We start from the raw sequence: 144,179 nt of genomic DNA on the forward strand, positions 1-144,179 counted from the left end.
CTGGTGGTTTCAGGTCGTCACTTTGATGGAGTGCTAGTTTATCCAAGAGGGGAGGAACTGAAAACGTCTAGGATGAGAAGGATCAGCTGCTGTCCTGGCTGCACGTCTGCAGGTCCTGGAGATGTATATAGAAAGATGGGAGGATGCAGCTGATTACCTTCTCCGTAGAGTGGAGGCACGCTGTAGCTTGGCCTTGTCCCTGGCAATGGCTGCAGCAAACCAGACTGTGATTCAGCTTTTCAGTGGTCGAAAAAAGTACAGCCTCTGTTGAGTCTCCTTGGCGAGGGAGCTGATGTTCTGCTCCTGTTTAAACTCCTGGGTGGTGGTGGTTCTCAGGAAGTGGAAGGACTCAGCAGAGGTCACTGTAGTGTTGCTCCTGAAGTTCCTGAAGTCGCCACCGTCCTAAGAGCACTATCATCCAAGTTGTTCATCCTGGACACCAGATGGTTCTTTTTCATTTCTGTAGGCTGACTGGTCCCAGTGAAAGGCGAAAGGGTGGTGTCATCAGCAAACTGGTGTCCAGATGTGCCGCTGAGAATAACAAAGGAGAAAGGACATGGGGGATTTGGTACTGATTCACCATGAGTCAGAGAAATGCTGACCCAGCCTCACAAACTCTGTCTATCAGAAAGTCTGTGATCCACCTACACATGAAGTCCGGCACATTCTGCTGAGAGAGCCGAGAGAGAGCCATTGTACTGGATGCAGACTGAAGTCCACAAACAGGATACTGACAGGAAGCCAGATCTCTTAACTCTGTAGGTGAAGGGGGATCCAGGCCATCACAGACCCTCTGTCTGTGATGGCTTTGAGGTATGTGAAGACATCCTGACCACAAAAATCAGGGCGACTGGTCTGGAGTCAATAATCCCTCAACAAAGTGACGTTATTTCTGCTTGTGGGAATTAAAAGCAATAGCAGCTTTCTAAGAAAGTTTTTTTTTTTTATTATTGAGCTAACATTGACGATTTGATCTCACAAGTGGCACAGGGATACTGCAGCCCCGAGGGGGATGCAGTTGTTCTCTGAGGGCCGGTCCCAAGCCTGGATTAATCCAGAGGGTTGAGTCAGGAAGGGCTTCTAACATAAAAGCTTAACTGTGTGATAATTTGCTGTGGTGGGACAAGCGGAAAGGGAAACAACAACTGTATTTTCCTATAAGAGGGAAGTAAAACTCTTTTTTTTAGTACTGTCAGTTAATACTGATGTGCTTTGATGAACCAGTCCATGCACGAACCCCAAGAGTCAAACTTTTTGCATTGAAAGTAGATTAAATATAACCCCAATTTAACTCAAAATAAAAAGAGAATACAATGATTTGCAAATCCATTTTTACCTATATTCTATTAAATCCACTACAAAGACTGGATATTTAATGTTCAAACGGATAAACTTGATTTTTTTTCGTCAAATTTGATGCAACATTATTTCACAAAACAGGGACAGGGGCCACAAAGGACAGGGAAATAGGAGGAATGCTCAAAAATCTGCTGTTTGGAGCAAGTCACAGGTTAACTGGAAACAGCTGAGTGTCATGGCTCAGTTGTTCACAAGCAAGAAACAACTGCATGAGCAAATAGTCCTACAATAAAAAACCAAAAAAAACCAAAACATTTTTGACATACAATTGGAAAGAATTTTGTTCTGTAGTGTCTTTAATGTAGACATGAAGAGGCTCAGTTTGTTTTACTGTTTTCATACATGTTTACATGCAACATTAAACACTTCATGCTGTTTCACGTCACATCTTTAAATGACAATATGAAGTTCAAACTATTGTGCGTTTGCATATTTGCCAGAACCGACTTCCCCACAAAACATGCAAGTCAGAGAGAGAGAGGAACATTGATGGAGTAGCTTCTTGAAAGTCAGCAATTTACTGAACAGCTAATCGTTTGAAATCAGTGGTTTTACTGGGAACTGAACACCTTTTTGACCCTATGTAAAACAGATACAAGCTGCGTTTCCGTTACATTTGTTCGCATAATAAAAGCGATATTTGTGGGTTTCTACCATGGTTTCGACAAATAACAATTGCAATTTGCGGGTTTCCGTTGAACAGTGTTTAGCGCATTACACATTTGTTTTTGACTGCATCTTCATCAATGTATTTTGGGATGATTTATACCATTGGCGATCTAAATTTCTGCCTGTTCCTGATCTTCTGAAAAAAGAATGTTTTATATGGTTTTACTAGAAACAATGCTCACAATATAGTGGTCAACTCCATTCTAATACTTGAAAGGTTTTTCATACAGAAAAACAGATTTATGAAGTCCATTCCTATCATTTTTGCTTTTCACAAAGAATTGTACCAACATTTTTCTTCTCTAAGTTAAGTGAAACGGAAAAATGCTGTGAAAATCTATACAGATAGAAGACTTGCATATGAATAAAAACCCCTAGCCTTTATTTATTTATTTATTTATTTATTATTATCTTATGTATATAGGTAGTTATTTGTTATCTGCTATTACTTATTCTTTATTCTTTGTTTGTTCTTATTTTCTTTACTATCCTTTGTACATCTCTCGCATCCCTTATGCATCTGTTGTATTTTAATTTATATGTATGATATTTGAAACTGAAATTTAAAAAAAAAAAAAAAAAGTTTAGCGTATTAGCCTCAAGTCTCATAAGATCTCGGTCCTCTCATGAGATTTCATGAAAACTGCAGCTTATGCAAATTAGGCACGTAGTATTATTTGGGGTGTTTTGTACTTGCAGAGAATTTGCTACTGATTTTTTAAGCTTTTCTCCTACATTTTCTTTTTTAAAATGCTGAAATTCACCTCCGGGGACACCGTAAATGCAAAACAAGTGTTTCCATTACACTTCTGCGATCTGTTTCTACATTGAAGCGTCCAAAAAAACCACCTCATGAGAGCATAAAAACCTTTTAGCGATATCCGAGACCTTTTTCAAAATGTAGGTGTTTCCATTAGCATTTTTTTTTTTTTTTGCAGTATTTAGTTTTTCCGCAAAAATAGGTGTAATTCTATTATATTGTATTTATCCAAAGCGACTTACATATTATAATGGAAATGCACTGAACGATGCAACAATTCCTACAGAAACTGCAGGACGAATCTGTCACTCATCGGCAGTAAAAAGCAGGAAGGTAACAACTGTCAGTCCCCTAATATTCATATGTGGGATGACATTCATTTGTGTTTATTCTTACTACAGTTACAGTAAGCTGTTTAGAGCCCTATACTCAAAAACCAGCAGACATAGGAACAGTTTCTTCCCCCAAGCCATCACACAAAATGTACACTGATGCACATTTGCACACATCCATGTGAATGCTGTGTAGATACCATGTACACAGTTAGAGAAAAACCAATAACCAATGTTCATTGGTGCTTGTACTGAAGTGGCTGCTTTCCTTTATCTCCACTGTGTATTAATGTTTATTTTCTAAATCATTCTTTTGTTTTTATTTAATGTAAGTAAAACTGAGAGCAACTTGCCACCGGAGTCAAATTCCTTGCTTGTTTGCACAAATGTGGGAAAATAAAGTGATTCTGATCCTGATCAGAACTGTTAGCAGAAGACTAAGCTGGACTTTTCCAATGCAACAACGATTCTGCTTTTGCTTATCAAAATGAATATAACAATGTTAACACAAAAATGCAGTGAAGTCAATGTCATATTTGTGTTTGTGTGTATTTGTACTTATGCTCTTTGAACAAATACATGCAGGAGGAAAATATCACAAGTTATGCCTCTGAAATATCCGTCATAAAACACTGCTGTCAGTATTTTTCAGCTACTGCTTGAAAAAAAGCTTATCAGGTCAGGTCAAATGAGACTGAAAGGGTTGAAGTAGTATTTTATGACATGCTCAAAATTTAACACATACAAAATAACAATAATACATTTTTGTTCACTGACAAGACAAGTTGCACAGTATACTCTTCACATACACCAGGAAATACACAGATTAAACGGCTGCATAAAAACAAAGTCTAGGTTTTAAAAGTTATACCTCATGCACAACCCCTTTCAACTTCTATACGTGAGTATATATTGCACAATACTAAGTAACAGTTACTATGGTGACATGATTAGTGCATCATCAAATCTTTAAAAAAAAAAAACAACAACGCTGTAATTGTGTGTTTCTTCAAGAGACACAATGATTTCTTATGAATTTGGATAAAATCAGAAAATTTGCTGTCTTATCTCAGGTTGTTAACATTTCACAGCCTTTGTTCCCTCTCTTATCTGTAAGCCTGATTCACTTGCTGTCTATGCCACTCTTACTTCCTCTCAGCCAGACATCAGATACTCATGCAAGATTCTTATTTAGTCTATAATGCAGCTTCTCATGAGGACTACACTAACAAACACAAGTCATGCTTTGGTTCTACTCTAATTGTGATGGCAGGCTGAGTAATGTGCAGAATCTTACAGTACATGTGACCATCCCAGGATATTTTTCACAGAAAACACCCACTCGAATTAGCCGATTTCACATTGTTGCTGTCAGTAAGATGTAAAACTCCAACTTCATTTTTTCTCCTGGACCAACAAAAGTCCATTTCTATAGCATTTTGAGTGTGGCACCTTTCCATCTTTGGGAATTCCATGACTTTTCCCGGCTTATGGGACGGAGCTGCTACTCACAGGCTCATGGCTGGAAGGTCTGAAGTCCTGACATATAACAACCAACCTGTACAAATTCAGTATGACCACTAAGAAGTTCTTGAAAGCAAAGAAAGCAAGCATCTGGTGGAAGACATTGAAGTGGATCATGACAGTGAGTCTGACCACAAGAAATGGGCCGTCCTGGATAAACAGGGCCTCCACGACGTTCCATATGTCCGTGCTGTGTCTCGCCAATAGTGTGTCCTCCCGGGAGCTCACATCACCCTCACTGTCTGAAGCAGAATTCACCACTATTAAAAGGAAAAAGACAAAGAAACACTGGTCATTTGTGTCAGCAAGGACAGAAAACATTATATTTGTGAAACTACTCAGGAGAATATTTCAGAAAATGTGTTGTTGACATTTAGCTTGAAAGACAGACAAACATTTTTCCCTTTATAGAAAAAAGACTTTTACTTTTTCAAGAGGGCGGTGGTGTGTGTAAGCAGAGATTTGTAACGTACTGTAGCCACTCGTGCCAAACTCTGTTTTCAGAAAGTGGAAGACAGCCTGCAGCCACACAGTGTCAGAAAGTGTCTGGTGGTACTGTGATGGCCTGTCATCTATGTTTTGTTTTTGTGTTTGTTAGTGATCTGTGGAAAATGTGGTGCACCTGCAAACTTTGGCCAGACATACTTTCTCATGCTGGACAGCCATTTTCTCCAATCTTGGTAACTATGATTCCTTAAGATTTTAGTTTCAATCCTTTTACGACATCATACACAATGTCACTCAACCATTCATGGCATTTCACTGCTGATATTTAATATGTCCATACCCTACTTGTTGTTTGTTTTGGGTTAATTTCTTTAAAGTACATTGTTTATAAAATTTTTTCAATGTGTGAACTCCTCTCCTGTTTCTTACTCTGTGTGCCAAGTTGGTAACAGTGCAAAGTAAAGGTTTAGAACAGCTGCGTTTAGAGAAAACAGAGGATTTTATTGTTTTAGGTGGTCCTGTGAGAAGTCCGTTTGAAGTGATTGCTGCCTCTTATGGGGTCAATGGATGAACTGCAACATTTAATGCACTTCAGAAATGTAAAGTCATGTCTTAGTATGACGTTTGATGCTTCTCAAGATCTTGTTCAACTTCAAATGACATCAAGAAAGTTACCATGTAATATGACATTAATAAACTGTAAAGAGCTCAACACACGGGGGCCAACGTCCTCTCTTCATTTATTTGCTTTGGAACTTCCTATGGAAATCGCTGCTCCCCTTCAGCCAAGCGACAAGCGACATTTGTACACGCAAAATTTCACCCTTACTCATGTAGACGTGCACACAGGGGCTTGTGACACAACACAAAGTTAAAAAGTGTTCATCTTTTGTTGACAACCAGTGAGGGTTTTAGTGACCAAGTAGAACATGATTTTTTCTGGATCAGGCTTAAGATCTGATAATAAATGATATTCAAAAGGTTGTTTCCTTCATAACACATCCTAGCTTTCATCTTTTCGACCTGCTGCCCTCAGGCAGGCGCTACCGGTCAATACGCACCAAAACTAATAGACTTAGAGACAGCTTTTTTACCCAAAGCTGTTGCTATTCTGAACTCAAGTTCTTGCTAATACACCACATTGACAGCAGAGTGCAATGTCTTCTGTTAGAATGTTAGTTATTTATTTTCATGTGTGTTTTTTCTCATGTTTTTAACTGTATTTGAACTGACATATAAAGACAATAAATGCTTTCTTATCTTATATTATCTCATCTCATCTCATCTTATTTCATCTCATCTCATCTCGTCTCGTCTCGTCTCGTCTTCTTGTTTTTAAAACAGGATGAACGCAGGATTGTCTTTTTCTCAGAGTTAACAGCAGAATTTCAAGCAAAATTTTCAGACTTTTCCTCCTTGATGATTTATCTGCCACATACTGCTTCAAAAATACCAAAATACCCTCCAATAGCCAATCATAAACATTAAGATTTCTTGCAGACAAGCGATCTGAGAGCTGTCGCTGTCATTTGTCACCCTCCAGTGTGTTGAGCCCATAAGCGTGAGGCCGCTATAGTCTGGACAAGCTTGATACCATAGCAGCTCTTCTCTGATTGGCCAAAAACTTTACGGACACTTAAAATCTGATTTCAACTTCAGATCTGGTTTTTCGTCTAACCATTATTAGCTTCATTGACTAAATGCAGTACAACTTGATATCAAATGAAAGTTATGTTATTGCTACTAAAAAGGGGTGTCCAAAGTCCGTCCTTGAGCGCCGCGTTCCTGCAGGTTTTTCATATATCATATCCTACAAGAGTTTTGATTCCAATATGAAAGCTGCAAGACTTGTCAGTGAAAGAAAAAAATGCTTTTAAGGTCAGGACAATATTATTTGATAGTATTCTGAAGAGAGAAATCATTTGTTGTTTTAACCGAGGAGTATCCAAAGTCGGTCCTCAAGGGCCGCTGTCCTGCAGGTTTTCCATGTATTCCTATTCCAACACACATGGCTTCCATTAAATGGATCCAACAGCCAATGACGTTCTGCATAGTGACCGATTAATTTGACAAAGGTGTGTTAGAGCAAGGATACATGGAAAACCTGCAGGATTGTAGCCCTTGAGGACCGGAACTGGACACCTCTGCTCTAACTGCCTTTCCCGTGGGATCAGCCACAGTTCTGAGCTCACTTATGAGTCAACTTTTGCACACTTGATTGCAGTCCTTTCGAACTCCACGGTAGCTTTTGTCCACCTTAAAGTCACTTATTATCTCTGACATGCCATCTTCCTCTCTTCCTGTTTATCTCATCTGAACTTCCTCTTAATCAGAGGCATATAGAAATCCATAAGATTCCTATCAGTAAATGTCCCACTTTGGCATCCGTCCACGTGGCATCAGAAAAAGGATGTTTAAATGCTGGACAAGACAAAAAAAAAAAAAAAAAAAAAAAAGGATGTTTTTTTGTTTTTTTATCCCTGATCATATTTGTCTTAATCCTAAATAAGTAGTTTGGATTCGATTGTTAAAGAAACATGAGACATGAGAGAATTATGTTTCTCCTTTGTTAAAACGCTTATATGAGTAACGTTAGATGCAAAAACAAACAGACACACGAGGTGGTCTGAGTTTCTACGTCACGTTATGGTTTGTATTCTGGTTAAATTTCTCACAGTAACTGTTTTTTTGTTTCCTTGCTTCGTGTTTCATGTTATCAAGCCCTCACCCTTACAGTGTTGAGTTTATTTCCGCTCTTGTTTCACACCAGGTCTTAATACCCACATTGCAACAGCTGATCTATTCAGCTTCCCTCTCTACATCCCTCTGGCATTCATTTTCTCCTTGCTCGATTATTTCATGTTGTTTCTGTACACGTTCCTGGGTTTACCCCACTGATTCCTAGTGTGTTTCCATGCAGAATTAACTAATAAATCCTTGACAACAATCTGCTGGCTACGCCTCGCCTCTTCTCCGTTCCACATTTGGTTCACCTTTCTCCAGAAACTATGGGAAGTCACCTCAACCTGATCTTTGCCAGATTAAAGTTAGTTCATAATCTGTATTATCTAACAATTAAAACCACTACAAAACAAGACTATACTGTTAATCCATTTGAGCATCAAGACCTTTATTTCAATTTCCGTCCACTTTTTTTCTTTTCACATGTAAAATCCTATTTAGAGCTGTGAACATCCAGCTCAGCTGTGTCGGCACGACAAATGATAAAAGCATCAAATAATTTGCCATAAGCATTTTTATGTTTCTATGCTAAATTTTTTAAAAATACTTTATGATATATATTGGGGCATATATATACATTTACATATACATATATATATATATATATATATATATATATATATATATATATATATATATATATATATATATATATATATATATATATACATATATATATATATGTATATATATATACATATACCACAAATAGCAACTTTTTTTTCAGTTAAATGGATTTTAAGGGATCATTAAATCAAATAATAGAAAAAGATATTAATATTATAAACTCAAACTATATTAATGTCTAAAAAAAATATATACTTCACTTTTAAAACAGTAAAAAAGAAAAAGAAAACATCCCTGGCCAAAATTAAACAGACAGTTAAAGTGTCATTTTAAATATTTTAACTAAAAGCTGCAGCTCCAGTTATTCATTAATCTACAGTATGTTTCAGTTGTTTTAACTTTTTTAAATGTTTTCATTTATTAACAGACATTAATAGCTGACAGTAAACCAGGACAAGATCATTTAGTGGCAACCAGTCTGATCATACAGCAGAGGTGATCATCTCCTTCTCTGACAGCAGTGTGGAGACAACATCATGTTTTTACACTTTATCACCTCATATAGTGATAAGGTCACATTTTTACTTTAATTTAGGTGACAGCTCTATGCTTTCGTACATTTTTTTTTTCATTTTTATTAGTTCCTTTTCTTAATATTGTTTGAATCATACAACTGTTTTCACACTTCCTGGTCATTTCTCTCAGTAATCTTCTTTTGTCAGAAGAAACCTAAATGATGAGACTGAAGTCCAGCTAACATCAAATAAATTCTGCTTTAGATCATTGCCAAACTTTATAAAAATTCACATCTATGAAACATTGTAAGTAAGAATAATTGCAAGCAGAAACTTTTGACCTTGAATCTGAGTGCCACTAAAATATTTATTAAAGTTCTGTTAGGTTCTATTTTATTATTTGTGAATAATACACATATAGGTAGTAATCACAGACAACTGTTTGTATTGTTTATCTGAAGCACTGAAAGTTTTCAGATATTGCTACTGTGATTTACTCAGAACAGCTGGACCTTAACATGACGAGTCACACATATTCTGATGTCTAAGCTTCCTCAAGACTGCAACATACTGTAAGTGCATGAGTTATTTATTGCTTTCTGCTGATATATTGTTTCACTGTTTGTCTGATACAAAGGTTAATTTTTTAATCATTTTGTAACTTTCACATCATATAATCCTCATTGTCAAGATCAAGCATCAACCTCAGCTTCCTAGAAAATGTGGGGAATTCTTATAATGTTGAAAACAGTTTGAGCGCTATCAGCTCCAGAACTAATGGACAACATGAGCCAGCGGATGATCATAAAGTAGCATCACAATGTCAGACACCGCTCCTAAATGGATCTTACCTTCATAAAAAGATGCACTTGTGAACAGATACAAACAAATGTTCACGCTAAGTGCCCTAAATGCATCATGACTGTAAGGATACTCATCACACTTATCAGGAACCATTAACAAACTATAAGGTTGTGCAATAAATAATTCAGAGCATTTGTGGGAGGTTTTTGTTCCTACAACATTTCTAAAAATATATTTTTTCTAAAATTTCATTCCTTTCTTTCTCAAACTTAAGAAAGTGGGTTTACCTTCATTTCTGAGTGCAGTGTAGATTCAGATAATTAAAGCAAACAAATAAAAGCCCAATCTGATAGTCTAGCTCTGACTAATAATGGTTTACACTAATTAGTATGGATTAAAAAACAAGGAGGTGTACATAAGACAATTTTAATGCATAACGGGGAGTCTACAACACCATGACGTGTAGTGGAGAGCATTGAAACTGTGTAATCCAAAGTTTTTACCATGACTCCACACAGTAAACATTTTATAACAAATGTTTATTTCTTTTTAACAGAACTTTTTAAATATGCTAAAATATTTCATCTTCAATATAGTTTTTATGCTAAACAACTGTTGTAAAGTCATACTGCATTTCTCTCATTTGCTCATCAAAAGCGGCTGATCGGAACCAGATTTACGTGTTGCCATGGTGACACCGTCACTGAGTGATATAGCAGTGATTTAACTTGCCAACTACATGTGCGTATATATGAAAGTAATGCTGCCATTTGGAATAAAGTTAAAAGTTAGATATACTTTTTATTAGTTTAACCAATATTGCTGATACAAACGCCACTCCTGAAGTATACTAAGGATTTCTAATCTGATTAGGAACTAAAAGTCTAGAGGTTTCTGCATGATAAAGTAGTTATGGCCTATTTGGAGCTCATAAAGTTAAAGCACATTTTAAGTTAATAATTTGACAACTCTGTAGAAAAAAAAAAAAAAAAAAGCAACAGATCTACTTTTCAGTGTTTACTTTAAGTCTCAAATGAGACATCCAGACTATACTGGGGTTTTTTTCTCCTCTAATCACATTGTTTACATAGTCCATTTCTGTTATAACTTCTTCCTAAGCACGGAAATTTAAGTAACATAAAAACAGACACTGACCGGCCAGATGGAGGGGAAACTGCAACATGCTCCATGTCCACACAGCTAAGATGATGTAGACCAACAGGAAACTTTCTTCTCTGCAAAATACAAACAGGCAAAGAAATAATCAGTGCAGTGATGCAACATGAAGCCTTTTAGGAATATTGAATAGACATATTGTCACCTAATTAAAATAATGGCGCAATTAACTTATTTCAAGTTGTTCTTATTTCTTTTGTTTTTAGAAAAAAAATAAAATAAAAATGATTTAGGGTATTATTTACACAGGATAACGATCAGCATTTAGTCGAGACATGTTATATGTGGCAGTGGGCCACTGGGATCCTGCAGAAGCTGCAGACCAATAAGGGAGTAACTGGAGGAAGGACAAATTGGCAGCAGGTGCGACTGCAGGACTCCAGTCTTTAAAAACCCTGTGTGCTCTCTCCTGACTTTTTGATCCTCTGTACCTCTGGTAAGAGACTTTGGGAGTTTGATTGTTTTGTAAGTTTTAGTATTTTAATTGTTAGGGTACTGTAGGGGTGTAAGACCCTGAGGTATTTGTATTTTATTGTAATTTTGGGTCTGCCACATTTGTTTAATCATGTTTTATGTGTTTGGGTTTTTAGGCACAACACTGGCCGCCGTTTTGTTTTAGTTAGTTGTGATATATTTTTAGGTTATTGATCTTATTTCATTTGAGAGTTTTAACATCTTTCCTTCTTGTTTCTAGTGCTGAGGCTGGTGTGGTCCGCCATCCACCGGCCTGGTTTGGACGCTGGGAGTTCACTTTTGAGGGTGATGTGTTGTATATAGTTATTGGTGTGGTGGTTTTCATTTGAGTTGTGTTTATGTAGACCCCTTTGTTTGAGTTAGTATACTCCCAGCTCCCCTCATGGTGAGTGGTTGGCCTCCCAGTCTCAGCATGACATTCTGTCATCTTGTTGCTTCTTATCTGCTTTTATCTGAGTTTTAGTTATAAAATAAAACAGACGTGGTACGACCCAAGTTGACTGTTGTGGCCTCTTTATTGAAGCCCCTGCTTATTAGCCTCTCCGGCTACATATAGAAAGCCGAAAAACATATTTGCAACCAAGTGAGAATAGAACTGGCACCCACGTCACATCCCGCAGGGTTTCACTGGTGAATTCCAGGATGTCTGCCGCTGTACCAACAAAAATTAGGAGGAGCTGAGACAGCTCGTCTCGTGTGACTCCGCCTCCCAAGGGGAGGAGCCACTTCCCCATGATGAGGAGGATGAGCACTATCTGATGAAGAGCGAGGATCCAGTCATTGGAACAGACAGCTGACAAAACTTCGTTAAATTTCTGGAGAAAAGAAAAAAATAAAAATTAATAGTTAACAATCTGAAAAGATGTGTGTGAATGCATGTGTGCAGGGATCTGGATTACTTCAATTTATTCTACTAATTCTATTAATTCCATTAGTCTCTAAAAAAAAAAGATCTGTAAGAGTTTAACAGCTACCTCTTTCACACTTTTCATCATGATAAAGTTGTTTCACTACAAGTGATAAATGTGTGAGTAATAGCACTGTTTTCCCATATCGACTCGACTCAAGTAAAATCATATTTGAGGATATTTGAGGTTTTTCTGAGACTAACTTCAAGAAGAACAGAAAGCAGCCAGACACAATAGCAAGCGGTGAGACCAACTACATTGGAAAAGTATGTGACTCATCCAGTGGCATCACTTCCTGGCCAATGAGACCTATAGTCTGTGGATATCTTATCTTGTATCTTGTCTCAGCCCTCTATGAACCCTGGCTAAGTAGGTGCTGAAAAAAAAAACCCGATAACAGGCGCTACAACGTAATAAAACCCTTAAAGCCAAATCAAACCACATAGAGCTGAGGGCTTGTCCACATGTAGCAGGAATCTCATAAAACAAAAATATTTTTCCTATGATTTGACCTTTTTAATTCACTGTAAAACTCTGTATTTTGGTGTTGTTTCGTGCTTACTACACCATCTTTACCAAAAATGAACTGGTCACATGACCCCTAATAGCATGCCCGGGGATGCTTAAATACAGAAAAAAATGTTTTGTTTACACTTTTTTGATATATTTCTATATTAAAACTTCTGAAAACCCCCCTCAAGAGTGTAAAAAGTTTTTTAGCAATATTTGAGTTTTTTGTTTTGTTTTTTTTTTAAAAATAAATTTAGTTATTTCCAACTGGTTTTTTATCGCAATATTTTGGTTTTGAGCAATTCTAGTTGAATGGAAAAAAAATCAGTTTTACTATTGAATTTTGTAGTCAATGACTTCAAAATTAATTAAAAAACAGAAAAATATCCCCAACGGATACACTAGATCAGGGATCCCCAATCCTGGTCCTCAAGGACCGGTGTCCTGCAGGTTTTCCAGGTGTCCCCACTGCAACACACCTGATTCAAATCAATGTTGACAAGTGCAGAGCTTGTCTGAGTCTGAATCAGGTGTGTTTCATCAGGAAAACTTGGAAATCCTGCAGGACACCGGTCCTTGAGGAGCATGGTTGGGGATCCCTGCACTAGATTGCAGAACAAGAGCTCTTGATAAAGTTCTTGGTTACTTTTCATCTGTATGTCAATGAAATACATTTGTGGTTTCTGGCAAAATACCCCAAACAGAAAGGAAAAACTATGGTGTGTGACTGTTTCAGGACCTCTTTTTTAGTTTGAGACAACAATGGGTGTCTGTAACTAAGATGAATTTGCCAAAATAAACTCTGTAACATATGAGTTCATTGTTAAGAATGATCTTTAAATAGGATTCATTCACTTTTTTTTAAATGTAGAAAACTGTAAGTCTTACAAATTCAGTAACTTGTTTATGTGACACAACATAAACAGTAGTTTTAGTGGCACGCGTTATAGTGGTGCAGCATGAAGGAACTGTGTCCTGCAGCTCTTATATGTTTAATTTGCCTGGGTTAAATGGGTGTGGTGGTCGCCAAGCTGTTAATCTGTAAGAACCAATCCAGTCTCAGGCCACTGCATTTGTATACTCCTGTGTGCTGTACTGAACCTCTGTATCCCATACCTTTATGCTGACTGGCTAAGCTTTGTCTAACTTCGAACAGCAACTTCCTTCCCTCTTTTTCCCTTTTCATAGATCAAGTTTTTAATATTGCTGGTACATATGTCTATTTTCAGGTCTGTTTCAAGCACACAAAGCAAAACAGAAAGGCAACTTCTTATAATTCAAATGCTGCTGAAAGAGTCATTTTTTATCTAACTAGTGAAAATCCAAGCTTTTTGTTTATAATACTTAAACAATATTAAAATACAACAAATGTAAAATCTTTGCCATTGATCTGAAGTATTCAGGAACTTCAGCAATTTTCTGTAATGCACTATTTATAACATTCAGCAGAGCCACTTAAGCATCCAAACATGTTTCCGGTAATGGAAAATGTGTTCTTAAACAGCTAAGCAAACCATCTTTTTCTTACAAATTATATCCTTTGCTTTTCTCGTGCCTGTGTAAACTCCATATTAATCCTGTCGTAGCACAATTTACCACTTTAATCCTCCAGATTTATAGATATGACAACAGGAGGATGGTTTTTCCTAAGCAAGAGCTGTCTTTGTTTGTGTCTCCCACCGGTTGGTTATTTCCTGATTATTCAAGTACTACATCTGGATTCCCCAGATGTAGGTGGTTGTATGGAGTACAGTCACATAGTCTGTAATTTACTCCTCCCATCAACGTCCAAGTATGTCTCCTTTAAGATCTCAAATATCTGTTCTCATAGTTCACATCTAGGAATATAATAGCTGCTTTGTGCAGACCTAAGATTTGCTCTCTTTGCTTAATAGGATTTAAAGTCTTATAATAATAAAAAAAAACAGATAAATATGGATGCAGCTTTTTTCAATGATTGTTGGAATTAATTGTTGCCTAGTTGAGTGCAATATTCAGCTGTTTCTTTCTGATTGTGTGTGTTTAAATTTAAACAAGATAAAATAAATAAAATAACTCGACCTCAGATGGATTAATACGTTTTCATTTTTCCTCCGAATTACATGATTTGGCTGAAACAAAAGCCCACAAACTCAAAGCTGACATTTGTCCAGTTAATTTGTTGTGTTACATGGACAAGATCATGTAAAGGCCACATTTCTTCATATGCTCCTTTGAATACATTCTGCACTATCAGGAAATTTTTCTTAAAATACTAAGTAAAACTTCTAAATCATTTTGCTCACACTTTAGCATTTCTGTTTAGTCAGGCATATCAACAGCGTTTTCAGTTTCCTACCTTAATATAATCGCTGTCCGTCTGGTTTTCTCCAAATCTGCTCTGATTAACAAGCCCACGCAAACTATCCCAAGAGTCAAGCTTTTTGCACTGAAAACAGATAAAAGAAGCCTCACATTTAAACTCCTTTCATTAGAGAGCATATGAAATATTTAAAGGAACAGCAGCTGTAATTGCAATGAATTCTGCTGCTTTCCCAAGCACAGATATTATTAGGTCACATCTGGAAACAGAAGGAGTATTATTTCAAGCATTCATATGGTTCTGGCACAAAATACCTCAGGTTCATTGGCCGTGTTCAGCTGATGATCTAGTTCCAGGATCCAGATGGAGGGAATGATGCTGATCAGAAATGTTAAGATGGGAGGAGAAAACCTATAATGGGACCAAAAGCATGCCATAAGCACTGAAGACAGTATGAACTTTAAGCATATTTCTTGGGGTTAACCCAAGATTAAATAATTTGGAAAGTAGTACCTTCTAACACATCACACAATGTTTAACCCTTTAAGACCTGATCCATGAAAAAAAGTCTGTTTTTTTTTTTAAACATAAAGACTTTATTTGTTCCTTCAACTAAATGAAAAAAACAGTTTTAGGGATATTACCATTTACTAGCATGTAATATGGCAAAATTATTATGGCGTAATCTTCAGATTTCTGGTGTCCATTGAGGGGCAAAAGACAATGATCAGACTGAGTTCAATAGGATTTTCACCTTTTTTTTTTTTTTTTTTTACCAGTTTTTATTGGGCTTTTACGGGTTAAACTCTTCACACTGGCTTCAGGTTAGTCACAGGATAGAATTTAAAATCCCTATTTACAAACCCCAAGAACGGTTCAGGCGCAGAATTAATCTGATATGTTCAGAGAATATAAACCAACCAAAGCTCTTAGATCCAAAGACTCAGCTCATTTAGTCCAGACCAAAGTCCAGACTAAACGTGGAGAAGTAGCATTTTACTTTTATGCTGTCAACAAGTGGAACAAACTTCCAGTGGTGAATAAACTTTTACCAGATGTAGACACTTTTATATACGGGCTAAAAATGTTTCTTTTCTTATTCACCTATGTACAAAATCTGCACACTAACTTTCATTTATTTCGTTTTTAATTATTTTCATTTAATTAATTATTTTATTGTGATTTTTGCCATTTGTTGCTGCATTTTATGACTTTTTTTTTAAAATGATTTCTTTGAACCATATATAATGTTTTTAAAGTTTAATGTAAAGCACTTTTAAGGCTAGATTATCCAATGGGAATTGTGAGCACCAGCCCAGGGGCCCACTTGGGGCTCATGTAGGGCCAGCAGTTTAAGAAAACCAATATATATTTCAAACTTCAGATATGGGAGCCGAGAACCAATTTAGAAAAACCACACTAATACAATTTCAACCTTAACAGGGTTATTTGATTGGTCAGGTCTGATTGTGGAAACCATGGTAACTTGCCCAAGGTAACTTGCCCCTCGGCCCCGCCCGCTACCCATCATTTTTAAATGAACAACAGAGAGACAAGCACCAAAAGACATAGAAAGGTGAGGAGGACAGACACATGAATAAAACAATAATGGGTGTGAGAGTGTGTTTGTGATTGAGTAATGGAAAGTGTGAAACTTACCCTGCCTGATGGAAATAAAACAAAATGTACATACAGTAAAAGCCAGATAGTTACAGCACAGTGTCTAGTGTATTTCTATTTGTACCACTGGCTGAGAGATGTTAGAAATGTCATTTAACAGAGTATCATTCACAATTTTCACAATGTTGCAGTGCAAGGGGGCCTATGAGACACTCAGGGCCCAGGGGCATCTTCACTTTTAGTCCGCCCCTGCTAATTGTCTTGTACATTAACTGTGCTGTACAAATCAGTTTGCCTTGCCTTTTAGTACATATAAATAAAAGTCTAATAATCATTTTAGCAGTACATAGGTTATATAATCACTTTGCCAGCCCCTTTGATATACCGCAAAAACCAATGTTTCTGTGCTTTATATGTACCTCAATTAAATAGGACAACAAAATAAATTAAGTCCACATTGCTTTTTGCACTGTGATGGACATAAACTTTTGTTTTGTTGCATGCACAACTGTGTTAAGATGGATGTATTGTTAGATAAAATGGAAACTCATCAATGCATGAAGGAAAACTCTAGAGAGATTAGTTTCCTGCAGTGAGAGTTTAGGGGTACCGGACCATCCTTGCTGTCCCAGGACAATGTCTGCAGAGGGACAAGCAGGATGCAGGCTGCACAGGGAAGTGGGGGGAAGGGATACAGTTTGGGGAGGAGGGCGACAGTAATCATTTTTATGTTGTAAATCTGTCAGACGATTAAATGAGCTAACAAGACAGTTGATATTAGTTTTAGGAGACGTGATCATCCTCAGGTATGATTCCAGTGTTAGAAGACTTTTAAAAAGAAGCGTGCCCAGGTTCTTACCATTTGTAATCCTGTCCCTGCCGCCGCTTCAGAGTTATTATCATTTCAATAATGAGAGGCAAAAGGAGGAGAGTCAGCAACCAGTAATTGCGATCTTGCTTCACCCATGTTACTCTTAAGAGTCCGATCAAAGAGACCAGGATAAATAAAACTCTAGTTACGATCGCGCTGATAAACTTAAAGAGATTCATCACGCCGGCGCAGCTGCAGTTTATCCGGGAGGTTCAGATTCCACGCAGCCGGTGACAGTTTCTCCCACACTGCCACAGAAAATAAATTCAAAAGAGACCCATAAACTTTAAGTCCCGCCTTAAGCTTTTTTTTTTTTTTTTTTGTCCCAACAGTGGATCAGATAATGCGGCGTCAGAGCGGACAGAAGGCATTAAAAACAATGGAAGCTGTGTCAGAAAGGTCATTGTTATTATTTATTCATTACTTTGTTTTTTGCATTCTTTTTGTTGTATGCACTGTGATTTATGGATGACTTCTTAAAATGACCACAAACTGTTAGCCGTTTCCCCTGAAAGAGCATCATGAAGAAAGTACGTCCTCTGCTGTCCTCACCGCAAATGCATCAAGTGTTCCTCAATGGAGCCATTTAGGACCCTTTTACATGTCAACAGCACAAGGAAATGACATTTAAAAAAAAAAAAAAAAGCATTTAAGACCTCTTAGACCAAGCCAATATATTAGGCCTACTTTACCACTAAAAACAAAGTTAGACAACTTAACCCTTTCAGGTCCTGGTCTACCATTTGCTGGAGGTAAATTTGAAGTGACTTGGATGAATTTCTTTAAATAATTTTGGAAATAAACCTGCTGAAGCATCTCTACCAAGTAATTTGGGTATGTAAAACCCGAACTAACACTACTGTTTTAAATTTAAACCATTTTCCTGTTGTTATATTATTATTAACTTCCTAATGTCTCAACCATTTGTTTAAAAAAAAAAAACGTATTCTGTTTATTCTTGTCCAAAAAAAAATGAAAAAAACACAGAGAAACATTTTCTTCAGCCTTTTTGTTAGTGTGACAGTTAAAGGGTTAAGTAGATATCAAAGTCTGTGACATAGCAAAGCTTTTGTACCGCTGGATTATTGTCAGTGACTCTTTTAATATTGTAATGTTGGAGCCAGTGTTGATAGTTTAATTCTTATAAATACTTTAAACTACTGTGGTAAACTGTTAAATATGTAAAAAGCTTTTTGAAACCACCTTATAAAGATAGGTCAGAAGTGTAACGAATATAGCCTAATGCGTTGTTAATAATTTAAGTCACACACTTATCTGAAACAGAAAAAATAACATGTCAACCATTATTATTAATTTTTTTGGATTCCAGGGTGATGGAACATAACCCTACTCCTATCAAACCAGGGGTTCACCCTGGACAACAAAACCACCCAACATAAACATGCAATGTTAACATCTCAAGCACATTTCTGATCATGGCAGCATAGAAGAATATAAAACTCACGCAGGGAAAAATAAAAAACAATCCAGTTTGCTATACTGGTAAACAGGTTTTACATTCTGCAAGTGATACAATAATCTGCCTGCAGCCAATAAAAAAAAACTATGGACATATTATAAAGGAGTGAGTTAAAGGGAGTCCTAAATTGTTTAATAATTAACAAGAATATTAAATCTATACCAAAAGATGTGTTTAAAAACATGCAGTGTTGGGAGGCAACACACTGCTTGAAACTTTTAGAAATATGTCATGACCTGTGATTCAAAAGCTCATGTCTAAACTAAATAAATAAACTACCTGGACTGCTGGATCCTGATCCAAAGGTTCAAGGTTCAAGGTTTTTATTCGCCATTTGTGCATAAGCTGACAGTCTAGGCACATTGGAAATCTTGTGCAGTCTCATCAGTTACAGGTATTAAAGACAGTAAAAACAAGTAATTAAATGAAAATTAAGTATAAGATTAAGTATAAAATAAATATGAATAACTATACAGTAGGACTTTGTGTGAGATTCAGGGTTTTGATAGATTTCCAGTATTTCCCTCACAAAGATAACAAAAGAAGCCAAAGCAGGCAACACAGGGGTTCATGCAAATATTATGCCTTTGTACAATGAATATCTGGCGGAGAGGGGGGGGGGGGCATATTAATATATATATTTGTATATATTGCACATATGCGCATATATTTTTTTCTCATTCTTCTTTATCTGGTTTGGTTTTAATGCAATGAAAGAAAAGAATGCTAGAGCCAAATTCCCTCTCAATGAGTGCAGATACATAATTTTGCCATACTTGGCTGACTTGATTTCTGTTCAAATCGTTCTGTTTAGCCAGTGCAGCAGAAGGGAAAGAGCAGAAAGGGCTCGTGACCTTGGAACGGAGGCAGACTTTTCCTGCCTTTGTTCTAAATGATCTGTCATCATGCTTCTGTGTGCATTATGTGCATATAATCACAATAAGAATTTCAGACAGTAAAAATGTTAGGAAAGAGAAAATCTAGCCTTATGCAGAGAAAAGAAAAGAGGGAAAATAACACCACAAGTAGAGTTTTAAGAAACTTGTGTAGTTCAGTTTGATTAGCGGAACGAACCAGAAAGAAAAAGTGGTACTATGACAAAAAAAAAAAAACAAAAAAAAAAAAAAAAAACTTTCACTGAAGTGTTCCCGTCTGACGACAGGAGCTCATTCTGTAAAAAGTAAGAAGCTTACTGTGAATGGAAACAGACTTGTCTGTATTTACTGGGACAGAAAAACCATCTCACATCATACCACAGGCCTGAGAGAGACTGCTGTTCAACATTTGGCTCATGGCTGCAGAGATGATAATGACAGGACGGGCCAAAGGGGCTCTGGCCATTGATGGCAGAACAGTGATTCCCTCTGTGCAGCCTCAGTCAATACACTGATGCTGAAGCTGGCAAGGCTCATGGGAAGAGAGAGTGTTTTTGTATAAGTCATAAGGAATAAAATGAAAAGTTGATTAGCATTGATTTACAGATATAATGCAAAATAAAATCAAAGATAAAGCTAGATATAAAATTACTTCTTTTTTTTCCCATTTTATTGGATTATGAACATACAAAAAAAACCCAAAAAAAACAACACAATTGCTCAGGCGAGGCTAATGAGAGAATATGTATACAAAGTATGTGCAAATAAACGTAAAAACAAAAAGAAGAGATGTCAGCATATATACAGCTGAAGAAGCAAACAAAAGACATACATAGTTAATGAGAGGGAAATCCTTTCAGCACATGGGATGCTAAGTTTGGGCCAATAAATCTCAGATATGGGTCCCAGGTGGAGTAGAAAGTGTCTGTAGAGGTGTGAAGCATACACGTGATGTACTCATTAGGGATACATTCCATTGTGATATTATGCCATGATTTTTTTTTGTCGTGGCGGAGTCCTTAATCCAGAAATGCAAAATGTTCTTTCTGGCAGTGAAAATGAACAAATTAAACAGTCGTTTGTGCTTGGGTTGGATATGTGGGTCCAGGAGGCCAAGAAGAAGATATCTGGGATCCAAGGGTATGGTAATATTAAAAATAAAATACAAATCCTTGACCACACTAGACCAGTAATGTTGTATTTTTACACATGACATAAAATTACTTTTAAATGTTGAAAACAAATGATATCTCATGTTTTTAAAATTAGTTCTATTTATTTTGCACATAAAAATAAAAATAAACCTCACATCACCACAAAACAAAAACATCAACACACACATATATTCTCTCTCTCTCTCTCTCTATGTATACACACACACACACACATATATATATATATATATATATATATATATATATACAGAGAGAGAGAGAGAGAGAGAGAGAGAGAGAGAGAGAAAATTGAATAAAAAAAACAGTTTCCTGTGAAATAAGCTGAAATTGGCAAAAGTAATAATAATGAAAAAAGTATGATAATCATTACAATATTTTCTAGCTCTAAGTGCTCTAATCCTATGTGCTCCTAAAGTGCAATAATTTGTCTGGGACCAACTTGTTTGTTTGTTTTGTTTTATTTTTTCTTCAACTCAACTAAATGAAAAAAGAGTGTCTTATATCACTAAATTATGATCTTGCCAATTTTTAGTTATTGTTCCTTCTGTCTGTGGTGTGTGTGTGTGTGTGTGTGTGTGTGTGTACTGTTTCTATTTTGTTTATACACTTTTTGTATTTAGTTAGTACTTCCTTTATCTTGGAAAAGTATTTTCAAGTATTTGTATGTCATTTCTGGCTTAACTTGTTTGGCACCATGTATTAACTTTTGCTGGGGTTTTTTTGTGTGGGTTTTTTTATTTTTTTTTTTTTTTTTTTTGTCCCCTTCAGAACAGTATATTGCTGATATATACATATATATATATATATATATATATATATATATATATATATATATATATATATATATATATATATATATATATATATATATATATATATATATACAGTAAAGGTGTAGGTCTCTCTGTCTCTTTTGTTTGTGCACCCAGGTCTTGTCTTGCCAGCCTTGTTGCCTTGCTTTCATGTATGGATTTATGTTAAAGCATTTGAGTATTTCTTCTTTCTTAGCTGTTTCAAGTATTTTCAGTCATTCATTCATTCCATACTCTATTCCATACTTGCTGTGTTTCTTGGCTGCATCTGTCTGTCACTGGTACAAATTACTGCCGTCATTAACTATAGCTCTGCTGCAGCCCCATAAACCATATGTTTGATACATTCTCTGCTCCTCTTTAGTTTTCATTTGCAGTAATTTGACTGAAACAACTGAAAACACACCAAAGAATAAAATAAATCTTTGTTTTCTTTTTATTTGACCTTGTCTTGTAGAGAGGACCGGTGTCAAACTCATAATTTTATTCATCCTTTATTACATTGTTTTGTGCTCATTTGCTCAGAAATACAGACAAACACAAACCTTTAACACAGCCTGAGGGGATTTTCATCACAGGAGAACAGAATATTTCTGGGTCTCCAGTTTGATGTTGTATTTAGTTTACTCATAAAATTACTCAGAGTTTCTGTGGAGGTAGTGAGATATATCCCACACACATAGGGTAGAGGCATTAAATCATTATGACAACCAGTACTTCAGTTTTATACTCTTTATATTTGATATATTTCTTGATTTAGACATATTTCCTGTCGTTTAGGCTGTCCTTTTTTATTTTTAATGTATTTGTTTATTTATTTATTGTATGAAAAGTCTAAATATGTTTGAGTTTCTCATTCAGTACACACGTTGACTCATTCAGCCTAACAAAACCAACTCTATGAGATTTCTATGTGTTTAGGTTTCAGCTGACAGTTTAAGTGTTACTTGTCTGAACAGCTGTTGGAAAGTCTTTCTCATCACAGAGAGAGGACGTTTCATGCAGAAACACTGAAACATAACATATATATATATATATATATATATATATATATATATATATATATATATATATATATATATATATATATATACATGTGAAAATACACAGTAATGCACCAGAACATTTTAGTTTTCAGATATATTAAATGTTCTCTTCTCTTTGCAGCTTAGTGCAGCTTTTATGAGCAGAATATTACTCAACTCATGGCTACATCGTTGCCAACTAATAATTAGACTATTATGTTCCAGTGTACATTAACCTCTGTGATCCAGTGTTAAACAGCTGCAACCAGCTCCTTGTTGTTACTGGTGAGAGCCAACAGGTGGCACTCAATACCACATCTTCCACAGGCGGCTCTGCAAGTGATGCCTTTATTAGTCAATCTGACGTTTATCCTAATAGACAAAAAGCATCAGCGTGCTGTGAAAAGTCACGGGGAGGTGTGTGATTAAAGCCAACACTGTCTACACTGCTCCACATGTGATAATTTGCTTCTGAAAAAAATAGCATTTTTTTCAACATTTCAATACAGCTACTACAGCTCAGCAGGTCTAACTTAATATTTTGCAGAGGAGAGCTCCTTTTAAGGCAAAAACACTCTTTGCACTCCTCTTTTGTTTATTCATTCAGTTTCATGGCAGCTGTGCCTGGCTTAAAACCATGTCAGATACAACACATGAGAACTGTTTCCCAAATTTAAGCTTGCTTTAAACACTGTGGGTCATGGGTGAAGCAGGTGGTTAAATAGTCATACATATCTGGCACTGATTCTCTTCCCCCTCATCTCAAAAATACTGTTTCAACTAAGAGCCCTGCAGAGTCACACATGTCAGGCATTTGTATGGGAGAAATTAGTCTTAAATGGGTTACACATGACTCATTCTGTTTTAGCCTCGACAGCTGCAACAGGCCAAGCAGTTATTGGACAAATATGATTCACCTCAGAACAGAGCCACTCTTCAAAGCTTTTCCAATGTGGAATCTCTGACGTAAGCTGAAAAATAAAGAGATATTGAAGCAGAGTTAGTGTGAAACATATTGAATTACTCTCAAACCATATTCATTTTCCTCTCGCTGAATGGATTTTTCTCTGACCTTAACCTGACAACTGTTATAAATTCTGCATTAGCAATCAAAACAAAAGACTATTATGCAGTGCAGTGCTGGCCTCTGGTTGCTGCTTGGCTCATATTCCCTGTACAGTAAACAGCCCACAGATGTTTTACATTGATATTAACAACCTTAATTTGTCCTGTGCAGAAAAAGGCCAAGCATGGCGCGGGGATTAAGTTCTCAGCCATGTATCACACACAGCACAGACAGCAATCTCATTTAGCTTGAGTGAAGTTTACAGTGAGTGGGTTTTGCATAGGTCATTAGTTGTCTCAAAATATCCCCTTGTCACCATAGCAACTTCAAGTGACTCCTAAATTGCCTTATAAAATTAGATAAATTATTAATGTTGAGAGCCTTTTTTTTTTTCTTCTCCTTTAATATGTGTGCTCAGGCTCTGAGCTGCTTACAGTATCGCCTTTATTTTATTACTGTAATGGAAGAATAGCTGCTGTCAGTCATATTTCAAAGCTAATCTTTTGCCTCCCTTCTTGAAGTGGTCGATTGTCAATACCTTGTAAGCAGCTATTGCGAAATGGTTGGTTTGTTATGCTCCTGATTAGTTGACATATACATAACACTGTGCTCTCAGTCCAGATGGGAGGCTGACACACACCAGTGAATCATCTGATCCGAGATGTATGCTGACATTTGTGCCCATCTTATAACAATTCAGCGTTTGACATAAAAGGCAGGGGCGATACATTACAGATGGTTAATGCTGAGGTCACTTTCTCCAGTGATGCCATCATCAGCGATGGTTTGACCACTGGGTGTAATAACCTGACTGATGTTTCAAACATACAAAGTAAATGTTTAATGCAGAGATCGGGTTCTGCATTAATGTATCCCTCGGATGAGAAGGAGACACCATGACCTCTTTGCCTTAAAAAAATACATCATTTTCCCCCTCTTTTTCTTCAGGCTTAGTGGCGCTCGACTCGCTCCACGCAATGGAAGCATCCATAACTCGCAGGCAGCCGTAACTCAATCTAACAAAATGCCTTTTCAATCACTCTCATCTTTTATAGTTATGCCCATCAGACATTTACATAAATACATTATTCATGGTTGTAATTCTGGTTTCAGATGGGGGAGATATAAAACGTGTGTGCATGCGTGTGCAAGTGTGTGTCCTGATGTGTGTGTGTAGATGACAGGGAGAATGAAGCTGCCTTATTTTGTTTGTGGTTTGCACATTTCTGATTCAGTGGAGCACTCTCCATCAATGAGGTAAATTTACATTTGCCATTGCAGTAATAACCTAAAACCCATTCTGATGTTAACACTAGTATGCACTTGAATTCACGTTGTCCTGCCACATGATTACATTTGTGCATCACTTAAGAAAATGACTCACTTGACATTATCAAACAATTTAGCTCTGATAGTTGTTCGTGAAGGTGAAATTGTGTTTTTCAGGCAATTAGTTCATTGTCGGGGCAGCTGTTTATACTGGGCCAACCAATGTTTGCCTTATGAATCATTATTATGCATGTATAAATATATGGTATTAGCTCTGATCATGAGTCATGAATGAATGTAGTAATTGGTTTGTTGGAAATGTGGGTCCTCTGTGCTGAGTTTTGAAGATAAAAAAGATGGATTGTAGAAACTATAAATTATGCATAAATCAAGATTAGGGATAAACAAGAGTGTTATCAGATAAGAGCAAAAAGAGAGGAGAGTATTATTTTTTCAAGAGGCGATCTTTTCCGCTGTGAACAGTACCAATGCACGCGTTCACTGCATGCAGTCGCTTCTTTGATGTTCTGAAGATATTACTGCATCACAGATATTTATGAGCTCTGTGAGTTAATATTCACTCTACAGTGCACTGGCTGACACCTGCTAATATACACAGAAATATTCTCAAACAGCTAGATGAACGTATCAGATCAGGTCCCGGTTAAAAGGAACCTCTCTATATAAAGTAAACAGTTTTTTCTTGGATGTGCTGTCCACTCACACATGACTTAGTGAAGAAATGTAACACTCTGTTATAAAGAGTCAAAGAGGTTAAAATTAGCCATCTCCCAGATCTCCTGTTACCTTTCCTAAAGTCATGCTGCAGACAGAGAGCCATTGTCATATGATTACAGCAGCACAAAGACACAGGTGTAAAGTTACTACTGAAACATGCTCCTCTGGACACATTTACTTGATGGCTTTTTAATGTCCTAGGACTTTCCACTGATGACAGATAGATATCTACTTGGTAATGCAATTGTGCATGTGGAATGAGTAGAAAATAGGGTGTGTTGCCCTGATTTCTCAGAGGCTTTCTGTTTTAGTCATCTGCAGATTTCCATAATCCCCAGACGGCATAATTAGAAATGTTTGTCGTTAACTTCACACTGAGAGGTTTTACTGCCAGGAAGTGTAATGTTTGGCCATCTCTATACTGTAATATACCCTTCATTCTTTCTTTATCACCCATATTTTATGAGACAGCTAATTAAGTGAATGATAGCGCTGTAGGTACTTTCTACAATTTGATTATCTTGATCATTAAAGTTGGGAAATTTTGAGCAAAAACGGTCACAAACAGTAAAACCCTGCAGAAGGGGAGGTTTTTTATGTTGATATCTTCCTTTCGTTTTAAATTAAACTACATTTTAGAGAGAAGTATTAGACATTGTTGTGACACTAGAAACAATCCTATTTACAGGTCTAGACAACATAAAAACAAACTTTTATATGTATAATGTGTTACTTTAACTAAAACTATACAAGTGTTTTCAAAACCAGACTACCATGCCTGGATAATGTGGTTAGAGCTTAAGTATTCACTCAAAGTAACTCAAGTAAGTCTAGGTAGCCTATACCACAAAGGCTTTTTAATAGCTGCTAATAAAATCGTTGTGTTTGAGATATTGGTGACTGAAAAGGAGCTCATTGAGAGTATGTCTCAGCTGCATTCACATAAAGCATTCACACTCCAGTCTTACAGTAAAATGTAAAATATTGCTCAAAAGTTGTTTTGGGGTTTTTTTTTTTTGGTGCTCCTGAATGATGCTATTTTATGGAAAACAACCTCACAGGATAACACAGTGTTTGTGAAAAGATGTTTATTTGTGTCCATGATTTTACTGCTACATAAACTACTGGCTTTTAGCTAACTTAGGTATTAAAACTGACATGGTTGAAGTTCTCAAATCATCATATTGAAAATGATCCTATAATAAAAGCTTTCATAGGAATATCCTTTTCCTGGAGTCCTGCCTGTTCAGCTGCAAAAAAAAACAAATGCTGCAAATGTGAATTTAACCACACATCCTACTGAAACACACGGGAAAAATACAAATTTAGTCTTTGTCAACATGAATGTAAAGTCTTCTACTTCATGACCATTTTCCATAAAACTGCATGGTGAGCATCGGCAGTGAATCCACCTGCATTTACATGGACAATTATCTCATACAGAGTAAGTTGGAAGCAGCATCATGAGCTTTCTCTCTCTCTTTTTTTTTTTTTTAGCTCGCAGTGTTGCAGCTTTCTCTGTATTCGTGTTTTATCATAAATAAATAACATTTTGCTTGTATCATGTTGAATAAATTCAACCCCTCCAAAAAAACACACACACACACATTCACACACATGTGACATTATATAATGAACCCATCAGCAGAAATATCAGTTGGATCGTCTATTTATAACAGATTCAGCAGCTTTTGAACATTGGTTAAAAACGTTTTTTCTGTACATAAAAGTTGCATTGTCAGTCTTAAAATGCAATTTTTACACACACACACACACACACACACACACACACACACACACACACACACACACAATCACAAAGAAAACATAGAAGTAAAAGTATTCATGGCCAGTAAATAAATAAATTATTCTTCAATGATCTGCTCATTTATTACATCAATTTTATCAATACATCACATGTGTATGTTGTCACTGAACACGTTACAACTAGGCTTACTTGTTGTCTTCCCTTGATGCTGCTAGCCAGCAACTTAAAAGTTTCAAGCCTTAATTTGCTGGTAAATTAGCTGCAACTCTCTGATTAATGCAGCTGAATAAAAAGAAGCTCTCAAAAAAGACGCCTATAACAAATGTTTCCCTTATAGACAACTTACAGAATAAGAGTGGAAGAAGTTATTAGCATTAGAATCAAATCACAAGACGCCTCAGTCTCTCTTCAAGATGTAAATCAATATCCACTCTTTTAGCATCACTTGGGGAAATACCACATATTTGCTTTCATTATTATCTATGCATTGTGTTTAGGTAATAAACACACTAAAGCAGGGATGCTTCCAGTCTGGTCTTTGAGATCTAGCATACTGCAACTTTTAGATGCAGCCCTTCTCCAACATGCCTGAATTCCCTCTTCTGCATGTCATCCAGCTCTGCAGAGGCCTGGTAATGTGCCAGTTATTTGATTGAGGTGTGTTGCACATGGACTGCATCTAAAAGACGCAGGACAGGAAATCTTAAGGACTGAACTTGGGTACTTCTTCTCTAAAAGGTTTGATACCTATAACCTCAGGTGGTGAAAGATGTGTCAAAAACATCTGAACTCTTAAATATTGCAAGGTTTTGTGATCCATTCCAGATTAAATGGTGCTCCTCACTTAAAATATGTGCAAGTATAACGTGTAACATGTTTAAGGAATATTTTAAATACCCAACCTTCCACGTCTATCATAAAAAAATGCTGTTAAATGTAAACCTAGTCTAAAAGCTATTACTCAAAAGAATGAAAAGGTTTATGTAAACACAGATGTCTTGAAAGTATGCAGGCGTCTTGAGGTGCTGAAATATACGTGGCAGAGAAGCGTCTCAGAAGTTTATGGATGACTGATAACTGCAGCACAACTGCCAAATCATTGTTCATACAGTTTAATGTATCAGGAAAAGTACAAGTAGGCTCTCCTTAGAGGTGCACCGAGTTAACTCATGCATTTACTTTGTAACAATAATACACTGAATCAAATTATCTTTCAAGTACAGATAATGTAAGCCTTTTATTTCTTCTCCTTTTTGCACTCTCTCATAGTCTCCAAAATTCAGGAGCGAAATTTTTCATTCATTTACTGGTCTGCGGTCAACATAGGTGCAAGTCTAGTCTACTTTTTATTGGGGTGCATAACCTGGAAATGGGTATGTAGCCTTTTTAAACATTCTAGGTTTTTAAAAAATAATTTATTCGATTTGTTTTAATCGACAAATTGAACTCAGGGTGATCTTGAATTATATGTCTTTAATCAATAATTATACTTTAATTAATTATAAACAGTCGTCACATCTGGTGGTTTTATGGCTGTTACATCTTCATATTAAAATGCAAACAGACAAATGCAAACAAAGGCAGATAATGCATATGTATATATATATATATATATATATATATATATATATATATATATATATATAAATATATATATATATATATATATATATATATATATATATATATATATATATATATGTATAATATGATAATTAACTTGAGGAGGTCTTGTTCCGGAGGTTGATGGCTCTATTACAGTCTAGTTCTGACCAAATAACCTGAAAGCAAATAGTTGAAGCAACAGAAGCACTCAGCAGAGATAAGAGTGACTCTTTCAGAACAACAACATATAAAATATCAGATGTCAATACCGACCTCTCACTCTTATCATTTGTTTTGTACAATCTCTGCTCAAAGGATGTCTGGAGGGAACTGCTGAGGAAATAAATCTAGTGCAAAGACTGAACTGCATGTTAAATGATTTCTGGTTGTTTTATAGTCATTTTCCCTCTTTTATTAATGTAAAATGTGTTTTTTTCCCCCTTGGGTTTAACCAGTCTTGTCAATGAACTACTGTACATTTGTCTTATCTACTTTCCTCTTGAATGCATCCTCTTCTTTATATTAAAATCAATCATTTTGCAGCAGAATCTTATTTCTGAGTCACTCTGAATGAACATAATAGTCATTACAAAGACATTTCAACATATGGTTTGGATTACATGTGCCTTTTAAAGATGTCTGAGATACTCTTCTGTGGCTAAGACTGTGACCTCAGCACATCATGTTGAGGTAACTCTTCGACCACGTCAGGCTCCCTGCTGAAGCTTACCTCATTATGTTTGAAGTGGAACACCTTTGTCAACAAAAAAATCAGCCTTTACTACTTTCCTGGACACTGAGTGTGCATCTGTTACACTCAGTGTGTAGGTATGTATCGCCCTGAAACATATTTGTTCAGCTTTTCCCTTCATTGCCCACATTAAGGCCTTTTAGTGAGTTAATTTGTGGGTCCACTCATGCGGCTCCATCTACTGTGGCTTACGTATCTGTCTAAAGCTCCTTATTTGTCTACAGGGTGATGCAAAGAGTATGTGGGGTCTTAACTTTCATTTACAGTCGTTTACAAAGCAAAACCACTTTCAAATCATACTAGCAAAATGGATTTGTGGAAATAAAGATGAGACAAAATTATTTCTATGCTCAGGTTGTGCATTATGCATCTGCAGGCGACGTGCTGAGCTTTTAGATGCCACAAATATGGTGACATTATCATATTTGCCCAATACCAGTCTCTCTTTCAGCACACACTTGTTATTTGTTTTTAAATAAAGGTTTCTCACCATGAGCACTCATTCACATCAATATCTGCATCATAATGTTGCAACGGCCTGTTGACAAGCAAAACACTTGCAATTGCCAGATAAGAGCTCGAGTGGTGCCATTGATTAACCAGCGACTTCATTATAGTGGCTGCCATTAACAATGCAACCCCATCGATTTAGCCACTGAAATGGCTGTGAGAGAAATCAAGAAAGATAACACTATGAGTTGCGTTTTATATCGGATTCACTGCAGGAATCCCAACTCTGCTGCAGCCGCATGCAAGACAATGAGGCTCTGTGTGAGCCACCTTTTGCCCTGTCCTAAACTGGTACTTAAAATATCCCAGTGTCACAGAGCAGTGCTTCAGCTATTTCTGTATAAAATACAATGCCCTGCTGCTTCTTTGAATTGAGGGAAGGGGCCAGATAAGCTATAATAGGCTGAAAAGACTATGTTTAAGTACTAATTCCTCATCAGTCTCAGAATGTCTTTAAGATAAATATCAAGCAGTCATTCATTTACCTAGAGAAGGAAAACATGTCAGTTTGGCAGACAGGAATACACTTTACTGGCTGTGAATCAATGTGCTTGGATGCTTTGCCAGTCATTTCAGGAAAAAAGGCGCATTGCGTAATAGTGTACTTGAAATAGCTTGTGTCAGAAGTAGGCCTGTGTCGTTGTTGTATGCTCTGCGATCTGAGTGGTGGATAAATGCTGGGCAATGAGGTGCGTGACCGTGGAGAAACAGCACAGCGCTGTGGACAGAGTGGGTACTTGTAAAAAAGATGAATTATTCCAGACAGCCGAAACTAAAACGCAGCTGGCACATTCAGCCAGCGGAGGCTAAAAAGGACAATGGGTGTAAATAGAAACCATGAAGTTTGTGTAAGCTGGGATAAACAGCGCAACTGTAATTAAAAATTCATAATGTTAATATTGGCTTCTTATACAGCTGCAATTTCCGGCTTTTTAAAACAATAAATAGAAGTTATTATATCAGACCCTTTAATCGTGCAAATGTTTTAATGCGTGTCAAGTAGCCTTTACCCAGCTGTCTTCACAAGGTCAGCTTAGTGATTTAACATGACTTATGTTTGCATAATGGACTGCTGCCTCGTGAACAGAGTCTCGTGACGCCCTGTTTTCTCTTTTGGCCAATTTTGTCTTTTCACGCTCGACTAAAAATGTAAATTTATATATATATATATATATATATATATATATGTAGTCTATGTAAAAGACATTGTTTCAAGCACCGAAGCCAAGCTGAGCGCTGGAGCCATTACGCAGAGCAAGTTCCGCTCAAAACAAAGCACCTCGCGAGTTCCGCGTTTCCTTTTGAGGAATCATTTGATGGCCCTATTAACTTTCATGTAACATTGTTTCTTGAAGGCATCCACAGCAAGCGCCTCAGTGTCATTACTGTGAGAAATGTGCTTTCATACTGAACGTCTTTTACAGAAGTCCTGGAAGATACCTAGTCTTCAAACAGCTCCTGAATGCGGATCAATAACTTAAACAAAGCTTTTAAATGCTTATTATTTTTACCGAAACGCTATATTTACTGTTTCATATAACATCTTGTCACAGACAGTTGAATGTCGTTTATATGAGTTTAGTTATATCAAAATATTTACCGCAAGTGCCTTATTGCAGTCAAATAAAAAGGGTTAAAAAGTCAGTGTTAAAATATTTTTAAAGCGTTTAAAACACCGACCATACATACGTTATTTACAGTGTATGTAGTAAAAATCGCGTTTTTCTGTGAAGCAGTGAAGCCCTAAACGTATTATTTTGAACTCTCTTCAAGATACGTCCCTTGCAGGACCTTCGGCAATCCATTCAAGCCAGCAAGTTTGGAGAGCGTGTTGAGTTTAATCAATTCATAACGTCGAGATGGAGCCGAACTCACTGAAGGTAACGTTTGTTATCATCCGTCGATTTATTTAATTTGCCTCTAATCGCCTCCTTCTGTAAACACGCGATAAATCTGTAAAAACTTTGACACATTGCATTTCAGTATGAATACATCCGTTTCATATGTTGATTATCTAAAAATAGTTCAGTCTAAATGACAGAAAAAATTAGGAGCAAAGCTGAGAAACCCCCAAATGTGAGATTTGCCAGTGGTATGTTGTGAAGAAGATGCGTTTTGTGCCAGCATTTGTTTAGCAACTGAGTCGATTAACCAGTCATTAATGTAATTTATTTGTCTTTTTGTCCTCTACAGTGGGTGGGCTCGTCTTGCGGTTTACATGGACCATATATATTCTATAAAGCCTTTAAATTTAACCGGAACGCCAAACCGAGAATCCTTGCTCTCGGAGACTTTTTCTTCGTCAGATGTAAACCCGAGGATCCTATTTGTATAGCGGAGCTTCAGCTTCTCTGGGAAGAAAGAACAAGCAAGCAACTTTTATCAAGCTCCAAACTTTATTTTCTACCCGAGGATATCCCCCAGGGACGGACAGTTACTCATGGAGAGGTAGGAATATTAAACACCTGGTAAATAATTATCAACCACTGTTGTATATATGTCTATTTTTTTTTTAAATTTTTAAATCTCTTGCGCGAGATAATTTTGTTCAATAGCAATTTCACCGCATTAAGACTTGGCAGCATGACAAGAGGCATTCATAAGCGCGTGCATTTATACTGACATTGATGTATTGAGCACCACAAGAATTGGCCTACAGAGGAATTTGTTCTCTAGTTTTACTTTAGCCTGTTTGTCCATTGTGGTGTCAACTGCTGAATGTGCACTTGTCCAGCTGCGCTCAATAAGGTTGCCGCTGCGCTCTATGGGGTTAATTGTGTTATAAAGGGGGGGAAATCCGCAAGAATCCTGCGCCTGGGCTCTGTCATTGCATTTCTTAGTAAAAAAAAAAAAAAAAAAGCGTGTCAAATACTGACATATGGGCGGAAATTGCGAAACGGTAATGAATGCATGGGATCAAACTGGCTCAGATCGGTCGCTGCGATAGTTATTAGATATTTTGTAATGGCAGTCTGATGTTGAAAGAAGCTGAAAGCGAGTCATAAAAGCGTGGCGGAGCAAAGCCAGCGCTGACACGTCTTAACTACTCTCCACGCTTTGCATAATTTTCCCTGTGAACATTTCCATCCTCAACAATGCCATATTGTCAGCTCACATTTGAGGCAGCGCTTAAAACGCCCCTGTGTTGCATTACGCTGTTGTTGGCACAGAAAAGCAATAGTTATGATTGACTGTGGCCATATGTGGCGCTTGTGATCCGGTTACAACGGTTTGCACTGAACTGCATTACTCTTGATTGTGGAGAGGTTTGGTTGTTGTTGTTATTGTTTTTCTTGCGGGCTGTAAAAACAAACGATGTGTTGTTTTCTCTCTGATATGACAACAGCGCTAGAAACGACTCCTCTCTGCTTTTGATCACTTGCGGCAGCGTGGAGATTATTCTGTTTTATTGTTTGTATGGAAGGACAAAGCAGTGTTTGTACTTGACTCTTCCGCTGATGGTTTACTTACATTCTTTCCTCTTGAGTAATGAGAGTGGCTATCACGTTTCCCTTTCATGAGAAAGGTGGCTATTTATGGATGGCCGCTTAGACAAGCTATATCATCCTTGTGAATTCTTCTATGAACGGGTATCATCGGCTGAAGCCCTTTGGCTTTAGCATTTAACACGCTGCAATTATTTAGTAATTACTTTGAGTGCATGCGTTGCCAATTCTGAGACCACACTCGCAAAACGACATGTCAGCTCCGCCCCTTTCCCAAAGACTTATTTGCATTACAAAGTGCTTACATTCCAGTTCATTGAGTTTATCTGGAAAATATTAGATTATATTACCAGAAGTTTTGTGGCTGCCAGTGCAAATAAAAGCACATATTTTTTTTATGTCATATTATGACATAAGATCAGAAAATTCATTTGCTAACAGCGTAAAAGAAGAAAAAAAAAAAGATAACAATGCATTTTTTTTTAGCTCCTAATTTTGCAAAACGATGTTTCTTTCCAGTTGCATATCATATGATAAGCCCAGACACGTGAATTATATAATTTGGGGATGATAAGTTTAAGGGCTGCGTAGGTGCCTGCAGGCTGACCTCAATTAAAGGGCTTGTCAAGCGTTTGGCTCTCAGCAAATCGGACTATTTACTGTATAGTTAATAGTTAACTGTCAAAATTGCTCTACCAACTTCAAACCAGTTTATGACCTTCACTGAGTTCATTCAGATTCTCGCTGACTTTGCCCCATAACACTAATCTGCACTGCATGAGTCAGCTAACAGTGCATACAGATGCAAGCCATAATCCAAAAGACAAACAGGATGGGTAAACCAGACCCCAAAAAAAAGGGGGGGGGAATGAAATGGAGAAGCTGTAACATTACATTTCATCAGTTGTTAAATTCTGCACTTGAGTGTTATATGTGTGAAAAGGTAAACATTAGAGAGGAGTTCATTTTTAGCCACACTGAGAAGTGGAATTTATAAACCACTTTTCTTCAGGGCTGTTAGTGTGTGAAGACAGACTAATGGCTGTGGAGCAACACTGAACCGTAAATCCATAATTGACTGGCTGAAAATCAGGAGTTTAAATTGGCCTTGTGACTCATACAGATATGAACTCCATACGTTACAGCTCTCAGGAAGTGTGATATTTTCACAAGAATTCAGCGCTAAATGAGCACCGAGGTTAAAAAAAAAAGAAGAAAAAATAAACACAACAACATTTATTCACAGATCATGTTAGATTTAATCTTGAATATTTTTACACAACATAAAACAATATTTGACTTGTGGTATGTAAACAGCTGGTGCAGGGTTGCTCTCTCTCTCTCTCTCTCTCTCTCTCTCTCTCTCGTATCTTGAAGATGGCTATTAACTTAAACCCAAACCAATATCCTCCAAATACCAAAAGGCATAACATATCAAAGCACCAGAACAGCCTTATATATTGACCCAGCCTACTAGAAATGGATGAGTGATTCACTTGTGTTCTCAGTGCTGAGGCATGATGTAATTTCCTGGTTATTTCTCAGGTATTTGTTTGCTTTCAGCCTCTCCTGCAGTGTGTTTGCCCTGTTTTGCTGTGCTGTGCAGTGACAAGAGGAACCAACCCATGACCTACTGTGCTTGTTTTTCTTCTGTCACAGGGTTGGAGGTCAATTCCTTTTAAATGCAGCCAGCTTTAGAGCCAGTCATCTTTGGCTGGAAATAAAAATAATGATCCGCTAAATAAATGCAACTCTCGGCGCCTGTGTTTGCTGATTAGATGATAAACAGATCCAGGGTAAATTTATGAATCTATTTATACAGAGTTAATTATTAAGTCCATATGTGGAAGAAGCTCTATTTTTCATTGTATCTCAGTCCGACAAGCACTGTTTACCACCACCAGTTGCGCTCAGCTTGCTGTTTAAACAGGCTTTGTGTCGGGTTGCTCACCCATTATGACAAACCCTCTATCAGGGCCTCTGCTCTATTTGTCTGCCTGCAAACTGCCACTGACTAAACAGCCACATGTGTTTTAAAACTCACTGAGTGACACATTATTTCTTCTCACTCCAAATGACCTGTCTCTCCTGCTGGTGCTGATCACTGGCTGTGATACTTTCTGTTTTCGGAGTCCCCGTTTCAGTAGAAAGCTGTTGCAGATAACAGCTCACCACGCACGACACCCACTTATTGTATACTCTGCTTCAGGCGCTCAATTACTTATTCTCATCTTCTACTGTATATACTACTTTACCGCAACTAAAGCAAAGCACTCTTAATGGGAATTCACAACCACTGAGAATATTCCTGGATCATGTTATATTAATGTGCTATTATCATCACCTCTGATTTCATCTGACCTCTCCTCTCCTCTATTCTGTCCCTGTAGCTGACAAGGCTTTGGCACATACACACAGACACTCTGACAGGCAGGGGACTGCAGCAGTAGGCCAGTATTGATTGCTGTGGAAAACACTTTGGCATGCATCCAGAGCCATTTCTTCAGTACATGGCAGTAGTCCATGCATGTGTTTCAGTGCTTGGAAAGCCAGCTTGTAGGGAAATTAGATTGTATTCATTTGCTGCTTCTTTGATTTTTCCTGAGGGAAAAACCCTGAATGGGTAATTCAGGCATCTGGGATGCTGGTTGAGTTAAGTATAAGTGGCTTAGATACAGAGAGCGACCAGCATTTTTGACGGGTAAGGTCATTCTTGCTGAATGACTCAAGTGTAAATGTGATACGGCACATTTTTTTACAGTCACCTTTTTTTTTTTCTTCTTCTTACTACGTCCATACTGTTCTCTTGTCTTGGCCAGTCTGTGCATTAAACCAAATCTCTCCATTCACACAACAATGGCAGGAATTTGGAGGTGGCGCGATTTGGAGGTGGGTGGGTGGAAGGGGTCTGCAAGTGGGGGCTTTTAGCGTGCGCGTGCAGGGCGCGCACGCCTGTATGCCTCCTCCTGCCGTAGAACAAGTCATTAACTCTGAACACTGCCCTCCAGTGAATTCCTCACCATTGCTGAAATAGCATGTAAATTATTGCCAGCTTTTTAGGGTAGTGTAATTTAAAACCTTTAAAATGTAATACCCAGGACTTCAAAGGCAATAAAAATAAAACATTCTGATTCTTTTTCACCAAACTGTTTTGTGTCTTCGCTGCCTAAGTAATGATATGTTACAGGAGCGCCTGTTTGTCAACACGCTGGAGACTTTTGGTGCTCTTAAGCTCGGTTTCTCCCACTTTGTCATTGACTAACCACTTGAACAGGCAAACATTTGCCTTGATGCATGACTCCAGTGCCTCTAGCTACAGTGGATCATTATTATAACCTTTAAGGAGAACGCAGCCACAGATGGGAAGCTCTTGCTTAATACTCCTGCCAACATTTTTAATTCCTAGCTGTGGATTCTTGGATGCAGCATCATGCATTTAGTCTTCTTTTTTGTGTGTGCATTTACTAAAACACAAGAATACAAAGCTGCAGTGATTCAAGGGGGCTGACACAGCTTTTTCTGCGGTGTCACCTTACATGATGGATGCCTCACCCACTTTCAGAAAGGCTTTGAAAACTCTTCTTATCTCACTATTTCTCTCTGTCATTATAGCTGCAAAAAGAATGCTAAGTTCATATATCACTCCAGCTTGTGTAACAGCAATCTCTTAATGGAATCAGCGAATAAAAGATGAGTTCAGCACCCCCGTCGGTATGACAGCAACTTTTCTGCATATATGAATAAACTGCATGAATTAAGTGACAGTGTTACGTACAATAATTCTCACCTTTTAAATTCCGCACCTTGAACTCTTTGTAGTCCTGCGGCAGTCTCAACAAAGCATATTTTAATTCATTTGTCCCCTGGCTTACTCCCCTGAGCTTCTTTTAAATTCTCCGATAAGTTTGTTTTGGGACACTGAAGCCAAGGTCAGTCATGGGGAGGGGAGACAGATAATGAACTCATATTGTGTTTCATACTCTGGTTCTCTCTCCCTCTTTCCTTCTCTCTACTTCTTCTCCTCTATCTCCTCATTGTCCATGTCACCATGTCCATTACTCAATTACTAATCTCCTTTGGCCTTAGGAATTCCAGCGTTGACCTCTCTGAGGCAGCAGGCTGAAACCTTCCCAGCATGACAGGAGCCCTGTGTGTGTACGCGTCCATGCTATATAGGAAGACACCCACCTACTGGGAGCAAGCACCCCTTGACTTCCAAGCTGAAAGTCCTGTCTGAGCGATGAGACGGTCGGCCACAGAACGCTGACAGTCAAGAATGCTCTCGCACAGCGGCGCGGATTTCTCGCAGGGAATTGGGCGCCGCGATATGGAATATTTCAGGGTGCATTGTTTCTAATTGGATCACCACTTATAGAATTGGAAACATCCCTCTTGTGCGGTTTTGTCGCCGGCACAACCCATCCATATAAATTGAATGATATGGATTTTAGTGAGTTTAATTTCAATGCGATTGCTGGAGTCAGGCGTCACTGGGACAGACTTGTCTACACTTTCACAGCTGAAGTCGGTTGAGTCCATTATGTGCAGTTATAGGAATAAATTCACACAGTAATGCTTATGGAGATACCACGCTGCTGCAGTAATAACATGAATTATTGATAGTAGCTGGAGACAGGATGTAACATTTCACTGTTAATGTGTTACCTTGCATTTCAACTCAAGCATAAAGGCAGCAGTTAATCTGTGTATGTGTTTATTGATGCACCCGAGGCAAAAAATAATCTGAACGCATTAAGAGACGTAGAGTAGAATGAGGAGTGTATAAATGCCGTTAATGTACGTGTAGGAAGAGTCACTGAAACGACACCCGGCTGTTTGGTATGTTGCTGATGTGGAGTGTCACCTCTTGGCTGTGGGCTTGCAGTCTTCTGACCTATATTATCAAGTGGCCCGCTGGCTGTGTACGCCGCTTTGCTAAACTATCAGCTGCCTAACTCAGAATGACAGCACAGTGTGGATGGACGGCATTTACACAGGAGCAAAGCCCCTTGTTTCTAAGATGCATCTTTGAAGCCCAAAATCCAAGGAGCGAGTCGCAGACCCCTGCTGTGCTGCCGAATGCTGCTGGAGTGATTCATCCCAGTCGACTTACAGTATGTCTAAAGCCAACACAATTAGTGAGTTGATTAATCAGCAGTTGAAGATTATGAAGTTCCAAAAGTTTAAAACCTAGTCAAGCTAAAAAAAAAAACCCACAGCTCTAACTAATTAAACTGGTCACTTCTGCTGAAACAAACTCATGACTTGGAAGGATGTATCTCAGTTTCTTAAATCTAAATATTTGCTGTTCTCAGCATTTTAGTGCTGGTTTGGACTGTTTGCACTGGATATCTGCTGAAGTCTTGATAAGTTTGTCCACTCGGACTCTAAACTAGAAATATTGCTGCAGTTATACAAGAAATAATCACAGGCTGGAGACCTGCATCGGTGTTTTTTCTGACTGTCGCGACAGACCAGGTCTCGCTGCTGTTGTGCTATTGTGATCGTTTCTCAATAACTGACTGGCTTGGCCGCTTCTCAGAAACCCTTCTCTTAATTTTCCAGTATTTGCATATTTCTCAACAGAATATCATGACTTGCGCAAAACCACAAACCACTCCTCCATCTTCCTGCAGCAGCTCACAGACTTCTAAACATTGAGAATCTGTTGGTACAGAAACACGAGAAATGAATCGCTGCACACCAAAGTTAATGGATATAGCCTGTTTTCAGGGTTGCAGCTCCCTTCATAGACTGATTATATTCCAGAGCGTGTTGACAGCTGCTGAATTGTACTCACCTGTTGTGTTTTTCTCTCTAGCCAAACAAGTTTCCGTACAGGATCTGTTGACACTCTCACAAGGCAGTGTGTCATTCAGCTGATTAATGTAAAGGGAACGGGGGTTTTTTTTTAAGGTTTGGTGCTGCTGTGTGTACGCTCTGTGCGCCACTGAAATCCCTGACAGATTGCAGTTTGACTCTGTGTACAACAGCAGCAGAGCATTCAGTGCATTAGTTGTGCTTTGAATGGACTCAGCAGAAATATTTTGTTTCCCTACGTGCTGTCAACAGATTGCATCAAAGTACAGTAGATAATTCTGCACAGATACGGTGCTATGTGGTTTTTTGGCTGCAGGCTGGATGCTATTTACTGTTTCTCTGCATTATTCAAATGGCCTGCTTTTGTGAAGGCAGAAACAGCAGTCAGTTTTTCATTGCATAGAAAGCCGGTTACAGCCACCCGCCACCACTTGACAGCTGAAGACAGCTCATTATAAGAAGACCAAAAAACCCATGTTTGATGTTTCTACTTAGTGAGGGAGGCACAGCTATATCAAGCTATCCCTTGCAGGCTTTTCCTTTATAAGGAAGTACTGTCTCCAACTGCTTGGGATTTGATATGCCTGTAGTTGCAGTTGATGTGAGGGCTGAATATGAGTAATTGTATAGACAGAGCACTCAGAGAGAATCTTAAACACTGAAAAAGTCTCGTGTTTGATTTTGAACTATGGTGGCAAAATGGCAGCAACACTTTGTCATATTCCATCATAATGCAAAAAAAAAAAATCCCTACAAAAAGAAGGATTTGCAGCAGAGTTGTTTGGAATTTTATGACCGTGTCCACTTCCTCTACTTACACACATAAATATAACATAATGAGTGTTGTTTTAATGTCAGTAACACACAAGCTGTTTGAGGGGAAACTGGTACAGCCAGACAGATGCCTGGTAAATTGTAGATAACCAAGGTAAACATCTGAGACTTACTTGGTGTGTTTTCTGTCTGTACACATCTGTCCTCCAGACTTACTTGTTTCTCTAATCGCCACCTTAAAGCACAGCACTCCATTCTGTTGGTAACAAGCACCTCAGCTATTAGCCCTTCAAATGGAAACAGATTTAACTGTCTTTGCTTCCTTCCTACTCTGCTGGACTTGAAGTTTGAGTATTAAGAGGAGCTGAATCAACATCAATATATGAAAAAAAAAAAAAACCACACACACACACACACACAAACACACATGCAATAGGGATGCAACAGACTAAAGTATAACCCATAAAGTCATACCTCGGTGTCAACCATGCACATCACTGCTTCAGATTTACATTTACATTTTTCAGTTTTATGCGAATCAAAGGCTCCCAGTTCACAGCTTTTTTGCTGTTTATTCATTAGACTCCCAGTGTAACAAATTTCATTTCATCTACTCCTCTACACTTTGAAGGTGTAATCAAAGCCGCCGAGTGTGGCTTGAAAAGCATAAAATCTCAGCATTCACGGCGAATATCAAGAGCCCCGACTTCCTAAACGCATATCAGAAAGTCTGAAACACCTACATCCTCATTGACATTGATTTAACTCCTGGCATGAATTCAATTCGGCAATCGCCTCCATCATCCATATTCATGGTGCTGTAATTTACTTACATTAATGTGCATCCACAGCCGTGATGCTACTTGACGCACATACCAATTTAGCTGATAAATAGTGATGGTCTGTTCTTTGTTTGGCTTCCTTTACTGTTTGATGTGCTGATTTAAGTCCCACTTATTTCACAGTTTTGACCCTGATCATTTTTCTTTTCAGTGAAAGGTAATGCATTGCTGTTGTTTCCATAATTACAGCCATACAACTTAAAATATAGTTGCTATTTGATACTACTTGGGCGACTTTGAGAGTCTAAGATTTCACTAATAACACCTGTTCTGATTCTTCCCCGCCTCTTTTCAGCATGAGGTAATTGCGGTGTCTGAGAAAGTGATTGTACGGCTTGAGGACCTGGTGAAGTGGACGGTACCAGACTTCTCAGGATGGGCCAACGGTCTGAAGGTAGAACCTCTCAAGCCCTCTGTGCTCCGGGAGCTGGGGACCAACGGGAGGCGCGAGGCCCTTCACCGCTACAGGGAGAGCACCCTGACCAGCGGACTCAACTTCAAGGATGTCCAGAGGGAGCGGGCGCAGCTAGGTGAGCACAAGCAACTTAAATTTCTCTCCATCCCAGAAGGTTACTGCAGTGTTTCCATTATCTCTGGGCTGCTGAGGTGAATGTTTATGTATTTGTGTCCTGTGCTCGCCATAAATCACCCAATGTTTATAGACCTTTGCTTGGTTTAACAAGTGCTGTCTCAACTGGAGTCATTCATCAGTTTGTAGCTTGAATTACTCCTGCTATAATGAGCTGAGAAGCACACTAATAGAGGGTGGCTAAGAGGTAATGGCAGTCTCTTTGCCAATATATTAATATCTCCTCGTGTAACAGCTCTGTTTTCAGACTGTGACAAGAAAGACACAGTTGGAAAAAATTGAAAAGAAAATCACATAATTTGGCTTTCGATGTCTTTTAAATAACGAAGTCACATCAAACTACAGTCTAAAGCTCCTCTGTTACCTTCTGATCCATCAGTTCAGGTCATAATTGGTTGTGTAGCTCAGCAGCTTTGTGGATCACTGCTGCGTGCGTCTGAATGGTTGTCGGGTGTATTCATCATGTACACTGTGCCATTAAGCATCATTGAATGCTTGATTCTTGAAGCGGGCTCTTGGGTTCTCGCTACAGCTTCGCTCATGAATCAGGCCCAACATAAAGCTGGATGTCTCCGCGGATGACTCATCTAATGCAAATAGGAAACTCTGGCATTTGAGCTTAATAATCAGAAAGAACATTATGTTCTCTTTGAAGCCGTTTCCCACATATTTGCCTCTCACATGGCTGTGATGTAATACCTTATGCTGATTAAAGTGGAGTAATATAACAAATCAAACAAGCCAAAAATACCACCGTAATTACACTACCGCTTGTTAGGTCACAAGTTTGTACCCCGGAGATTTACTCCAGAATTTTAGCTTTATGATCTCCTATTAATTCAAATTTAATAACCACCTTGTTCCTGCCGACTACTCGGAAGTGGATTGGCTAGATGCTCGAAGATACTTGACTTGTTCTGAAGAAAATGCTGATTTATTGATGACTCTTGTAGTGTTTTCTGCTTTGGATCCTCTGCGAAGAGAAGCTGTTGTTTGTTTCTGTGCGATGCTGTAATGCCCTTGATTACTCGACACTGCATGAATCTCATACGCAAAAAGGACAAGAAGATCAATAATGAATGCTTTGTTGTTATTCCAGTAATCAATATAGCGTGAATGTGCCTACGGGGATGTGTGTGTGTGTGTGTGTGTGTGTGTGTGTGTGTCTGTATGGGTATGATTGCTTGCTTGCATAAATAGATATGCCAGCCTGCTTCTTCAATGGTGTTATGTTCCATATCTTGGCTTTCTGTAAATGCGCAGCATCGTCCAGATTTTATAGATTTAACTGTTGTCAGTGCAATACCCTGATTATAACACTATTGTTGTTGAGAGGCTGTGTGTGTGAAAGCAATATGTATGTGTGTATGTGTATGCGCGTATGTTGCTAATGAGCAGCGTTGCCGCTAATGACTCCATCAGGCTGTTTCTAAATGCACTTGTCACTCCGATGGGACACTCCGCCAGAGAATCTGCCCACTCAGCAGAACGGGTTTAGACTCTGGCAGGGCACCAGAGACACACACACACACATGTGACATGCAGATAATCAGTGGTTTGCACTCACTTATCCATTTGTTTGTTTGTTCACTACGTCTTTGGCGTGTGCCTGTTGCTGACAGTCTAACAATGGGGAGAGGGGCAGGGAGTTTTAGAGAGAGATCACTTATTCATCAAGCAAAATGAGTGTTACTGTGCGCGAGGTTTTGCATAGAAATATGAAATATGCCACTGCAATGCTGCTGACTACTGAAATGAAATATTTATACTGCAGCAGCAGCAGATCAGATAGAAAAGTAGCCTTAAAGCATCTTGTAGCTGAATGTCTGTAATTCTCTGTAATATGTTGGCTCATTCACTAAACTGATTTTTATGATACGGCTATACCCCCTCTTTATCTCTTGCTTTCTCTCTTCATTATTTATTTTTGGATTGTTTTAGCCTGAAGCAGCTACTTGCTGTATTACTTGAATGATGTATTTGCTGATTGTTATTCTCGGGCTGATGTGTAGCTGTGTCAGAAGAATTGGATTGTTCTCCATAACAGGATACTGCAGCAGTACCAAAAGCTGCACAGAAAACCATTGTGAGCTGAACAGTAATAAAGTGTGCCATTGTTATTGAGGGAAACTGTGCCTTTTTTTTGTGTGTGTCCTAACTTTTCCTGGCATGCATCCAGTGTGAATTAAGTACCCCTTCATGTGTCTGTGTCTCACAGGCAACATGTGAAACATTCAAGCTCTTACACAGCAGCATGAAAGTTGTTGTTTTTTCTTGATCTGTAGAACATGGGCATAATGATTTGCTAAGTGAACAAAGCTCCACTGTATTCTGACCTCAGAAATGCATGCCCGTATAAAGTAATTAATTAGAAACAAGTGACCTTCGCTGCAGTGCCGCATCATTCACAGCTCTCTAAAACCTTTGAGGCAAAGAAATGATTGGTGTCATCACTCAAATTGCCGCTCAGCCAGGCTGTGCAATGTTTTATTGGCCTACCTGGAATAACAGACTTGTCTTGAAGCTCTTTATATATATATATATATATATATATATATATATATATATATATATATATATATATATATATATATATACATATACATTAAATATATATCTATATTTATTTATATATTTATAAATATAATGTTACTGTTTCTCTGCATTATTCGAATGGCCTGCTTTTGTGAAGGCAGAAATGCATGACAGAAATGCATATATTTATTTATGTATTTATAAATATGATATATATATATATATATATATATATATATATATATATATATATATATATATATATATATATATATATATATATATATACACATACACACACACATACATGCACATATACATTATATATAAATATAAATGTATTATATGTATTATGCACTGAACTAATATCTTAATTTTAAATCTACAGCTACTTCTGTGGGTAATATTTTCCCTGAACTAGCACATTAGTATTTATGTCGTGTTTATTATAGTATTAAAAACCCTTACATATGAAACCTTGGATGGCCAAAGGGCATTTAATTATATTATATCACAATTTAATTGAATGCCTTGCGTAAGCCTTTGAAAAATTTTCTTGAGCAAGAACTCAAATATAACTCAGTTTTACAAGTGCATTAAGAATGATGTATTGTATTTTGCACTCCTTATGTAATCTGTAATGTAATTCACTTAATCAGGTAATGCAAACTGTCCACTCAGTTTATCTTGTACTCTAGTGAGCTTTAGAGCTTCTTTTTACAGTTCAATCCACCAGGGATGGTTTGCCAGGGAAGTTTACATTCTACCCCCCTCTATCTCTCCCCAGGGGACTGACCTGTTTCTTTTCCATTTTTTTCATTGCTGCCTGCTGCAATTGCTTTCTGGCTGTATACTACAGTGGCGAATGTCTGAGAGGTGTATCAGCTAATACAGTTTTTTTGGTTTATGTTTGGAGAACAAAACAGATGTAGAAAGGAAATGCTAAAGTAATTTGTTTTTTTGTGCTTTCCTTCTTAAATTCAAGCCCTCAGATGGAGGTCACTGGGTCTATTGTGAGTTGAAATGTTTTAGAGGGGATTATACAAGGTCATCTTTTTGCCTCAGCATTCAAAGAACTTAGAAGGCATACATGACACCTGCTCCTCACCTCTGGTATTGTTTGTAGCTGCTTCATCCCTTAGCGAGATTCTTGGCTCTGAGAAAAAACAAAGAGTAAAAAGTGTCTGCAGAAAGCTTTCAACCTATCCTTGACATTGTCAAGTAAATTAATTAGCAAATTTATTTTGTATGTCATATAAAAGTTTAAGAGGCATCTATTTTTTTTTTTTTATTTTATTTTTTTTTTTTTGCTGCTGGAAAAACATGGAATGGAAATATTATTCAAAGAATGAAATGTTCTTGCTGCTGAAAAGCATTATAGTGTGCTTTTACTCTCTTTTCCCATCTAGTGTCTCTAACAAGGTCTCAAATCAAATTATACTTGAAATAACTGCATGAAGGTGCACGCTGATGTGAGTTTTATGCTTGCAATCAATGACTTTATCATTTTTGCCCCAAATAATCTTTGATAACTGACCTTCATTACGGTTTATGCTGCATATTTTGGAATAAATTCATTATATAAACTTGTATGGTGCTTTTATTCCTCGCTGCATCAGGAGCGATTTAGTGTACATGATCTTGCTCAAAGGCATCTAAACACATAAATGAGAGCAGTCAGGGTTTGAACCATTAACCTTTTCAAAAAAGCCTAACCTTGGTTACTAAACTCTTTGTTGGATTAAATTAAAAGCAGTTCAAAGTCAGTGTGTTATGATGTGGTACTGTTATGATGTGGTGGTTTGCTTTTTCCTTGGTTCTGGGTTCCTGTTTTATTTTGGTAGTATTTCCTGTTTGGTTCCCTTGTTTGTTTGTTTAGCTTTATTGATTTCCCGGTCATTGAGTTCACCTGCGTTCACTTAGTTAATTTGCTTCACCTGTTTCTTGTTTGGTTTTTCTGTGTATTTATACCCCTCGGTTTCAGTTGTGTTTGTTGGTTCATTGTCATTCTGTTAATTGTCATTTTGTTGCTCTGCCCTGAGAATAAACCTCAGTTCTGTAGACTGGCGCCCCGACTCCTGCATTTGGGTCCACCTCCCTCCAGCCACTGTAACACAGTGTTCCTCTTCTCTCCGGCTAACTGTTTACAGGATGCAAATCTCACTCTCCCAGTTAGAAAGTTTTCTCTTTAAACATTTACTTGAGGCTAATATGAGTCTTCTGAGGTGTGATTTGATTGAACTTGAATCCTTTTTATGTTCAAGTCTCTGCATTTCAAGATTTCCTGCTGCTGCGGATGGACAAGATTGTAAAGATGTAATTTTATACTAACAACAAAAAAACAAAAGACTGTCCTTGTGTCGCATATCCCATGCTTGTTTAAGTTCAATCTGCAGCAGCCATTACAAAGGGCACGCTGTTGGATGCACTATACACATAACAGGGACATGTTCCTGTAACATAACATTGACTCTTGATTATCAGCAGGTATGACCATTTCTGTAAAAGCAGTCAGCTTGTCTGGAACAGATGTTTTCCAGATTTGTGTTAACTAAAATGCCAAGGAGGAAAGACAGCAGCAATGTTTTTAAAGAAGCAACTGCTCCTGCTGATCAATCGGATAGCGGTCATAGGTTTAATAACCAAACACCACGTACACAGAGCGATTATTCACAAGTGGAGGGTGTTGCAGACAGTTGCTAGCGTTCACAGGCATAGACAACCCAGCAAGTTCACTTCAAGGTTAGATTATGTAAGGGTTAGGGAAACTTTTTTTAATATTGATTTAGACATATGTGCATCAATGCAAACCCTGCTTCATCTGACAGAAACTGCTTTAAATACCAGATAATCCCCACTGGAATATTAAACGTAAATCTTGTAAGAATAACTGATTTTCCCTCAGTAACACCACAGTCCCTTGTCTCTTAGCCTATTATCATTAGCTAGCATAACAAACATTACCAATTGCATTACGTTAAGCTAGACGGGAACACGGATGCATAGAATTTTTAAAACTCATCTTAAAACCCATTTTTATTTCTTGGCTTTTAACCCAACGTAAGACAGTTTCCAGTCAGTGTGCCTTATTTTTATTATTGGATTTTACTTACTATTTATTTAGTTTGTTTTATTGTTTTAATTCCGTATTTCTTGTATGACCTCTTGTTTTTTTTGTGTTATTTATTTGCATTTGAACTGTTTTATTCTGTTTTTATTTTTGCCGATTGCGTACAGCACTTTGTTTCAACTCTGGTTGTTTTAAAGGGCTTTATAAATAAAGCTGAGTTGAGTTGAAAGTTGAGAATTTAGTTTTATATCGACGACTTTCACGAATATTTATTATGGTTTAATTGTTATAAAATCCAGTGGTTTCTCTGCCATGACAGCATGTGTTTCCTGCTCTGCTCTCTGGATGTCCGGTGTTGCTCCCTGATATGAACACACCACCATCAGCGGGCACACAGTGTGAACCACTGCCCCTCTACATGTCACACAGACAGTGGCAAAAAAAATTCTCACTGCTGTTTGAACAGCCTAGAAATGCACAAGTCCTTTCAGATTTCTGTTACTACAATTAATAAATTGTACGTTTCTAATCTGTTCTGCTCTGAGATGCACATAAATGCCACCTCAGCAACGGCGGAGGGTCTGCTTCAGGTGTTTGCACAGATTCATAGATAATCTGGGAATAAATGGGATGCTAACAGCTAAAGTTAGACTGAAACTGGTTCATCTAGCAGAACAATAATTCCAAGAATACCAGCAAATTTACAGCAGAATGCTTGTAAAAGAAAAGAATCAAGGTTTTGCATTGACCCAGTCAAAGGTCAGACCTCTGCTTGATTGAAAAACTGTGGCAGGATTTAAAGACAGTTGTGCATAAATGCATGTCTGCAAACCCCATAGAGCTGAAGTGGTATTGTTGTAAGGAAGTGTTGACCAAAATTCCTCTATAGTGACGCCAGAGAATGATGACTTCATAAAGAAAACAATAACTTGGAGTTATTGCAGCTAAAGGTCATGTGTCATGTTATGTGCTGTTCTCCTGAGCTTTTGTTTATATCATTTTAAGACCTGATAGGGAACAGATGATTTTAATGTTACATAAAGCCAAAGAAATAAAAACAGTGTACTTTTTTTTTTTTTTTTTTTTTTTTTTTAATGTCACTACGGTTGCGTTGAAATGCAAATCGTGCTCGCAGACACTCACTTGAGCATGTCATCGCCGTTGCATCATGAGGCAATAGTTTACATTAACTGGATTTTAAGTCTAAATGCTGACCTTTGTTGAGTATATTTAATTCAGTCTCATTTTGTCAATTATATTGATTGAGCTTGAAGGCACAATAGCTTAGACTGGAGTGTAGCTGCATTTCTGATTTGCAACCTCGCTCGCTCGGGATAAAACCACTGTATTTCTCTCTGATGCAACATCTGATCTGTATGCCAGACTTGGCACATAAACCCACGATGATATCCTGACAATATTTCAGTCGGAACATTTCAATTTGATGTGTAGGGGAGATTCTGTCCCTTCGCTGAGACTGTTCAGAGCATCACAGAATGTTTATGCGGGTAGGAGGTTGTGATAAGGAAACAGACTGATGCTGTCTTCTCATGCTTGATTTGTCCTGGTGACAATACCGAACAATATTTGGGACTTTGAATCACTATCGCATGTGAAGCTGTTTTTATGTTTGGACTGCAACATGTGTAACAGTTTCTTAAGATAAAGACAATAGACCGTGGTGTTACAATAGTAATGGTATGTTGTGATTCCGATAGAGAAAGAATGCCGTGCTTTCGTGAGACACACTGCCACTGTACTCCTCCATGCCGAGTATGTGGCAGATTGTATCATTTGCACTTGTTTGCTTTCCGCCCCTCAAACATATTTGCTTCCCCTTCTGCTTTTTCTGCAGAACTAATTCTAGAAACTGTCCAAAATCCCCTTTGAAGTAATTTAATGGAGTGTTTGTATTGATTATGTGCCTCTGTGTGCCTCTCTCAGCCTTCCCTTCTTCTCTGGTATGTTTTTTTCCCCCCAGTTTTGGGGCTTTATGGCAGTATCTACTTCATTATGCTCAGACCTGTAGGAGAAAGAATCACAAGCTGTTTTTCCTCACTGATGCGCTCATATCATTAATTCCCCTCTGACTGTGGCCTGGCCGGAAGCCAGAGAATTCTAAATCTGTAAGCAGTAAATTGTGTGCCGGGGTGGAAAAATCTATTAGATGTTCGAGCATGCCTCGAATTTGAATGGGAGAAAGCGAGAGAAAGACACACTGTGGGAGAAAGACAGACCACCCATATCCTGTTATGGTGCACACCGTAATCAAATTTGGCTTTTTAGATAACTGTATTCATCAATAATTTGTGTCATTTTTCTTCTGGTATGTCACATAATGCGTTTTTTTTTTTTTTTTTTTTTCTTCAAAGCTGCGCAAAATAAAGGGGGGACTGAGGCTGAAGGCTGGTGGATGGTTAAACAATGAGAATGGCCTCAGAGGAAACTAAGAGCTCCGTCGCTCCATTAGGGAGGTCTGAAACAACAGTTGTGTCTCTCTTCTCTCCATTAGTCAGGTCTGAAGCAACAGAGATGCTATTGATGTGACCTCTGCCAGGCATCTTAAACAGGCAGACAGAGAGTGAGGTGCTTTCATAATACGCCAATTCATCTGCCTCTGAGACAAATTCCTTGATAGATTTATTTATTACGCATCTACATTTTTTCTTATGATCATCCACTAACGAAAGCTGCAAAGTAACATGGATCATGAGGTTTTAACTATAACTGGGAATTGATTGAGGAACATTTGCTTTCTATTTTTTTTTCTTTACAAACTCCCTCCCTGTTCCTGTGACTCTGACTCATACTTAAATGTTAACCAACCAGCAGGCATTTTCTTTTGGAGAGATTAGTTTGTGTCAGAAATTTTGCTCATTTGAAGTATTTTCAGTACATAGTCCCCCCCCCCCCCCCCCCCCACTTATGGACATCATTCTTGCATGGTAGATCAACATTTGCCCTTCAGATAAATAGATATGGATGATTCTGAGCTGCTCCGTGAGCACTCAAGATATCACAGATTGTATGGCTAATAACTCTGCATATTTTATGAGCATGCCAGTCCATCTGTTTTGTGAATGCATTTAAAATATCCCTCTGGACGCTCTGTTGTGCCTATTAAACACCATGAAAAGCCAAACTTTGATGAATTTGTATTTTTTTTAAGCAATTTCTTAGCTGGTTTTTTAATCGAGCAAAACGGTTTTGGTTTTGGAAGATTTTATGAAAGCGGCAACATTATAAAACATAAATAACCATTTTTATGGGTCAGTAATAAAATATGTATCTTAGAAAATAAACATTCTTGAAACACTGTTTGATGCAGCATGTTTGGGACTAGATCAAATTGTAAATTTATCATGAATTTATGACCATTTTTTTTACTTTTATCCAATGAAATGAACTTGTAAGAAGGAATCAGATCCTGATTATCACAAAAGCCTGAAGTTCAAGCCCCAACCAAACCAACATTTTCTAAAGACAATTCCATTTCTTTGCAGATATTTTTAGCTGATATGTAGTAATACAGAAATATGCTGATTAAAAATTACAGTTAAGTTTACACCCTTCACATGTTTAATACCAGCTGATTAAATGCAGACAACTCTACTTTATCAACCTAAAACAGTTGTTGCAAACAAATTGATTTTATGCTGCACTCTCTCAATAACACTATGAGTGCAGCAGATTGACGGCAGATTGTTAAATTGGTCATTTGTCTTCAGGAAGTTTTCAGAAGCAGAAATAAGCTACTGAGCAGATTCCATTCCTGGAAGATGTGACTTGTTTTGAAGAAAATGTCTTCCAAGAAGTAATAATAGTGATTAAAAAAAAAATCATGTTAGAGCATGATGTTCAGGAATGTTAATGGTGGTATTTGAATGAATATCTAGACATATAATGAGAGACAGATGGATAGAGAGATATTATTGAACTTTGCTTCAACATCACATTAATTTCTGATGTTTCATTTTGTACTTTGGCGGACTGAGTCCATCCTCTTCCTCATGTCTGAAACACACATTTTCTGCATACAGCTCCATTTACCAGGAACTAATGTGAAATGTAACAAACCTACATGTTTGCCAAAAGCACTTCAACAAATGTGCGTCAGATGTTGTTTTTGCTGATGTTGTCAGGTAATAAAGTCTACTTTATGTTCATATTTGAGAGCATTGTGGTGGTGAACTGGACTGTGCTATATTTAAAAGTGTTCCTTCTAGTTTTCCACTCCATTAACAAGCATGAGGACAGAATAACATTGCATTATTTTTGTTACCCTTTAATAATTTCCTATCTCTAAATGTTTACACTATAAAGAAAAATAAAACTGTTCAAAAACTTGCCTGTAAATTTGTCGAAATTGATCCAATAAGGAGAGTGGGAGGTTTTGTTACAGTATTTATATTTTCTCACTAAATATGTTGCAATACTCCAGTTTATAAATGTTGGGTAATGTGGGGCATTTGTCTACATTTACTCAGAAATAGTAACTGCTAGACATGTTTATGCAGATGTTGTAACTTTACAACTGTTGGGCCAATTCAAAAGTTAAACCAACAATGCGCCATAGCTTGAAACACCAGTTGAACCTTGAACCTCAGCAAGGGTGTTTCACTTTTATGCAACTTTATACATCTGCTCCTCTACAGCCGTATGAAACAAAAGTCAGTTTGTAGATTAATATCAGCTGCGACAGTAAAATGATACTAAAATATTGCAGAAAATAGGCCAAGCATGTCTCCGTTTATTCAACTGACATTTTCAGGCCATGACTTTTTCTTCTAATTGAGTGTTTGTACATTACTTTATTGGAGCTTTAACACAATTTGTACTTAAATTAATTCTCCCAGCGCTTGATAATATCAGCAAAGATACAGCTATTTCTGATAAAAGCACATGAACATCATTCAGATTATTGCATTATATCTTGGACAAGTGGACTCGCATTTCACTTGATAGTGATGTTTGTGATAAAAACATTCCTTCAATAACTTCTCTGTTGCTTCTCTGTTGTTGTTTCTGTCATAGCAATTAATTCTGATATGCAAACCCAACACACATTTTATTAATTTATCTCGAGCTTACAACCACATGTGGAAGTAAATGAACCAGATCAGCTTTTTTTTTTTTTTTTTTTTTGTTTTTAACCACCACAGGCTCAAAACTTGGCTCAGGCTCAAAACTGAACTCAGTGAGAAGATAATAATCCTTTGTGAAGGTGTGGGAACAAAAAGAGAAAGGGAAAAAAAAGGAAAAAAACCTTTATTATTCAGTGTTTATAAAACACTTTCAGTCAGACTAAGGTGCCAAGGTAAAAATAGCTTTTGACGCTGATTGCAGATCAGCTTCTCAACATCCACACAATATCTTTCATAATCTGCAGAGAACAGACAAAGAGCTACAGAACATATAAAGCAGTAAACAGTACAAAAGGTACGCTTTTAGTCTTGTAGGAATAACACTGTTCATTTCAAAACAGAGACGTAATGCATTTTTCCCACATTGAAAAGGTAATTTCAACGAAGGCTTTGATAGATTCCAGACCTTTGGTGGGAACTGTGCATGTGTGTGTGTGTGTGCTGCAAGGCCACACATACTTATTTGGTCACATAACTGCACTTAATGCTTTTATTAAGCCAAAGACCTACAAATGATGTAATTTGTATTTGTAAAATATCCTGGTGTAGATGGTGTAATATATTTTGCTTTCGTTGATGTATTGACTGCCAAGAGGAGTTGAACAATAGATCACTGATGCTCTTTCGTACTCTCTCTCAACCTGTCAGTCTGTTTCCTTGTTATGTGGAGGCCTGAGGAACACTCAAAGAGAGAGAGAGAGAGAGGCATTCAGCCGGCCTTGTTTTTACCCTGTCAGCCATAACTTAGGGTGAACTGTTTTTTCATTTAGTGTATCAGGATGTAATATTTAAATCTAACAATGGCCTAGTCACTGAATGATGACAGTATGTTCCTGTATAGATACTATTTTGATTCATCTAGCTAAAAATAATGTTTCAGTGAGAGAAATAGCAGCTGTGCCTGATGACAGGCACAAATTGTACCTCATGACAATTCTGCGGTGTATTTAATCACAAAGAGCAAGTTGTTATAATATTTTATCCAAACAATTTTTCATATTCATGTCATGTCCTATCACTGTATGATTAAACTCTGTCTTAAAAATTTTATGCAAAAGATAAAAATACAGATCAAGTTAGCAAAACACACATATCTTTTCTTCATTGTTGTTTTTGACTCATTGTTTGTCTTTATTCAAACTGCTTTGCAGACAGAAATAAGAGATGTTTTGGCATGAATGACCAGAGTTCATAAAAACGTTATCGTAGCTTGTAGATATTTTCCTTATCTTTCCGATGCAATGTGAGACGAGCAGCTACAAACACTGTATGTGCTGCATTACAGTGATTACAGCTCTCTTAGCAAAGCGGAGGACGGAGGTTTACCACATCAGAGGTCATGTTCTGCAATCTGGAATGAATGAGTTTAAAGCCGAGCAGGCTGCACTTTTTATCAGAAATGACCTGCCTGTTCAAAACGTCGCTTGAAAAAGACAGCAGTCTTTTTGGAAACTGCGCTCGTGATCTTCAAACAAAGATCATTACGCATTTGGAGGGAAATCAGTTGTTAAAGCTTGTTCTTTTTTTTTTTTTTTTTTTTTTGCAGTGCTGTTAGAATGTGTAATCACAGCTAATTGTGCAGGAGAAAAATCCCACATTTTGCATTTCTGGGGCTTTGCCTTTGTGTCTTCAACACAAACAAGAAATCTGAACAGATGGCAGTGGTTTTAATGACATATTGCTGTCTGTAAAGAGTCCCTCTAAGCTTCAGACTAAAATGTCTCCCGTTTTAGGAGTACACCTCTCTGGTTGTTATCATCTGCTGCTAATGTCAATGTTTCCTTTGTCACTCTGTCAAATCCTCTTGCTAAATAAATGCAATGCAAATTGAGCATTGTGCTGGATGTAATTATTGAAAAGGGTTCCAGTTGGCTTAACTGTATAGCCTGTTTATTTAAAGCCTTCCTCCTCCATACAGATCTAATGTTTGGGAGATGGAGAGATGCAGGGAGAAAGAGAAGTTTTTATATAATGACAGGAATTCATAATGGAGCCAAGCCAAATGACAACAACACCCCCGCCACCCCCAACATCTCCTCTTCTTTCTCCTTCTCATTACAGATTTACCATTGGGATATATGCCTGTCCCAAATAGCCTCCAGAAATATGCTGTTGTCCCTCTTCTGTTCCTTTTTTTTCCTCTCTTCATTCTTTTACTGAAAACATATTAAATCACATTTCCTATTACACAGTATTTGCCTTGAGAAATAAATCTGAGATGATAATGAGCGACCCTTCTTTGAGGAAACACACAGGGCAACTTTGATGTAGAATGGCATGTAATTCCTTGGCTGACCCAATTCCCAATCTCCTGATAAGATGTTTTTTTTCTTTTCCTCTCCATCTTTTACTCTAACCTTCCAGCAGAACTCACTCAAATAGGAACTTGTCCCATTAAAGATGCATTTATAGTCAAACATGTCATCCATTTCACTCTGCAGGAGGATATGTGAGGTTAAAAATGCTGTCTGTTACAGGCTGAGCCAAAGCAACTCTATGTATTCCACTTTTTCTCTGTCAGTGACAACATCTGAGATCCCCGATCACAGGTGCTCAATCGAGTTTGTGTCGGACCGAACTGCGTGACAAATGAGAGTGGCCGTCATAGCAGATAGAGTATCATCACCCGGGTGTAACAGCTTTTAGACCCGTTTTAGGAGAAGGGAAAGAGAGACAGAGAGGCATTTCACTTGCTTGTGTTGTCTAAAGGCAGCTGTATTTCTGCAACCAAAGATAGTGGATTAAATTTGCTCCCTGTGGTATTTGCACATTTTGGGTTCTTGCAGAGCAGCTTTTTTTATTCCCCCTTCCACCCAAAATTGACTGTGCTATAAGTGGATTGACCCCCAGAACCCAGCAGCAGTCTTTCATTTGTCAGGATGCAGGCAGGGACCAGAGACCGGACAGTTTAGGGACAATCTGTCAAAACACGTACACACAAAAAGGGATCAGCGTAGCCCCAACCTGTCCTCCTCATTTTAAGCAATGTGGCTTTGAATGTCATCGTAAACACAGCTCCAAGTTAACTTCCTCATGACAGTGATAATTCTGCGCGGCCTAAACAACAGATAATTTAATCTTGATCACAAATGGAGCTTTCTGAAAGCTCATTTGTTTCGAAGCCCCCGTTGTTTTTTGATAATCAAAAGAACCAATTTAGGCTTTTGACAGGGAGCCTCTCTGAATAATTCCTTCATGTATTACAGGACCTATTAAATGCAAACTTTTCAATCTGGCAATCAATAAGGCAGGCAGCTTTTCTTGGCCTCATGCCAGACACATTAGGGCCGCAAGCAATGGTTGCTAGGGAGCTGAGCCTGCTCAGGGGAAAGAATGTTTAATGTAATAGAATCACATAAATCAACTAGAGGAAAGTGCTTGTGTTGTTTTGTCTCTTCTCTTCTCTTCTCTTCTCTTCTCTTCTCTTCTCTTTTCTGTTCATCTGCATGGAATATAGTTGTGTGTTTTTTGAAAATGCATTGCACCCCCCCCCCTCCCCTCTCCCCAACTCGGTCAACCACAAGAACATCTGGGCTGGGAAGTTGAATTTTCTCTGTGTTCATGACTGTGTGTACAGTTCATGTTAGTGTGACCATCAGTCTCTGTGTGTGTGTGTGTGTGTGTGTGTGTGTGTGTGTGTGTGTGTGTGTGTGTGTGTGTGTGTGTGTGTGTGTGTGTGTGTGTGTGTTTGTGTTCACATGCATAACTGTATGGCTTAAATCCTTGTGCTTCACACTTGAATAAATTGAGGTGAAAATTATATAAACATTTCTTTTTCTTTCTTTCTTTTTTTTTTCTATGCCCCACCCTGCTGAAATGAATGAGTCACTTTACTGCTTTACTATAATTAAGGACAGGAGCCAGCATGCATGCAGGGCTCTGTTTCTTTCCCCCGCTCTGTTTTCTGTACAGTTTCAACACAACATTTCCTCTGGGTGTTAGTGCCCTTTTGTGGGAATGTGACTGTCTTAGAAGAATTAACCTTGCAAGTGTAAACGAAAGATTTGACTCCACCCATCTTCGATTCTTTTTAATATCAGTGCTTCCACACAGAGCGACAGATGAGATCAGCTTGAATTCCCGATGAGTGCAGTTGACTCTCTTACTCAAACATGTCCTCCAGCACAGACCAGATTTCAGCTTGTCCGTCTGTAAGCGCTCAAGCAGTTGTATTTAAAACTAATTATGGCACTGCTTAGATCACAGGTCCCAACCGGACAAAACTTGCCTCCAGGTTGTTTATTGTTGCTGTAGATGATTTGCTTTTCAACTTCTTAAATAAGCTCCTTGTTTCTGCACAAATAAGACATTAGAAGTGATGCTGGACAGAAATGCCAGACTGGGCTTGTTAAAATTTAAACACGCTGGTTATATTGTGAATGTTTGGAACATGATTTGCTTACAAATGGACATGAAAAACAATGGAGTATGCTGCTGTGAGGTTTCGGGGAAACTTGATAATATATAAGTTTATTCTGACCACAGTGAGTTGCAACATCTATGTAATATTGTTATAGGCAACATTTTGCAAAAACACATATATTTAGAGACATGTTTTGGCATCAGTAGCAAATGTGAAGCAATTTTTTTTTTTTTAAAGTTTAAAAAGTAGAAACTGTAAAATGAGTGGGATGGATGGATGGATGGATGGATGGCTGCGTCATGTCTCCAGACAGTGTTGGTCTAGGCTACATTACTAGTGGTTATAAATCTGTAAAAAACAAACAAACAATTGAAACAAATCTTGAGGAGGAAACCTGAAGTAAAAAAACAACAACAAACAACTGCAGTGGCTATCCACAATTACAAAATGTAGAGAACTCTCCTTCAGTCATAACTCATATGTCAAGGAATATTTATGAATATTTACATGTGGGAATTTGTCAGTCATCCAGTCAGTTATTTTTCCTAAATGTGGATCATAAATGGCAATCAAACCCAGATAGTGTTTCCCTTTGCTTTGGGTTTGGTCTCCGCCATCTCCTGAAGGCAATATTAAGCGCTAAACATTCTCGGTGCGCTTAAGTAGGGCAGGTGATGTTTGGTGGAACTGTGCAGATGTAAAACATTTGTATCATAAAACCCAGTTAGCCAAAAAAGCTGAAAAAAAGAAGCATTCCTGAATTATGTTTGATGATGATTCTCGGTAACTTTCTCACACTAACTGAACTCAAGTGATCCAGCCTTTGGTGTCTTATTTTGTTGGTATGTTGTTGACTTTGTACACATTTGCAATGATATAATAGAAAAAAATATTCTCATTAATTTCAGTTTAGATGTGTATCTATTATGGGAACTGTGAATGGCAGAGTCTGTGTTCTGTACATTGTGTGTGTGATTGTGTGTGAGAGCACAGCTTGCAGCTGATATAATGAGCAGGGTAGAGGCGAGTCAGTGTGTGTGACTGATGTGATGCTGATGACGGATGGCCTCTGAGTCATTTACAAACACAGTATGTCATTTTATGCAGATCCATTAAACAAATTTGAAATATTATTCCAATTTTACTCCCTTTGAACAGAATAAACCGAGTGTGAGTGTCTGTGTGTGATCACTTTCCTTTGTTTCACTCCACTGTGGTGATTTATTGATGTTGCACCCTCGCCATGATTAATGCGATTTTGTTTACTGCACTCACTAGGTTGTAATTAGTGAAATGTTCCAGCACATTTTGTTTTATCCAAGATAGTGTAGTCATTCACAGATTGGATAAGCAGTGAATCATGCAAATTCAGTGAATTAGTTTCATTGTTTTATGTAATGCTCTCTCCTTTCCCCGCTCTTCTTTTCCATTTGGTGTCATTGGCAGATGCTGTCCCCTCTTTATTTGGTCAGGTTTCAATAGCATGAAACCAATAGCCGGATTGGGCGCCTGCTGCTGCTTATATGGCCCCCTCCCAGTGTCATTGAGAAGTGAGAAAGAGAGAGAAGAGGGATGAATCAGAGATGTGTTATATATTATGAGAAGAGGCTAAATGGAAACAGGGTAACCTCAGAGATCAATACAGAGCACAGAGAAGAGAGCCTGCAGCATGAAGTTAGAATACCAATCAAGAACCGTCTCTGCTCTCCTTTTTTTCCCATGTCAATGTCTTACCTTTTGGCCAATATTTAAAGCTTTTACACTCGTTTTTGTCTTACCACTGGAGTAAAAAAGAAAACATCAAATATGAAAGTGACATTATTAGCTCAGGGTTACATGCCTTACCATTTCTCACCAACCCCACTAACGCAGCGGGGGGATCCAGTAAATACCTTGGCCGAGCAGATAATGTGGAAATGTTGACAACAGCAAATTTGAGCTGAGTGAGTGATTTAAGGACTACAGCGGGTGACAGAGAGCATGAGAGTAATGGTTTTCAGCTTCTTTTCTCTGCTTGTCTGTGACAAGAGAAATGAGCACACTTGCCTGGGAGATCTCGTCGGGGCTTGTGGGCAGTTTGAATATTTTTAAGCACGCTTGATCACAAATGGCACAGTTTACATGAATCACATTGGATTTTTAATTAGCCACACAGATCTTCTTTTAAATGTCAGCCACCCTCGCATTACAACCAGTTTTAAGTCCCAGTTTTCAAAGCAGCCACAGAATCCGAAAATCTCCCAGATCTATCAGTAGATTAATCACTTTATTTTCTTCTTCTGAAATTCAGTAATATCACTGACATTCCTTCTAATATTGCGATAGTTATTCATCCCACAGAGTCGCCGCTTCAGCCTCAACTAATGAGTTTCATGTCGCATGCGGCATTTCTGAGATTTTGATTATGATGAGTAATTTGTCATGCTTGTTATGAGAAATTTCTCTTTTGATGTCATCACACAAAATATTTGTTCTGTTATCATTTAGTGTCAGGGTTTGTTCTCATTATTTCTACCCCTGTTTCTCTCTCACGCGTTGTATGATGTGACTTCACAGTGCAGACTCCTCTCTTCATTTTTTCACTTCATCAAAAGAAGAGCTTTTTCACTGGAACGTTTCTCCCACAAATCTCACATCCATCCTGTGTTGTTAAACATAATTTTGTCATATTTATGATCCACATTTGGGCACACACAAGTGTTGTTTTTACTATGCTGGAGTAGACTGAGATTCTTATTTTTAGAGTACCTCATGGCAGCTACTGCAGCTAATGACTTTACCAGTCTGCTGTGGTGTACTGTAGTGTTGCTTGCAGAGTGATACAGGAATGCTATATTCCCCATTAAACATGTCTTTGCAGGAATATGTTGTTACATAAACGAATGTATTATGATCTTTTTAAATGCAGTCATTCAAGATTGCAAGTTTTCACATAAATATGTGGCTTTTCTTTGCTTGAATCTTTCATAGTTAATCACAGTTTTATCAAGTCATTTTTATGTCCGTTTAATAACTTATATAATCCCCCCCGAACACACACACAAAGAGAGAAAGGGGGGAAAAAAAAGTCAAAGCATAGCTATTTCAAGTGCTTTCATTTGACTCATTTTCACTTTTGATGGTTTATTTTAGAACGACAAAAGTATTTATATACTGATCCATCCATTCATTAAGGATCGTGAGTACATTTACCTACTTAATATTTAAAAAAAAAAAAAAATCACATTATTGTTCTCACACTGTACATTATTATAGCAGCTCTTATCAGCCTGCGACTACTAAGCTACTATTATCCCCCTTTCCAACACAACCAGCTGGCTCTGATTGGTTGTGTTGTTTGAGGTGTGATAAACAAACCCTTATGTAGTGATTTAAAAAGTACAGGAAAATCTCAGACAAAATATCATATAGTATTTCATACGATTTGGAAGTAGTGTCCTTTTATTTAATGGAATTAGTCCCTATGGGTGTGGCCTAAAAGGACACAGTAACTCTCATTTCGGAAGAAGTATTAAACATACTGAAAGAATGTGGACACCTTTAAAAACTTTATTTTCACAGGAAGCTGTGAATGATTTGTGCCTATGTAAATGCTGGGAAAACTGGAGGAGTAGCTGTATATGACACAATTGTCAGTTGCCAAGCATCTAGTTGATGAATAATTTTGGGCGTAAATCAAATTGTTGCAAGATTGCACAGTCGCACAGATGTTGCAGAAAGGACGATATGAATTTCATCATGTTTCACATTAAATCTTACAGTTGTTTCACATTTGCTCATTGTGATGGATTTCCACATGTATTATTAGAAACTTTATAGTCTCTGCAAGTTGATTTTACACTGCGGTGAATAGAGAACAAAGCCTGCCCAGAGGCAATGACAATCAGTACAATCAAATCTAGCTTTAGCCCACTCAGACTCAAGGCTTTGATTTAAAAAAAAATGTTAGCTGTGGGTTCTCAATCTTTTAAAAAAAAACTAGAGTATTTGTTGTACATTACAGGCTTAACCTTAATATTTACCAATGTTTCATTATGTCTAGAAAAGGATCATTTGCTGGAGTTGTATCAGGTATGAAACCACACATATGTCTCTAAGTGTGCAGTTTCCTTGTATCTGTGGAACATCTGTCTTATTGTCTCAGTGACGCACCGTATGCGCAACTATTCCTTAATAATGAAAACAGTACCTGAAACGCTTTCATGTTGTTACAAAACGCAGGGAGAAAAAAAAAAGAAGAAGAAAAACAAACCATTCCCTCATTTCATGCTCACTGGCTGATGTCTGCTTTTAACATATTCAGGCTACAAGATGAGAGTTTTGCATACTGACCACTTTATATAATCTTCTATTTGCGCTGCAGTAGCTCAAACCTCGAGTTGAAACACACATTTCAATCACTGGCTCTGTTACACAAGCAGCTCGACAACGTCTGACTGTGATTCGGCCCATGTTTGCATTTTGATTAGCAAATTTCAAACGCAGTTCAGCTTCTCTTGTGTGGAAGGTTATCGAGATCGGCCCCATCTTGTCATCTCAAGACTCATCTGCCTCCTTTACTTTCTCATTACCTTTAATGTACACGCTTTTTTCTTGCCTAACTCAGTCATCTTTGAAGTCTTTACAGCTTGAATGCAGTTCTGCTTTCAGTCTGATGACTATGGTTTAATATCACGCCTTCTTTTTTGCTTTAATGTGTCGGTTTAGTCTTAAGAGCTCTACATTATCTTAAAGTGGATGTTTTAGCAGCTGCTACTGACATTAACACTAAGTAGAAGCAAAAACATCAAGCCACAACAAAACCAGTCAAGGTCTTCATGCTGCTTTCCTCAAGTCAAAAGACATGAAATTTGTGGCTCTAAAAATAAGCGCTAGCAATTGGTCTGAGTGTTTCCCAGGGACGTTATTTACATTACAGTTGTTTTTGTTGGGTATTTACCTGTACAAAAGGTTTAAGTGCTTCTCATTTGTCATGTGTCATGCAGCACAACAACAAGGTGGTGTCCCAAATTTGTTCTGCTTGCAGCAAGACAGCAACCTCATCCACAATGCACACTCACATTCTGAAAGAGCTAACGTCACTAACAACATCTCGGTATGGTGGAGGAAGTGTTGATCACAGAGACGAGACGGTGACAGTCATAATGCTCAGAGGGGCCATAACAAGTTCATCAAGATCTCTAGAGAACTAAACTATCTAAGTACCTTGAAAAAACACAATAGCACGAAAGAATGCAAAACTTGTGTGTACCTCTACACAGAATTTATTTTAGGAATAACATGAAGTAGAAGCACATGCTGCTAGCGGTGTTGCTCGCGCAGCTGCTAGCAAGGTAAGTGGTCATGAAATAACAAGCAACTTGTTTTTCCTGAGGATTTGCCCTTTCTCCTTTTTTTGATTGTGCATTATTTGTGTCTAATTGCACATAAACTGCACAATTAAAAGTGATTGTAATTAATTTATCTCCATTTAAAAGTATTTGGAGTCAGTATATTCAAACAAGAAGAGTAAAAAAAGGAAAAAAAAACACAGATCACAGAGTGCAGAAACAGCTGGGAATACACAAATAATTTTAATTTACTTTCACTGTCTTCTCTTGCTCAACTTTGTGCCAGAAGAACTAAAAAAATATTTTGTTTACATTTTACTGTCGGCACAGATGTTCAGATGAAATATGAGACAAATAATAATATGTATAGTTGGCTGAATTTTAGAAGTTAGATTATCTCAAGGTAGAGAGTTTTATGTGCAATAAACTTTATCTGGGAAGCGGGCAGCATTACATTAAGGAATCATAAAAGATCTCATTCTCAATAATGGTGGAAATTACATAGTTTTTGTTTAATCCAGAAGTTTTAAAAAAATACAATAAAAATCTTTATGACTATTCTTTTATGTCAGTTAAATAATCATTGTCATGTGATTATGTGATAAGTTTGAGAGACCTATAACTGGTAAATATGAGATGGAGATGCAAGGTTGTGTTTGACAACTGTCAGAGTTCACAATATTCTGTTTTATATCAAAAGTTCATACCTCAACTCACTTTATAAGCATAAGTTATACGAAGTTTTCATTTTTGCAACTGCTTATTCCAATTAAGGGTCGCGAGGAAGCGGGAGCCTATCCAAGCATTCGTCAGGCAAGAAGCAGGGTACACCCCGGATAGATCGCCAGTCCATCGCAGGGCCAACACAGAGACACTAACAACCATTCACACTTACATTCATTCCTAGGGACAGTTTAGAGCACCACAATCCTGCAGCTTTTCCTTGTATCCCTGCTCCAACACACCTGACTCTAATTAACGTGCCACTGAGCAAAACTTCATTGGCAGAACAGGCGTGTTGGAGCAAGGATACAGCAAATAACCGGCAGGACAATGACACTCATGACTTACTTGGGGCATACCTGATTTTGAGTAACCAACTAACCAAACATGCATGTGTTTGGATGGTGGGAGCAACCGGAGGACCACCACACCATTGTGCAGCCCGCCCAAGAGATAACTCTCATAATATCACTTTCACATGATCAAGTTTATTTACGTGGCAGGCGCGGCATGCGTAGATATGTAAAATTATTTCCAGCCATTAAATTAAACTGATTAGAACAGAGCATTTGGGAAACTTGATATAATATTTAATGACTCATTTTCAGTTTACTACATGTTTGAGGTTATTAGAATTTACTGAGTGCTACACTGACTGAGTGGCTCTAACATCAGCTGTCCTGCAAAGCTGTTATGACCCTGACACTATTGTAGTTTACGAGGTCAGGTGCTTTACAGCGTGTTCTGAAAATAATCTGCCGTGCTACAGCTGTTTGATCAACAAGCCTCTGCACCACCACAGCAAGACAGTTAGCCAGGTATAGAAAAAACAAAAGTAGTCCAGAGAGGAAGAAGCAGATTTTATAATGTTCTTGTAGTGTCTTATAGCTCTCTGCAATGAGACATAGGCAGCCCAAACCAATTAGAAAGCTTATAAAAACATTAAAACATCATTTCTTTTTTTTTTTATCTTTTGAAAAGTCGGCCTACAGGAACAAAAGGAATTTTTTAAAGTGTACACACACTCAGTGTACATTTCACGCACCAACACACATGCATGCTGACATGCATACTTTACAACGCCTTTGTACAGTTATTAATGCCCTGCAGCACTCTCTCTAAATTGAATCTAATCAAGTGAAATGCTGTGAAGGGTCCTCAGGAGAAAGAGCAGGTCTGACGGTGACTGCTTACAATAAAATCTGTGACATTTGGAAACAAAGCCTGCTCTATACCTCTGAGCTGTAATTGCGTACGACAAATGCCGCAGTCTTGTGTAAATGTGTGTCTGCTTTGTGAGATGCATGCGCATATAAGCTCAAATATTTGTGGTTTGCATCTGTGGGCTTTGTGGCACCTTTTCTAAAATATAGTGTCTGTTTGTGTGTGTGTATGTGTGTACTTGTGTGCTGGGTGAATGGTTTTAATCATTCTTTTGAAGTGGTCTTCATATTGGAGTACAGTGGAACTAATTACACTAATTGTTGGGAATGCAGCTGCTGTAAATATACTGTGAATGGAGTCCCTCCTGTCCTTTTCTTGCTACATATTTCAGTGATTTTTATGAGGCTCCAACCTCATAAACTAAAACCAAAACCCTAAAAAAATATATTCAAACTTCTTATCCTAAAAAAAAAACCCAGCAAGCAAAACAAAAGCTTGGTAGTTAGCCACCCCTGAAATATTAACTTTACCAGCAGAAATACCCATGAATGTCATGTCGAAGAGCTTTGTTAAAGCAGACAGGATGGTGAATAATTCATATAAAACTGTGTTCAAACTGCCTGGCTCTGCTTCATCAGCTGTTGAACCGTGTAGTTGGCTTTGTATGCAAGCAAGATATTACCGCTTTATTTGAACAAGAGACCGAGTGCGCCTTGAATTTTTTTTTTTTTTAAACTTCAAAGAAACAAAACAAATTTATTTTGCATGTTATGACTAGCTGATTTCAGTTTACTGTGCTTTCCCAGATTATTCTTCTGATCTTATGTGTATTTAGTATGATATGATCATCACAGTACAAGAGTAGACACATGTGAGGATCAGACTCTTAGAACCAAATAAAATCTAAGTGGAATCTCAATGTTTATTGCAAAATGTCTAAGCCTTGTTTGTATTCTTCTGTTTTAACGTCTTTTATCGTAATCTGTAAATATGTCTGTGTACAAATATGCACAAATTGTAGTTTAAAAATATGGATTTGGTTCCAGAAGATTCATGGGTTCTGTTTGTCATTCATTCAGTGCTAAATGAGCATGCTTGACTGTGTTTTATGCAAATTAATTAAATATGTGGAGGGTAGAGGCAGAGTACTTTGGCAGAATAATTTTTTCAATTACTATTATTACCATTATGTCAGTGTTTTTATACACACATATTTTGCGTTTCAACTGATCTATTTGGTTAAATGGCCTTTTTATTTAATAACTGAAAATAATCCAAATTTGCTTCTCTAAAATTGATCATGTGCATCTGATTGAGCGTCATGTCTTATGCTGCACACGCCACAGTGAGACTGTCATTCTCTCCTCATATCTACAGTTTATTTTTATTCTTCTTGTGGCAAGATTTAGGTTAGTTTCAGATGTCAAAGGGGTATTTGCAGATCAAGTGTACTAGATTTAGCGAAGCACAGAACTCTACCAAACACCTTACTTAACCACTGCCCGCTACAAGGAAGTAATTTCCAAGCTTCTAATTAGTTATAGATAACTATATTTCTATTATGTAGGTGGTAGATGAGCGGAGAAGAGTTCTGTCAATTAAAAGTAAAACGTAGTCATTTTATTCATCACCAGGAACCTTTCAGCCTTAACAGACAACTTTGTCTTAGTTGTAAAATAATATAAGTAAGATAATTAAGTTAGAATCTTTACATGTGGAGGAAATCTGAGGAAAACATTTTACTCATAAAACTCAAATACCAGAACTGTTCTTCAGTAAGATTTAGAGATTAAATTTACTGTAACAACCTTTGTTATCTCTGACACTTTGTATTGCATTTGTATGCATCTGTTTAGCTTTTTTTTATGTTACCCTATAACAATAAACTCTCAGTTGTAAGTGTCCAACATAGCCTTCATGGTATTTTTATTAGGCAGGGATGGCAGCCTGACAGGCGGACCACCAGTTTGGCCCAGACTGAAATATCTAAACAACCATTTGATGGCCTGCCAGCAAATTTCATATACACAATTATGCTTCCCTCAGGGTGAATTCTAAAAACTGTGGTGACCCTTTCATTCTTTGTGCCGGGGCTCTATGACTAAATAACCTGGAAAACTAATAACACTTCCATCAGCCTCAGCTGTTCTTTGCATTTTGTCCTTTTTAGGAAAGGTTTTGCAGGTTGGCATGCGAACTGAATTCACTCATTTCCATGCTGGCCTTGTCATTGTAACTGCGTAAGCATGCTGGACTTTTACTTTGGTCACGTGGTGTAAGTGTAACATTAACAGCTTGTCTATCAGCGTATACTCTTGGCTTTTATGGCAGTTTATTGTGTCATTCAACCTTCACTTCCTGTCCTGGGTTTTTTTTTTTGTTTGTTTTGTTTTTTATATAACAGAAGACATTTTTGGTTTTGCCAGTAAGTTGTTAAACATGATAATGCAGTAGTCAAACACACTGCTAGTGAAATATTAATATCAGAGGCAGCACTTGCATAGAGCTGAAATCTCGCTCTAATGGACGGCTTTACTTCCACGGCTTCCAAAACAACAAGTTTTGATTTGAATGCTAGATAAATAAAAAAATGTGTTTTTGTTCACGTGTGTTTGGCCTGTAGGTATTTGTACAAGCAAACATGCTCACACACATCCATTCAAACCGGCCTTGGTCTAAATCGCTCTGAGCATTTCCCACCTTGAAGTAGCTTGTTAAAAACCTAGTCAGTCAAAATAACAAGCATCTCAGGCTGTTATGGCATTCTTCTTGTCAGTCCAACAACTATACGCATGGTGCATCTCAAACATGCAACCTAACAGCATACTGTAATACATTTGTACAACAGATGTGAAAAGGTGTCCTGTCAGTTGGGTGAAATGGGCTGTTACTACAAGAGAGGCATGTGAAACTTGTGTGAAAGCTATTTAAAGTCACACTGAAACAGCAGCATTGGAGCTTCTCACTTCCTTAATGCAGTGCGTTTCCTCAAAACCATTGTGATGAAATATAAAGCAATAAGAGAAATGAATATATGTTGTAAGGAAGAGAATGGAAACAGCAAAAGTACAAATAGTTGGAACTGTTCTGTGCTGGATTCTTTTTCTCCCAGTAAATATTAGCAAATCTACCTTAAAATCTAAGATCATGTTTGCAGCACTCTGGCAGCAGTTGTGCTAAAATATAACTATAGCCACATAATGATCTATGAGCGGGAATAAAGTCATAAAACCTGAGGAGAAATGGAGGAATAAATGTGTCCTGTAAAACCCTTTCTCCACAAATCTTACGGGGGCACTTGGAAAACACTTTTCCTATTTCCATACAACTCTTTCCTACTTCAATAAATGGAACTATGTGTAATCTTTGTGGATATTTTTAACTGTCTGTATTTTGTTGCCTTTTTCAGGCCAGGAAGAGGACGGGAGGAAGGTGTTAGTCCTCAGTTACCCCCAGTATTGCCGGTACCGCTCTGTTTTGGCACGGCTCAGAGAACAGCCATCCTCTTTGCTCATAGACCACACGGTGCTGGCACTGGGCGGCATTGCTGCGTTGGGTGGGAGCACGAGGATCCTGTACTGCCGTGACACCTTCGATCACCCCACCCTGCTCCAGTATGAAAGCATCTGTGACGAGTTTGGTGAGTGTGACAGCTTTTTCCTACTTTTCTGTCCTTTAGATAAGTTAAAACATGAGCTTCCCTTTTTACGGTGCATGAAGTGCTGCAGGTTGCCATGCAAAACATCACCGTTGTCATGTCCTGATCTACGAACATCAATGTACTCTTGAAACTCATTCTCATTGTATGGTTCTCAAACTCCCAATTATGCCATTCCGGGTTAGCTGGAGCATTTGTTTGAGTTCTCTTTAAGTGGGAAATTGGGATTTTGGTGAGACTAATGCTTTTCCATTGTGTGAAAATTCAAAAATTGTACTTGAGAGCATTTAAAATTTTAATTGTGTTTGGAGCGCCACTCAAAATTAAAATCTACATAAGGGCTTCAAAGCCAAATACATTAACTGTCCTGTAACAGTTCAATGAAAAAGCCCATTTTTTACTTGAACGTCATAAGTCACAAACTGACTGTGGTTAAAGAGTAACAGTGTTAAAACGACAGATATACATGAAGGTGTTTCAGATGGAAAAAAGTAAACTCACTAGGACTTTGTAGTTGCTTCTCATTTCTAAATTAGGCAAGATGTGTCTACTTTAGCTGTTATGAGAGGTGGAGGAAGTAGTCAGAGCCTGTATATAAAGATAGGTATTAACACCACACACTACGCTGTGATAGTAATATATTAAATTTAAGATATCATTTAAGTACCAGTGAATTTGGAAGCTACAATTAGGGAGATAAATCTGAAATATAAAAAAGGAGGAAATATACTGTATGATGACGATACTGTTGTAAATTGTTACAATTATCACTTCTGAAAAAAATGTGTTTTATTGTAGCAGATTGTTGAAATGGCCTTTATCTTTCTTTTTTTTAAAGACTGTAGACTTATTAATCATTAATCGTCTAATAGTACTTTCTTTTTATTTTTATTATTTTGTTTTGTAAAACTGAAAGTAGTTATAAATGCTTTACAATAACGCAGAGCGAACGGTCACGCCTGTCCACAGTTCAGGTTATTGATAATCATAAAATGTTTACACATAAATCAATAAATGAATCAATAGGCAGAAAATATAAGCAGTAATCAAAAATTATTGTGTTCATCCTCGATAGCTGTGATTTGTATTTGAGTGAAGATCAGAGATTTTTTGGGGCTTAGATCTCACATCATTACAAATTCTATTTGTCACGTTTGCCAAGTAAATCAAGGCCATCTAAACTAAGCACGCTTTTGATCTTTTAAGTTTGTAGAAGAAGAAAAAAGGGCTGAAAGAAAAGCTTAGTGAAGTTCACTCCAAGCCGTTCAGAGTGATTTCCAGTTTAATGATTATTCATCTGTAGAACAATCTGTGTCTTTATGAACAGCTCTAACTGCTGTTCAAACATCCTCATCAGTCACACCTATGAAAAGTATTTAGTTGTTCCTGGGCAGAGTTGTGAAGTGCTGGAACATGTCTATTTACTACTCACTGCACCTTGTCTGACGCTTTTGAATACGCTGATTTTATTAAACCCTAGCTGGTCTAAAACAAAGGCGTAACGTGATTCATCTTCATGCTTCCTCTGCTTGGTAACTCAGCAGCTCTTGTAGTGGCATCGGCATGACGTTCACAGTTACAGCTCCTCTGGTCAGATGTCATTGTTTTACTTTTCCTGTAATTTTGCCACGAGCTAATAGCGTTTTTTTAAGAGAGCAGCGGCAGAGGTGAGAGCAGAAGGGAAAACAGTTTTAGGGATAGGAAAATAAGTTATGAATAGTAACGCTAACATCCTGTGGCTGCTGTTGCTCATTCGCTTGGCTCAATGATGCCATTCCTCTGTGAGCCACATTTAAGCTAAAGGTTTATTTTCATAGCTGCAGGGAATTCTTCTCTTTTTTTCACCCCTTTTGTTTTTTTTTTAAACTCAGGCAGCCAGATTTCTGTTATTCACATGAAGGTTTTCTCAGTTTGAAGCAGACTTTTATTTCTGCTTGAATTGTTGCTTGGAGACTCAGTAGTGATTTGTTTCAAAACAGCAGCGCTAAGTAATTTCCATCACTCTGGCAGGTGAATAAGGCCTCGCGGGCGTCTTACTTACAGGCACAAATGCTCACATGAATGTTTACACATGTGCACTTAGAAACACGCATAGCAGCAGAGCACGGTTCTCCAGCTATTTACAAGCCCCATACAAAGAAAAGAACCAGTCATAAAAGTGGTATTAGTCTTTTATTAGGACAAATAGCTGCTCTGTGGACATGTTGGAAGCAAAGCTTTGAGCTGCTCAGAGTTAAAAAGTTAAAACAAGATCTGTGGAGCAATCTTAGGAATTTTTTGGGCTCCCCCCCCCCCCAATGCTAATTCTGACCTTTTGAATTCAGTCAAATCTGCAGTGGCAGCTGTAATAGCCATGCGTCTTGTCTTGGCTAATTCATGAAAGTGTGTCAAACTACCTCAGGGGGTCCAGAAGAGCAGAGAGGGATCAAGCATAAAAAAAATAAAATAAAAAATATAAAAAAAAAAGGGGGGGGGGGGGGGGGGGGGGGAATGGTATTGCTGAGTGTCAGCATGCCTGATGCTCTGTATTGTGTAAAACGTAGCCAGTAGATGAAAGCCTGGTGAAATCCAGCCTGATTTTGACACGGCGCTACAGTAGTTGCTTGTGCAGCACAGCCATGTTGAGATTTATTATGATATAATTGGCACATGCTGGTTTATTTGTACATCTCTCAATGCTGTTTATCTGGATTTTAGATGAGCAATGAAACACCCACATGCTCTGGCTTCTCTGATTGCTCAAGTTCTTCTGGCTACATTAACAGCAGCTATAAGTGATCCTTTGTTATTCCACTGAACCTTACATTACAGCCGCATCGCCGTCCCTTCCTTCGAACCATCTTGAGTGAAACTACGTCAGTTACGTGATCTTGGGTCCTGTGATCCATATTCATGTTCAGCATCGCTTGTCACCCCAGCAGCTGCTTCCCTCATGGGGAATGACACAGTTTTTGTTTATAATTATCATGCATTCTCTGCCAGGGTGGATTGATTATACCCGTGCTACTTTGTGTCCTCAATTTCATTTCTTGCCAGGAGCGATGTAATATTACCACAGTATAAATATCCAACAGGATATATAAATTGTGTTTTTGACTGCACTGGTACAAATATTTTTTTACTTATCGCATTCTCACTGACTTACAAAATGAAATCAGTCTCTTATATGAACCTTAGAATAACAAAGGTGTGACATATTGCACTGTAATAATATTGGCATTACCGAGGCTTCTCTGCAGTGAATGAAAAAAAGCCTGAAATAGTTTGAGTGGGCTAAACCTTCGCAGTGCTGAATGATGGAAGAAAAACATTTATTTTTTGTAAGCCATTTGCCGTTAGATTGTCCAGTTTTTGCAACAAAGCAATGCTTCAAACCTGCATAAGCAAACCCAGGAAATGGTTTATGATGATGATGATGCGTTCAAAACAAGACGGCCGTTTGTTAAGGAAAATATTACAGGCAACATTTTTCCCATTTTTCTCTGATTCTTTCTGAAGTTCTGCTCCCAGACGTTCCTCTCCCCTCCCTTCCTCCATCTCTCCAGAAACCCAACGCTCCTTACGCGCACAGCTTAAAACAACAGTATTTTGAAAGTTAGTGAGGCAATCATGTTTGAGGCTAAGCTGCCCTTCTCCTCCTCCTCCTCCTCCTCCTCCTCTTGCTCTCTCTCATTTGTCCTATATTCCCCAGGTCTCATTCCTTGGCACAGAAACTATATAGTTCATGATCAGCTCAGTGTGTTTTGTTTGAAATATCTCTCACTCAGAGTTGGTTTGATATTTTATTAAAAAGAAACATTTATGGTTCAATCCGTTAGAATCCTTTTTTTGTAATCCCCTTGAGTGGGAGGAGTATAAAAACAATTTATTGCTTCAGTATATTAACATTGTCCAGATGCACTGATCATAAACAGAATTTTGCGGTCTATTTTTATACTGTGGTTCGTACACGCCACTTTTGTACATCTGTGGCTGAATTCGGCTGCATTTACTAAGATGTTTGTACATGTCTGATTGTAAATGTTACTGGCATCTGTGCTAATCCATGATAGCAGCTTCTCATGTGGTAACTTATCTTCAGACTGAAACGGATACTAAGTATACTTCAGAAGAATAAATAAAACACCTAAAATGGGTAAATATGTTAAAATGTCAAGCCTCCAGGTCGAGATAATATCTTGCAAGCCTGATTGGGTTGGGTCTGCTGCATGAACATACAGCATGATGTCATTGTTTCCACAACTTGAACCACTTTCTTGCTGCTCTTTAAACATGAAATCTGATTAGGTAAAATATGCATATGCCAATATTGTCCCCCGACAGCCCCTTCTGTTAATGTAATAGGCAAATTGCTTGCTAAGCTCATGTTTTCTCATCTCCTGTGCAGATTTGTGTTAACCAACAGCCCATGAATATTTCATTCTCCATATGTTGTGGTATACAGAGGCCATAGAGGAGGATTTTAGAGGAGAAAAGAGCACATGCTGTAGCTGTGTGGTCACATTTCATAATCAGGACATGGACTGTATATAAAAATAAGCTGAACATCTGCTGTAAGGCCACTTACTGTACACACGGCACAACATATTCTCATGTCCTTCTGTTGAATATTTATTTATTTTATGAGGAATACTCAGTTCTAACACGTAGCCCTGAACACAGCCTTAATTTAAGCTTTCTTTCTATGTCATTGCCCTAATAAACCTGGACTGCAGAGGCAGACTCATTGCCACAGCACTGTTTTAACTGAAGCAACCTTGCTTTAGTCACATTGGCATGACTTTCAGGAAGAGTAAGGCAGTCTTTCCAGTTATCCCTATTATGTCATCACCAACTCACAGCTCTGCACATAATGCTTTGCATTGTGACTTATCTAATATTTAGCATTCAGCACAGATAGATAAATAAGCTTTTTCCTGTAGACCAGCATTTCAAAGAGCTAGACCAGTTCAAAGGTTTCTCAGAGGAGCAGCTGATCGATGATGATTGACAAGTAGGGGCGCCCAGGTGTGGCGTGACAGTTCAGCCATTAAAAACTGGATTTATTTATAGAGGTTAGTTTAAAAAATAGATAAATAAATTGTTTTATCCAGTAATATGCAGCCTAAAGGGCTTTCTCTGGGAAATAAGACTGTCCCTGTTTTAGTGTCCTGCTACTGACACGCTACTCTTGACTCTGATAGGTTTCAGATTGTAAAACAAATATTGTGGTTACATAAGACATAACCAGGCAGTAAAGGGCAGTGCTCATTTTAGTGAAGATTCATATGAAATATTTATCTCACGAAGCTCTCTGGCAACAAAATCTAATCTGGTTTAAAGCAGGGACAGCATATTAATAAAGAAACAATTTAAAGACAACATTAAAGATGAATTTTATCACATGACAGGGGATTTAAGCTACATGAGATATGAAAAGTGTTGACTTAAAGCAGAGAAATAGTATTAACACACTTTTCCTATCCTATAGTCCTTTTAATCTTTACTCGAGTAGGAAAATCGCTTCACAGAGAAATAAAAACTGCTTTATACAGGTGATCTAACACAGTGAAACATCCACTCATCATTTTATTTTCACCCTGTCATCACACGTTATTGCATCTGCGAGCAGCAACTGTTTGGAAATCTCTCCCTGTGGCTGCATTTATGGAAGCTCAGACATCCAAGATTTCAGAGTCGTCTTGCCAAACAGGAAACATTTTAAATCAGATCAGTCACATGCGATCGTATTTGTTATGTGTTACTTCTCAGGTTGCAGTTTTCTGTCAACGTATTGTGCAGTAGTCTATGAACGCAGGGGCTTTTTTTTGGGGAGCAAGCTTTCTGACAAAGGCTGTTGGAGCGTCTTTGAATGCACCAGCAAAGAATGATTTCAAACCGGTTCCTACCTGCTATCTAAGTGCCATGAGAAGATAATGCTTACAGAGAATAATAAAGCTGATAATCCTGTAAATAAGCATGCAGACTGAGATAAAAAAAAAAGATGGTAGAGTCCCACTTTGGTGTAATAAAAGAAAACTGATAAACTGCAGTGGATGTTATTAATGACTTTACATTTCGGCTGAGGAGGCCAGCTTGACCTCATTCATAAAGGCTTAAATTATCATTCCATTAATATACTTGTCTAATATTGAGAAAAGCCCATTGGCCAGTGCTGTTTAAATAAAGACTAAATTGACATTAAAGTGTTATACAATCTACTGTTTTCACTAGATTTCAGATGTGAGCTGTGAAACAACTTCTGTCCCTGATAAACTTTACAAAAGAGCAACCCATTGTCAACACGCCTGCATCATCTGTGTAACAGTAAACGCTGTTTACAAAGTCCACCTCCACCAGAGAGTCTGCCATAGAAAAGCATCATGAATGCAGTTCTAGCTGGTTTGGAGGGTTATCTTTCAGCAGGTGGAGGCCTGCTGCAAGTTGCTGTTCCTGAAAAGAGATTGTGTAACTTGCATGATGTCAAAAAAATCCCTCTTGCACTGTTCATACGGCAGCAAAAATTAGGATTATGCTGTATGTGATGGCTGTGGTTGATGTTCCCGGTTTCTTTCCAATCATGTTTGTTGTGACACGTTTGGTAGCTGTTTACACATGTATTGTGTATGTGCTACTTTTTTGTCCGTCCTGCTTTAATTTAAATAAGAAAAAGAAAAGAGTTCAAAGAAAGCAGAGAGCTAATTATGTTTTTCTTATTATTTGTACATTGTGGAATGAACTTCTTAAATCTCCCAAAATAAAATAAAAAAATTAGCATATAAACAAGAAGAAAAAATGGTCAGAAACATAAAAGTATCCATTGGCCTATTTTGTTTTTAGAACGATGATTATTTATAATCACCATGTCATAATGCTGTGTACCTTTTCAAAAATGATAAAGTCCCTATGATTGGGCTCATTGGCTGACTCAATCCCATCAAGTGTAACTAGAGCGTGATCTATTAGAATACATATGTTTTATTGATGTATGGGCTTCGTGTTTATCCTGGCATTCATTTATTTATAGGTCGATGCTGTGATTTTTTTTTCCTCCAGTAATGAATAGGATAAGCCTTGAAGCTTATCCACTGCTCCCTTTCATCTCTCCCTCCCTCTTTCCTCCCCCCTTTCTCTCCCTCCCTCCCTCCCTCTGTCTATCCCTCTCACTTCCTCCAAAAGCCAAATTGAAATACTGTATTTTTTAAAGCCCCAGTCCCACTGAGTTGTTGCAGCAGTCTGTCAGTGCAAATGATGTGGAAGCGTTTGAAGGTTATCCCGTTTTTAGCAAATCCTCCACATTATGTAACTATGACTGTTTTACATGTGGCACTCTTGGAATAACACTGCGTGCATGTGTGTGCGAGTGTGTGTGTATGTGGGACAGTCCCTCTGCGTGCTCTTAACATTTCTTTGCAAAATGGGATTTATTTTTTAATTTCCTCTCCTGGAACAATGGCCATTAAGAGCTACTTGCCAACACTTGGACACAGGGAAAAGCTGAAGTGACTTGTTCACTTGTCAGATATTTACAGCTCGTATTGTGTCGTGTAGTCGCTTTCTTTCAGTCCTGACGGGGGAAAATACTATTCTGACTTACTGCAGTGTGAATACACAGAACCATTGTCGTTTGTTGGACCTCAGCCAACACCAAAGCATTTTTTTCTTCTGTAATTACACTCTGTAAGTGTACGTGTGTGTGTGTGTGTGTGTCATCTGATAAAAAACTGAGCGATATTATTCAGTTGGCCAGGGTCAGAGGTCGTTGCATTTGTCAGTGTGTGTCAGTCAGTGGAACTGGGTTAAGATTAAACCGAGGCATGTCTCAAATGTGATGCGTGTTAATAAGTGCTTAACAGGCGAGGCTACCATCATGAGGCAATCACATGAGGTGGATAGAAGCAAAGAAACATGGACAATGGATGAAGGAATCGAAAGAGAAAAGCGCCATTCCAGGGAATGATTTCAGCTTATTTTGGCTGCAAATTAAGCTTGTGAAATTTCCCTTGTAAAACATGTAACACTGTAACATAATTTCCTATTTACTTTGCAAATGGAAAGCTTGAGTCGACAGCCTTTATGAGTTTGTGCTGTGCTAAAGTACACACATTCACACCCCTGTAGAAACACACGCCCCGATGAATCCGATGAGAATGATTTCATAATCCATCGCAATAATAAACTTCTTTGAACTGTTTAATTGGCTCTTCCTGGAATGACACGGCTTCGCTTCATTCGATCTGATGAAAGAGTAATGTTGCTTCTCCCCAGGGGGAGCATGCACAACAGTGCACAAATAATGAATTAAGAACACTACTCTTTTCTTTTTTTTTTTTCTTTTTCGACGAACGACTGCTATAATAAAGCAGGAAAAATTCATAGTACATTAACACTGCTTTCCCTTGAATTGCTTTCATGTTTACTTGCTTCTGTATCTAATTTTCAGAGCTTGTTTTAAGTAAAAATAATCCTGGTATGGTAATGGATTGCGGCCACATGGAAATTGATTGTCATCTGAAAGCGCTATTGTCGGCAGAAACGTTTGGAAACGTTCCAGAGAGCATTCCTCGTGTGTGATTCTGTGAGAAGTCACACTTACTGTACACTGTTCTGGACACGAGTAGCCTGTAAGGCAAGCATTGACTCTTGATTTAAAGGCATGTGGTCTATGCAAAAGATAAAATGAAGTAGGTTATGCAAAGAGGGAGAAAGAAATATGTAAAACTGAAACTGACAGCCATGATGGTTTGAAAGAATGTCCTCTTTTCTTGGCTGAGGAATATTAGCAATGACAGTCTGAATGGAGGGTCTGTGTACAGCAACAGTATGGTCACAGAAATGAGCTCATTACTGGCGAATGCATTATGTATGTGCACACATACACACATCTATCTTGTTATATTACTATGATGAAAATATTCCATCTAGATCTCCATCTGCTAATTGTAACCACTAACATGCAAGAACCTGAAGGCAAGGAAATCAGTGTAAAACCAAAACCCATAACCTCAGCTGAAATTACCCTCAATTCTGTCCCTCTTTCACTAGTACGGCTTGGCAGTAAATACTTAACGCACTTACACATAACAAACACACACACACACACACACACACACACACACACACACACACACACACACACACACACTGAAGCACAAACAGTGCTCATGGCTGAGAGGAGCTGAAAGGACGATTTACATGATTCTCTAAGTGCGAGATAAAAATATGGGAGAGTATTTTTAATGTCCTGGTAAACACACACTCGTTGGGATGTGGGCTTGTCTCCATGGCAACACTAGTCGAAGCATGCCCGTCCTAGCGCTTTTGACAGTTTCTCCTGATGATGATTGATAATTACTACCTGACTTGTTGTCTCCGTTTCCACAAACATATGGTGGGAGCTGCCCTCTGCCGTATATCTGCCAAAATGTTCCCTTTTCTGATAATAGCTTTTTAATGTTGCGTTTTGTTGTGCATGCACAGCAACTTACCCCTCCCACCCAGCCATAAACATGCACACACACACACACACACACACACACACATGCACACCCCGATATGCACACCCCTCCCAACCTCACCCCTTTGTAATTACATTTGCTGCCGCTCACATAGTTATTACAGAAAGGAAAGAGAAATAGATAGGAGAAGCAGGAGAGTGGGAGAAAGTCAAAAATAGGTGGAGGAAAAGGGGGGGTCAGAATTGATTTCACTTTCAATGGATGTGTTCATTCCAGTGCTGCAGGATTTAAATTTGACAAATAGTCAGGATTAACACAAAAAAAGAGCATTTTTTTACACCATAGTCACATATTAGGATATAAACACCCAGTAATAGCCCGTGTGGTGGGCTGTAGTTTGAAATGGCAAACAAGTCTCTTTATTCCACATCCATGCTGACATTTTTCTTTTTCAGTATTATGCAGTGTTTTTGCATGCATAAATCTGATATGCATGCAAACACATATTCACAGGGGCCATAGAAGAGGACATCAATCTATAAACATGATTTATCTACTGCACACTATCAAGCAAGGCATTAGCATAGACCCTCACTGGTAGATCTTATTATCGGACTGTGAGCTGAAGGCTAAAGCTAAAACTTCAGACCTGATCAGCATTTTAAACCTTAGATAAACTCAAAGTAAAGACTGCAATGAATCAATACTTGTGCTTAGTTCACGCTAAGTTGCACCTGCAAGCACAACATAACTGAAGTAGTTGAATTTATGCAGTTTTTTTTTAAATTATTATTATTACTATTATTGATTTTTTTTTTCCTATTCATTTCATGGCCTGTTTGACCTCTGCTTTTAAGGAAAATATTATTACACACTTCCTGTCAAAGAAATTTACTAGCCGCAAGTATTGCAACTTTACACATTTGTAGTTGTGGATCTGTTTTTAACCTATATCCCATTGGTCAAACAAAATATGCGGCGCACCTGCAGCAGGCATCAGCAAAACGCTCCGTGCAAACCGAAGTCACTTCTAATACTGTGTGACTGAGGTCTGCCAGAGGCTATGGCAACAGACAGGCTCTGTGAAGGAGATAATGATGCATACACACACTGCTGTCAGTCAGCCAGCTGAAGGGAATCGTCTTTGAGGAAAATAAAAACAGACTGTAACCAATATAATGCAGCGTTTGTATAGGAAATGATAGGTTTGGGAAATAGAGTGGAACAGGATGTCAGAGTTGTTGCAACAAGGAGAAGGGATCTAGTGGGAGTCTGAAAACCAGGGATTTTCATTTTTGCAGTGTCAGTAAGTATTTATACATCCATACTGAACACACGCATGGTGCACATTAACAAAGAACATTTGATTAAAGGATAAAAAAAAACACATTTGTTTCTGGAGCCACTCATCACAACCAACCTCACAGATAGTTTTGGTTTTATTTGTTCAAGGGATTCTGTCTCCACCTCATTATGGCGGAGGTTAATGGAATCTGGTTTGTGGTGCTTGTGGCATTAAGAGATGACTGTTTTCCAGAAACATCCTCGCAACTCTGGATAATCTAAAGACAAATGGTGAAATGAGTTCTTTTGGAGAAAGTTCCAACAGGAATGTCAGTATTTCCACATTACTTTTAATCAAATAACGATGTGAAATATCAATGAGGATTCATTTAGTGGAAAACTAAATCACCTGACTTTATTAGTTCTGGTGCAAAAAGCATTAATAAACCCATTTTCTACTTTCTGCGTAGGAATAGACAATGTGGCAAGTAGAAGGCAAACACTCTGTAGCATTTCAATAGCCGTCTTATTTTCCATAGAGACTCAATATTTGACATAGAAATAAGACTCGGGATGAATGCTAATGCTGCCTATTGTTTGCTGGATGCGAACAAAGGCATCTGTTTTTCCAATTTTCCTCTAACAATTTTATAAGGTCATTTTTGTATTTTCAGCTTGTTCCACTGCCTCTCAAACAACAGGTAGTGCAATTTTCGAAGTAATTTGTCTATTCAGAGATCATCAAAAGCAAACTTGAATTCATATTGAATTTCATATATCTGAGACAGATATATGAAAATTGAGATGTGAACAAAAAACAGCAATAATGGGCTTTGCTTTCGTGTGTGTGTAATTTGGATGAACTTGCTCTTTCGAAGGCAGAAGAAGAGTCAGTCGGGGGTCTGTGCAGTTAGAAAGAAGAACCTGTATACAAGAAACAGTTGGCGACCTGCAGATGAGTTGGCTGCACCTCGGGGGACTGTTGTTAGACCTCTTTTAGTAACAAGCTGGACTAATCCCTGCCTTTTACTCAGCCACGTGCTCAAACAGGCTTGTATTACCGTGATTTTCTGTGTCAGTGGTCAGAACACAAGTTCCCAAAGCATGCAGGTTTTTTTTCATTCAAGCACACAAACTCAGAGCACCAGTGAAAAATTTAATTCATCGTTGTTGAAAGCTGGAAAAACTCGACTGTGTTTGTGTAATAATAGATACAGTATCTATTATCAAACCCCAGAAACAGCCAGATGTATTCTCCCTCATTAAATTCAGAATAGCTCTCAGGCACTGCAGCATAAAAATATCCTCTCATGTTGCAGTTGCGTTGATGGGCGAAAACAGTCATGAAAATCTGTCAGTAATATTGATGTTAAATCCCCCTGAGGTTGACCAAATTTCATTCGCTGTACTCTTAGATCTTGCTGGGAAATGTTTTACAGTTTAATCAATGATAATCGTCATCTGTATATTTATGAGAATTTAATTAACACTCGTATCATCTATCAACCTACGGAGGTTTTCATGATTAATAATAAACAGTGTACTGTGTCCACCCACAAGCTCTGTGGGCACATTGTGCAATTTTTTCATGATTGCAGTGATAAAGATGCTTGAAGTATGACTGTACAGTTCTTTTTGTGGTGTCAGTGTGTCTCAGATGACACTTTGCTGGAATGTGCCTAAAGCACAGGAACAGACATTATAAGCTTTTTGAAAACAGCTTGTAATAGTATGAGCAATGCGATGGTGGCCACAATCCATCACAGCCAACTTAACATAGAAAAAAGTTACAGGATAAAGTTTTTTCTGTCAATCAAAGGGGACAACACACCAAAATTATACCCAATTTATTTCTTCATGTTAACTAACTCACTGTCTTGGTGACCGCACTTCACACTGATTTGGAAAACAGATCTGAAAGATTATTTTACAACTTCATTGTGCTTGATTGATTTCTACTAATATATTTTGCTTGTTAGATGGATTTGTTGGAGTTTTTATCATTATTATTCTTTAAAAGAAGAATGTTAAATGGTTATAGTTGTAAAAACTTTTAGACTCATATTTGAGGAAGTATTTGATGGAAGATTTGGAAACAGCTTTGCTGATCACATCTGACGTAGCAGAGACTGAAATTGTTTGACTGACTCACCGTTTCCAGTCTGAGCTGGCAAACAATGAACCTCTTCACAAAGATCATCTAATCTTCTGGATTTCCCCAGTTATTAAAGCAGCTCCTGGATTTTCCTCTAATTGATGTCCACCGCAGTTGTTGTTATCCATTCCTCGGTGAGATTTGCTTCCTGCTCAGACAACTGAATTACAACTAGCAACACTGCTTGTACTGTTACCCTCTGGGAAATATGTCTAAATATTTTTTCCCCAGTTTTTGAAAGATCTATTCGGATTTGCTTTGCCAGTGAATAAAAACCTGACTGTACATTTTTTTCTGTAAATAATTTAAACCAGTATGAATCCATCACCAGGATTTTATATTAAATTACCCTTGTGCCTTAAGATAATGTATATTGTTTTTCTGCACCTACATTTTTATGCAGGAGCACTCAGTAAGGGAACATCCACCACAAAGCCTTTTATTCTTTCCATTTTAGAGAAAGAGGTCCAGATCTGATATGAAGGAGCGCCACCTCTGCATCATTTCAATAAATTCAATATAGTAATTTTTGCATAGGCAAACAGAGACCAGTGATCATTTACCTCTGCTCTGGTTCTCATCTTTGAGGAATCGTGAAAGAATATCTGAATCTCCCTCTAATATTACTAAGAGCGCCTGGTAATAATTAAAGCCAACTTTGATTGATTTATGAACAAGCATTTTTATGAACTCTTCTCCTCCTTTGTTGGATTTTATTAGCTGGACAGTAGGAGAACACACTAGAAAGAGATTTAAGCGAATCTTTCAAAGTGAAACATAAAATGAAGTTTTGAACACCCAGTGGAAATTTACTCCTTCTGTAAAGTAATATCCTCTGAATCCTGATTTATAGCCAATTTAATAGGCAAATCTTTCATTAAAAGTCTGGTAAGTAAGCCATTTAAGGTGTCGGGTTTTAAACTCTTTCTCGTCCTATGGCGTTAAGTTTGATTTGGATTTGGTGTGTGCATGTTTATGGTCATGCCAATAAAGCTTTCTGAGCAGAACTGACAACTTTCTGATCTGAATACCAAATAATATGCGTCATAAAGCCGACAAAACAAGATCAAACGCTGTATTTACTCAGAAGTGAGCTGAAGAAAGAAACATCATCTCAAATGTTTTTCTCACAGGAATTGGCTCCTGAATTTGCGGTCAGACACATGCAATCTTTGAGCAGAAACACTTGAAATCCCTCCAACCTCTTGGTTGTTTGATGTATAGTGAAGACACGTCGTCGCCTGTCACTGCCGGCTGTGGAATCAGTCATTGCTCCTTCTTTATATTCTCTCCTGTACTGTTGCTTTGCTGCTTTGGAGCGCCCCTTGTCACCTCATTGTGCCTCCAGTGGAGTTTAAATGTTCTACCAAAGTGTGGTATCACTTCATTGATCACACATTTAATGCTCTGCTGCTTTTCAGATTAAACTTTATGCTTCATGAGCTGTCTCACAAGGTGTTTGGTATCAAGTTTTCCCATGTATTATTCATTAGTTATTAATTATTTGGGTTGGATTCTGACAGGTGCTATTGGTATTCCTTATGAATCATGTTCAGTTTTATTTTATTCAGGGTGACACAGCTCTGCTTCTGTTTTCCAGTGAAAAAGTTGTATTATGTTCTCATATTTGTGATGACTGCTCGCTGAGTTTAAGTGCTGTCTGCTTCAGCTTTATGTTTTATGACTTGCTGTAAATTTCCAATGTTGTAACCCTGTATGTCAGACTTGAATGACCTTCTTTGTGTATGCGTCGGCGTATTCACAGGTACAGTTTCATTTACAAATACCTCCTGTGGGAGGATTCCTTCTCACTGTATGCAGTTGCATACGGTGTTGTGTCTCTCCTGAGGGGATGGACATTGCAGGATGTTTTAAAGATGACTTTACAGCATGTTGGGTTTAAGATCTTTATATCCTCCCCCCTTTCATTGTGTGACTCATAAGGGACTTTTTGATCTCAAATTGACTTTGTGTATCTCTCTTTGAGAGTTTACTTTAATGTGAAAGAACTTGGATGTAATTTTAGTTATCAGTATCACTATGTTGCTTAACATACTCACAGGATGATGCTATGTTTGCTCTAAATATCAGATTTGCCTAATCAACAACATGTTCAGTCACGGATTTGGTTTTGTCTCCTGTCTTTTCTCTCTCATATAAAACATTTCTAATCGGGGGAGTGTATTTTCAATTTCAAAATTGTACTATATTGCACCGTATTCTGTTCTTTCTTTCCTGAGGGACGTTATGTGCTGTTCAGACAAGAATATGTATTGCAACATGAATGTTACCTTTGGCTGCAGGCTATGCTCGTAATTGTTGAGTGGGTGTCAGGCCTTTAGTGAATTTGCAACCAAGTGAGACAACAAAATTTGTCAAAACATGTTTTTCATCTACCGCTGCTAGTCATAGTCATGCCTCACTCATCCTCCTTCACCCCTTTGTTTGAACTTGGACCTCTTTATGGTGAGAGGAAGTTGACTTTAAACTGTAAAATTAAGTTTGCATGTGGACGTGAGTGGGAGTTCTGCTTCAAGAAAATGCAGATAGGACATTTTTCCTCTACTCAGTCATTCTGCCACAGCTTGGGTGGGTTTTAACAGCTTACAGTTTTTTTTTTCCCCCCAATATGTAAAGACTTTAAATTAATGTGTAACTTCTGTGGTTTTATATATAGAACTTGGCAGTTTTGTAATCTGCTGGTTGATCAGTGTTGCTGTGTCATTAGCAACTTTGACACTGTAGTATTTCTCAACATCTCTTACAAGTGATCTATTTCAGCTTGACCTTTGAAAATGCCATAAAATGAATGATCAACACTCACAACAGCCACTCCGCTCATCTGCTTAATGTGATTTTACAGAAGATTGTAAATTATCAAATCGTCTAAGTCTACACCATGCAAAGGAGGAAGGAGGGGGTTTTAGTTGTTTAACTATTTTAGCTTTATGATGTTGGCAGATTAACAACCGATAAATATAGGAGCAAGTGCTGATTGAAGAGGCTAAGCAGTTCAGCAGGGCACAGTCGCCATGACAACTTCATCTTCGATTGGAGGCACTGATGTACTGTTTTTGCAGTGGTCCTCTCTAGATAATATTTTCGAGAACATCACAGAGTTGCAGCACCAAATTTGGGGTCGACGCATAAAAGAACTGCTGAGATATTACCTCACTTCCTGTTTAGCGGCTTTGTTTCTAGTTTCTGTTCCATTTTCAGTGCAGAATATATAAAAATACTCCATCTGAAGGCTATTAACATCAGTTTTGTGGAAAAAGAGGAAACAAAGCTACTTTTAAATTAATCTCACGGGGGTGAACACATCAGATTGTCACCAGAAACTGACTTTTCATGGCTTTGGGGGTTCTGACATCACTGCAAATCACAAGAACTACCTGTTTTGTTTAGGAAGAGCTTTACCTGAAAGAAAAAAAGCCTAAGATGCTCTTAAGTGGTAGCTACACTGATAGCCACTTGAATTCTTTGAATGCTGAGGAAACAACGTTCCTTGCATCCTCTGTCATCTGAACATACAGTGACACAGCTGTCACAAAATTCAAAGTGGCACTGACTTGTTTTCATGCTGAACTGGATGTAGACGGATAAAAAAAAAAGACATATGAATAACTAGTACATAGTATAATCAATTTAGTTCACTTTCACAGCCTTTTTTTTCATATGATTATCCACATTTTGACAGCACATATAAAACAATAGCGTAAGAATGCACACGGTGATGTCTTTCAGTCATGTGCAAAGTGGCTGTTATGAGTGTTGATCATTCATTTTATGGCATTTTCAAAGGTCAAGCTCAGATAGATAACTTATAAGAGTTGTTGAGAAATACTAGTGTCAGAGTTGCTAATGACATAATATCTGTAGTTGTTGTTGGAATTCGCTGGCGATCTGACCGAACCAGTTAACCATCCTTTGATTCATAATGCCAGCGTGGCTAAAATAAGAAACCATTACCCACATCTTTGGTTGTGGCTATGTGTGAGTTTTACTGTGCCAAAAGTGCCAAATGAAAGGATGAGTTGGCTGCTAATCTGCTTAAGTACATCAAAGTATTTTTAGATCCCCAAGCGTATAATTTCACTTTGCCAGACAGATGTAAAAACATGCAGCCTATCAGCACAATCACATGTTCGCTAAATGTAAAAGGGATTTTTTTTTTTAAAATCACGTTATTGTTCATTAAACAAATACATACTGAGTATTATGATGTTGGACATCCATCGGTTAAATTCTCCAGTAGCCTTTATGTACCTCTGTATTCCCAGCAGCATTTCAGTCAATCAGTCCATTTTGTTGGTTCCCTGTGGCTCTTCTCTGTTGAAGCATAGAACCATCAGAACCCTTCCTGAGCTGTCTCTAATGAGTTTTTCCATTATCACTGACATCAACCAAATGCCATTACTTCTGTATTTAATTTAATCTGAGGGGGTGAAATTATTAAACAGGGCCTTGTTTTAAAGCTAATAAGAGCTGAGAGCGTTTGGCGTCATCCAGAGAGCAAGTTGTCATCCTGTGCATCTCACTGCTGAAGTCACTGTGACTTCCATTGCTCTTTGACGAGACATGATGGACTCACACCCCGGGGGAATACCCCTTACCTGCGTATATCTGTGTGTGTGTGTGTGTGTGTGTCTGCATGCATGTGGCCTCACCTTCGTCTAGAATGCTGTTCACCAGAACATTTCATCCTAATAAAAGCAGTGTGTGTGTGTGCATGATCTTATTTTATTATTATTTTTAGCTAAGTGTGTGTGTGTTTTAGTAGTGTGCCTTTGGGGCTCTATGAAGGCCCAGGAGCCCTGTGGCCACAGCAAGGCGTGTTTCCAAGTCATGCTAGTGCCCTAGATAAGCAGAAAGCTACCGACTGAGCCAATAACCAACTCAATGGTAAGCAAAACGACATGCAGAAGCTTGTCTATCCTCCATGTTCAGTGTATGTGTCTGTTAGGCCTGTTTTCCGCTCCTAGAGGGAAGAAACATGCATTCTTAAATTATCTCTTTCTTTTCTAGTGCATTGACAAAAAGCACTTAATGCCCACAGAGTGGTAAAAATACCACTTCTCTCAGGGTGCTGTAGAGTCATTGTCTTGTGATGTTAGCTTTGTTTTCCAACAGTATATAAATGTCTGCGTTTCCATTTAGAAAAAAAAGAAAAATCAATCTGCCGTCAGCCTGTGTTTGACTTTCTTGGTGTTATTCTAAAGCCGATGACTCCTCCCTTATGCAACACGGCCATGTGGAGAACAGATCAGCACGTCTTCTGCGGCACAAAAAGATTGCCTCCACTTGACCTTCCATGCCTGTTAGTGTATGTCTACAGGAGAATACCTGAATGCATCATTTAACCCTAGTTCACTGTAACATCTAGCTGGGTTTGTTTAAATGTGCTCAGGTTGTACTGTGTTGCTACTCCAGTGAATATCAGCTCACTCAGTTCTGGCACAGTGCTTCATGCAGCAGTGTTTTGCTGTAATTGCAGCATTTTCTTACGCAGCAGTATTTGACCTGATGAAAAATGTAAACAGACAGGCAGGTTATGTAACTGAGTGTAGGGTGTCGGGGGGAGTGGGGGGTTGTTAGTGATTGGACTAAAAACAGAACCGCACTCAGAGAGTGACCTCACTCAGATGAGAATCTCAAGTCAAACCAGTAAGCAAATTGGTCTTCAAATGTTTGTCTTATTTGGAAGACTACATATGCTTTCAATGTACAAGGAGCCCCATAGATGTGGCATGTAGTCTCAATAAGTTCTTTTATTAAATTTTCATGTTCATTTTCTTTCCTTTTTTCAACCAGTACTCTGAGCTTTGTAAAAGGATTGATCTACAAGTGCTTTAGATATTTTTTTACTCATGTATAACATAAATAGACAAAATAATTTATGTGATTTCAGAGACTTTATGAGTGATTATCAGAAAAAGGGAAGCAGAGTGAGCAGTAAAATGAGAAAACAGTGGAGGGAGGGACACACCCAGTGCTTTCTAAGCAAAGATTACAGTGTTGAAAACTTGTTTTTTCACTGCCAAAGAGATGACAAATGCACAACAAATGTCCTTGGAATTTTCCCTGAGCTGTTTTTCCAAAGTGTAGGGGTTGTGAAAATAACAAAATGAAGTGATATGCTGCAAAGTCAGGAATGTTTTACCCTTTTAATGACTCCAAGTTTTACTCTGCCCTTGTGTTATTGTAACATTTTTCTTTATGGGATTTTGATCTGACAAAAATAATCACAGTTCTTTTGGCAGTGAACAACCTTGGATAGGATTTAATTGTCATTGCGGGTGGAAAGAAAAGAATGTTGACACTGAGAAATACGTGACTGAACTAAGATTATTTGAAGTTTCTCTCTTTTTCTTTCTGTTTCTGTCATTTTGAGCTTATCTCTGTTTGTGTTGCTGTGTTCAGGCAAGGCACTCTGCCAAGAAGTTACATTACAATCGCTAGTTGACATAAACGTGGGTGTACAAAGGACTTGGAAGGTTTAAATACTTTATTGTGTATGTAATGTGAACTGAGCAATTATATCTGCCAGCCTTTCAAACAATGAGCTCCTATCAGGAAGGTTCATGTGTTTTTAATTAACTGCGTTGAGCTTTAAGACATGAACAGACCAACCAGAGCAAACCAGAAATAGAGGCATGGTGATGAGTGATTCTGAAGGGCGCCTAATTTTTTTTTTTATGATTTAGATAATAAGAGAAAATTTTCTAGATGTTAAAGTAAGAAACACACACACACACACACATTTTTAGTTTTTGAGGCATGTGTGTAAAATATTTCTCTTCCCTTTTGTGGGTTTGTTGGTCAACCGGCATCTGTCATTTGCATTATTTCACTAAATGCCTGACTGGCTTGACGCTCTCATATGTAGTCTCAAAAATACATCTGTCAGAATTTAAATGCAGTTTCTCTTTTAGGCTCAGAGGGAACTTGAGGATCATGTTTACTAGCACATTGGAACAATTTGGCAGGCTGTTACCCCATTCAGCACAATGTTGCACTAATCCAGTTTAGAAATAATTAGCTACAGGCTAGCAGGCCTGTGAAATTCCTTTCCCTGGTTGTAAATGTTCCTGTCATAACCTCCGTTCTTCTCGGCGAAAAGTCAACACTGCCTGGCAGGGAATTTGTTTCAATTCAGTGTTGTAGAATATATATTATATTCAGGTAAAAACGCTACATGTTACCTACTACGTGGTGAAAATAACTCATTGCTGCATGAGTTGACATATTTCCAGCTTAAATGGGTGAATCTTACTCACCGTGTCCTCTTCCCTCAGCTCCCAACCTGAAGGGGCGACCTCGGAAGAAGAAGCTGTCCATCTCTCAGAGGAGGGACTCCCAGGGTCAGGCTCAGGGTCAGGGCTTGTCGGGGTCGAGCCAGAGTTCAACAGCTGTGGCAGCGCAAGACCCCTCAAGCCCAGAGAGCAAAATCACGACCAAGGTGAGATTACATGAGCTAGACAAAAAAAAAAAAAAAAGAAATAATATGCAACAAACCTTTACTGATCCTGTAGGGGGAATCTCACATTACTGCAGTAACACAGGCTAAAAGAGAAAAAAGCAAAACACCCACATTAGTTAATTATGCATAAATTTAGCCTAATGTGAGAAGCAGTACTCATAAAAGTTTGTCAACAAAGAAAACTACATCATATGAGGAGTATTATGCAGTAATATTCGTGCACTCACTTTGCCTTAAAGGCTTAGCTTGTGTTGCTAACCAACAGCTTTCCAGGTCATCATTTGTTATCTCCTGTTGCAAAACAAGCCTGCTGCATTTCACTTCTCCAAACAATACAATGTGACCTACACAGCAGTGGTGTAGTGCAGTGTAACAATCTGTGCACGCAGAGAAAACATGTGACTGTGAAGGCCACATGTTACACAAAGGAGTGACATAATTTGACTTAGGTGCAGTGACAGTGACAAGCTGTAACCAGGGAATGCTTGGTATTTGTGATTGTTTTGAAGCATTTGCTTATGGTTTCTGTGGATTGATCTGTAATACAAGACAATAAAACTTGTTTTTGTCTGACTCATTTCATAGTTGATTGATTAGGCTGGATAGCATCTGTTATAGCAGCACTCTCTTTGTCTGTGTGTGCCTCCAAACCCACAATGGTCTTTTAAACAAGCACAACATGATCCCATGTTAGAGAACAAGATGATTATCTTTTTTTTTTGTTTGCTCTATAGTTTCCATCAGCAGGAAGCAGAAGAATTACTCAGCTGCTCCTCAGATTGTATTAGTTAATGAAAAAAGACAGCTGAACTCTTTAGTCTGTGTTAAAAACATCACTCTGTCTTTGTCACAGTTTTTTTTCCTGTTATCTATTTATTGTCTGACACTTGTTGCAATATACCAATGATCTTCCTTAAAACGCCTTCCCAGCTGTTGTTCCTGTGACCTTGTACAGTTGAGTCAATAGCAGCATTTCTCTCAAAGCTCAAGTCAAACTTATCTGTGCCTAATCTGTGATGACAAGGCAAGCTGCTCCATTGATAATCAATGAGCTGCTGTCCTCTGTGGACACTAAGAATATTTGTTTACGCTTAAACCCAAACTCATCTCATACAATCTGTCTGACCTCGTTTGAAAAAAAAAAAAGAAAAAAAAAAAAGGCTTTGTCAAGATTTCAGTTTTTCCTCCATGTGCTCCGACTCTGCAGGTCAAACCCAACCACAAAACGGTACCCAATGGAAAAATAACCGCCCCAGCCAAACAGAAGGCCACCGGCCTCGGCAAGAAATCTTCCACTGAGGAGAAGGACAGAGAAAAGGAGCGGGAAAAGGAGGAGAGGAGCGAAAGAAGGGAGGAGAAGAGAGAAGAGGAAGCATCAGAGGAGAGCCGAGCGGAGGAGCAGGCTTTCTTAGTGGCGCTCTACAACTACATGAAAGACAGAGACACGCCCATAGAGAGGATCCCCTTCCTTGGCTTCAAACAGAGTGAGTAGCACAATTTATTCTCCTGTTCCCTCACACACAACATTTCTACAAAGGAGCGCTCTACTGTAGATGCAGTAGTAAAGTTTGTGTGGGTAGATTTTAATCGGGGTTATTTGGAAAATTTAGGTCATAACATTGCCGGTGGGGAAGGTTAGCAAGCTGAGCGGAGATTAAAAACAATCAGAGCCAAGAAAAAAAGAGAAAAAAAAAAAAAAACACCTGTTGGAGTAAACACATTATTTCCAAACCTAAAACATCTCATAGCTTCATGGAGAAATGAAAGAAAAGAATATGTTTCAAATCACTGTTTAAACATCAGAGTGAAACTGCACTTTGTAAGTCCTTTAAAATGGTAAACAGGCAGTGGGAAAAACCCTCTGTGTGGATTTTAATCAGCATCACTAACTGCATGTTAACTATACTGCCCCCGTGGTGTGATCAAATGAAAAGCAAGTATCTGCTTTTCAGTCTTGTCAGGCAGACTTCGTCCCTCTCCATCCAGAATATGAGACTCTTAGGGGAGGAAATGGAGATGGCTGCCAGTTACTACAGACGCTATGGTGAAAATCTCAAAAACTCCACAGCTGTTCAAGAATAAAAAAAACCCATAATCAGTTTGTGGTAATATAAACTAAAAGAAATAACAGTCTGGGTAGAGAAACATTGCACCCAGCAGTCTGTAAAAGACTCGGGAGGCTTCCTGTCAGAGCACATTTTGCCTATCTTTCATATGAGTAGAAAAATATCTTCTCACACTTGTCAAAGGGTTTTCCTATGAAGGCCAAGAACGTCCTTTAACAGTGTTGAAGAACATCACATGTATGGGAAACACGTCTGCCCAAGATGAAAGATCTGTAATATAGGTCGGATGCTTAGCTTGCACTCGGAGTGCACGGAGCAAAGAAGAGAAGCACACACACAAACATCATAAAGGGAGCACTCTGGTCTCTTGAAACTGAAAGTGTGTTTATTTGATATGTTTGATCTCGAGGCAAGACACATGAGAACATGGGCTCTCATCTCCAACTGTGTGTGTGTGGGTTTTTTTTAAATTTAGTGCTTTCTTGAGTCTTTATTCAAAGAAGAAACTCACTTTTGAATTCATGTCAAAGGAACCGAATAGGATTTAGCCATTCAGATCAGAACGTAAAACGACAACTCCAGCAAATTAACGAGAACCAGGAGAGGGAAGGAGATGTCTATTGAATGTACCAGTGACAGTTTATGGCATGGTAAAACTCATTACTCGAAACTATTACATAAAGGTAAGCTGTGGTCGCCTCGACTGCTAACCTCACCGCAGTATTTTGACAGTCCTGTTATCTTGGCTGCCGACATGTTGTAGCTTAAATAGGTCGTTGTGGTTGTAGGAGAGAGAGGGAGAGAGAGACAGCTGGAGAATTATATGCCCAACATGCTTTACTTTAAGTTGGCATTTTTGTGTTTGAGCTGAGAATAAAGTCGAGGTCTGTGCGCCAACTGTTTTACATACAGTGCATGCTTTGAATCTCAAAACCAGACACATCATAAGCAAGGCCCTCATTAAATGGTGAAATCATGCTGTTTAAACTCCGTCCTTGGCAGCGAGCACACATCAGCACATGTAAAGAGGAGGGGGAAAAAAAAGAAAAACACATCATAATTAATACAAACCCTTAGATGTAATCAGCCGCTGTTTTCATATTCTTCCCTTTAAGCTCAGTACAAATGCATTAAAGGATCAAAGAACCCACTTTCCTGTAATGGAAATTGAAATTATGTTATTTTAGTTGTATTTGAGAATTAATCTTTTTTATGAAGTTCTTTGGAGTTACACATAGCAACAGATGGTTGAATGATTTACCAGACTGTTGGCTGGGCTGCTAAAATATCCATTTGATTCCTCCTTTCAAAAAACATGGGCAACGTCTTTTTATTGCACATTATCTTCTAGCTTTTTTTTACATTCCAACAAAACGGTATGAAAACCATTTAGTTATTCTGCTTTTACCTCAACTGGCTCATAACATATTGTAAACCTTGTAATATCGATATTGTTACTGTTTCAGCACAGTTCTTGTGTGACTCTCATACCGGATTTCACATCAAGGTTTCGATGCATTAGAACAGTGGTGCTGATGTGAAACTTGTTTGCTTGAAAATCAAATACAGGCTGGAAGTTGTTTTGATTTTACTTAAAAACAAAAACAAACAGTCGCTCTGTCATTAATACCTCAGGCTGAAACTTACAAATCAGTATATCAAACTCCAGTCTTCTCTCTATTTGTCAGTGATTTATTCATAGAGGAGAAATATAGTCAGAATATGTTCACAGATTTTTGAGTCCAAGATGACATCTTCACACGACTTGTTTATTCACAGTGCGGAGAAATAAATCTTCGTGTCCACACAAGCTAGAGCCACACAATGCTTCATTTTTTCCCTCTTTTTTCTGTGTGAATACATTATGGAAACAATTATTTCTAAAAACAGTTGCAGATTATTTTTGCATGAAGTAATTATTTTGGTTTTAGCACCTTTTTTTTTTTTTGTCAGTATCGTTATGAGATGACTACATTTAACAGTCCTCAACTATCTAAAAAGCTGAATGCAGACTTGTACTTGAATCACAGAACATGACTAATAAGTGGGGCAGCAGTTTATTCTTGTACCTCAGTGTCCTTCTATTTTTTTTCCTCACTTGGTTATTATTGACTTTGTTCAGCAGCTGCTCCCTTTTAAGTTGTGTGGCTGCTGAAGGGGCGTTAAAAGGGGAAAAAAGATTGTTGCTGTGGATTGAGTAGGAATAGAACAACAGTTGTAGTTGTAATATTGTGCATTCTGAATGTCCTTGATCTACGAGATTAATCAGTAAGTGTGTACTGTGTCTGAGTGTGGCGTTTTCAGACATGTGCTTCAGCGCTTGGACATCAGCAAGTGATTGTGAACATCAGGTCCAATTTGTCTCCCTCTTTCAGCCTTGTTGTCTAATTGCCATGCCATCGGTGTGTCATTGAGGCTGCATTGTGTTGCTGTTTTGTCATCCTTATCTCAGTGATAATTGCCCCTGCCAAACAGAGGGGAATTAAGAAAAGAAATTACTAATGACAAGACATCTAAGAAAAGGCATGTTCTCTCTTTTCCTTTATGTGTTCTGCCCTGTCCCAATCCCGCCTGCGATTGTGGTAATTACAGTCGACGCATAACAAGCTAGTTAAATAGACCATCTTTCTGTTTCCACAGTCTGAGAGCACAATGTGCCAGCGTGCTCAGTTCAAACAGAAAAAACTACCCAGCTCCCTTTGTTATTCCACCCGTGCATTGACAACGGTCGCAGAGAGGAGGGAAGGAAAAAATCAATGCTGTCAAATGCGGAGATAGGAAAATGTCATTTTGACAAATGCAAGGCTTTGTGTACGCACAGATTGAATTTTGATGGATTTCTCCCCAGGCGAGGCCTCCTTTTCTTATTTATAGGCCTTCATATAAAAATGTTAAACAATGATGTTACAGAAAGCAAATACAAATGTCATTGGCATAGAAAGTCCCCCAATGAACTCACAAGTCTTTGTTTGTGGGAAATATTTTCTTTCAAAGAGAGGCAACCATTTGAAGTCTTTTTGAAAGCTTACATGACTATTTTTAGAGAAAAATGTTACACAAGACATTTATTTTGATATGGCCTGTCATGAGGTATTTGCATGGGGAAATCAATGCAAATGAATTTGCATTAGTTCAAACAGAAGTTTGAGCATATTGCCAAGCGTTTGATGCTTGAAATGGTTTTCATTCATACCTGCAGGCTGCAGCTGAGGGTTAACAAATGGTTTTGTCAGGATGAGAAATATGCTTTATTTTATTACAATGTGTTGTTTGTACAGTTACTCAGTGTTCATTTGCACTCTTTCAGCTAAAGGGCAGCACTGTTTTGTGTAAAAATGATTAAACACTCTCCATTTTATCAACAGAGGAATAAACATCTATCTATCTATCTATCTATCTATCTATCTATCTATCTATCTATCTATCTATCATCTATCTATCTATCTAGATGGATAGCTAGATAGATAGCTAGATAGATAGCTAGATAGCTTAATAGATAGATAGATAGATAGATAGATAGATAGATAGCCTACATTGCTATTTAGCTAGGTATACAATGGCTACTTTTATTTTCTTTTGCTAGCTATCTAATTAGCTAGCTAGCTGGGTTAATGTGTCATATACTGATATAGCAATTACAAAATTCTTCATAGTACATTTTCTATTAGAATAGTGTATTTTTACATTCTGTTATGTTTTTTTCTTGACTAAAGGATCAACATATTTGTCTCATTCCCTCTGGTGTAATGACTGTATATGACGTTATTTGTTTCAGCTCAGGTCCTTTCCCAGAGTTTCTAACTGCCTTGTTTTGTCCTCTGTCTCCCACAGTCAACCTTTGGACTATGTTTCAAGCCGCTCAGAAACTTGGAGGATATGAGTTGGTAAGTATTCACATATGTGGCAATATATTCCCCTTTCATTAAAAGACCCTCCCCTCTCCCTTCCATCTGCCCCTCTTTTTGTTTCTCTCCCTCTGATATTTATCCTACCCTTCTCTAATTTTAATTTATCCCTTCTTCTGATGCTGTCCCTTTTTGTCTTTTCTTTCTCTACCCTTCTTTTGCCCCTGAAGGTCAGTCACTATTTTCCCAAGTAGAAAGCATTGCTCAGAGCCACTTTTAGCAGAAATGGCACTGTTGTTTCAAAACCCCCTTGGTGTGGAAAACACATGTTCCTCTGTTCTGCACTGGGCTGAAGGAAATTGGATAAATCGCTCATTTTTTCCCACGTTGGAGATGAAGTGTAATGCACATACATACCCATGAGTGTGCACATATACAGTACTGCATGCGAGTGCACACACAACCAGAGTGAGTCAGAAATAAGGGCGTATGGTTGGCAGCTTTACCTGCTTTTTATGCATTCACTATTCATGTGCAACATGTTTCCAAAGTACTCTCTATGTTTGTTGTTAAGTCATCAAGTGCGTTGCTTGTGCTTGTTTCTTCATTAGCGAGCTATATAATGTCATCAAAACAGACAGTCACATCGGGCCATAAACAGGATACAGCTCATATAATCAGAGCTCGTATCCTTTTAAAACCCTCATATCTGCAGCTGATTATCTCGTGTTTCATGTTGAGGCTTTGTTAGCTCAGTGGCAGACTGGATTTTTTGGTTTTGTGTTGGAGCCTGTCCGTTATTCTCATCTGTTATGGGATAAGGGGTTATAGCAGGAACAACTGACTGCATGATGTTAACTGAGCTTATTGTGTTAGAGAATTGAGTGTTGAGAATTCAATAACTGGAACATCATGACTCAGTAACTCCCCAAGACCTTGAAATGATGTCAACCACTTAATGTTTTTTTTTCTCTCATATTTTTCCAATTGTCTTAAGTCTTTTTTAAACGTAGACTCTCTTTCATTTTGTCTTTGTCTTATCGCTCATCCTTTTTTTCCAGATCACAGTGCGCCGGCAGTGGAAGCATGTATATGATGAATTGGGCGGCAACCCCAGCAGCACAAGTGCCGCCACGTGCACGCGGAGACACTATGAGAGGTGAGGGGGTTTTTTTTTCTGTGGAGTTATATTTGGCATAGTATTGCTATGCATGGACACATGAAACAGTTTGCATCGCCTGAAGTGAATAACTCCCTCACAGCTGCACCCAATATGATTTCACAATACTTTATTCAACTCCACAAGACAAATATTGATCTTATTCAGAGGAAGTCAATGCACTTAAAAACATGAAGAACAGCGCTTCAAATTACTCAGCGGGATGTTCTTGCATGTTGTTATAATTGCATTAAGAAATACTTTCCTCATAAAGCTAAATCAATTCGCACTGAGATGAGACTCAGTTATTTTCTTGGGATTAATTGATCAGTTGTGTTGCCCAATGGAACCAATTATACTGTAATCTCCTCTCATTCTGTTCTACAAGCAACCAAAGAGGATTAAAGAATGAAAATAACAGCAGTTTTAAATAATTAAGTGACCTACATGGGTGTATATATATATTTATATATATATATATATATATATATATATATATATATATATATACATACATACACACACACACACACACACACACACACACACACACACATACAGTTACTGTGCTTTCCAATACATGTGCATTACAAGCACACAAAGCTGTAAACTAAAATGAAAACACCAGTTTTAATGTATTCATTTAATCATTCATTCAGATACTGCAGCATTTTGAACCTCCACATTATAATCACTCAGATGGTATTACCAAACCAAAGCAAGCATATGGATATGATCCTGAGGGAGTTGTAAGGGTATTATGCAGTACTGCTTGCACAAACTCCCACTCTCACACACTCACAAACATGCACATAACGCAACCACTTTACCAAGGTTAAACAAACGCCAAATACGATCTTCCCAGCAAGAGATAACCAGTCACTCGTCAAGCAGGTCATTCCTCTGAGTCGGCGACCCTCTCCACATCCCTCTGGCTGCTGCAGGTTCATGCATCAGCACAGCCCGGGCACACACACACACACACACACATACACACACACCTGACAGTAATACAGCAAAGATGCCAGCAGTGCCATATGAGGAGAGCCAGGTACTTTCAGATTGTGGCAAGATTGCAAGCTGTAAGTGTATTCCCAATTCCAGCCGCAGGAGCATTTCTAGGAGATTTACAAAACCATAGCCGTGTAAAAGTGTTTTATTCAGCGTGTTGTGATGTGATTCTAAATGGAAAGCGGGCTCATATAGGAATACAGTATTTATGCCAACAGTTGATGTGACTATAAATACCTGGTTTTAAAAGTTGTGTCCCTTGCAAAAGTCCGGATTTATTCTTGTTTTGTGAAGTCTTTAAATTACTGAGGCCAGATATGAGAAGCTGTATTGTTTATTAGACTGTAAGGTGTAAACAGGGTCATATGAAGGCAGGCGGAGTCGGACTAATTCACGTGGGGAAGTGCTGAGGTGTGACTGCTGCTGCGCTGGCCTTTCCCTCTCCAGCCACCGTGAAGCAGCTGAGAGAAAATAATGCTGAATCAATACAAAGCAATAATATCCACACACTGCAGTGAATATCAGGCTGACAGAGAGAGGGTGTACAAGGGAGGGGTGATGGTGGGGGTGACAGGGTATGTGTGTGAGAAGAGAGAGAGATCAGCTGAAGCTGAGCAAGTTTCCATTCAGGGGAATAATTTTAGCTGAGCCTTGGTGTTTGGGCTGCTTGGAGGGCAATTAGCTCCAATGTATTAACTCAGCAAACACGGCCATTCTCTCCGCATGATGAATGAGGCTGTTTGTAGGCTCGCTGAAGTGTGTGTTTGCTCCCCAGAGGCGTCTTTGTTTCCACCTTTAATCATTACTCAATGTGCTACAAAAATATAATTCACAAGCAAGAATGTACAGTGTGCAAACTGGAACAACACCTATGTTTTGTACCTCTCTCCGGAGGATCACATCTGATTTGTCTCAGCAGGGCAAAGTAGAGTAGAGCTAGAAATAAAATACCCAGCTAGTAAGAAAAAAGGAAAACAATATCTGAGGACATAATTGCTTTCAATTAAATGGATATTCTTGGCTGTCTTAGTGTTATTTGAGTAAAAGACTGCGAATATCTACAAGCATTCAGCTCTCTTTTTAAATTATACACATTATCCCTTTATAGGCCTAATGGTAAAATCACATGAAATGGTTTCCAAGGCGATGTTATTGTGAAAGATGGAGCCAAGGGCATAATCACTATATTTATACTGTCCAGGAGCAGGCGGTAATCACTAGTAGAAATGGAGTTGCATTGCTGGAATAGAACAGGAGATAACCTCGGCTAATTGTCATTTTCAAAGTTACTGTTGTTTAGTCACAGAGCACCGTTCATTAGTGTGCCGGGAAAAAATCAATGTAGAAATGTCCAAGCCAAGGTCTGCCGCTGCAGCTACAGGGAAGCTTTAATGATATTTATTTAAACCGTTTCCCGAGATTAGCTGTCAGGGCCCAGCGCTCTGAATTAAAAATGAGGTCATGAAAAAGATGGCATCAATAACCTTGAAATAGACTGCCTTTTGCTTCTGTGCTGTGCCATTTTCTCTGTGCCCCCCCCCCCACCTCCCAGTCCCCCCCCACTCTCCCTTTCTCCTGCTCCCTGCCTTGCACTTCATGCTGTTTCTTTCATTATACAGGTCAGCGCCTTTTAACAGCTCCTACATATTTAATCTTCCTGCTTTTCTACGTGATCTCTTGTTAGAGAAACATCACATTCCACTATCTCTGTTCATTTCTGCCTGTTACAGATTTTTAATACCTCACCATGCCCTGGCACTGTAATGTAATTGCACAATGGGGTTGGCATTGGGGTGGTGGTGGTGTGTGTGTGTGTGGGGGGGGGTATCCATGGCAACAGAGAAGCAATTTAGAATAATTTGCTATTTAAAAACTCTGAGGTTTTGGGCAACAGCAGATAGTGTAGATGAGGGGGTTTGGATTAAATCATTTCATCTTTAAAGCAGTCGACGCTTGCCAGATGTACTCTACATAGAGTCTGAGGCTTGTGAAATATTCTCTGGCTCAGATCATGCAGATATGTGTTTCTTTTAAGACAGATGCACGCCTGTTCCAATTTTAGTCGACTAGATGTTTTATTGATTCAGCCTTTATTCATTCCTCTTGGTATCGATGTTCCTCTGCATCCACTACAGCTGCTCTCTAGATGTAAAAATACATTGTTAGGAAACATTGAGTCAGTCTTTACAATGGGAATCATAATGGAAGGGCTCGGATTTGGGTGAAAGACTAGAGAAATAGATTTTCTTTTCTTCTGAATTTTACCCTGCTACATTTCTGAGAATCGTGCCCTCGTCAGCATCTCTCTCCGCTTTGTCCTTGCTGTTTTGCAGATACATCAAATGTGCTGCATTACGCTTTATCTTTGCCTTCTCTAATGCTGCAGCCCAAACACAGATTTCAATTATGCTGGGGTCTGGTCCTCAAGCAGAGGGGGGGGGGAATCATTGGATTGCAGTGTGAAGGGAATATCACTTTCATGTTCTCTCTGTCAGAAACAGAAGGAGACAGACAGCAACAATGACATATTTTAATAAACAAGGGGGGGAAAGTGAGTATTAGGGAATATGAGAGAAAGTAGGTAGAAGGGAAAGTTGCAACATGAGAACATTGATTTGTGGTGTCTGTCAGCATTCCTTAACACTATCTAACAAACAATGTCTCAACACGCCCTGATCAAAAGCCAAATTCTTTGTATCTCCGTGACTCTTCCTCTGAATCTGGACTTCAGCTACTATGGGAATGCTGCCAAAGAGCTGCATGTTCTTTACACTAAAATAGCAAGCAGCTATTTTAACCTCTGAGAGCTGGATGGTTTCTCCATGACAAATGCCTCATTGAGCATTCAGTGATTAAAAAAAAAGAACTTTTTCTTTCCTCTCCCTTTTTTTCCCAGCAGTAACAAATCATAGTATAGTATGTTGTTGTTTTTTTTTAGTCTGTGGAATTTAATCAAAAGGTCTGACATTTTCCCTTGTGGCAATAAGAAAGCACAAATTATGTCAGTGATGTGTGACAGGCAATCAGCTGTGTACAAATCTGTTCAAGTCTACTGAGATTAATAAGTCACTGTAGCAAATTAAATTAATGACATTCTAGTTGATACCTCAGGACAGTAAAAGGGAATATTTCCTTGTTATTCCTTATTATTGGGCATTAATGCCTGAGTGTGTGGAAGACCTAAGCATTCCTATTGCAGAATAGGACACATTTTCTTTCACACAGTTAGTACTTTTGGCTCCCACCTGCTATGGTGAACATTTACTGCAAGCTACAGCAGCCGCAGCTAATGAGAGCAAACCCTGGGGGAACAGTAGAGGTCATTTTAAATCTGGTATTTTCAGACTTGACAAAGGACTTAAGTTTTCATACATTCCTGTGCTGCCCTCCTGTTTTAACTGCATGAATGAGGGTCACCTCAAGTGGTTTGGCTTCAAGACAAAAGAGAGGCTTTGAGGCATGAATCCAAAGCAAAAGGGGGGGGGGGGGCACCAGATACAATGTCTGTTTATCCCCCAGCTGGCACCTTGTCTCCCTCTTTTATCTATAAGAGGTTTGTTTTCTTGTCACTGTGATGGTATTAATCATTGCTTTTGGATTTAGTAAACATTTTACTTTCTTTTCTTCATGTAATTCTCTTTTCCTTATAGGCTTGTAAAGCTAAGTTATGTTTTTATTCCTGCAAATCTTTCTACAGCCCTGGGGACTTGTACACCAGCTCTTTAAATAGTTTCTTTTACTTTTTTTTTTTTATGCATGAAGCAGCTCTTGTGATCTTAACACAACACCAGCTAAAATTAATTTCAGCTCGGATGGGAGGGAAATTGTTGAAATAGAACAGCCTACAGGCTTTTTCCACTTATTTGGTGACTTAGGCATTCCTCGGGTTTGAGCATGCTGCTTGTTCCTGTAACACAAAACTCAGATGAGAGCAGCACATTGCTGGTAAAGTCACCTTGTTTTTGCCAAGTTGTGTTTTTTTCTTGGGGGGAGGTGCTGTGTGTGTGTGTGTGTGTGTGTGTGTGTGTGTGTGTGTGTGTGTGTGTGTGTGTGTGTGTGTGTGTGTGTGTGTGTGTGTGTGCGTGTGTGTGTGTGTGTGTGTGTGTGTGTGTGTGTGTGTGTGTGTGTAATCCATTATTTCAAACTACTTAGCTGACAGTTGGGCTTTCATGAATTACACTGCTTGTGATCACTCACATGTAATGAATTACATATACATGAAGGTTTTTTTTTTTTAGCATTGTTACACAACACATTTTAATTTTTAATCTCCTCCCTGCATGTTTAAGTTGCTTGTTATCAACATGGAAAACGGCTGCTTAAACAAAAGCCAGGTGATAAATTGGCATGAGACTGAGTTAAGTATTTATTGACCTCATAAAAATCTTGCCCTGGTGAAATTTGTTCCTGGAATCTGTCAGTGCAGCATGCGCCCCCAAGTGGCACAAATGATACATTACACCTGGCTTTCTTTCAGCTAATTCATCGGCTGCCAAGCTGATCTCTTTCTCTGCCTTAGAGGAAATTGCTACTTATAGTGCTATTGTATCACGGGTGCTCATTATATGATATTTGCACAATCATGACTTTGTTATATGCGAACTGCTTAAAATTACTCCACTTTGTCGCCATGAGAGCTTTATTATGGTTTTTCTTTCTTTGTTATGTTTGACTCTTTATATAAGATTAAAAATCTGGATACAGCTAGAACAGTCATTTAAGGCTGAACTGGCAACAAGACCTAAAAATAAACAGCATTTCAAAGAATTTTTTTTTATGTTTGTTTAAAAATTATTATTATTTTTCATAATCTTTTACAAGTAATACTATTTTTTGTTCTCAAAGCAAATAATTCTGACAATGACAGGAACTTCCTGTGACTGATTTTTGTTTTTCTGGCTAACATAACATCTTCGAGTTTCCATTTAAAACTATTTAAGGCCCAGTAATTTCCCGGGATAAGCTCTTACATTATCAGGGCCAGCAACAACACCCCCCCTCGCCCCTTATTGACATTCCATAAAGTTGACCCAGGGCAAGTCAGCCATCTCTTTCCCACAGATCGTGCAGATAATCAACAGTACACCCTGCTATATATGCAATTTTCTGGCTTTTTTACTGAATCTGAGGTGAACATCTGCACATGTCAAATACCCATATTATTGTTTGAAGAAATGACAAATATACATAATGGTTGGATACTTAGAATAGCTCCTTTCATGTGCTGCATTGCTTAATTTATGAGGCCTAGGAAGCACTTCTCTGTTTCTAATAAATGGCATTGGAAGTTAAAGAGACTTAACAAGACATTTTATCATAATTTTGTCACAATAATCTTTGCTCTCATTAAGTTGCCTCTCTTTTTCTCTTTCTGTCGTTTTATTTCTGCTTTCTGTCTCTCTCCCTCTTCTCTTCTCTTTCACAACCTCTTTGCTCTCTGTCTCTTCAATAAGTCACATTTAATAGTACATTTCCTTTCTTGGCCTGGGGCCTGGTGCCAGACCAGCTGTATGAAATGTAGTTTCACCGCTTTCCCTGCCAGCACTTTTGTTCAGAGGAAAAATAACAAAAAATCCCACAGAGCCTCTTGAACTCTCTGAGGCTTTTTTTCCCTCTCTCTCTTTCTCTCTCTCTCTTTTGAAGAGTGGGCGAAACAGCTCTTGATTCATTGTTTGTTTTACCGCCATGTCCCTTAAAAGGAATAGTGCAACCATCTCTTGTCGTTACACGAGAAGTCCTAATTTTTTCTCATGACTGAAAAAGTCATGTTTCTGTCTGGCTTTCACAGATTGTTATTCTAGAAAAAAAACTGACAGAGACTCTGTAAAGATTTTCAGAGGAGCTTATTGAAGTTTGTGGCGTTATAGTGTTTCAGTTGTCTTGGTTTCCTCTTCCAAAGGGTTTCTTATTTCTGGTCCTGTGCCAATTTCCATTTTCTTCCCTGAGCAATAAAAGTCTAAAAGTTTCCCTTGCTGGTTTCTTCATGTCATTATTTTACACATGGGTGTTGTTATGTTATCCAGATCTTAATGTTCCCATTAGTTACAACATCAGATATGGAAAATTGACTTGGGGTGTATTCAGAGGAGAAATAACACAAGTCCAAATTAATTTCATGTTTATTCCACAGAATGATCTTTGTCATTAAGTAGGAACCTAATTTAGCTTGAGAATATGCAGCTATAGCCTGCGCAAAAACTCAACACATATTACTACCATCTGAAATTATTTCATGAGCATAGGAGCTTCTGCCAATAATCATATTAGTATGTTTAAGTAGATGATATATGCTGCAAGGTCTCTTTAAAGCATTTCATTTCAATTCTTCCAAATATATTCTTCTTTTTCATTTCCAACCACAGTAACTTTACACACCCACACACTCATTCTGCTCTGTCAAGGTTAAAGTAATACCAAATGTGATGTGTCTCAGCAGGGGATAACTCATTATTCACATTCTCTCTCTCACACACACACACACACACACGCACGCACACACGCACTGGCACCAGTTGGAGCCTGGATTTCCCCTGGCCTAGCTTAATTACAATAGAACTGTTAATGTTTTCCAGGTATCAAAACAAAGACTTTTAGAGCAAGGTCTATAATACAACACATGCACACAGCAAGGCTGCCGCTTCTTCTAGGAATTGTGGTACTACTTCAAATATTTGCATATTTCTATGTTATTTTAGAAAGACAAAGAGATGCTTTGCTCTTGTAATGACCACTAAATCTCATTAAATAGTTTTAAATGGTTTGTTTTTGTGTCTTTTGTCTGCTTTAAATAGAATATTTGCATGTGTGATTATGTTGTACAAATTGCTGATCACTAATAAATTAAAAATGTGGTATGACGTAACCTAATCATCTTTGCCTGTGTTCCCCCTTCAGGCTCCTCCTTCCTTATGAGAGGCATATAAAAGGCGAGCAGGACAAGCCCCTCCCCTTGGCCAAACCGAGGAAGCAGGAGAGTGGCCAAGAGAAGGCCTCCACAACTGGAGCCAAAGCCAAAGGTGTAGGGGCCAAGAAACCAAAAGGTCCCAACAGTCCCAAACTGGGGAGCAAGAAGGACAGAGGGGAGACGGCGAAAGGCCAAGATCAATCACAGGTCAGTCATTGTTCCTGCATCATCAGAAAGACTTCTTTCTCTGATTTCACTTCCAGGTTTTACTTTCGAATCAGAATCTTTGTGTTGAATTTCTACAGTTTTTTATTTACAGTTGTGCTCATATGTATTCATACCCTTACATTAAAGAAAAGGCTGAATTTACAACAGTCATTCATATAACTGGAGACTTAAAAAAGGAACAATAAATAAAAATTTGCAAAAAAATAAAATTTAATAAGACTGCTTTAATTGAGATGAAGAAAGAAAAACAAACAAACAAATTGGTCCTGGACAAATTAGAGCACTTTTCTGTTGAACAGTGGGATAAAATACCTGTCAACAGGTGCAGAAGTCTGACTGAGAGGAACAGAAAACACCTGACTGGAGCGGAAACATTAAAGGATTGTTCAACAAAATATTAGTTTATGACTGATGTAATATGTAATAAATTATCTTATTTGTTTGCTTTTTTTAAAAAAAAGAATATTTCTATTGAACCAGAATTAGAAAATAATGTAATGATTTTCATAAAATTTTTATTTATTATTACTTTAGTCAATTTCAGCTTATTTTACAGGCAGCTGTTTTTTTCCTTCTTTAATGAAAGGGTATGAATACATATGAGCACAATTGTACAAAATAAGAAAATATAAAGATGTGATCTATTTTGAGAAACATGAACAGATGCCATTTTTCTACATGCAGGACTCAAATGGGAAAGAGAAGAATTATGAGCTTTCCACAGCCATTCAAAATGAGGTGTCTCTCCAAGAAGAACCAATCATCATAGAGGAGGAAGAGCTGCATCTTACTCTGAAGAAGGAGGAGTCGTTGGCGGTGGAGCAATCTTCCTCACTCTGCCCCAAAGAACCGGACTGCAGAGCCCCACACGCTGGACTCCCCCTTCACGCGGGCCCCGGTCCCCTCTCTGAATGGAGGCCGGTCAGTGAGGCCCTTCAAGCAAAACTCACTGGCGAACAGCAAACCGAAGGGCATTTTATTCCTAAAAATCCTTATCTGCCTCATCGCTGGGATCAGAATAAACCTGCTGGACATGTTGCTCTGCCCGAGCCTTTCTCCAAGGTCAAAGACTTCATTGAAAATCATGGCGGGAGAGTGGGGAAGGTGCTGCCCATGTGTAAGCAGGCAGATGGACAGTGTATAGATTTGAGCACAGATTCCTTCCCAGAGAAAGACGACTATGGAGTCATTAAAAAGGAGTCTACTCAGAGTTCTGGACAGACAGCTGCCTACTGCAAAGCCAGCCAGGGGGTTATGTCTCCTCTGGCCAAAAAGAAACTCCTCTCCCAAGTGTGTGAGTCCAAGTCTTTCACTTTTTCTCTTCCCCTTCAGCCTCTTCCCGCAACTGCCTCCTCACTCCCTGTCATATCAGTGACTGAGCGGGATAAAGAGAAGAGAAAGAGTGAAGATAAGGGGGTGGGACAGAGGCGTGGGTCAGACATCCCTGAGGTAGCACCTATATTCAGGCCATCAGTGATCCAGCACGCGCAGAGCAGCAAAGCTCACCAACAAACGAACAGCGGCCAATCAGAAAGGAGCATTTCTAGCGAGCTTTCAGACACTTATAGCTGCAGGACGAGCCATCAACTTCAGCTTAAAGTCAGTGCGCCCTGGCAGCCGTACCTCCCCCGAACCCAAACCCAAGATGGTGCTGAAAACGCTGGGGAGAAGCTTCTTCAAGGCCCAGCCGCTCAGTCCAGGAGCTACACAAGTGACTGCTACTCCTCTCCCCACCTTCACAGTCTGTACAGACAAACTGAGAGCTGCCTGAACCAAGAGAGGTTGGCAGGCTTTGCCAGTGGAGAGCGGAGAGAGCACTACACCAGAGACCGCGAGGGCAGCCAAGGCTTTGTTTGTGGCAGCCTGGAGCAAGAGGGCTTGGCCTACAGATCTCACTACAGTGATAGGACTCAAACACACAGAGAGAGCCGAGAGGCCGAAGATGAGCCCAGAGACTTTACAATTTCTAAACCGCTCTCTCAGAGGGTTTCCTCCTTTTCAAAGCCCACATTCTGTAGTCTCCCTTATCCCATCATGCACCAGGGTTTGGATTCTCATCCTAAAGCGTGCAGAGTTCCACCTATGACAATCTCTCCTCCCAAGCAGAGCTCGGTAGAGCCATCGCAGCCATTTCCCAGCCCCAAAGCTTCAGGTGAATCATCCCTCACCAGTCCGATTCGACCCAGTAAGCGGAGCCTAGCGGAGCCCGAGAGCGAAGATGCCCCAGAAAGGAAAGTACGCGTGGTGACACCAATCCATCCTGCTGGCACAATCCGACGCAGCGACCCAGAAGACCTGAAACCAGCTGAGCCGGCCCATGCCATCCACCTTAACAACCATCTTCCTGAGGGCCACCCCACCACCACGTTCCCCCCACCCCATGCTGCACCGCTCTACGCAGGCATGTACCCGCACGGCAGCCTGGTCTCAGCAGGAACTCAGGATGGACTCCAGCAGCATCCAGGTCTGCAGTACCTGAAAAGCCAGTCAGCTGTATCCCCCCTAGTCCCCCCGTTACCCTTCCCCCCAGTGATGTTCCACAGGCAGCTGCTGCCCTCCAGCCCCAGCCCACACCATTTCTACAGGCACCCTGGCGGTGCAGCACTGTACGGAGACCTATTGCACCATCTGTACCCTCTTTCGACCCTCCCGCCACCTCAGCTGTCCTCGGTACACCCCAGCACCAGACTGTAAAGGAGAGAAAACTTTTTTTTTTTCTTTAAATCTCCTTTTTCATCCTCAGAAACTGTGTCAGCTTCTTTTTGTCTCTCTTGCTCGGGGAATGTGGCTCAGTCAGGACAAAACACTGATTTCAGCTTGGAGCTGATGAAAGACTCGATAAACGCATCAGTCGGACGGACTGTAAATTCCATTTCCTTTATTTTATTTTATTTTTTTAAATTTGTGTATGCCTTTGTTTATATACTTTGCACTGTTCTCGATTTGTATCACCACTTACTGTATCTTTTTGTTGTTGTTGCTGTTGTATCCCTATTTGCACAATGCTCGTGTGTATGTGCTCACAGATCAGTTCGCCGCTCTCTGTAACCATGAGTCAGGTTGTTGCTCTGGATGGGTGGAAAATGGAGGGCAACAGAGAAAAACCATTTGTTTACTGCATCTGAGGGCTAAACCTTGTTGCTTAAAAAAAAACAAAAAAAAAACACTACAAGTAACATGACAATGAAAATGAAACTCTTTATATAACTAGATGTGCGTTCATTGCAAACTGTTTAACAGTTGTTTAGCGCATTATTATTATTCTTTAGGCAGCCAGTGGTGTTGTATTTGTTTACATGTCTCCACGCTGAACTCTGTTGCCTGTTTGCGCCACAATAAAACCACCCAAACTGCTTGGAATAGACGTTAACACTCACTGCGGTGCGACATGAATAGTTTCATCATAAATTCAGAGGTGCTGTGTATGACAGATGTACTGTAGAATCGCTTTGTTTGTTTTGTTTTTTTACTCAGTTCAGGTTGTTATTCATTAAGTATTTCACTTCAAAAACAACTTAACCAGTTTTCATGCTCAGTCTGTTGACAAATCATGAATGTTTATTTGTTGAGAGTTAATGAAAAGCTGGTTTCATTTTTACTTTCTAAATTGAAAGTAATTTAATCCCCCCCCCACCAACTCTTTGTGATGAGTAGACTGTTGCGGCTTGTTTTTCGCCTGTAGAACCAGCATAATGAAGCAGCCGTCTGCTGTGGAATGCTCACCACAAAAAAAAATCAGCATTTCAATTTTCTTTTTTTTTTTTTTTTTGTTCTCGACTTGAAAATTTCCTCTTTCTTCATTTTTTTTTTTCTTTTTGAGCAAACCCTTTTTTATTTAACTCCCTGAAAAGACTCACTATGATTTGATAGGAATGTCATCACTTAGGATATTACTGCTTTGCAAATATCTGTGCCTTTCGCAGTCTTGGATTAGAGTTAGCACTACACTTGTTAAGGTTATTCTTCTGTAGCAGGGTAGGAAAGTCAATATTACTGGCACTGTTATCTCACGCTCATACGAAAACAATATGGCACACTCGGCTATGGAACATCAAATTTAAAGGGTAAGGCACACAATTGTAAACAGTACAACTTTAACCAAATGTTTAGTATTTGTGTTTCAACAAATCTAGTCCAGCTTAACTTTGTCAGGGAAGCGATTATACAAGAACCTGCAAGATTTACTGACAGTTGATTTTGACACAGGTCTGGTGTCTGTCATCCGCAGGGCATGTTAGCTCTGTGTGTTTTCTAGCTGTGATGAAAAGGTACCAGACTCCATAAAGTATGCCTACCGTGCTCCATAGCCTGAGGTGGAAAGACAACACCTGCGCTGGCTTTTTACAACCACTATAATTGCAATCCAGGATAGTCGAAATACACAGTGAACATGTCTGGTGTTTCAAAAGAAGGAAAAAAAAGCTGTAAATGTCTGTTTGTAAAGTTTTACTGAATACTTAAAGACATTCATTTCTGATTAAGTACTGTACATTGCTGTGTCTAGGTAAAACTAGCATTAGTGCTGGCTCCTGTACAGAACATTCAGATGGGAACAACTCATGACAACCCTTCTCTTGTCTTATTTTCTGTGTAAATAGCACTGTAGATAGAACTGCGTGGTTGTTATGATATAAACTGTTATAATCTGTAAATACTTAAAACAAAAAACAGTATAAAGGTTGGTTACATGATCTAGCCGTGTTCTTTCTGCTCTGTTTCATGTTAGGCTAAACACTACAAATTAAGAATTAGGATACTTTTTGTTGCATTTTCACTTTTATTTTATTTTTTTTTCCATGTCATTTCCATTAATGTGCATCCTAAAAGTGTTTTTGATACCTTAGCCATCTGTTTACCAATCACCCAGCTGGCAAACAAGATAAAAAATAAAGACATTTTGTATATGACCTCCTGTATATTTAATTAAAATATTTTACTATCTATAAATGTTTCTTCAGTTGTGTTCTTCACTGCATAGTGAGGGTTGTAGAAATTTTCCTTTAAAACCATTGTAATGTCCCTTTTCTTTCTTGAGTAAATGCAGTGTGAATGGGCTTTATTATTGTAATACCATTATCTGGCTATGAGACTCCATCCACCTTAATCTTCACAACAGGCCACTTCTGGGCACAAAGCCAGAGAAGCCTCTCCAGTATTTGCTGCAGTGGAGAAATGTGCCAGTGCATGTATCTCTATGGGATGTGAATGGGGCTGCAATAAAAGCTATGCTTTGACTTTTATTGCCACCCCCTGGTAAACCTTTAGCATAAAAAATATTCAGTAATACTTCCAAGCTCAGCAAAAATAAAGCAGCCTCACCAGGGTAGAATGTAGGTCGTTTTATTGCAGATCAGCAATAAAAAAAAGAGTGAAAGGAAATTGCACTGAGAAACAATAGCTAACACATATACTTTTACATTGCACTACACAAATTATTTTTCACTAGGACAAAATTGATGTATTACTACATAATGGTACATGAACACCACAGCATTGAACCTAATTTATTTGACACAAGACAGACACGTTAATATAATTTGGCAGTAAACCACAAAAGAACTACAGTACATTTAGTCAAAATCAGTACAAAAACGATTAATCCCTTCTACTGTATTTGTAGTTAATAAAAAAAAATTATTCATTAGACATTTTACAACTTTATTCAGATTCTTGATAAAACATTGCATTTTAGTTTCATCAGGGCTCCGCAACTCATTACCCACAACAATACCGAAATGTTAGTCACAGTGTCTGCATCGCTGTCCTTTTAAGTCTGAGAATTGCCAAGATGTTCATGAGGAGGCAAGAATGCAAAATAATTGACAATCATTTAGTATGAAATATAATCACAGCATCATCAGTGAGCAAAGTAATGTTGGGAGGCTTTAGCCTTAAGCCCTATCCTGTTGTTCCAGGTGCATACAGTAAAAGATCAAAGTGACTAATGTATCAGCAATACACAGCAAGCATAAGGAACATCTGGCACACTGCTAATGTTGAGCTGCATCTCCCTTTGTACTACCCATTTTCTCCCCATCTCTCTTTGAAGGCTTAAACTAAGCCTTCCTGTAATCCACCTCCCCACAAATCTACATCTCTACCCTCTAAATTTAACTGAAAATGGAGGGTTAGATGAAAAAAAAAATATCACAGCCTTTACCTTATTGCTTTATCTGAGTGTATTCCATGGAAAGTAGCTAAACCTTTTGTGCACCATGTCTAATTATGATGACTGCTTCTCAATACAATATCATTAAGTGGCTGAAATATTTAGTTGGCTGGCAGTACTGGGTATGCTCAAAACACACACACACACAAGGGTATTCATTATTTAAGCCACTCAAAAGACCCATTCATTCAATTATGTTCGCAGTATTTATTGGCTGCAACGGTAAATTGTGTTAGACATACTGTGTAGCCACTAAAAACCAAGGTCACTCTATTATTAAGACCTCTGGGGAAATGGAGAAGTCACATTAGTGCTTGCAATTGCTCCTAAAAATCACGTTCCTCTAAAATCAGCTATAGTGGTCATAAAGTCGTCACAGTAAGTAGAATATGTCAATTCTTCCAAAAGGAATGAGTCGTCCACAGTTAGCCAATGGATCAATTCCAATTTGAGTGCTTTTCCAAAGGCTCTTTCTTTAGTTCATGTTCCAGTGGCAGAGCAAAGAAATAAGCCTTTCCATTTTAGTTGGATTGATGATAGCGGTGCTCAAGCCAACATACAGCTTCCAATTTCATCTATGGGTTAGCTGCACATGAAAAACTTGATATATAGAAAGTGCAGCCAGAGATGTCTCAGTACAGTATTGATATTGTGTTATGAGGTGTCAACAGGAATTTGTGAGGTTGTAATGAAGATTTAAAAAAAAAAAAAAAAATCCCCACCTTTTTTATGCCTTTCACCTATCCATACAGAGTTCCAATAACAGTTTGACATTTTGGGAAACATGCTTTCATGTTGTGCTGTTAGATGAAAAGATTTGTGACCTCAATATGAAGGAAGCTGGGTCGATGGAAAAGTTAGCATAGAGGCTGAAAGAATGAGAAAAGCAAGCCTGGCTTTGTTTAAATGGAAGAAATTCTGCAGACCAGCACCCCCGAAAGTTCACAAAACATGTTTTATCTTTTATCTTCAAAACATGTAGGTGTAATCACTTACGGTTTTATGAAGTTCCTCTACTAGAGCAGTGAGTGTTGGGAGTAGTGTTATGATCAGGTACTGAACTTTAAATGTGCAGGTTTACAGTTCTTGTCACATGTTAAACAGACATTGATGAGTCATTTCCTCCCGTTTTAAGCACATCTTATAATCCAAGCTGCCTGGCCCGACGATTATAGTTATGTGATGGTGTGGTAAGAGCATTTCCCCAAAAGGATAAAATATTCTATTAAAGAAGCGGCAGTATTCATCATTAGTGAGGTATAGTTGTATAAACTCTTGTATGTATGTTAACCAGCTCAGTTGAAAAGCTCTGCTTTAGTTATTTTTTGTTAATGGTAAGGTATAGCTAGTTACCTAAATATAGAACCTGTTGAAGATGAGGTTACAGAGCTTTGAGGTTCATCCTATCCCTGAAAGACTTCCTCAGTTTGCTGCGTGGAGCAGGAACAGGAGCGGGACCATTACAGGCTCTGACAAAACCGTGGTCAGTTGTGGTCTCAGGGGTCTGGGTGTGGTGGTTCTGGTAATCCAGCTGCTGGTGAAGAGCCTGAGGCTGACCCTGTGGTTGCACATCAAGGACCCCCAGTGGAGCATTTTTTCGACTAAGAGCTGTGGCGCCTCCAGCATTGTTACGCTGGAGTTGTTGAATGATGGCGGAAAACTTGGCATCTAGAGAGGGTCTTCCCGTTTTGGACCTTGTGACTGGATGTGAAAGGCAAGTACCAGAGTTCTCCTTCTCCTGGTATGAAGGAGGCGGGTGATGATGAAGAGAAGCAGGGAGGGGAGGTCTGGCTGGACGGGTGGGGGGAGCATAAGGCTCTCTGTCAGATGGAGGGGGAGGAGCGCGACGCTTTTTGTTGCTGAGGGGAGTGGAGCTGGTTTTGGGGTTCGGGCTTGAACAAGGGGTGGAGGTTTTGCTCTGGGACAGAATACTCTTCTCTACCACCACTGAATGGGACCCATCAAACAGACGGGACCAGTTAGGCACTTCCTTCTTCTCTTCGTGGCCGATCAGGAAGTGACCATCTGTCTCTTCAATTTTACTGTGAATGATATCCGTAATGCTCTCAAACTTACTGGGTGAATTAATACCTGAAAAAAAACACACAAGATTAAATTTAAACAGACACAAAAGACTTATATTTATTTTTACTTTTCATGTTTCAGAGGAAAAGGAAGTATACACTCCACATTTCTAATTTGCATGTAACAGGATATACACAGCAAAGGCAGATGGCTGCCTGTCCTTGAGCCGGGTTCTGCCGGAGATTTCCTTCCTGTTAAAAGTGAGTTTTTTCCTTCCCACTGTTGCCAGTGTGCTTGCTCCGGATGGGAGATTCAGTTGGACTCAACTGAATCTTTTGTATTTTCTTATATAGGCTATTATGAATTGGCTTTCATTATGTTTTCTTCTCTGTCTGTAAAGCGTCTTGAGATGGCATTGCCGTGATTTGACGCTATATAAATAAAGTTGAATTGAAAGTTAAAGTTGAAATATAAAACTACTTTGTGTATATCATGAAGTATATTCCATTTGATTTGATGTGAGAGCTTAAAATCAGGCAATATCTTCCTAAATACAACTACTAAAACTTCCAACATCGGTCAGCAAATTACCAACTTGTGTTTGACTCACTTCAGTCACCAATTCAAACGATGCCACTTACTGAGGTCATTGTAAACAGAGTCGGCCTGCTTGGTAAGGAAGAGTGATGGTTTTCGTGGTGACACGACTTCAATCTTCATTAGCTGGTTGCAGCAGTGCAGCCACTGGCCTGGTCGCAAACAAGAATACACATCAGAAAAGCTGAAAAAGGTTATAACATTCATTTTTGATGAGAGGCTTTTAGGCTAATTTAACTGCACACTACTACTCTTTATATAATCAGAAAGTTTTAACAGAGCTATTCTGTGAAACAGTAAGTTGTTACTCTGATCATAGAGGTGCTGGTAAAGGGCATCCAGCCAGTCCTCCAGCTCATCTCTGGTGTCTGTGGTGAAATTTATGGCCTGAGAACCCTCTGGTGAAGGGTTAATAATGGACAAACTCCTGGATTTTTTGCCTGCTGACTCCTTTTCCATCACGCAGATGCGGGTATCCTGCAGAAACAATGACAAATACCTTATAAAATGAAAAGAAATTTGACATTTTATAAATTACAGTTCAATGCAAAATGCTAGACTAAAAAGCCAAGTGCTGATGATGCAGAAAAAAAAAATAAAGCAGCAGTAAAATGCCAAAGATGCAAGCAGGATCTCAGTGAGAAATGTGTTATTTTTTGTTGTTTTTTTGTATTTTAGTTAGACTGCAAGATACTGGAAAAAATGTTGAGCCGAGAATTAAATGAGCAACAATCAATCAACCTGCTGTATATTATCATTTTAAAATTACTCTATTAAAATGGATGATGCATTTGTAAAAACAAAGACGGGTAGTTTAAGTTTTAACATTTACATTGATTTGACAACATTGACACTCCTCTCTTTTACCTTATTGATGGGAACACTGAGAGTAGGCGGCACCTGAGCATCAATTTCTTCTGGGGTGAAGTAGCAGGACAAAAATCCAGCACTGAGCACACAATAAAGTCTGCAGCAACGGTCCAACCCCTCAATACTTTGCTGAAAAATTACCAAAATAACAAAAAACAAAGTTACCATAGAAATCGAACCAGGGCCATAGTAATAAATACAGCAGTTAAATAACAACACACCTTCTGAGTCAAGTAGCCAGCCATCATGCTCTGTGTCATACAAGCAGGCTGTGCCACCAACCGGCAGCACAGGTTACCATAAAGAGGAAGCCAAGAGGACCACTCAGCTGTGAGGATGAACATCAGCAGAGCATTAATCATAATTTTCTGGAAAAGGTTTTATTTGAAAAGAAATGTTTATTTAAAACTGTTCCAGTGCTAAAACAGAAGAAAATTTCTTCATTATGACTGGAAAAATAATTACATTTTCTTTTTCTGTAACTGTTTCCTGTTATAACAGTTATTTAAAAACCCAAAAATATGCACAGTATAGCTGAGCATGAATGTGCCAGAGTGGAAAACAAAGATTTACCGTTGAAATTACAAGAAAAAAAAACTGCCTGAGAACCAAATTTTATCCAATTAATCACTCAAGCAAAAAGGAAGAAAACCAATCCAAGCTAAACCTTAATTATAGGTTATTTTGCTTAATTTTAGGTTTCAGTCGTACTAGTGTAAAAATATTTTATCATTACCATGGCACCGATTCAGTTCATGAGCTTAAAGGCATAAGTCCTTTATATCCTCAGATATTAAATTTCTCTGCCTTTGCATCTTACCGTTTTGGAGGACAATGAGGGAGTGAGACTGAAAGGTGCCTTCAGCCTCGGCCAGATCCAGCGTTGTGTAGGCTAGCAGGCTGTATTTGGCTCCGCTGTTACGAGCAGACACACATTCAGGTTTCAAGCCATCATCAAACATAACAAAATGACTTATTTTCCTGAAAATATATGTTAAACTCTAGCCTTTTAATCCAGTAATGGGCTCATAACCCCTGTTGTTTTTCATAAACGATCTCTTTCTTTTAAGGCCCAAATGATCCCTATGAACATGTGGTGCTTATCACTTACAGATGTTCCGCTGAGTGTGTAACTTTAAACTCGAAAATGTCTTTAAGCATGCTTTTCCTCTCTCAGCAAAATTAATTTCATATGCTGACATGACAAGCACAATCTCTGAATATCTGAAGGCTAAATGTACAATTTTCAGAACCACAAATATTAAAACCTTATTTCAATAAAAATTCTGTGTTACTTGTTGACAACCCCTGACAAAGTTTTAATTTACATCCCTTGTTCCACTTTGGAGATGAGTCCTAAGAGCAAAACTCTTAGAGACTCAAGAGCTCATGTAGGATTTTAGAAGATAAAAACAGTACTTACGAGGGTATCGGGTTATTCTGCATGAAAGTGTCAGGATCTGGAGTGTCCAGCAGGGAGCAGAGCTTCTTTCCAGAGGTCTTTCCAAACGAGTTGCGGAGCTTCTTTGCCAATTTCTTTGGCGTGTTTACTAAAGTGAGCTCTTCCTCAAGGGCGCAGCTCCACAGCTCCACCCTCAGTTCAAACTGAGGACTTGCCTCTTTACTGTGAAAAAATATATGCTGGATCAATGTCATTATAAAACCAAAGTTTTAAAAACTTGTAAATACTACAGCACAACATAACACTATGACCAGTAACCCCCTTCCTCATATCAGATCAGTGAGAAAAGATGTACTTTTAAAGTAGTGACTGTGCCTAAAGGCTTCAAAAAAGAAGTGCAGTTGTTTTAGTTTGCATTTCTGCATTTTGAATATATAGAAAAAATTATTTACAAGATGGTGACTCCCTCAAAGCAGATGTCAGTGACAGATCTGTCCACCACAACCATCTCTGTGTCAAACACCTCTGAGCCAATCTGCATCAAACAGAACACAGCCACTCGACGAGAACCTTCCAAAAGCAAGGGATGCACAGCAAATTAGTACAGCAAGTCTAAGCAAAATAACACGAAGGAGAAATAAATGGTAGGCATGAATATAACAGTAAAAAGGATAACCTACTTCCTCTGTTATTAAAGTGGTCTGAATCTTTCCATATCAAAGGAATCCGCAAGCCTAAATCAGAAAAGAGAAACAATCATTTACATAGCTGCACTGTAAACATCCACATAATTTAGCAATTATGTTTTCTTGAGATATTGTGACTAAAAACCCATTTAAATACTAGTTTATTTGTGAGGTATATTTACTTTCTGTTCTGTAATAAATTATTAAAAACAAAGGTCAAACAATCATACCAGACAGAGCTATGGTGCCATGACAGGGCAAACGACCATCAGTATCAGGATTTTCCAGTCTGTAATAACAATTTTAATATCTCACTACAGCTGGTTGCACATGTGTATCACTTTAGGAGAATAACATTTAAACTTTAAAACTTATTCAAACATTCTGCATCACATTTCAGTCTGTACGTTGCAACAGTTTGTGTTTAAAATGGAGCAACTAAAAAGACTTCTACAATATTTTATACAACTGCAAGCATAGTAAATACCAAACTCCTCACCTTGTGACTGCTCCCATCATATCCTGCTGCTCTTTCTTCCTCTGCAGCTGGGCGAGATAAGCCTTGATCCTGGCATTGCAGGTCAGCAGGTTCTTGGAGGTGTTAAGAATCTGTTCTCTGTTGCTGCATGCGAGCAGCAGCCTGTAGGCTCCCTCTCGCATTCGCATCTCAAAGTCAAGCTTCTCCTGTATGTCTGTGTTCTTTGTGTACAAAACAGAAAATTCCTCAGTGAGAAAATTGATCATATTTAAAACACATGTTGGTGTGTTATTTCTGGTTCTTATACAACATGCTACAATGCAGACTAAACTACATGGGCATGATGACTGGTGATAAAGTTGCACTTGAATGTTACTTTTGAAGGCAAAATTAACATCTTAACTAACAAAGCTGTTTTTAAGATGATCAGCATAATCTTCTAGTCTTTTAGTGCCACTTACCTGAAGTGCCTGGGTTGTTTGCAAAAAAGAAGATCAAAAAGACACAATATCACAGGCTTTTAGTACATACAGAACAGCAATATCATCAACTTTTTACCTTAATGCCAGGCTTTTTGCATTGAAGCAAAAAAGCTTGAAAAAAAACCAAAGAAAATAAAAAAAAAAAACAACCACATTCTCCTTGTCAAAGTGTAAGTCACGCTAAAGTTTCTGCAAAAAAAGATGCACCAAAAAATGCAGGTCATTTCCTTTCACACAGGATGGCACCGTGCTTCCCTTGCTTATGGAGGTAAGGACGAACTGAAGCTCCTTTATCAGTTTTTTTTACATGCTTCCATTTCATTCAGCAGCTTTCCTATGAAGGAAAAATGTGACTGAAACCAAAGAATTCTAAAACAGATAAGTTATTCTGTAATACCTAGATCGATACTTAAAAATATTATTCTACAACTGAGAAACAGACCTAAAGTCTAAAACTTTCGAACTTGATTGGTACAATTTGAAAAGATCAAATGGGTATTTTGAACCTGGACAATACTAATGAGATAACCCAGTTTGCTGGAGACATTGGGAAGATAACAACTTTGTTCATTAAAATGTGAGACAATGAGGACACAGAGTCTTTATGTTGTGGTTTAAAAGACCTCTAACAGCTGAAAGACTCTTTTCTGAATCAAGTATTAAACTGGCAAAGAGTTTTATTTGTCTCTTAAAATAAATATTTGGATATTGCCTGAAATGGTACGGAAAACTGAATTCAAATTGATTAAAAAAATAATAATTTAAAAAAAAAAAAAAAAACCTAACTAATAATAATAACAATAAAAAATTTAATTTGCAAATCTTTTGTATCTCATTAAAACACAGACTATGTACCAGAGTCCCATAATAATAGTATCCACTTTAATAATCATAATTGGGAAATCAAGCTCTGCATTTACCATCTCTACATTTAGAGAAAGCAAAGGACTGCCATGTTTCAGCGACTGAAGGACCCACAAATTTCACTTCTTTTGTCTTAAACTGTAACATATCACAGTTAATTTCCTTGTATTTGTTATTTTTTCCAAAGAACCCAACATTTTTTTAATCAGTTTTGCAAATATGTTTATCATTTAATTATCTAACTACTTAATAGTCTGTTTCTCCTGGATCAAAACCATACCAATTTCACATCACTGAAAAAAAATGCTACTGCAACAATAAAACCAACCTCTGCTCCCACTAAAGTGCAACTTCTGGTTGTAAAATGAAGCATGATACAGGTGGGGTCAGGTGGTGTCATGATAGTTTTGAGACCCATTTTGATGGAAAACATGCAGTATGGAGATGTATGGCTAGTATGCTAAACTGAAAACATGTGGATATATGGGGAATGATGATGTTTGAAATTCCAAACTAAAAAATCTTTTATTTATTTATTTTTTAAAATCTAACACTATGAATTGTTTTTTCTTTTCTTTTCTTTTCTTTTTTCTTTCTTTCTTTTTTTTTTTTTTGGTGGGGGGTTTGGGGGGTGTAAATAATTGTTGGTGACAATTTAAAAACATTTGCATACCTGTTACTGGCATGCAAACATCATCATCCTCCATATTAAAAATGCAAATATGCACCTGCAGCTTCCCAGAAATATGTCGTATATACAACAAATTCATGTTGTCTACAATCTGCTGGGTATCCTTCAGAAGCCTTGGGCATCGGTTCATGCTCGTAACCTGAGAGCAAGTTAGTTTCAGCGATGTTAGAAAATGCTGCAAAATTGCTGATTTCAGGAAGAGAAACTGTTAAACAGGGCAACTCCCCATGAAGACCAAACGGGCACTATTTACTGGAACATGGAAACCATGTGGGGTTTAAGAAATAAGTAGTATATTTCACATTATTTGAACGAAGGTAAGCATATCTGCGACGCCTTTGTAAATGAAAAATAAACATATATTATCTAGCGGCCTTAGCGTTGTTGAACTTAGCACCCCAGTCCAGCCTCAACGGACCTGTCATTACGATTTCAGGTTAGACAAAAAAATGAATATAAAAGCGCCAGTATCTATTGAACATACCTCAGTCTGTAGGAATAAAGAGCTCTGTCGTATTTTCTTCCGTTTAATCTCCATAGCCACCGCAGAACCGGCTGAAAACAATGTCCTGCAGCTACCAATTCGCTTGGACGTTTGAACATCCCGCCTGCCGTCCATGTTGTTCGTCATTCGCTAGCAACCGCACGCGCTGCACATTCCCCACATTTCCACCGCCCCTTCAACGGACAAGGTTGGCTTGGTTTATGTCTCATTGCCTACCGGAATGGACAAAAATAAATAAATAAATATTTAAGAAGAAAAAAAGAAAAACTTGCTCGATAATACAATGTAGACATTTACGTAGTACAAAAATCTCTGCTTTCTTGCAGTTGAATAATGAATTAAAAAAAATAAAAAAAACAAGAACTGATAAACTAATTACATTTATAATGAGTCTTTCAGGCTTTGTCAGAAAGATTTCAGTGTCAAAGTCAAAAGTCGACTCATAATTGAACTGCTCGGTGGTTTTGGGTGAAGCTTAATTTTCGGTTGCTGTCTGAAAATCTGATGTTTAAACATGAAAGAAATCTACAGATTTCAATCTGTAGATTATTTCGCCTTTCCTGGCGGTTCCTTCTTAGAGAAAACCCAGCGCCCTTACGCAGACAGACAGGGAACGTCATTGCATCATCATGCGAGACAAAACATTTTTAAATTTTAAGACGCTTAAAAAAATATCTTGTGTTTTATTTTACTTTTAGTGGTTGCATCATTCAAAAGCGGCTACATTATTAAAACTTGTTTAGTACGTATGTGTAGCTCATTACAGGCTCGACTCATTTAGCAAAACAAAAAATCAGTAACTGCTAATCAGTAACAAATGCATCATGTCAGGCTATCTTCATTCACTGAGGCTGTCACAAAGGATCCAGGTCTGTATAATGCTCAGCACTGTTTTGTTAATTTTTCATAACCTATAAACGTTTTCCCTGTATAGGCATTAATTAGTAACATTCAAAAGTATTTTCAAATCATGTAATTTATTTTGTACATTTCTTTGTTTATCCTGTTTGTGTGCGTTCTGCTCACTTGCATCCTCATTGACGTGAGCTGCAATTATGCATCACATGCTGCCTCTTCTTTTTTGGCATCATATCTCGACCTGCCAGCTGCGCAGCCCAGGTGGTGCTGCAGCAACAAAAGACCTCGGAACGAAACCAGTGAGTCCAGGAAACCCGCCCACCCGGTTCTGGCGGACATTGCTTCTGGTTGAGTTGGAAGCTTCCACGTTTGGAAGTGTAGACGCAGGCGCTGCTGAGGTTGAGGGCTATCAAGTTAGCCACAAAACCCCCTTCTTATATCGGAAAATATGCTATGTGATTTCAAAATTAAAAGGAGAGATTTTAAAAAATTGAACAAGATTAATTTACTGTGTAATCCTCCGAGTTAATCAGGTTCTGGAGAGTGATGTCAGCTACACACCATCTGTTGGATATTTTCTGTGCAACTTCCCTTACATAATCTGTTTTTTTTCTTCAGATTGTACTTAATAGCATTACAGGAATCAAGTAATATATTTGTAACAACAGCTGATTTGTAAATGTTAAATCAACATGACCAACTTCGCTAAAAGTCTTGTGAATTTCTTTTGTAATCTGCTTTTAACCTTTCAGATTCATATGAGATCATTTCCATTTAGAAAGAATTAAAAAGTCATTTTGTTCCAGCAAAAACAGACTATTTATTTATTTAGTTCATGATGCATTTAGACATTGTTCAGCTTGTGATGGTGTCTGGGGTACACACAGGGTATCATCAAACATTGTCTGAATATTAAGTTGTTTTTCAAATTAAATCAAGTTTATTAGTAAAATACGTATTTTGACCATGTTTGCATGAAAAACAAATAAATGCATTCATTAATAAACAACATATTCCTTATATTTTCCATTCACTAAGACATATTGACACTGTTACTGTGTTAACTTGTGGGGTTAATCAGCAGGAGCTACAGTTTTATTTTCATGTGCATGTTGCTGCAGTTCATTCATGTTTTTCTGTTTTTCTTTGAATAAGTGTTTGTAATTATTCTTTGCTTTGAGTTTTCACAGAGGCCATATGATGTCTTCTGCTAAAGTTTTTACATGTGTATATCAGCTGGTAATCTAGTTCTTCTGTCTGTTGTTGCTGCTGTTTTCTACATTTTGCATCCTTGTCTCTGCTTTCTTCCATTCACTCTCTCCTTTTATGGTCTTTACTAAGCTGTATTCAGTCCATTTTAGTAAGCTGGACTGAATTTTGCTTAATGCTGGAAAAGACTCATTTAAAACTAAGCAATTAAAACAAAGAAAAATAAATAAAAGATAACTGATTTGTGTTGTTTCTCACTTATTACTACTACATTGTTACTGTGCAGGATTACAAATACTGTAGAGTATTTAATGACAATAAACTGTGTATAGATAGAAGCTGACAGGAGCAGGCATCCTGTATTGTTGGAGAAGTCTGCTGCTAAAACTGTCCAGCGTGTCATGAAGGTCGGGGGTGGGGAGTCATTGTCCATGATCCTGATGACAAATACAGCCTTTTTGATGAGTTTGTTCTGTGTGTTGGAACCTTTTGTTTGGATGCCTGCGCCCCAGCAAGCCATAGCAAAGAAGACAGTGCTTAGAACAACATATGAGACATGGACCATCCTGCGGCAGACAATGAAGGACCTGAGTCTTTGCAGGAAGTAGAACCAGCTCAGGGTTGTTTTGCACACAGTATCTATATGCAGTATGCATCTGGACAATTCTGGGGCTAATAAGCTGGTCAGTTGTGTCAGGGAGGAGGTTTTCCAAAAATTAGGGACCAACTGAACATCCCTTTACCCTTTACGTTCTTTACAATGTGCTGAACAAGCTTGGGAACACATTCAGCAAGAGACAAATTCTGCCATTCTGCGACAACACAGAACCATTTCCATCATTCTGCCATTTATTTCTGTTCCACCAAACTCCATAGCTCTGCACTGTTGAGTGGGTCTCAGTCACAGTCTCTCATAATCATTTTAAATATAGTTTATAACCTAATTATTTTATTTCTTTATTGTGTTATTCACATTTTTGTCCCTCTGGTAATTATAAAGTAATAAGTATAAATAATATTAAGATATTACCTCAAATAAATTATATTTGCCAGAAACAAATACCCCTCTGTATCTTGTAGTTTCAGTCATGTAAAATAACATATTTTGCATTGTTTACAAATAAGCAAAAAATCTCATTTATAAATCACATACAATGTTAGAAAACAGTATTTATGTTGATCTTTACAGTTTATGGCTGTAATATAGTTTTCTCCATCTCTCTGTCTCCCACCATGAATGGATGAAGTTGTGTGTAGCAGGGGTGCAACAGAATGGAGGTCTGTTATACTAGAAGGACAATTTTAGGTTGATATTTCTAATTTGAAGGTATTTCATTGAGAGCCCTATAAAGGTTTAAATCACAGTGCCTAACTAGGTTATTTTAATATAAATGGTTTATCAGTTTGTATTACTACTAAATTTTATTACAACCATTGAAAAAAGTATTTATTATTTATAATGAAGGTTTAATAATTTTAAAAAAAAAAAGTTTATACATCTTTTTGGGCAGGGGTGGACTTACCATTAGGCAAAACTAGGCCGTTGACGAGGGCCCCATAAAACTTGTCATACACTTATGGTTATTTATTACTTAGTTACTTATCACTAACAAATGCTGTGTTTTTGCTTAAAATGCATTCGCTAAACTGTCAGCAGAATGATTATTATATTATGTGTGTCTCGGGGCCCCCCCATTCAGGTATATAGAGCCGCACACTAATACCTAATGTGATGTGTGTGTGTGTGTGTGTGTGTGATGCGGTCAGTGAGTTGATCTGTAACTTAAAGAATGACTCTACACAATAAATGATCATTAAGTGAAGCAACCCTTCCCTGTCAATATACACAGTCCTCTCTGTCAGCGAAGAGACTTTTACACTGGCTGCTTGTTAGCAACACAAATAATATACAGTAGTGGAGTAGAAAGTGCAATATTTACTATAGGGCCCCATGCCTACTTTTGCCTGGGTCCCCAAATCTCTTAAATCCGCCACTGTTTTTGGGCCCCTATCAAGTCGTGGGGCCCTTACAATCTCCTAACCCTCCATATGGCGCCTCTGGTGTGTAGACATTTTAAGTTGTTATTACGTTGTCCGGATATAACACTTGCTGTAGCAAGACTAAATCCTTGTGGTTTTATTTTGAAAGTTTCAACCGGAAACAGTCGTTCTCATTTCCGACGCTTTGAAGCGTTGGCCGCTATTTTGCGGGGAGTAGCCTATTGCTGAGCAACGGAGGGAGAGAGAAGGCCACCGCACTGAACCGCAGCGACGGCACGGCAAGGCTGGGCTCTACACACACCTTCAACAGCGACACACACCGAAACGAAAAGGGTAAGCGAGAACTAAGCTTGACTACATTTTAAAGCGTATTGTTATTTATTTATTATTATTTTTTTTATACCAAGGTAGCCGCTTCATGTCAAGTTTATGGAACAGAAAGAGGCGGTTTTCTGCTGCACATCCTCTGATTTCAGTGGTGATTTGAAATGGTCTGAGGTGTCAAGGCGGAATGTGTAGCCCGTTTCTTTTCAACTATAACAGCTTATTTAAAATCTATGTTTATAATTTAACAATGATGATAAGCGTGGTGACTATCCTGTCATGCAGGCTAACTGGATGGCTACTATTGTGAGCAGCAGCAGCAGCATGACAAGCCTGCCCTGCTCCACCTTTGTAAGCGACACTGGCTCGTTACTTTGCTGGCTTTGTTAAAACACAAACACACACATTTGCCCGTCTACTGTTTCTATACAAGTCAAAACGTCATTATTGACCCACTCTGTCTCAGTCATTTGCATCCTTCTGTCATCACATGAAGGATACCGAGGCAAGATGCACATCAATGACGGCCGGTCACATTGGGCGCTTTGTTTATCTTATGAGAAACAGACTTGCCCCGTGGCCCTCTTTGAGCCTTTCAATTAAACAAATTGTCTGAGGGGTAGATTCTGTCAGTAGGTAGTTGTAGATGCAAAATGTTTCCTGATGCCGGACCCCCACCACTTCTGTGTGGAGGCTTTGTTTTCGTGGGACAGATGTATTTGGCCTACATACATTCGCTCTCTTTGTGTGCAGTTTGATTTTTTTTTGCAGTCATTATCACATGAATGTAAAGCTTTGAGAAATAACCAACAGTTATGCAGGTTAAGATAGTTGTCTTATAAGAAATCACTAAATAAATAAGAAAAAAAATGTTTAATGGTATGAAAACTGAGTGGTGCCATCTGTGCCAAATGTAAATCTGTGCAATTAGCTTTCATTTACTAGGTGTCACACTGTAATGAACTTGGTAGTTTAGTAAATGCTGCTTACAGTTTGTTTTTGTTTTTTTTTTTCAATCTAAACTTATTCTAGGAGTGCTGTGGGGCTTTATATTCCACACCAGTAGGTCTGGTTAGTCTCCTCCTTCCTCAGCTGTAAGAATTCAAATTTCTTTGGGTTTGTGCCATAGAATGTGCAGATAATACCATCCATTCTGGCTTTGCTCCTGTCTTCTCCCTTTTCTCCTGCACTTAGTCGTTGTCGTCCCCCCCCCCCCCCCCCCCTCCTCCCCCCCCCCCCCCCCCCCCCCTCCTGACTGTCCTTCTGTGCAAATCTAGTGGTTGGCAGGCCAGTTTGCTCTACAGGCGGTTGCGTTGTATAAAACTGTGTCAGTATCACAGGGCGGTTGCCGTACTCCTAGAGAGGAAGCAGCAGTAACTTCCTAGCTATACTGCTGCTCAGCATACTTAACTTTGTTTCTAATATACAATTTTGCTCCAAACAGAGACAAAGTGCTCTATTTATTAATATCAGTAACCTCAGCCTATTATGAATTCCTACAATCTCCTAGTTATAAAGGAGCCTTTGTCATCTTTTTTTGCACTTCATTTGTTGTGTTATAAGCTGACTATTATCATTCCACTGGCTGTGAGTTGATATCTTGTTCAGTATTATAGTTTTATAAGATATTCACAGGCCAAAGAGCAGTGCTTAGTAAGGTAATTTGTTTAGCTTCATTCTCTATTCTGCACTATAGTTGGGGTTTCGGGATGTCTTTGGGGACTATTGTCCGGCTATTGTGTGTCATAGGAAGTTTAGGAAGTGAGTTCATTTGACTTTGCTGCTCGGTGAGTTTTATTTGTGGCAGAAAACAACCTGATATGCGAACCGTTTCTATTTCATTCGAGCTGTTTTCTAAAAGTGCCGCAGAAGAAAGCATATGGCTGAAAATAGCAGTGAATCTGGAAACATTAAGAGGGTTATGAGAGTCAGATAACTTTGCCTGCTGACAGTCTTTGTTGTGCGCACGAGTCAGAGAGAAACAAGGGAGGTGAATGGACTAGAAGTCTGTGGTTTTTAAAAAAAAAAAAAAATGGGCGAGACACCACAGATGAACAGAAAACAGAAGATGTAACTGGAATTAATTTACACACTAGATCACCAGCCTCTCCCGTGTTTTGGAACATCAAGGGTGTGCCTGGGATTTTTTTCTGTATTTTACTTCTCAAAATGAAAAATAAAACATCCCAAACCTCACATCTGTGTTGGGGTGTAACCTACTCCCCTTTGAGCTTCCTTTCATACGTGCTTCTTTCCACTATGGATATTGATCTTTATTTGGGCAGTTTCTATTCCCATCATCCCCTCTCGCAGCCACTGATTGTCCTGTTATGCTAGCATTTATATTTTTCCCCCTCCTAAGTGCCAGTGCAGATTTCAGTGAGAGAGAGTTAAGCTATTTTTGTCTGAATGCTGGAGCCATAATCAACATGACAGAGTTGGTCAAATACTAATGTTCCTGTTAAAGGGCCATGGGTCACTCATTATCAACTCCGCAGGAGTCTGGCAGGGCTACAAGAGCACTCAACATAGCAAATGTAGGCATGAGTTTGAGAGTTAATCCTTCATTAAACTAATATGAATTTTAAGTGAGGAATTCAGAAACACATCAGATTTGGTTGTGGGATTGTACAAGATAGGAAGCTAAATGTGTCTAAAAGGAAACTGTCTGACAAATCATTAAGTTAACTAAATGTTATAACTCTAGCATAATATTCTATTTATGCCGGTAGTGTTTTAAGAGATAATTAAAACTGGGGTTTTAATATACCACATTTATATGTTTTGTATTTTTTATGCCCAATTAAGAACATTCCCACCAGAAATGGGTTTTTAAACACAGTTTTCTGAGAAAAGCCATGCACACATCCTTCAGAGTATTAATCGCATGCACAGATAGAAGCTGTGCTGAAGGGCATGTGCCTCATTATTTTTCTTGCACTATTAATTGTCTAACTTTTTTATTTCTTTATGGCTATGAGCCCATTTTTAAAATACTGGCATCACCATACTTTATTCAATTCAATTCAATTCAATTTAAATTGTATTCTTGTAGCACATTTAACACAACCTCTGTTGACCAAAGTGCTGAACACAATTAAAATCAAATTAAAAGTTATATAAATAGTCATGGTATAGACAAAAACTCTTTGGTTTCAAAGAAAGTACTTGGGGACAACAGGTACACAGTAAAAATAAAACACATGTGAAATACAAAAATTAAATCTCAAAACATGTCTATAGACAGGAAAAATAACCTTATTTTCAGTGGAAAGATGTGTTTCTGACTCTAACCCTGCAGATTTCTTCGTATCCATAAAATGTAAATTTCCATATGTAGGTCTGTAGGGCATGCTGAACACGGGGGTCATAGAGCATGTGGTGGATTGATGTCTTCAGGCCAGGGGGGTGCTGGGTGTGTTTTGTAATAACAAAGAAGCAGGCAGGATTAATGCTGGCTAGATGGAGGTGCTTGCTTGCTTGCTTGTTTGTCTTCCTTCGCCAGTCGCCCATGTGATGCGTGTGGCTGCTTTTCTGCACCATATGGTCTTTTCTGCTGCATGGGAGAGTTTTTCACCCACAAGCTGCATATGCTAGCCATGTCAACACACACAAAGCTATACATAGATACACATGCAAGATTCTGCAGACTTGTAGTATTAGACTAACTTAATGATTTCTCATCTATCTCTATGGTGCTGTGATTCTCTTCCAGTATATAAATCCTAGTGTATAGTGTTTTTGTGTAAGGGGTGGGAACCTCTTGTCACCTTGACACTTGATCCAATTACAATCCAGAGGGTTGCGATGCATTGCTATTCTTTGCAATTTGCTTTGCCCTTTGTAAGGTGGGATGAAGCCTTGACATTGCTTGGCAGCAGCAGAGTTTTTTCATCCTTTTCCAGCTTAAAACAAGATTTGCGGTTTCTCATGTTTGTTATGGTTCTTGGATATTTTTGTTAAACTCAACATAAATTTAAGTGCATTCATATACCACTTATTCAGAGCCGTCTACGACTGCATTTTGATGGATTTAGATTTGATTATATCCTTCTGCTTTATGAACTTATAACATATGTACATTTTTATGGCATAAATAATTATCTTCTTTTGGCACTTTTCTTTTGCTATAAGTTTTTAAATGTTCGACATTTCACATTCCCAATTTAGAAAATTATTGTGGTCACAACATGACCCACTTTCAGTCAGATACTGAAGAAAATTGTCACTCTTTCTTGACTGACACTTTCTGTTAAGTGTTGTTTTTAGACATTAAACAAATTCATGAATAAATTATGTAGTTTAGGCTTTTATCTTTTTGCGTGCGTGTGAATTTACCAAATCACATCCCTATTTGGATAAATCCGTCTTTGGCTGTCCTCACCAGAGCAGTGCTTGGAAGCTGAAGAGCATCCTTGGCCGCTATCAAACTTCATTCATTCGCAGAATACTTATGAGTCTTTGACGTTCAAAACACAGACATGTTTGAAATTTTTTAATGGAATTCAAGATTGAAAAAAGCACAAACAATATTCTTTATTTCTCTAACTAAGTCTGCATAAGTTTTTTTTAAGAGACTAAGAGCATTTACCTCTCTGCCATCATTTGTAAAATGAAGGTAAAGTAGGTCAAGTTAATTCAAATGTCAAATGGAATATAAATCTTGCATTTAGTTAACCCTCAAGCAGCAATAGCAAGCTGTATTGCAGATTCCTATGTGGACATGTAAACCATCCATGTAGCATGACCGTTGGCAGAAATAGCTGGTGGTCAGACATGGAAGAACAAGATAAAAGTTCTTGTAGAAATATGGTCAACCAAAGCAGAAGTTTCCCTTCATTAAAAGAATGATCGATTAGCGAGTTTTTTGTTTGTCTTGTCCAAACGGCAACCTCCGGCGGGAAGCCTATGAAGTGAAGCCTATGCAGATGTGCCAAAAAATGCAGTTCCCCCTCATCCACTAGGGGCTCCAAAACAGAGCAAATCCCCATAGAGTCCCGTGTTAAAAAGGCCAACTTCACAGCAGAAACAAACAATGTTTGCAGCCTGGTACAAAAATCCATTTTCAGTTTAATAGGTCAGGTTAACAGCGTGATTTAGCTTTATCCCTCCTACCTTCGTTAGCTGGTTAGCTCAGATAGCTCTTAGCTACACGGAAGTCGGAATTCCATAGATTCCAATCATCCTTCCCGACTCTCACAGCCTCCCCTCTCAGCTCTATCTCTTTGCCCATTTTTGAATTTTCCGGGAGAGACATGATGCTGTCAAGATGGCGACAGTGAAAACCACCCAATGAGCTTCAATTTTTTTTTTTTTTTTTTACAAAACTTTATTGAAACAACAAAAGAATACAAATTATATCTGCAGTAATGATCAAAATAGGTACAATAAGTCAGATAAGACAAACAAGGTTATATACAAATTAGTTGTTAGTACAATTTTATCTCGTCTCGTCTCGTCTTCATGCCGTTTATCCTGGGTCGGGTCACGGGGGCAGCAGCCTAAGCAAGGAAGCCCAGACTTCCCTCTCCCCAGCCACATTTGCCAACTCTGCGGGGGCGATCCCGAGGTGTTCCCAGGCCAACCGAGAGATATAATCCCTCCAGCGTGTCCTGGGTCTTCCCCAGGGTCTCCTCCCAGAGGGACGTGCCCGGAACACCTCACCAGTGAGGCATCCAGGAGGCATCCTAACCAGATGCCCGAACCACCTCAACCGGTTCCTCTCGATGCGGAGGAGCAGTGGCTCTACTCTGAGCCCCTCCCGGATGACTGAGCTCCTCACCCTATCTCTAAGGGAGAGCCCAGCCAACCTGCGGAGGAAACTCATTTCAGCCGCCTGAATATGAGATCTTGTTCTTTTGGTCACGACCCAGAGCTCATGACCATAGGTGAGGGTAGAAACGTAGATCGACTGGTAAATCGAGAGCTTCGCCTTCTGGCTCAGCTCCTTCTTCACCACGACAGACCGGCGCAGAGTCAGCATTACTGCAGACGCCTCACCGACTTCGTGCTCCATCCTTCCCTCACTCGTGAACAAGACCCCGAGATATTTAAACTCCTCCACTTGAGGCAGGACCTGACTCCCGACCCGGAGAGGGCAAACCACCCTATTCCGGCTGAGGACCATGGTCTCAGATTTGGAGGTGCTGAGTTCCCATCCCGGCCGCTTCACACTCGGCAGCGAATCTCTCAAGTGAGAGCTGGAGATCACGACCAGATGAAGCCAACAGGACCACGTCATCTGCAAAAAGCAGGGACCCAATCCTGAGGCCACCAAGCCGGATCCCCTTAACACCTCGGCTGCGCCTAGAAATTTTGTCCATATAAGTCATGAACAGAATCGGTGATAAAGGGCAGCCTTGGCAGAGTCCAACCCTCACCAGAAACGAATCCGACTTACTACTGGCAATGCGGACCAAGCTCTGACACCTGTCGTACAGGGACCGGACAGCTCACACAAGGGGGTCCGGTACCCCATGCTCCCGGAGTACCCCCCACAGGAGCCCCCGGGGGACACGGTTGAACGCCTTCTCCAGGTCCACAAAGCACATGTAGACTGGTTGGGCAAACTCCCATGCCCCCCCCCCAGGACCCCAAAGAGGGTATAGAGCTGGTGTACTGTTCCGCGGCCAGGACAAAAACCGCACTGCTCCTCCTCAATCGGAGATTCGACTATCCGGCGGACCCTCCTCTCCAGGACCCCTGAATAGACCTTACCAGGGAGGCTGAGGAGTGTGATTCCCCTGTAATTGGAACACACCCTCAGGTCCCCCTTCTTAAAAAGGGGGACCACCACCCCAGTCTGCCAATCCAGCGGCACTGCCCCCGATGTCCAGGCGATACTGCAGAGGCGTGTCAGCAAGGACAGCCCCACAGCATCCAGAGCCTTAAGGAACTCCGGGCGGATCTTGTCCACCCCCGGGGCCTTGCCACCAAGGAGCTTTTTGACCACCTCAGCGACTTCAGCCCCAGAAATAGGAGAGTCCACCCCTGAGTTCCCCAGCTCTGCTTCCTCATCGGAAGACGTGTTGGAAGGATTGAGGAGGTCTTCGAAGTACTCCCTCCACCGACCCACAACGTCCCGAGTTGAGGTCAGCAGCTCCCCATCTCCTCTGTACACAGTGTCGATGGAGCACTGCGTCCCCCTCCTGAGCTGCCGGATGGTGGACCAGAATTGCCTCGAAGCCATCCGGAAGTCTTTCTCCATGACCTTGCCGAACTCCTCCCATGCCCGAGTTTTTGCCTTGGTGACAGCTGAAGCCGCATGGCGCTTAGCCTGTCGGTACCCATCAGCTGCTTCCGGAGTCCCACAGGCCAAGAAGGCCCGACAGGACTTCTTCTTCAGCTTGACGGCATCCCTCACTGCTGGTGTCCACCAACGAGTCCTGGGACTGCCGCCACGACAGGCACCAACGACCTTATGGCCACAGCTCCGGCTGGCCGCCTCAGCAATAGAGGCATGGAATACAGCCCATTCTGACTCAATGTCCCCCGCCATACTCGGGACATGGTTGAAGCTCTTTTGAAGGTGGGAGTTTAAGCTCGCTCTGACAGGGGACTCAGCCAGACGTTCCCAGCAGACCCTCACAACATGTTTGGGTCTGCCAGATCCGACTGGCTTCCTCCCTCGCCATCTGGCCAACTGACCACCAGGTGGTGATCAGTTGACAGCTCCGCCCCCCTCTTCACCCGAGTGTCCAAGGCATGTGGCCGCAGGTCTGACGATACGACTACAAAATCGATCATCGAACTACGGCCCAGGGAATCCTGATGCCAGGTGTACATATGGACACTCTGTCCATATGTACACAGGGGGGGTGCCTTCCACTCACTCCTCTCCAGGTCTCACTGTCATTGCCCACGTGAGCATTAAAGTCCCCCAGCAGAACCATGGAGTCCCCAGAAGGAGCACCCTCCAGCACTCCCTCCAAGGTCTCCAGAAAGGGTGGGTACTCTGAACTGCTGTTCGGCGCATAAGCACAGACAACAGTCAGAACCTGTCCCCCCATCCGAAGGCGGAGAGAAACTACCCTTTCATCCACTGGGGTAAACTCCAACGTGCAGGCACCAAGCTGGGGGCCGATGAGAATGCCCACACCTGCTCGGCGCCTCTCACCACGAGCAACTCCAGAGTGGAAGAAAGTCCAGCCCCTCTCGAGGGTACTGGTTCCAGAGCCCAAGCCATGCGTCGAGGTGAGTCCAACTATATCTAGCCGGAACCGCTCAACCTCGCGCTCAAGCTCAGGCTGCTTCCCCACCAGAGAGGTGACATTCCACGTCCCTAGAGCCAGCTTCTGCAGCCGGGGATCGGACCACCAGGGTCCCCGCCCCTTGCTGCCGCCCAGCTCACACTGCACCCGACCCCTATGGCTCCTCCCGCAGATGGTAGGCCCACGGGAGGTGGGGCCCATGTAACCCTTTCGGGCTGAGCCCGACCGGGCCCCATGGGCGAAGGCCCGGCCACCAGACGCTCGCTCTCGTACCCAACCTACAGGCCTGGCTCCAGAGGGGGGTCCTGGTAACCCGTGTCCGGGCAAGGGAACATTTATGCCTAGGTTTGTCGTCATCATAGGGGTTGATGAGCCGTGCTTGGTCTGGTCCCTCCCCTAGACACCTGTTTGCCATGGGTGACCCTACCAGGGGCATAAAGCCCCCGATAACATAGCTGCTAGGATCTTCGGGACGCACAAACCCCTCCACCACGATAAGGTGACGGCTCAGGGAGGGGGCTACAATTTTATGTGACAATAAAATATAAAGTATAAATTATGAAGAGGGGGGATCTACACATTTAAAATATTTTCATAAAAATTGAGAAGCCTCATATTCTTCATATTGTTTTAAAGGAGTTTCAGAGATTTAAAAAGTGAGTTCATTTCTATTTGGAATAACGGAAACAGCAGTTTTTGTTTGAGGAATCTTTGTTTATGAGTACAAAATTTGGCTTGTAATATGAAGTAGTTAACTACATGTTCAAGATGTTTATTGTTGGGGTTTTCATAATAGAGATTGATATGAAAATAATCGAAAATGAAATGAGAATGAATGAGCTTCAATTACGCTCTTCAGAAACCTACGAGTGATGTCACGGAAGCTCTGTCCATTTTTTATATACAGTCTATTGTGTTGTCCTTTCCCTTTGTATTTCTTGATGCAGCGCTGTCTCTGGCAAAGATGGTGAAACAATATTCAAAAGGTCCATTTAGCTTGAGTAAGTAAAAACAAACTTGGGCCAAAGGAATGTTGCAACTTCCAGTTGTACCAAGTTCAGCAGACTATTAGGTATGAATGCACCCTCATCAATTGCTCCGATCTAGTAAACTAACATTTCTAAAGGAGAATTAAATATGTCTCACAACAGTGAAATTGAAAAATTCATATAATTGACAAAATGCTCTGATAAGTGTCTGTTACCTATCATGGAAAAAGCCTAGCTAGTCCTTTTTAAAAATCTCATTTGAAGGGGAACAAAAGCTGCTCTACACTTTCATGTCTGTTTGCAGTGAAGTCACTGGGGACTAAAGAAGCCTTTGTCTATTTGTCCGGAGGTTACTGCTTCATCTTCAGCCTGTTCTCTTGGTTGTTCTGTAAACCCCTCTGGGGTTGTAGACTTCCCTCAAGCTAAAAGACTGATTCAGTGTCCCTTACCTATTATCGACTTCAGTCCGACAAACCTAACTGATTTTATATCAATGTTATTGTAGGAAAAAAAATGAATGTTTGTCTGGCACCACAAGTCTTTCCAAATATCATTTTTTCAATCAAATTGCCTTAATTTCATAACATTCTCCTACCTTTTTCCTGGAAAAGTTGAAAGAAATTGGTTGCTGCTCTTTTCGTTGTCTCTTTAGCCAAGTGTGTTTTTGATCCTAAAGCTACAGTAACCACTGAGTGCTATTTATGTCAGAGCAGTCAGCCTTTGCCGCTGTGGTAAACACTAAATTCATCTCCTCCTGTCAGCCAGAGGAGTCTTCCTTTGAAGAACCAACCAGAGATGGAAATAATTTAGTGCAGCAAACACCTTTTCAAGTCAGTCACCTCGTGGTTTCTCAGTCAGAGAATGTTTTAATGGATGCTGGTTTTACTTGAAATTAATGATGCTGGCATCTTCTGTAAATTCTGTTTTAACTGTATTAAGATTTCTTTTTACATATAAGCAGCAAAATGTAGCCTTATCAGGGCTCTCATAGTAAGACTAACAGGAAATGAGTGTGATGAGACAGTGACTTGTCTCTCTGTGGCTCTCTATCTTTTTCCTTATGTTTTTTCTGACTTTGGCTTGCTAAACAAACGTGTGTCAGTTTCAAGGTGTATGATGTGGTGTGAGTCAGCCGTCCGGGCTGCGATGGTGGGAAGAAGCACTCATCTGATTGTGGAAGAGCAGATGAGTGCTTGTGATGGCTACCCAGCTGTTGCATCATCCCGGGAGACACGCTCCAGCCAGATGCTACGTGGAAAGCTGCAGTCTGTGTTGTAGCAAGAATCATATTAGCTGATGACCGTAAATACTGACGGCACTTCCTTTCTTTGAGCAAGCGATTTTGATTGGCTGGTTTGGAGAGGAGGGGAGAGATTTGAAATGTTGAAGAAAACAGAAGGCTGCTTATATAACTTCATGTTGGACAACAGAATTTCACTGCAAGAGTGATTAGTCAAGGCTGATAAATCTGATTACCCTGCTTGGCATTATATTCACCTCTGTCTATCATTTTTTTCCCCTTATTTTAAACTTAATCATACCAAGAATATCAGACTGAGACTCATTTGTTGTCCCTTTGTTTATTTCAAGATTAATTATGATATAATGTGTGCACGATAAGCTACTACACACATGCTATGGACGCAAAGATGATCGTCCATGACAGGAAGTGTTTAACATACTTCCTGTTTCTCTCTGCTGTCTTCTTCATACAAAGAATTTAGTCATCTTGGAATAATCCTGCCCTTTCACTCCCTGTTTCTGTATGCCTGTGTGTGTGTGTGTGTGTGTGTGTGTGTGTGTGTGTGTGTGTGTGTGTGTGTGTGTGTGTGTGTGTGTGTGTGTGTGTGTGTGTGTGAGTGTGTGGGGAGACACTATTGGAGCAGCTCAGCGGGTCGGAAGATTCCTGCCAAATACATGCAGTCACTGTTTTTCCTGATTAGCCTCGTCAAGAATGTTGCTGAAGGAGCAGAATGAATCATAACTCTAAAATACATATTTGTGCAACTATCTAAACTATTGAAATGTATAATATGTACTAATACAGTTTGATTGGGAACTATTTGATATTAATACTGTAAGAAGGTAATGGAGAGCAGACACTTTTGCATCTCCTTCATCAGGCCTACCGCCGCATTCCTCCATCTGTGCCACGTCTTTCATGTGTCATAGTGAGGAGTTCTTTTAATGGAACCATAAAGGCTGGTATGCAGCGTTTCCATGCTGGTCGACCACAGTCCTGTTAACCTTGCATTCTGCATGTGAGTGTGCAGAGGTTGTTTAGTTGGTTAGCTTTTTGATGCTTTGGTTACAGTCGGGAGGGAAACCGCACATAATCGTAGTCTAATGCCAGTGCTGTAGCTGTAAGACTAATGAAATGTTCCAGCATGGCATCTAAACACAGTATGTCTTCCATATTTGTGCCATCTATCTACTACAAAATGCTGTCATGCTGCTGTTTTGCTATTTATTAGTGAAACTATATTGTATCACCTCTCAACAATTAAACCAAGCGTGAATTTGTCAACTGGAATCAGGATGTTTTCAGCTGCATAGATTTTAAAGAAATTTAATTTATCTTCATTCTTCCCTCTGTATTCTTCCCATCAGATTTATTTACATTATTATAAAGGTTTTTTTTTTTTTTTTTTTTTTTAACTTTGACGCAAGCAGAAATTTACTTTGACTATTAACTTACTGTCATTTGTTGAGCTAATAATAAACTTTATACTAGTTTGGCCTGTTTTAATCAACCATATGCATTGAAGAGATTCTGTGTAACTTCAATATGAATAATTTGTTCCATCAAATCATTTATATTAAAAGTACTAAGCAGATTCTTCTCACAGCATATAGAATTTTTGATTTCCAAGTGAGAAGTTGGGGTGAAACACTGTTCTGTTTTACATTAGAGACAGCTGTTGATATAGTCATGTTCCCAACCGTGTCATGAGAGGAAATGAGGTGTGCAGCTGATTAAAACTTTACTCAAGGGATTACTGAGTTGATATACTAAGTACTTCTGAGGTCAAGTGAGCAACGGCTAAACTCAATAATCTTTAATTCCCACTCTGATGGGCTTTTTCTTGGCACTTTCTACACACGACAGAGAGCTTCTGTTATTTTAATGCCACTTGAAAAGCTTTGAAAAGTACATTTCATTTAAAATAAAAGATTATGCAAAGTATTAGGTGTTTAAACCTCTTATGAATTTAAATATTAAGGTGTAACCAAATGAAGCACGCTTTATAACTGAGACAACAGCCTTTCCATTTCACTCTGAGAGTTTGCTGCTAAACCTTGTGACAGCATGAAAAATGAAATTATGAAAGGCACTTAAGTTGCTGTATTTTACACCCAGTTGCTCAGACAGCAGCAGTTCAACCAGTCACTCAACTCTAATTCATTAAACCAAATTTCTTGTGTCCTTTGTTAGCAGTCCGTCTGACAGCAGTCACATCAGTCACCTGCGGCTGGTTAGATGTGCTTATTGTTCTTCCTCCAGGCCTGGACACATAGAAAGTCAGAACATTTTGCTGTGACCTCCTTTCCAGCCCATCCGAAAGGGAGTGGTGGTGGAGGGGAGGGAGGCAGGAGGGAAAATAAACGTCTTGATGGGTCGGCTAGCCAACATTCCTACATCACTTCCTCTTCTAACATCTGGCATTCATCAGAACCGGCAGAGAGAAAGAGAGGATGTATCTTAGTGACTCGCTTGGTTTTCCTTTTCAGGCGTAGACAGTGGTATCAAGTTGCAGGACCGCCCACTCAAACTGATTCCCCCCCACAAAAAACAAAACAAAGCAAGGGGGAGGGTTTTGTGTCTGTATGTCTGTACCAGTGTTTACATTTTGCCAGAGAGTCTACTCTACTCTTTGGATATTTTTTTGTCTGTACATTTTTGTTGTAATTGTGCTTGAATTTCCCCTTGGGGATAAATAAAGTATTATTGATTGACTGATTAAGAATAACAAAATTTTTTCATGTTTTCCAGGATGGCCTAGGTGTGTTGTGCTGTCAGTGGTCTATCACCTGTGAGCTATCTGGGCCAGAGGTGTGTATAATTCACTCAAATAGTTTAACTTTCCAATATTTAAAACGGTTTTCTGAATACATCACTTGAATATATTCCAGTTTCCAGCTAGTCCAACCCTGGGCAAAATAAATTAAATAAAGATATTATAACAAAATAAGTATTGTTTTTGGTATCTAGAAGTTTGTACTTTTTTTCTCACTATTATTATTTATAGTCTCCTTCTGCTAATTGGATTACTCTTAACATGAGACATAAGTAGCATTTAGATATGAACAAAGCCACAAGATGAAATCAATAATGTTTTGAATTTAATAAGTGAGATTAAACCATCTGTATGTGTTGAGCTAAACATTATGTTCACTTTTGTCTCAGAGGCTGCAGCAGAGTGTAGAGATGAGTTTGACCTCTTGGTTCCTGGTAAGCAGCGGGGGTACTCGCCACCGACTCCCCCGGGAAATGATCTTTGTTGGCCGTGATGACTGCGAGCTAATGCTACAGGTAAGGACTTTACTTCACACACCACCTCTTCACAGACAGCAGCCACCATGAAGAAGGCCAGAACAAATAAAAGTAAAGACGTCTGTGAAGTATTCAGTTGTGACTATTAAGATAATAGGATTAGTGGTGAACACAGAGAATTCCTCTCATCCCCAGACTTGCTTGAAAACTTTTTTTCTTTTTTTTTTTTTAGTTAATAAGACATCTGTAGTAAGAAAGCTACAAAACAACTTCATTGTTCCTATTTGGGATTTTGCAGCAGTAGACCATGCTTTTATATCACCATGTTGGTGTGTGTCTTTGCAGCTGTGCATGCATCCAGAGGGACCACGTGTACACTCATGTGTACCTCATGTCACCATACTATAAATAGAAAGTGGGGCAGATACCTCTTGAGTTAGATCTTATCTGACTGAGTCAGTTATTGTGGACAGTAGCCGCATCCATGGTTGCAGTACTGGCATTATTATGAAGCAAGTTTTTACCAGTACCAGTGACTGAAAGTCCGATTGTCAAAGACACTTACACATTTTTCTGTACACTATTCTCCATAGTACAGACAAACCCTTGCTTAATGTTAGATTCTGTTTACTGTGAAACACTTCTATAAGTTTTTATTTATTTTATACACATATAGATGAAAATGTTCCCTGAAGCATCAAAGCCTGAGTGTCATTTTGTCATAGGTTGCCTTTTTATAACTTTTAGAAATGCTCATAATGATGCCAATTTGAAGAAACACAGTAAAGAGAAGTTTTAATCTTTTAGCCTGGCATAACTTTGTAATGCACATTATTTACATGCAACACATAGAAAAAAAAGGTTTGAATCGTTATTTTTATGTCAAATCCTGTAGTTTCTGTTTAAGCCATCAAGACTTAATATCAGTGATGATACACACACACTTAAAACTTTATGTGGTCTTCCTTGAAACATAGTGATGTTGCTTCTGGTCAGTTTCTGCAGCTGTCACAGACTTCTAAATGTTCAAATATCTATGATCTTTTAATCTGGACTAAAAAATTCCTCTTGATTTACCTATGCATCTAACACACAGCCGCATTGTATCTAAAGTTGACCGCATTGCCCCTTTAATGGGTTGATTTCTAAGTTTTACTAGTTTCCTGACTGGTCCCGTTCTTTGAAGACTTTAAGCTAATAAGAGTCATTAGAGTTGTAAAATATCTGCTTCTTTGTTTCAAAGAAGCAGATATTCAAACACATGCCCTAATATGTTTCCAATGACCCGAAGGTTTACTGCTCTTGTGCGTGTGTGGGTTCTTGTCTTCCTATCCTTGTGATATCTTTGGAATGACAAGGGAAATCTTACAAATCAGGGACTTTTTTTTGGCTGTGCACAGTTGTGTGTTGGCAAAGCAGCTTACAGTTGTCCCCCATGTGACTGCTTCAACCAGCCAAGGCCTCATCACATGGCTAAACATTAAAGGCTGCTGTGTCATGCACCAAATAAAACACAAACACACACACACACATACTCAGAGACAACATATCAAACCCTAAATGTATTTATTAGAAAATTATCCAACAATTACTGGTATTGAAGTTATACAAGGGTGTCTGTATTATGTTAAAAGATTGTTGCTTTATGTATTAAGTGAAAAAGGGAATGACTTTATTAAAAAAAAAAGGAACCTAGTGTTTGTGATTTCAACCTGAGTCATGTGTACATTTTCCTTCCAGGTAGAAATAAGATATAAGCTGAATTAACTCTGTGTTACCTGCTAGCTGTATTTGTATGGAAAATGTTTCTGTATTTAGTTTGATGAATCTTGCTTTTAGTTTTCTTGCGCTTCTCCATACATCTATATTCTCCCTTTGTTCTCAACACGTTATGTCTGTCAGCAATATATCTGCTAAGCAGCATGAAGCTCATCTCCTGCAGTTGGAAGTGTAAGAGGCAGCTCAGCCGATTTCTACCCTGTTTGATCTAAACTAATCTCAGTAATGTAATCTGTTCTACTGTTTGCTCTCTGGAGTTGCTTCCCGTACCATCTTAACGTTTTTTGGTTCAACATGAGTGTGCTTCTTTTAAACAAGGAGGGATTGAGTTATAGGAAAGGGTCATATGAATACTGAATGGAGGTTCACTTCCCAGAACTGATATTAACTAACTTCAACTTAAACCACGAAATGTCAGCAGCAGATGTTTCAGCAATAAAATTAGGATCACGTATCATTAAACTCCTTTTTGATTTTGGATTTTGGCATTAATTTCTGATTGTGGTGTCATGCTAGTTCCACCAAATATGTCTGTGTCAGACTTCCAGTGTTTGTTGTGAAGACAGTTTATCATTGGAATAGCTGATGGAAACATGTCTGAAGGCTCTTTAATATAATTACTGTACCACCAGTATTTATTCTTCCAATGTCCTCCTTTGTCTGCTTGTAGTGTTTGTGTTGTTAGTGTACATCTGTGGATGAATGTGAAGGTGACTGTATAAAGTTAACAATATCAGAGCTTCTGAAATGCCTCCTAATATGCTTGATGTTGATATGACAATGGATAATAAGTATGTAGGAACGCTGAGATTTACCTTCAAAGTTACATTCTTGACATTGTGTGCTAATATATCTTCAAACAGTTTGCTTCAGTCACATACAGCCCTCTAATGGTTTGCTAAGGAAACAATCCCAGTTCTGCAGTGGACAATCATTGTCTCTATGTCTCTGGCATTAATATGTTTCCATATGAGCAAATGGGGGAAGTTTTAAATGAAAAATGTAACTTGTATGAGTGGCGTCTCTGGGTTAATGGATCATTTTTGTGCGTTTTTGTTTGAAGTCTCGCAGCGTGGACAAGCAGCATGCAGTCATCAACTATGAAGCTGGGACTGATGAACACAAGGTCAAGGACCTAGGCAGCCTGAATGGGGTAAGTACATACCTACATCAATGGCAAACAGAGAAGTGGGGAAAAAAAACAGGAGAGAATGGAGACAAGACAGACTAAAAAAGCACTCGAAGAGCACAAACCTCCGACAAGGTCCACAGTTCTAAAAAAAAATTCCTGGATCCAAATGGTGATCCGGATCTCCACCAAAATTAAATCAGTTCTTCCCTTTCACATTTCCAACAACTCATGAAAAATTTCATGAAAATCCATCCATGACTTTTTAAGTTATCTTGAACACAAACAGACAGATAAATGCCAGTAAAAACATAACCTCCTTGGCGGAGGTAAAGATAATAACTACTAGAAATTATAGGAATGATGATCAAGCAGGAACAGAATGATTTTAGTCAGCTGAAGAAAGAAGAGTTGGACTGAGTGAGAAGTACATTCATATGAAAATACACAGTAAAATAGCAAAATCCAGAGAAATAAGACACTTAAAACAACAAAGGCATGAATAAAATTAGGTTCTAACAGTTGAAGTTAAACAACCTGCAGAGTCAGTAGTACTCTATATTTCTGCTTCCAATCAATGTCTTTGTCAATACATTAAACTTTTATCAGACCTCAGGATGATTGATATATAAGCCTGATTATATTTGCATATAAGTCACCACCTGAAAGCAAATCCTTAAATCTCTTGAAAAGGTCAATTTCCCCCAGTCCCCAATCTTTGGACATGTGTCTTCCTAAAGATTTTACCGTAAGACTGCATTCATTTCTTTTCATGAGCACATAATAAAGGTAATGGCCTCATAGAAGAGAGAGACACGGTGGATCTAATGAATTTGAGGCGCAGCATTAATCAACTGACTGAAAGTGAGGTTACATTCTCATTGGAGAATTGTAAATGCTGCCGATAGTAAATAGTCATCTGATGGTCATATTTTACTGATTATGTTAGGAAAAAAATCACCGTGTAATCTTTGTTCAGTTCTCATCCCTCATTTACCGTATAAAACTCCTAAATTGCACAGCCAACAGGAATTAATGCCACAGTGGGAAACCTTTGTCTTCCCCCTATGGCAGAAAGATTAATATAGTACGCCCTGATTTTTAAACTCCTTTAGCAGTTTCTGACATGCAACAGATGCTTTAAAAGTTTCCACTCTAATTTAGATCAGACTGTTAAATACATTTGCATAATACATTTGCCTCCTAGCTCAGTAATGCCCTTTGACTGGAAAGTGTGTTTTAAAGAAACATGAGTTAAAATGAAGAGTTTGGGCAAAAATATCACAAGAAGTGCTGCAAGAATGTAAATTGGGTGAAGACAATATAATTCTTTTAGCATCAAAGCGTGCAAATACATTTAAGTGCAAATGACCTCATTAAAGGCTTTTTAAAGGAATTCAGAGAAACGTTGTAAGACTGAAGCTGAAGCAGATAAAGCTGTTTTGGCAGCTGCTAGAAAAACCTCATTTGCTACTAGGGCTGTGACAATATGCTTTTGTCCCAATTCGATTCGGTTCCGATGTTTTGGGTACCGATTCGATTTAAATTGCAATTCTCACAGTTCTTCGATATAACAGATTTTTTTAGATTAATAACAAAAAAAATGCATAAAACTTTTTTTTTTTGCTCGTCATTTTTCTTGATTTTAATTAGGAAAAAACAACACACCAGCTAGACCATCATTCTGCTGCTACAATGCTCAAGAAGACAAGTAAAAAGATCAATAAAAACAATAAAAATGACAACAAATTTATAATGGATTACTTTTATTTATTTGAAAAAAAAAAAGATTTTTAACAAAAAAATTGATTTTAAAATTGTGAAGCAAAAAATCCTGAAACTGGTACTTATCATGTAGTTTTTACAAGTTACGACTGAAGAGACAAGAAGCAGGGAGCTAACTTTGTTTATTTCCGGTATACATCATACGTCATGTGCACCCCCAAACAGAACCCTTCCCAACCTGTGAGGACGTGTTTCATGTAAATCTTCATTCGGAATCATTATTTTCATGTAAACTCATAGGAGAATATGTTCATTCCGAATGATTAATTAAAAAAAAAAGAAAAACATCATGTAACCGTAGCCATTGATACTAAATCCAAACATACATTTACCATTTTAAAAGTAATTTTTTTTTATCTTTGAGGAACTTGAAATTCAGTTAAGCTTGTTACTGTTGCCACATGGCATTAGTCGTGCATCGGGATTGGTGCTCAGTCACAGCCCAACAGATTAGATGCCTGGACATCCTCGCCAGTTCTCAGACAGGAAGCCAGAGTCACTTCCTGCTGTGTCATTAACCATCCGGCTTCTTTGGCTGGATTCAGAGGAAGTTTTCTGCTGCTGAGTCAGTGGGTATGCAGAGGTTTACCACAGCAGGAACTGTAAAGTTTTGGACAGTGTCGCCATTTGCTGCCTCACCGAAGCCATTTCACTGCTGTTTTTGTTGGGCTGTTGTGATTTCATCTCACTTGAGAGAAGGCAGGAATGTTTTATTACAACAGCAGTGCAAGTGTGATAAAATTTCATTTGGAGCTCAGCGAAACCTGATCTGCCCCAGAGCTGCAGAGTAGAAGGATGAGTGAATAGGACGAATGGGTGTGAGAGAGGGCAAGGGTGGAAACTGAAACAAATAAAACAGAGAAGGGCATGTTTTTGTTGTACTGAGGTCTTTAATCCTGACTAACTTGAATTCCACTTTTGGACCAGGTTGTAATCTAGCATGGTTAGTTTATCTTTACTCATGTTTATACGGACAAGTTTTATTTCAGCTGTAATAAAAAATGTTAACTGTTTGGATTTCCAGAAAATTAGTCTGCATATATTTTGTTGCTTTCTTTCCCTAGGCTTCTTATTTTGCATTAGCACTACTTGTATAAAGTTGTAATGAACTGAACAGTATGGGAATAAATTAGATTATAATGAAAATTGGACTGAATTAAATTTTTTATTTTTGTTCTGAGATTACATAACTCTTGTTGTAATGATTGATGCTATATGACTTAAACTTTAAATTTTATTTATTGTGATTTTATACTTTTCTCTTCACTCTGCAGACCTTTGTAAATGATGTACGCATCCAGGAGCAAATGTACATTACACTGAAGTTGGAGGACAAGCTGAGGTTTGGATATGATATCCTTTCAGCCTTCACACATCCGGTGAACTCATCGTTCTGATGACTTAATGAGGACCTGCTCTGATTCTTAATAAGATGCCAAAGTTTTATTATGCACCAAATGAACACAGCAGGATTTTCTTTAACCTCTTTTTGCTATACATACCAATCTGTTCACGGTGGTGAGAGGAGAGCTCACTGTGCCCGAGGAGGCTCTAAAGGTGGGAATGTAACCTGTGCTCTGAAATCTGTCATTGTAAATGATATTTTATTATCTACATCTCTACTCATCCCTCTACATTTCCCTTTAGCACGAAAAGTTCACCAGCGGCCTGCAGCTCAGCAAGAAGCCGTCCAGTAATGAAACAACTCCCAACACAACCACAAGCAAATCTCCCACTAAGACCCCAACAAAGACACTAAAGTCCCCCAACAGCAGCAGCACAAAGTCAGGGGAGAACAGAGTGATGGACGGGGTCTGCTCCTCCAAAGAGCTGTCAGCTAAACCTGTGGACTCTCACAAAACAGAGGACAGGATGGGAGGTGAGGTACAGAGCAAAGGGAGAATGTGGCAGAATGATTAATATACATTAACAGCTGTGGCCTCATGTTTTTTTTTTTTTGTAGCACAATTTTTTCATCTAATCTTACCAGTCCTTTGTAGCAGAACCAACACTAAGACAGGACATAATAATTGTTGGTTTTTAGGTCAGACCAGCAGGGGGTGGATGTGGTCACAAGGAGAGAACTGTAACTACCATACTAACATGGAATTACCATTTTATCATAAAAGCAGTCAAGGTCTGAAGCTGGCCCTAATAACTGACATCACTGGCTTGGCCGTGGTAGTAGTAGTAGTAGTAGTAGGGATCCTGCTAAATCTCCAGATGTTGAAACAAGGTCACATGGCCTTGTTTCAGTGTTTTTACATAGATTAATCCATAATAAGGTCAGAGTGACTGCATCTGAGTAAAACAAACAGACAAAAAGGTGATGTTTTCACAATTTAAATAATAGAAGAAATAATTGCACTTTTATACATGTGTACATTTAGCATCAGTGCATCCATCTGCATATTCCCCCATCTGACACTCATTTGTGTAACCTTACAGTGTTACTCCTGTAATACCAGGTTTTACCCTGATATTATACCTCCTAGTAAGCATATGTAGAGTTTTATATAGGAGGACACTACGTACTGTATGTATTTTGGAACAGACACATCTGTAATTATCTTGATATACTGTGATTAAATTCACACAGCTAAATATTAGAGGTGCTAAAAGAAAAATAAAAGGCAAAATACGAAAGAGAAGAAAGAAATAAACGCTGGATGGATTAAGTGGCTCATTTCTGCTGTGAGAGGCAACATGCTGAAGATCTAAATCCACCGAAGAACCTTTGTGTTATAACCCTGTATCAACTGTGTTTCTTCTTACTTCTTTACTCTTCTTTAGCACGTTGATGTTTGTCCCATGTCAGTTTTCATGCTAAAAGGAACAGAGAGGCCAGCGTAAAGTCCCTCTCTCACTTACACTGCTTGTGTTCCAGAGAGGAAGAGTGAAAAATAGAGCATGACAATTTCAAAAATAGGTCACACGTCTGAGATTT

General features: G+C 38.7%; 4 protein-coding genes across 10 annotated transcripts in view; 2 read left to right on the forward strand and 2 right to left on the reverse strand.

Moving 5' to 3' along the window:
• Nucleotides 1-4,608: 4,608 nt before the first annotated feature.
• On the reverse strand, nucleotides 4,609-17,759 carry LOC306762384 (transmembrane protein 26-like; the record flags this gene model as incomplete). Its single annotated transcript, XM_079248827.1, has 6 exons — nucleotides 4,609-4,904; nucleotides 10,875-10,954; nucleotides 11,976-12,184; nucleotides 15,126-15,215; nucleotides 15,404-15,500; nucleotides 17,569-17,759. 6 exons carry the CDS (start codon nucleotides 17,757-17,759, stop codon nucleotides 4,609-4,611), a joined length of 963 nt encoding a protein of 320 aa, XP_079104953.1.
• A 14,754-nt stretch (nucleotides 17,760-32,513) lies between these two features.
• arid5b (AT-rich interaction domain 5B) lies at nucleotides 32,514-106,378 on the forward strand (the record flags this gene model as incomplete). Its single annotated transcript, XM_079249405.1, has 10 exons — nucleotides 32,514-32,534; nucleotides 32,848-33,102; nucleotides 41,832-42,066; nucleotides 67,864-68,094; nucleotides 88,287-88,450; nucleotides 89,679-89,955; nucleotides 94,369-94,421; nucleotides 95,444-95,541; nucleotides 103,447-103,663; nucleotides 104,369-106,378. The coding sequence occupies 10 exons, from the start codon at nucleotides 32,514-32,516 to the stop codon at nucleotides 106,376-106,378; spliced, it is 3,561 nt and encodes a 1,186-aa protein (XP_079105531.1).
• Nucleotides 106,379-111,234: 4,856 nt separating this feature from the next.
• Nucleotides 111,235-118,567, reverse strand: rtkn2 (rhotekin 2; the record flags this gene model as incomplete). The annotated part of the gene is made up of 13 exons (XM_079249165.1): nucleotides 111,235-111,944; nucleotides 112,520-112,627; nucleotides 112,784-112,952; nucleotides 113,343-113,474; nucleotides 113,567-113,673; nucleotides 114,166-114,260; nucleotides 114,769-114,969; nucleotides 115,200-115,317; nucleotides 115,428-115,481; nucleotides 115,664-115,722; nucleotides 115,933-116,132; nucleotides 117,986-118,087; nucleotides 118,433-118,567. The coding sequence occupies 13 exons, from the start codon at nucleotides 118,565-118,567 to the stop codon at nucleotides 111,235-111,237; spliced, it is 2,190 nt and encodes a 729-aa protein (XP_079105291.1).
• A 4,186-nt stretch (nucleotides 118,568-122,753) lies between these two features.
• The window catches only part of cep170aa (centrosomal protein 170Aa), a 45,722-nt gene continuing 24,296 nt past the window's right edge, over nucleotides 122,754-144,179 (forward strand). For all 7 annotated transcript variants that reach the window (XM_079248462.1, XM_079248465.1, XM_079248463.1 and 4 more), the window contains exons 1-7: nucleotides 122,754-122,854; nucleotides 136,039-136,098; nucleotides 136,453-136,578; nucleotides 139,382-139,471; nucleotides 142,507-142,585; nucleotides 142,731-142,789; nucleotides 142,880-143,111. In XM_079248462.1, the coding sequence (XP_079104588.1) occupies nucleotides 136,474-136,578; nucleotides 139,382-139,471; nucleotides 142,507-142,585; nucleotides 142,731-142,789; nucleotides 142,880-143,111 (565 nt within the window). In that variant the 5' untranslated portion in view covers nucleotides 122,754-122,854; nucleotides 136,039-136,098; nucleotides 136,453-136,473. The remainder of the gene's footprint in view (nucleotides 122,855-136,038; nucleotides 136,099-136,452; nucleotides 136,579-139,381; nucleotides 139,472-142,506; nucleotides 142,586-142,730; nucleotides 142,790-142,879; nucleotides 143,112-144,179) is intronic.

The sequence above is a fragment of the Telmatherina bonti genome (assembly GCF_933228915.1).
Source record: "Telmatherina bonti genome assembly, chromosome: 11".
In the NCBI taxonomy this organism is placed as follows: Eukaryota; Metazoa; Chordata; class Actinopteri; order Atheriniformes; family Telmatherinidae; genus Telmatherina; species Telmatherina bonti.